The sequence below is a fragment of the Colius striatus genome, chromosome 5, assembly GCF_028858725.1.
Source record: "Colius striatus isolate bColStr4 chromosome 5, bColStr4.1.hap1, whole genome shotgun sequence".
NCBI classification, from domain to species: Eukaryota; Metazoa; Chordata; class Aves; order Coliiformes; family Coliidae; genus Colius; species Colius striatus.
The window spans coordinates 6,445,238-6,567,133 of record NC_084763.1 but is presented as its reverse complement, the minus strand read 5'-3'; the positions used below and the strand labels follow the sequence as shown (position 1 = coordinate 6,567,133).

The 121,896-nt window shown below is 41.1% G+C and overlaps 1 protein-coding gene across 1 annotated transcript; it reads right to left on the bottom strand.

Moving 5' to 3' along the window:
• Positions 1 to 645: 645 nt before the first annotated feature.
• Positions 646 to 90,021, bottom strand: LARS2 (leucyl-tRNA synthetase 2, mitochondrial). The gene is made up of 21 exons (XM_061996494.1): positions 89,940 to 90,021; positions 85,863 to 86,113; positions 83,982 to 84,110; positions 76,153 to 76,244; positions 75,123 to 75,183; positions 65,397 to 65,486; positions 61,415 to 61,558; positions 49,327 to 49,434; positions 47,681 to 47,840; positions 43,600 to 43,704; positions 40,921 to 41,036; positions 39,682 to 39,965; positions 36,663 to 36,761; positions 33,828 to 33,965; positions 25,152 to 25,255; positions 23,731 to 23,913; positions 21,275 to 21,444; positions 19,436 to 19,513; positions 17,130 to 17,241; positions 8,637 to 8,764; positions 646 to 2,873 (listed from the first exon to the last, which is right to left on the bottom strand). Exons 2-21 carry the CDS (start codon positions 86,106 to 86,108, stop codon positions 2,694 to 2,696), a joined length of 2,727 nt encoding a protein of 908 aa, XP_061852478.1. The 5' UTR covers positions 86,109 to 86,113; positions 89,940 to 90,021; the 3' UTR covers positions 646 to 2,693.
• Positions 90,022 to 121,896: the final 31,875 nt, after the last annotated feature.

Here is a 121,896-nt window from a genome sequence, read left to right as displayed (position 1 = left end):
GCCAGTGGCACCATACCCATTTTCCTGTGTGACACGAACAGTGCAATTCCATTGATCGCCTCTCAGCGCCCTTCTCACCTCTCAAGTATCAGCTTCCAGAGTTCAAACTCCCAGCCTATTTAGCCACTGGACTCTTTAAGGCCACACAATTTGTGGTAGTGTTTTGTAAATCCTTCAGCATAAAGTGTCCCCTGACACAGGTAACAACTGTTGAATGAGAGGCATCTGTGGAAGTGACTTTGAAAGGCCTGTGTATCAGTTATGGGTCCCATCTAGGCACAGACCAAACCTGTGGCTCACAATTACTGTAAGAAAAACGTGCTTCAGAGCAGGTTAACCTTATAAGAAATGTCAGCAGCTGTCAGGACAACTGCACAGCTCCACAGCTCTGCCACATCTTTCTGACAAACACTTGGCAGGGAATTTGGCTCTGCCAGAGTTTCTGCATCATCTCTCTCATTCACTTTTACACCTTCTTCTAGACCACATTGAATTTTAACTCATTATAAACACACTGGCGTGACTTCTGACTGTATTTTGTGCAGTTGCTGTTCACCACCTTTCCTTTTTTTAAAGCCTGTAGAAGTCCATTCCCTGTTTTGATTCTTGCCTGAATCACCAGGCGACATCTACAATTCACCTCCTCTGGCCAGAGCAAATACCCGCCAGTACTAACAGCAATAAACTGCTGAGGGCTGCTGCTCAGCCCTGCACTGACTGTGGCTTTTGTTTCAAGGCACCACAGAGCTGCTGGGCTTAAAGCATCTTTCTTCATCCCTGTAACTTTTAGAAGTTTTTATTTACACCAAACACGTCACCTTTCCCCCGAAGAAAAACTGCTAAAACGGCTCCGCGGGGTGTGTTAAAACTTTTATACAGGGGGAAAAAAAACCCAGCAGAGGACTGTGCTGCAGATTTTACTTTAAAGGATCTCTTTCACAGACCTTCTAGGGGCTTCTGAACAGCAGTTTTATGAATTTATAACAACATATATGTCAGGCAGACACTGGAATTCAAATTATTTTAACTCCATCTAAAGGCCTGTGTTCGAATGTCTGAATGCATTCCTCTGTGGCTGAGAGGTTTGGAGTCTTCAAACTGAAAAGGCCGTATCTTCGTTATAAAGATCCCATTTCTTAGCCATTCTGGTGTCAAAGGACTGCTGAAGAGAAAACCTGCACCAGTGTGGTCCAGGAAGAAGCAGAAACCAGAAGAGTTTCGTTGCAGAGGTAGGGACGTGGAGAGCCAGATCTCCCCACCGAGCCTGGCATCTGTGTGATGTAGCTGGATCTTTGGGAACACAAATACCTAACACCAAAATGAACATGGGTATTGCAATGTGATCTGCCTTGACCTTAGCTGCTTAGGATCTATTGGACTGATTTACTGTTATGTGGGAGATCTTTGTTGGTTTCTTATTAACCTAATACTGAGTCTGGATGACTGCTGGGCTGGAGGGTTAATGCAGACCTTTGTATTTGCCTAGTTGGTTGCTATTGCTGACTGTCAGAGTGGTTCATAAATGGCTGGCTTATTGGACTACTTAGTGTAATGGCTGTTAAAGAAAAGACATTCTTAGACAATGAACCCTGTAATTGTCTCTTTGGAAACGCTTTTTCAAGCGTTTGCTAAATACAATAAACATTTCCATGTGGATGGAAGAGCAATGCAGCCTACAAATAAAATGGTTGAAATGAGGCATGGGAATAGCTTTGTGTTTTATGAGAGTCTGATTGATTTTTAGAAACATGACTGCTATTGCCACTTCATGAACCCCTCAGAAAAGAAAGAAAGAATTCCAATTCAAGTTTTACGATGTAGGCACTACAAGAACTAGGAGCAGAGGCAAAAAGCACGCTGTCTGCCTTCCCCGTTGCTGCATTTCTAGCAGCAGTCACCCCTTCCTTGAATTCCCCAAAAGTCTCTGGGATGGCTCAAGTGTGGGAAGTAACTTCCATTCTGCCTTAGGCCAAAACAACCGCCAGCACTTTGCTGGAGTTGAACCTCTCATGTATGAGCCAACACAAATGTGCCAGTGAGGAAGGCGGATCCTGGCCAAGGCAAGGCTTGGCTAAATAATCTGACCTTTTTCTTGGCTTGGCTCTGAAACATATGTGAAATGTATCAAACCACCCCATTCTGACTACCTGCTGTGCCCAAGGCACACTGGTACTAAGAAATCCTTTCTAAAATTAACACTCTCTAGTAACATTTCCTTACAGCTTAAAGTGGTAGCTCATGGTAAGGTACCCAAACATGAGATACAGGGAGCAAAGACTGACTGTAGCACACCTCACATTTGGTGTAGCACACTCTCAGGGCAGTTGTTTAGTCCAGGAATCATATTTATGCCTTTGCATTTAGCCAAGACTTTCCAACAGGATAAATTCTGAGGCTGATGCTGAAACCCACGCATTTGGTATCACCTACATTCTGTCACAATCAACTAGTCCTTCTGCTCTTCTCTCTCATTCTCCCAGAGAATATAGACAAGCAGCACCTTACCAGCACTCGCTAAGAAACTTGAATTGTGTGCATTCCTCCACGTTGAAATGAAGATTTAGCAGCAACCTGATTTTAATAACATTCCTTCCCCACCGTTACAGGAGATTTAAATAACCGTAACTGGTAGTTATGAATTGGTTTCTTCTCGAAAGATTCCAGTTCCCTTTGACAGCCCAGCAGAGCTTTTGCTATTCTTGCACTAAGAAGTTGATGAGGGCAGTTCTGGGAGACAGAAAGGCCTTTTTAATGGTCCGGCCCTGGAGAAGCTTGACTCCAAGTTCACTTTGAAGAACGAGATCGTGGACTTCTTCAAAATTGCGGGCTGCTTGCTGAGGCACCACAACTTTGCCACAGGCTTTGTTATTGATCTGAAAAAGAAGGACATGAAAACAAGAAAAAAATGAAGCCACTAGACTGGTTTATAGAGTTTCATTTCCCATATCCAATCCATCTGCCAATGCCATCTGGGATGCATCAAGAAGAGTGTGGCCAGCAGGTCAAGGGAGGTTCTGCTCCCTCTCTACTCTGCCCTGGTGAGGCCTCATCTGGAGTCCTGTGTCCAGTTCTGGGCTCCTCAGCTCAAGAGGGACAGGGAAGTGCTGGAGAGAGTCCAGCACAGGGCCACCAAGATGATCAGGGGACTTTGACATCTTTCATACAAGGAAAGGCTGTGGGAACTGGGGCTGTTTAGTCTGGAGAAGAGGAGACTGAGGGAAGATCTTATTAACATTTATAAATATCTAAAGGGTGGGTGTCAGGAGGTTGGGACATCCCTCTTTTCTATAGCAGCTGGCAACAGGACAAGGGGTGATGGGATGAAGCTGGAACACAAAAAGTTCCACTTAAACATAAGAAAAAACTATTTCCCTGTTTCAGTGAGGGAGCCCTGGCACAGGCTGCCCAGGGAGGGTGTGGAGGCTCCTTCCTTGGAGGTCTTCAAGACCCGCCTGGACATGTTCCTATGTGACCTGATCTAGGTGACCCTGCTTCTGCTGGGGGGTTGGACTGGATGGTGTCTAAAGGTCCCTTCCAACCCTACCATTCCATGATTCTAAGTGAAGCAGGTCTCTCTCATTCCTGGTATGTTTCACCTGTGTGATAAAATCCAGGGGAAAACCAAGTTGTGTGCATCTTTATGACTAAGCTGTATGAGGCAACACACATGGCCATTTAGATGATTGAAAACTTGTTACAGTGATGTCTAAAAGGTCAAAGATCTGCAGCAGATTTTTATGCAAATGGATTTGATTCAAATGGATTTGAAAATATCAAATTATTTCATTTGCTGAAATGTAGGATTTGATGTTATTTTTATTAATCCACTGGAAGGGGATTCACCTGAAAGCTTTTGTTATTTAAAAAATAATCTGAAAGCTTTTGTAATAACGTATTTTGTGCCAGTTCTGAGAACCAGCCAGCAAGAGGAAAGTATTAGTGTATGAGTGGTTATCATCTCTGTGGTCAGCATTGCCTTAATGAGTCCTGCATTTAGTATAAATGCAACATAGTGTAAGTTAAAGCCCATTCTTCTATAAATGAGCAATGATGAGTCTTTGATACCTTTTCAGCCACAAATATTCCTGTGTTAACAAATCTTGCATTTGAACCTCTGTAAGGAGTCACTGAGCTGTAAAGAAGCCAAATTGCAGCCTAGGAGTCTGTACAAAGCAAGATTCCCACCTGACAAACTTACAAGGCCTCACCAGGGCAGAGTAGAGGGGGAGCAGAACCTCCCTTGACCTGCTGCCCACACTCTTCTTGATGCATCCCAGGCTGCCATTGGCCTTCTTGGCCACGAGGGCACATTGCTGGCTCATGGTTAGTTTATTATCAACCAGGACTCCCAGGTTTCTCTCTGCAGAGCTGCTCTTCAGCAGTTCAACCCCCAGCCTGTACTTCCTTAGTTTGATGTTTCATTGAAAACAAGATAGTCTGTGCAACTCTCTGAGCAAGGAAGCTGGGACAGATTTTTAAGGAAGTCTCAAATGCAGCTGGGATGAGTCTGTTTCTTCACTAGACTTGACATTAATTTGCAGTCATAATGTAGGTAGGCTTTTAAGTATTCCTACAAGCATCCTTAATGTGGTGTCATAAAAGGCTGCCTGTGTTTTACTTTGCCTTTGGCACCTCATCCAAAGTAAATCCCTTGGAAAACACAGAAGAGCTCGTTTTAAAAGCTTTTAGCTAAAAACAAATACAAGTAGTTCTTCTTGACAGGGCACTTCAGAGAAGAAAAGCATTTCACAAGGAAAACAAGAAAACTGTGAAATCCAAAGGGATACAAGTTTTAGTAGAGAACATAAAGCCAGCTTGTCCACTCGCTGCTAGGACACACAACCTGAGCTCCAAACTATGCCTGCTCAGTTCAAACGGCATTCGCCGGCCTCAATGATGCAGATTAACAGGTCCCACTGAGTGGATGGATGTTGGGAACTTGCCACAACTAGCTCATTTGGTGCTGTTTTCAACAGAAAAGCCAAGCAGCCTAAGTCAATTGGTAAATAAAGGACTGCTAGGGGTTGTGTTTTGCCTAGAAAGGCCGTGAAGCTTGGGTGACCTTTCCTGCAGCACCTCTCCTGATCTCCCCATGCCGGAGAGAGGTCCAAAAATCCTATCAGATGGCAGATGGGTTATGATCTCAGCATGTTTACAGCATGGCTTTCATTATTGTGATGCAAAGTCAAACATGTTAACACTATTCTTAAAATAAGCATCTGCAGATGCAATGACACGCTGTGCGTAGAAGCAGCTTATTGACACGTTCTTTTAGTTAGATTTAGTTAGAGGGGTCAGATTCTCTGCAGGACACATATCTTCAGCTATGCCTCTGTCTCTCACTGAATCTCACTAGGCCAGCATGACCCTCACTAGTGCCAGCACAAGAAATTTGAGGTGCTGGCAGCCATGTTTTCCTGGAAAACCGTGGCAAACTGCAAGAGTAGAAAGAAATGGGGTCCTTTCTTCCTCTGAGGAAGGAAGCTGCTGCTTTTTCTCTTCTTTCTTTTTCTGTTGCTGTTGTTTTTAACATTTGTCAGACTATTTTGGACCTAGTTGGAGCTAGGGGGAAGTAGAAAGGTTTCAAAGGACGAAGTAAAATTGCAAAAGACTGAAAAACAAGCACTTGGAGGTTGCAGAGAGGGATTTTTAGTTCAGCTCATGTTTTTTTTTTGCCATTGATGCATAATCCTTCTGAGAAGTAAAAAGGAAAATAAGCATCTGTGGACTTTTAGGCCTTCCTCAGATGCCAAAGCATGGAAAACGACACCAACTTTAAAAATTCATTTTATAAAAAGCATCAGGTTTAAGACCACAACTGCTAACAGTTCTGTACCACCTAGAAAATGTGAGGAGTGTGTTCATAAGACGACACGCACACGGCGTTCGGGTCCGATTTGTCACAGCGTTAACAATATATGGCACCGTTGAAAGTACTCAATTTTGCACTAATGTTTAGAGTAACAGATACCATGTGAATTTAAATGTCTTTCTTGCAGGCAATCTGTATTGCATCAGCCAAGGATGCAGTGAGATGGTTGCTTTTGCAGCTTTGAGTTAAATATGGAAAGATTAACTCCAGCACGGGCAGGAAATAATGAAGCATTCTGTGCTGAGAGAAATAAAACCATAATGTCTCAGCAGGCAAGTCCCTGGCAGCCTGAGGCAGTTTGATGTATTGAGAATAATAGGGTTGTGGCCCAAAGGCTTGGTTTGACTGTGCAGCCTTGTGAAGAGACACTGCCTCTTTGCAACTAACCAATTCTTCCATATGTCGAGTGTTTCTTGGTTTAATGAGGGCAGTTTATTTTTACAGCCATACAAAAACCTACAGTGTCCACAAGGCTTTCAAATAGTCACATTTATAAGGAATTCTCCCTGCTCCCCTGTACTTCCCTTTTGCCTCTTACAGTAGAGAGCCAGGCACACCCTTAGGCACTTCTTTTGAGAATGATTCCCAGCTGAAACAAGAGAACTTATCTCTTTGGTCTTCCAGTCACTTGCTTTCTCAGAACTAAGGAAGGTGCTCACACACATCGTGTTCTTTCAGGAATATGTGACACAAGCGTGGCTTTTCTTGTATTAAGAGACTTCCAACACGAGGCCCTGGCTTTGGCCAAGTCAACCAGGAAAAGAAACAAAACTGACTTTCAGAATGGTTGTTTCAAGCAAATGCATTTTTTATTTCCCTGGCTTCATTTTGCAAGGAGGAAGCTTCAACATCAGCAGAAAAACACCAGTGAAACCTTTAGGTGTTTTCATGTTTGGTTGCATAGCCCTACAAACACGGAGTTCAGAGTTTTCCCTGTATTGCTGGAGTTTATATTTTAAAGATGTATTCAATAACATGTTTGCTTCAACCACAATTGCAACGAAGCTTCTATAATGATGCAGTTTCTCATTCATGACTTCCTTACAAAGTGAACACTAATTTGAGATGTTTGCTAGCTGTGCTGGAAGGTGAAGGTTTATTTTGAGCTTGACCAAAGTGATTACACCTTGGTGAAGGTATTTGTGGATATATGACCTTTTTACTTGTATAAATAAATGCTTATCACTTAAAGCAAGGAAGCAAGCAATAAACCCACAGTGAATATTAGTCTGAGTCTGCTCTTAACCCCAGCTGGCACTTGAGTCCTTCTCTTTGGTTTGGAAAAGATGCCAATTGAAAATTTCCTCCAAAAACACACCCTCAGTGCCCTCTGCTAAGGATCTATGTTGAATGTTTGAAAAATTAGTGTTTTAGTAGCTTTTCTCATTCTGTTCAAGTGGACTGACAGAGAGATCTGGCAAGACATGACATTTTTTTGCAAAGATTGTTTGATTAAGGAAATCTACAGCCACATGACTTCTTCTAAATCCAACCAATCTCTTCCCTCCTCAAAACTCTCATCTGAATAAAAAGAACCCAACTGTCTTACTCCTTCTACCCAAGGAGATAACAGAATGAAATACAGATAAAATGCCTTGCTTCTGTTTCTCTTACACACACAGAGAACATGCAGTTTTCCATGACCAAATGACATTTCTTCTACAGGCTCCATCTCTTCTAGCGTCCAAGAAGCACAAGTTGAAGTCAAAACATTTAACTTCACTTAAACCATTTAAGTTTAGAATGTTTGCATGGCATATTAAAGGTTAATCTTTGGTGAACAGTGAAAAAAGCAGGAGTCCTGCAGATCTAGTAGCACACAAGTGTGTAATTACAGACTATCAATGCCTGAGCATGAAGAACTTGAAAGCAAGTTGATCAGGGGTTTGTTGACGGAAGAGCTGAGACACTACCTGTGGATCCCACTCCCTTGGCTCCAGGCAGTCCATCTATGGCCTGCAGTGGCACTTGCTGCTACTCTGCACTAACAATAAAGCTTTATGATGCCTGGAAGCACACTGATTAACACACTAGTTAGAGATGTAGGAAAAAAGTAAACTACCCTGTGCATGTGCACAAACACATGTCAAAATATGACAGGTTAACTAGATGCAGTTCTATGTCTGCTTTTCTACTCAACTGTCAACCCTTTCCCTAGACCACAAAGGTCTTAATGCTCAAAGAGAAACTGGAGTGCAGTTCTAACATGACTGAAGATACCTGGTTTTCCTCATCCTCCTTGCTGAAAATATGCTCTGCTGAAATTTGCCCCAAGTTCAGCCCAAGGCAGACAGGAAACATCATTTGGCAAAATTCACAGCAGCTTAACCCAGCTTGTGATAGGTTGTATTAGGCAAACCATAACACTACAGGTAGCAAGAGATACGTCATCTCATTAGACATTTTTGTACAGGGCCAAGTTCATAAACCCACTGCCAGGCAAAAAGTCTGGAGGGACCTGTATTTTGATCATAGTTTTGACTGTACTGTCCTTGTCCACAGCTGTTCATTGGTCTGGTCTCCACAGGTACTGATACACCATCGCTCAACAAGGTTTCTATTTAGATCATCACCCTTCCAGACTTGCTAAAATTGATCCATTTGGGAAATTTATTACTTAGCACAGTGCACTTCTGTTCTATCTGACCTTTCACTGAGCCACCTCAGAGGGGAACTGACTTCCAGAGGAGCAGGTATTTTGCCATCCTGTGAGGCCATAACTCACCAGTTGGCTGTCACTGAAAAGAAATGAAAAGCCTCTTACCAGAACAGACATCTCCACAACGTCTGATGGCTGAAGGTACTCTGGGTCTACTCTGGGCCAGGACTGGTGCAATACATCAACATCCCACTGATGATGAGTACAAAGTTTATTCTGCATGTGTGCCAAACCTGGAAAATGAAACCAGTCCAACATTCAGCTGTGCTGTAACCAGAGCATTTGATCTTGGGGATTTGTTTGATAAATAAGATCAGAATACAGTTGATTTAAAAAGCAAGTTCCTTAGGAGGAGAGAACGTTGTTTAGATTGGCATACAGCACGTGACAAACACAGACAGACATCTCTGAAGCGCTTGCTTTGTACTCTGTGTAGGGATGCTCACATGAACAGTGTGGGCACATTTCAGGTTTGGATTAGCTCTCCATAACTTTGCCAGAAGCACAGAAGACCACTGTTTGTTATTTTAAACTGTAATACTGCAACACAAGCTGAGTGCTTCTAGAAAAGTCAAGCATAATACTGCAGGCTTTGTTTTCAGTGACACCACGAATATGCTTAAAGTAACTACTCTATCAAAATGATAAGTGATTATGGTTTATTATTCCACCACCTGTAATATTCAGAGTAGTTTCTAAATTTGCAAGCCAGGCTATTTGCAAGATCTTCTCATGTTTTGCAAAGTATCTATTTTCTCACAAATGAAAAGGGCTCCAGAGGAACACCTTGCATGGCTTCCTCTCCTTCTTATTGTTTGTACATTCTGAAACACTTTACCCTTTGATTTTATTAAATACCCCTGCTCCAATGGCTACAAGTCATCTCCTTTTTTTAAATAGGCTTTGCTCCTCACAGGACAATTCATTCCTGATTTGTTTAAGTAACAGGAGAATGGGATGCAATTCATTCTGAAGCTGCGCTCTTTAACTGAATAAAAGCTTCTGAGTGGGATTTATGTTGGTGTTTACTCCAGCTGTAGGACAAAACAAGAAGATTTCACTTAACAAGAGGCTGTCAAATATGATCACTACTGATGATGATTGCTCTTGTGAGTCTCACAAAGCCAGGGGATTTTTAAATGAGAAACAGTCTCTGTTTATGGATAAGAACACAGATTAAAACTTTCTATAAGCACACGCTTCATTCAGAACTGCAAAATGTACATGAAATCCCATCTGGTTTAGGGAAACTCCAGCAAAAGCATAAAGAAGACTCATCAATGCAAAATTCACTGTTGAGACTGAGGTACTTGAAGCTGTTCAAAACACAGCAAGAGGGCAGACACAGGAGCAAAACCAACCCATACATAACACGTATGTGAATTTACCTAGCTGGACTGTTTAGACTAACGCAGCGAACGACAGCAAACAGGGACATAAAAAGAATGAAGCTTTCCTCCAGAAAAAACCTGCCTGTTTTTTGTCAGCACTTTTTCAGACACAGCACTTTGGTAAAATGGCACACAGCCTTGCCATTTGCTGAATGATTCAGAGACTGATGGGAGTTATTTCTAATGGCAAGCAACAACGTGCACATTTCTGAAGAATAACAACTAAGCCACAATCTTATCAGGTAAACAAGTGATTAAAACACCTCAGCAAACCTGATTCTGTGTGGGCTTTTTTCTGCTTGTAACACTAGGTCAGAAAATGAAAGAGCAAAAGATGGAACTCAAGCAGAAAAAGAAATATCTTTGCATTGGTGATTCATTATCATGTTGACTTTAAAGACAACAGCTGCAAGATTCTTCCCTTTTTGGCTTTTGAACATCTAGATGAGCTCATTTCTTTCCAACTGATCACATGCCTTGTGGCAGATGCATACTGGCCACTCCTTATTTTCCTGTTAAAGTGAATTCTTCAAACTATTTAAAAAGCACTTTCTGATAGAAGTCAAGAGTTTCTTGTATCTTCAAAAGCAAAACCAGGGTCACTTATAATCCCCATGGAAGCTGTTAGTTCTAACAAACCTACCAATAAAACAAATTAAAATGTATTCTGAAGCACATGAGGTGTGACTAAGCACAATGTTGATCTTTTGATTCCTTTTCTTGCTACAGAATGAGTTATGAGTTCACTGGCATTTAAAAAAGGTGCAAAAGTCAAAAGAACTTGTTTCAGAAAAGAGAGTTGGGCAGGAAAGCAAAATGAAGGTGTTAGTTCTGTTGCCTGTTTGACAACCTGCCTCAATTCACATGTTGTGAGCTCCAGAGCACAGAAAATGCAATCACTTGGTTTGTATTTTCAAAATGAAACACACAGAAGACCAGAAGCTTCATTGTTATGATCCAAAATGGCTACAGTCAACTTGTCAGGACCCAGACAGAACCCTCTTCCAGCCTTCCCACATGACGCTACACAAAACCACTGTTGGAGAAGTTAAAGCCTGACCATTTCACAGGCTTACTGTGAAAACATTGAAAATCTAGTTCACAACCTTATTCTACTGGAAAGCACCTAGTAAAGTGCACTTGGTGAAGCAGGGTGCATTTTGCTTTTTATTGTCTTTGATGTATTTTGCTTTTATGCCTATAGATTCTCTTGCAGATGCAGAACAGAAAGGCAACTGAGTACATTTTTATTTACTGCAAGCTATTTAATGATATGTACATCTCTCTACAGCCATGCAGGACAGAGAAAAGACAATACTTGTCTTCAATCTGAAGCCCTGACCCTGCAATTGCATCTGCTTCTATGGACTTTTACTGACTAGCAAGCTTATACTAGACCAAGGTTTCAAGAAAGAGTCATTCACAGCCTGGGAATTCAAGTTAAAACACTGAGTTAAACATGTACTATAATACTGTAAATGGATAAGCTGAGAGAAGGAGGGGACAGGACAAGTCTAACAATGTTTTAGCTCATGGCAATGTTTTATTAGCATTATGTGATTATTTAATAAGCATAATACTTCCACTAAGGTGCTGTTTGTCAGGGAAGAGCAGATTCTTACATTACAGAGACTCAGGAAGGAAGATGTGGAAGCAATCGTGTATCAGCAAGGTAAGTTAGGACACCAAAGTAATTCCAGCCTTCCAGAAAACAACCACTAGAAAACATCACCTACAAAATTGCAGCAATCGGGCAGCCAGTTGGATACAAAATTACATAGGCAAGAGAGAAAGATGTCATTTTGGAGTAAACCGAGAAAGCTGTCGTGAGATAAGCACCAGCACAGAGAGGTTAAGAATGCAGGAAAAGGCAATGAGGATGGAAGTCATAATGGGCAAAAAAATTAAGTTAATGAAGACATCTGAAGCAACACCAGTATCAGAGTTCAAAACTAGAGATTTTCTAACGGGAGGCAGAAGAATATCAGAGGGGGCCACCTTGGAGCACTAAGGTGGGTTGTGAAAAGCCTGGGTTACCGAAAGCTAACTAGAAAGTGTTTCGAATTCAGCAAACTCCACGGGAATCCTTTTAACCTGAAAACGATCTGCCACTGTCCTTCACTTTGAGTTCTTACTCTTGCAGGAAAAAAGGGGGTTTTAAATTTAAAATCATGGTTTTTCTTGGATTTGTGGAGCAATCCTGTCTTCAGATTTCCAATTAAAGTCTGCAACAGTTTGCTTCTACTCAGCTCGATTCCTCACAGAAGCCTTCCTGAGCAAGGACTGAAGTCAGACAGAGAAACTCTTGCAAAAGAGCTACTGCAGTGGCAGTTCAGATGTTGCTAAGACAATTACAAATTCCAATTACTATTTCATTTCCATATCTCTTAGGATGTGTTTATCATCAGAATATATCTTTCGTGTGTCATCTCTAATAACGATTTAACAGCTCACAATAAGCGGTTTCATATCCTCGTCTGGGCGGCGACACACTGTACTACTACCAACAAACTAAAAAGCCCACAACGTCTCAAATGGTGTCTGTATATTCCTCAGATACAAAGTTTCAGGAAGGAAACAGATTTCCTCATCCTGTTAGTGTTCATAAACTGCCAAGATATCAGCCGGATGAACTCTTCCCGCACTGAGGGGCTGGAGTCACCTCTTCTGCTATTAAGTGAGAAACCCGTGTATTCACTGCACAGTTGAGAACAGTACATTGATACACCAAAGTACTGAAAACCTTTCCTGGTCTAAGCAGAACTCCTTCACACACAAAAATACTGAAGCACCAGGCTACTATTGTTGAGCTGCTGAAAGATGAGGCGATTAAATAGCATCGAGGCAGCCTTTGCTTCACTCGAACTGGAAATGTTCGCTGCCAGTACTGAGGTACACACTTCAACTGGCTCACAAAGAAACCAAGCTCTTCACTTCTACCTCACCCATGGAAATGAGATGGCCACATAAACTAAAGCTCATGGGGGACTAATTTCTTCAGCTGCAACAGAGCAAAAACTGCTGTAATTGGAATCTATCTAATTTTACTTTGATTGTACTTAAAAGTTGCACCTTACATCAGAAGGCTCTCTGGGATATCAAACTGCAGTTCTGAGCTTGCAAAGAGAACACAGTGGACTAAAAAATCATTTCAGATGAACAACTGCACAGCTTTCTGTTTGATCTTAGCTACAGGGATTACAAACTTCTGAGTTTCATTTTCCCCCGTAGAAAGAAAAATGCTCCTTGTTTTAATTGCTAAACCAAACAAGCAGGATAGCAATACTGTAATCAAAATGACTTATATCCCCTGGTGCTAGTCATTACTTTAAATGTCAAGCAAAGCATCTTTAATTAACACTCTAAAATAAACCCTGTAATGTTCCTGATATTTTCATTACTTGGCAGTCATTAAGATGGACTGATCTGCAGTTAAATCTAGCTGCAAAGGACTATTTTTGCTAGCCAAGAAGATACCTACATACACATGTATACACTTAGCCAAGTTTTATCATTTTTTACAAGCTGCTGTATTAGAAAACATTGATTTGCACCGATTTTCTTTTACACTTCATTGTGATATGTGTCCAACAGTTTTTACACTGAAATGGAAACAATTAAGATGCAAAAAAAGCTCTTGTTTTCCTATTTAAATATAATCACATTCAGAATGCAAGTACTTGGGAAAATTTGTTAGGATATTTCACATTTATTGTATGTTTTGCAGTTAAACATTATTTTTTTGAGCAAAGGAGACTATTTTATGCAATTACTGAATAAAACAAATGGTATCAGATCTGTGTGGACACCACAGACTTCAAGATTTTAATGTCTATAGATGCTAGTCTCTTTTGCCTAGCTTTCTACTCTGAAAGTAGAAAAGGGTCAAAAGATGGTTGATTTTTCTCAATTTCCAGAACATAGAATCTCAAGGGCTGGAAGGGATCTCGAAAGCTCATCCAGTGCAATCCCCCCTGCCAGAGCAGGATCACCTAGAGTAGGTCACCCAGGAACTCATCCAGCTGGGTTTGGATGTCTCCAGAGAAGGAGACTCCACAACCCATCTGGGCAGCACCTTCCAGTGCTCCCTCACCTGAACAGGGAAGAAGTTTTTCCTTGTGTTTCTTTGGAGCCTCTTCTGTTCCAGCTTGTACCCGTTGTCCCTTGTCCTGTCATTGGCTATCACTGAGCACAGCCTGGCTCCATCCTCCTGACACCCATCCTTTACCCATTTGTAACCATTAATGAGGTCACCCCTCAGTCTCTTCCAAGCCAAAGAGCCCCAGCTCCCTCAGCCTTTCATCAGAAGGGAGATGCTCCACTCCATCATCTCTGTGGCCCTGCACTGAACTCTCTCCAACAGCTCCCTGTCCTTCTTGAACTGAGGGGCCCAGAACTGGACACAATATTCCTGTCATTTAAACTAAAAAAAAATACTATCTGCACCTGCAGAAGAGTTTCCGGCTGTCAAAGTTATTTTAGCCAGAAAGTTCTATGTGCTGTGTCCTAACTGCCTTCAAGTTTTTGGTAGAATTAACTTCATATAATAACTTCAGTCAGGGGCTTATTGCTGGTTGTCATTATTTCACATTTATTTTTAAATTGTATTGTAATTTCTTCTTCAATGTTTCTTGATCATAATCAGTGATCAGAAAATCATAACAGGAGAGATTACAATGCAAGAGTAAAAGTATTATTCATCCTGAGAAGCACAATGCAGTTAAAGTTACTGTGAATGGTTTTTTCTTCTCTTTTAAGGCTGTAGCAAAATTGATATGAAGCATATCTCATTAGGTAGTAAACCATTTGCAATTAAAAGCATTCATAAGGAAGTAAAATCCTTTTTCTTCAATAAAAGCTTAGACTCACAAGGAAGTGTAATGTGGTTCAGAGTTAACACAAGTGAGTGTGCCTACCAGCAGTCCTACTCAACTGCACATTTCTCTGTTTGATCTTAACTGCAGGGATTACAAATTTCTATGTTTCATTTTCCCCTGTAGAAAGACAAATGCTCCTTGTTTGAATTGCTAAACCAAACAAAATGTAAAGGTTGCATCCGGGTTATTTTAGAATGAAATGTCAGTATTTCATCATAAATATTTTGCTTATGTGTTGTTTATTATTGGCATTACAATAGCAGACAAAGGCTTCCATCAAAGTGTAGGGCTGCACTGCTATTTACAGTACTAATAATATACAAAGTCCTTTTCCTGACAGCTTTAGAGAGGAAGCAGCACTATCCCTACATTTAGAGGCAAAGCCAAGGGACAAAAAGAAAGACTTACTCTGAGTGTGTATGGAGAAATAAAACATGAAGAAAACTAAAGAGACTACTTAGCTTAATTTTTGTACTGAAATTATTTAAAATAAGAAAGCATAACCACCTATACATAACAATGCTTAAGAAACTGTTCCATCAGAAGAGCAACAAGGTTTGCTGTAACCAGAGTGCAACGCAGCACATGAACTTGAGGAATCTTTCTCTAGGCTAGAGAGACATTTTTCACCAGAAATCCCAGGACAGAATTGCTAGATGTTGGCTATTTCTAACTAATACAGTCTTCTTGCCACACCACAGTAGTTAGATGTACAGACATTCTCCTGGTAAATTGTTTAATGACTTTGATGTAATGATAACCATGCTAAAAAAAATTGTGATTCTCATGTGTAGTTATACAATTCTTGAGGCAACAATCACCACACAGTGTTTTTGTATGCTAGTGGCACTGCATTCATTGCAAGGCAGAGTCTTGGAAGCACACAAGCAACATTTTATCTTTACATGCAGACAGAAGCTGAGGACAATACACTCCCAATTCTGACATGCTTCCTTTTCATTCTTACATCAGAGGGAGATCCAGCAAATGCTTATCATTCTCAATCTCCAGTGATTTTAGCAGCAAGAAAAGACTTCCTTCTCTTAACATTCAAAGCATTACAGGATTAAGCTTTATCAAAGATATGTTAACTAAGACATCCTAATGTTCTTTGTCATTTTGTCAGATGTACTTGATAATTCTCTATTCCCTATCATGTATTTGAATTTCAAGTTCACAACGCAGTGTATGTCTAAGTAATTAGCCTGGGTCTCTTCTGCTGCCATCCCTACCAATGAGGAAAACAAAATGATGGCAACTACTCCCCTTTAAGTTTCATTTTAATTAGCTAGTACTTCATATTGTATGAGAATATTGACCAGAAGTAGCTTTCTCCAGAGGAATCATGTCTGATACCACTCTTTAAACAATTAAGCCTCTATTAAGACATCTTAAAAACACTGGAAATGAAAACACAGAAAACCAAACCACTCTCCCCAATACACCTTGCTATTTCCAGAGTCTCTGTCCCAGTGTTGTTCTTTGCAACAAGAGCAGCCTTTCTTTGGCAATTAATATTACAGGGTCACACACAACTCTGAAATATAAGCAGTTTAGTAGCTCTGCTCTGTAAACACTTAAATGCACAAAGGTTTAGGATGACAGCATCCAAAAGCTAACATTAGGCCCAAAACCACGTTGCAATTTGTGGCCAGTCTTAATGCAGAATATATTCCTATCTTTCCACATACATCTTGGGACTTGTCCCAGTAAAGCTCAAAAGTAACCACTGAACTCTGGCATGCACAGACCTGTGACATCTTAAAAAAGATTTCCTGTCTACCATTCCCACTCTGCACGTGAGTTTCATTTGCAGCATCATGTCCCTCAGTCTCTGAAGAATTCTACCAGGAGTAGTATTTTTACTGAACACTCCTTTATAGTCTTTTTAGCATACATCCCTCTGACATGGTTCTCTTTGTTTGAAGTCCTGAAAGAAAATATTTGTAGTCCAGAGACTGAAACAGTTGTTTGAAAAAGGTCTGTTTCTGTCCTCATGTTCAGCTCTCAATACTGCTGTCCCTATACAGGAACAGTTGACATGAATTCCTCATGCAAGTTCTGTCTTGCATCTTTCATCCTTCTCCCTTCCTCTGCCTAGTTTCAAGACAGAGACAATTCCTTTCCCCTAGTATGCAAGGGAGAGGAACTAAAAGCAGGAGAGCTATGGGAACACCATGAGTTTCAAGTGTATTTAAGAATTATGACAGAAGGTGACAAGACAGAATGCAGAATTCAGAGATAAGTGACACATGTACCACATTAAAGACATTTTTGCAAACCTTTTGCTTATTTTTTTCATGGAATAAAAAGTTTATTTCTAGAAATACCTTTCCACATCTCTGATGCAATGTGGGGAGCCATAGGTGCAACCATAATGCAGAGTGAAGCCAAAGCATCTTCAAATTCTGTGCTGTGGAGAATAAGAGGCCGAGAAGCTTGCTGAGTGAAAAGGCAGAAGGAAAAGAAAAGACATTGTTAATATTCTGAGGTTGGGAGGAAAAGTAGTTTAATTAAGAAGTAAATGCAGTAATAAAAACTAAAATCAGTCTGTGCTTGAGACAGCATAACTTCACAGGCAATTGGGAACTTGTGAAATGTTCTGGAGAATTAAAATTGCAACTCTTGGTCAGGGAATGCTCTCTAACACTTGGAAGTTAATCCTGAAGAGACTGATGCAGACCCTTGGGGATCTGTTCCAGTAGGAGAGTCTGAGCACAGACCCATGTGGACAACAGTGGCCCTCAAAAACATTTTGAGTGCAATCTTAGATAAAGCCAGAGCTGCCTGAGAAGAGGTGAAGTACTTGTGTAAGAGATTCAAACTGTGCTAAATGCAGCATGGGATTTGCTGGAACAAGGTTTTATTATACAGGATCCTAGATCCAGACTCAAGTAAAGCTGACTTTAGTGACCAAGTGAGGTTTTAGAGCTGAAGGAAGCTTTGGAAATGAGAAATGCAGCATAGCTTTTTACAGTTTGATGTTCAGATTGCTTTAGTAGAGTCTTCAGCTTTTGTAGCTCAGAAAATTTTCCACTTCTTGCAAGAGGTGCTCGATTGACCAAATTTGAACCTTCATTCCTCTATTTATTGTATCTTAATAGGAAAGATGTAGCACTAAAAGTAGACAGATGAACCTTTTGTTTCTTTGCCTGTTTGAGAGGTTACATCTCATGGTAAATTCAGATTCTGTGTTTTGTTTGTAATCCTCCCCTCTAATGAAACAGGACAGAAAAATGTCAATACACATCACCTTATTAGAATTTTGGTAGGTGTGATAAACACTTGTTCCTGTCTAGTAGAAAACTGTCCAAAACCAGTGACTTGTTTGATGCAGACCACATATGTTAACAGATGACATCTTCTTATCACTGATACCAATGAGATCAGTGCAAACTAGATTGAGTATGTTTGAGTAACTACTACCTGTTTTCTATATTTCTCACTCCCCTCCCCACTTCCTCCTTTCATATGGGACTGAAAGAGGAAGCATCAGTATGCTATGCAGAAACTTCTTGAAAGATACTGCACTGACTTCTTTGGACAAGAAACATGTCATTTTTCAAACACCTGGCTGTCTGTAGGATACTAATATTTTATTTCTTTAACATTCACTCATCACCATCCACCAGCCCACAATGCCTACGGATCACTGAGCTGGAGATCAAAGAACCGTGTGTCACCTTCCCAACACTGCACAGTATCCCATACTTCAGTTAGCACGGCACTTGTGCATAGCCAACTTCACTTTTTGTTCAGTTCCTTGGCTTTGCCAATAATCTCATTTGAATCTGTAAGGTATAAAATGGTATTTCAATAAAGAATGTCTTCAATTGTCTTCAAGACCCGCCTGGACTTGTTCCTATGCGACCTGATCTAGGTGACCCTGCTTCTGCAGGGGGGTTGGACTAGATCATATCTAAAGGTCCCTTCCAACCCCTACCATTCTGTGATTCTATGAATGGTCTAGATCATGTTACCATTATTTGCCTGAAGGATTGCTCAAGCAGATTCAAGATTAGTAACAAAAATAACAATAATAGTTTATTATACTCATTCTGTCATCACTGGCTGATAAAAAACATAATCTGAATAAAAAATGCTACAGACTTAAGTTATTTTTACATTTGTTTTTAAAAGGAACCTTTACAAACTCTATTACTAACAACCAGTTCAGTGGTGAAGTCTGTCTGTGAGGAATGTAAGATTATGTGTGATTTGCCTTGCAAAAAATAACCTTTTCCCTTAAAACAGAATGCTTGCTAATTCTATAAGATGCCACTATACCCAGCTACCTATGCAACTTGGTTAAAAACAAAAGAGAACAGAGGACTGAGCTAAACAAAATGCATCCTTTTGAAATGACAGGATGCAGATGTAAACATCAGAACCTACTGGCTCTAAAACCCTCAAGCTCTTCCTGCCAAACTGTGTGTTTAAGTGTTACAGTGATACTAAGACGTGCAGCTTTTCAACTGAGTAATTCAACGAGGCTCTCCACTTTAGTAGCAACATTTATGACAGCAAGTGACTTATGGAAAGCTGGATCTACAGTTCAGGCAGCTCTTGCTTGGTATAAAGATCTAGAAGAACAGGGTCTGAGAGAAAAACACCTTCAATAATACAATGTACTTACCTGTAGTACATTAGTGAGGCTCATCAGTCGGGAAATAGCTGCATTGAACAAATGATCCTTTGTGAAGATCTCTGTAACCTTGTATTAGAAGAAAAGGTTTATCACAGATCACTTAAAATTCTCAAAGATGGGATCTTGGGATTTAAATGAAAAAGAATTAGTGATAACTAATTTCAATTTGTGAAATATGCCCATCTTAACTCTTACATGAAAATCACTCTGGCAAACTCAGCAGTTATGCAATCTCATGTGTGTTTGGGAAAATTATGACATGACAACGCCATTGACTTGCTTCCCTTCTGTTTCGGGATTTTAAAAGCTTCAATTATTGCCATCTGTGTAATAAATCACCTTCTATTCCCTTTAACAAAATATCTTCCCTTTGCCCCTACAAGAGGCCTTCATATGTGTAAATCCTGTTATGCTGGTGAAAGCTTGTCCAGAGATTGCAAGACGATAATTCCAAATTCTAATGCTAAACCTGGAAGGTCCCTCACCACAAGGTTTAAATCAGGAAAAGTTGTTAGCTGTAGGAAAAGATTTTAAGGTAATTTTAAGGCACAACCCCACACATCAGTACAGGCTGGGGGTTGAACTACTGAAGAGCAGCTCTGCAGAGAGAGACCTGGGAGTGCTGACTGATAATAAGCTAAATATGAGCCAGCAATGTGCCATTGTAGCCAAGAAGGCCAATGGCAGCCTGGGATGCATCAAGAAGAGTGTGGGCAGCAGGTCAAGGGAGGTTCTTCTCCCTCTCTACTCTGCCCTGATGAGGCCTCATCTGGAGTCCTGTGTCCAGTTCTGGGCTCCTCAGCTCAAGAGGGACAAGGAACTGCTGGAGAGAGGCCAGTGCAGGGCCACCAAGATGATCAGGGGACTGGAGCATCTTTCATATGAGGAAAGGCTGCGGGAACTGGGACTGTTTAGTCTGGAGAAGAGGAGACTGAGGGGGATCTTATTAACATTTATAAGTATCTAAAGGGTGGGTGTCAGGAGGTTGGGGCATGTCTTTTTTCTATAGTAGCCAGCAACAGGACAAGGGGTGATGGGATGAAGCTGGAGCACAAAAAGTTCCACTTAAATATAAGAAAATACTATTTCCCTGCTGAGGTGAGGGACCCCTGGCACAGGCTGCCCAGAGGGGTTGTGGAGGCTCCTTCCTTGGAGGTCTTCAAGACCTGCCTGGACATGTTCCTATGCAACCTGATCTAGGTGACCCTGCTTCTGCAGGGGGGTTGGACCAGATGATCTCTAAAGGTCCCTTCCAACTCCTACCATTCTATGATTCTATGATTCTAATTTTGCAGTTATTTATGTCTCCTTCTGAGTCTGGGATAACTGAACTGACACTAATCACAGCATGGGGCCAGAGATACCAAGGAAGGAACAATCATCTCAGTAATATTTTTTGAGGCTATGATAAAATTTTCACCAACAATTTTTTTTCATTCTGTATGAAACATCAGGCATGACAATGAGCACGAGGCAAACAGATCAAAAGCCTTAGTTAGGGGTAACCTGCATAACTCACCTATAGCTTTGCTACTGGAAATGGAGTTACTCTAAACCTAGACTGGTAACATTTCAATGCCATAGCATTTCATCCTTTAAATGAGGCACACAGTAGAGAAGTTTTGCCAGTTAAATCCTACTACTTCACAAAGAATTTCTGTCCCATAGAATTTGTAGGTAAATAAAATTACTTATACAGAGAATAATTAACTTTAAAATGATGAGTTACTCATCTGGGGAATAAGCCTTTATCTCTAAGCCAAGCCTATGGTTTCAGCATAAGCAGCAACTTATCCAGTCATTTACAAATAATGTGTTGCTTTTAACCTCAGAAATCACCAGATTCTTCTGCTCCCAGATCTTTCTGGCTTCAGCCTTCTCCTTCTTATTCAGCAGCTCAGGATTGGGCAGGGTTCCTGAAGTCCTTGCTTCAATAAGTTTGGTTACAAGCGCCCAGAGGCGCGTCTGCCATCTCTGAACGCCTGCCATAGCGTCAGCTGAGGGTAATGAAAGAGTGCAGAAACAAATGTCACTTACAGTGAATGAATCCAAAAGTTTAAAGGAAAGCAGAAAGGAAACTGAGATCATAAAGCTGTTCCCCCTGACCTGAAAGCTTAAAGATTTACGAGATGCTTTTCACTTACTTTACATTTTCTTTCTTCCTTAGAAGTGTATTTTTGGGATGCCAACATCTCCTTTTGTTCACATTTTGCAATACTATTTTAACACAGAATGACTCCCAGGTCTTTCTTTAAACAGGTTAGTTTGAATGACTAAGTGCATTTTTGCTAACTAGTCTGTGCTTAGCTTTCTTAAAAAATGTTTAACCCCCAAGCTCCAGTGCACTTTGCAACTTCAGATTTTGTACCTAAGATCATCACACTAATTTAATGATTCCATTTTCAAGATGGAAAAATAACAGCAAAAAGATTGTGCACCACTGAATTAGCTGCTGTGAAGGGAATTTTGTACCTGGTACTTTTAGGGAAGAATGTGTTAAAGCTTGATTCCAAATGGTTGGTATTTTAAAAATTTAAGAGATTTTTATATGCCTCTGTCTGTACTGTTGTGATTAGATGGTGACAGAAAATCAACTGAGAAAAGCCACAAAAGCCTAGCCCTCCAGTACATACAATAGTGTAATGATATATAAATGAAGATACAGAAATGTAAAGAGTGATAGACACCAACAGAAATGATACTTAGTGTAGGCTGAGCTAAGTAGCAAGAAGTTCACATACAAAAGAATCATAGAATCATAGAATGGTAGGGGTTGGAAGGGACCTTTAGAGATCATCCAGTCCAACCCCCCTGCAGAAGCAGGTTCCCCTAGATCAGGTCACATAGGAACATGTCCAGGCAGGTCTTGAAGACCTCCAAGGAAGGAGCCTCCACAACCCCTCTGGGCAGCCTGTGCCAGGGCTCCCTCACCTCAACAGTGAAATAGTTTTTTCTTATGTTAAGTGCAACTTTTTGTGATCCTTTTAAATCAGGCAAGGAATGTTTTATTAAAGCTTTATGCAATAAAAGGGCTAGATTCTGTGATTCTGTGATTTAAATGTATAAGACATGAAAATGTATGAACCACTTGTAGATGAAAGAAACTAAGATCTGTCAGTATGAAAAATTGCATGATGGCAGTAAATAAGTGTGTAGGAAGGTAAAGTTTAACTTATTCAAGACATAAGCTCACAAAAATGTCACGTGTGTACAAGTATTAGTTACTAGGGACTCTGATTATCTTCTAATGAGATTTTTATGAGAAGTATTTCAGAGTCCAGCTTACAAAGGCCACTGCATACATGTGTAAATAAATGGAAACCACAGCATATCGCAAACTTTTATCTGCAATCTGATACGATTGGCCAGCAGGTCAAGGGAAGTTCTGCTCCCTCTCTACTCTGCCCTGCTGAGGCCTCATCCCTGGTGAGTCCTGTGTCCAGTTCTGGGCTCCTCAGCTCAAGAGGGACAGGGAACTGCTGGAGAGAGTCCAGCACAGGGCCACCAAGATGATCAGGGGAACGGAACATCTTCCTTATGAGGAAAGGCTGCGGGACCTGGGGCTGTTTAGTCTGGAGGAGACTGAGGGGAGATCTTATTAACATTTATAAACATCTAAAGGGTGAGTGTCAGGAGGTTGGGACATCCCTCTTCTATAGTAGCCAGCAACAGGACAAGGGGTGATGGGATGAAGCTGGAACACAAAAAGTTCCACTTAAATATAAGAAAAACCTGTTTCAGTGTGAGGGTGAGGGAGCCCTGGCACAGGCTGCCCAGAGGGGTTGTGGAGGCTCCTTCCTTGGAGGTCTTCAAGACCCGCCTGGACACATTCCTGTGTGACCTGATCTACGTGAACCTTCTGCAGGGTGGTTGAACTAGATGATCTCTAAAGGTCCTTTCCCACCCCTGCCATTCTATGAGTCTATGATTTTAAAAAGTAGGTTACAATGAAGAAAATCAACTGATAAGAATAATTTTCAGGTAATCAGTAATATCTGACAAAATAATAAGAGAATGGCATTCATTTTGCAGAAGAAAATACCACTTAAGTACTTTTCATACCTGCTTTTAGCTCATAAGAGGTAAGCTGCATGCAATGATCTTACAAGCCTGCCTCTCGCTGACAGCTTTGTGAAATTTCTCTTTTAAAAGAAACAAACAATAAAACCTGCTCCTTGTATTTTTTTTTGATCAAATTGTTCCATCAATAACTGTATTAATTTTATGTTTAAAATGTAACACAAAAAACCCCAACCAACCCAAACAGAAACAATCTGACTTACTTTTAGCATCCCACAAAATGTCTTGTTCCGGAGGAGCAGCAAACAGAATGTAGAGGCGTAGGGTGTCAATGCCATATTCTTTCAGTACTTGTTCAGGGTCTATTCCATTGTGCTTAGATTTGCTCATTTTTTCCCAAGCAACTTGGAGCTTCTCACCAGTTTTTAGGTGAACTGGTTCAGTTCCTAAATATTAAGATGTATGCAAATCATCAAACCACGTTTTGCTCATTTGTAACACAATTAACTTTATCCCTCCAAGCATAAGAAGCAGCAATTATTTCTTGTGGGCTTTTTTGGTTTCCAAACAGCCTAAAGAGGAAAAATACTCATTGAAAACACTCTCTTTCCTCCCAAGATTTCCCTGCTTTCATGTTTTTTACACAAGTAATATCCCCATGCTTCCATCATACCGTGACAGAAAGTCTCCTTCTCCCAGTTGGAAGCTGTATCTGGCACTCATCCTACGTGTCACCTTCATACCAAGATTTAGGCACTGTTACAATCAAGACATTTAAAACCTTCCAAGACAAGTGTCATGATTTGGTGCAACACTGACCTGCACTTAGCTTTTACAAACACCAGATTTATAGGTTTCAATTGCAGTAAATTATCCTGACAAGAACATGCCTTCTGTTGCATGAATTTAGGAGGTGGAAAGGGGCATTTACACCAATAAAGGTTCAACCAAGCAAACCACTTGCTATTTCCTGAAGATAAGAAAGCACACAGTGGTAAACATAAGGGGTTTAGTTTGTTTACTTATTTTTTTAACTGGCTTATGGGGTTTGTATGCAGGAGAAGGTTGGACTGGATGACCTTTCGAGGTCTCTTCCAACCCTTAAGATTCTATGATTCTGTGATTCTGTGAAAGGAGTACTTAAGGGAGGCAAGTATCACAGAATCACAGAATGGTAGGGGTTGGAAGGGAACTTTAGAGATCATCTAGTCCAACCCTCAAGTATGAACAAACCACTCTTGTTGCTACAGGTCTCCAAGCCAGGACTTGCTGCTCCAGCTTATTTAGTGATGGTACTGGAAAGAATTTGAGAAACATTTTACATTCCTAGTGAACATACCAACATCTGTGTCACCTTTGCCACGATGTTTCCTGTTTGCTGGGACTACTAGCTCCATTCACCAAGCTTCTGAGCACTGTCTTAACAAAACTGACTTCTGATCTTTTGGGCTCTATTGGAGTTAAATAATACCACAGCACTGTTTCGGTGTTTGGATGCAATCAAAAGCTGCTGGATTAGTAGGGTCTCCGTGCACTCAGCAGTGCCTATGAATCCAACAGTCATAGAAGTTGCTCTCCAGTTTAAATATTACAAGTATTTTCCCAGCACTGAGACTTTTACACTGAAGCAGTCCCTGACTTTCTGGGTGCACCTATGCCGATTTTCCCATGGAGTCTCTCTTACCAGTGAGATCAACCTCCTCTCTCTTCAGACACTGGCCTGTTGTTGTTAGTCTGAATGTCTGATTCTTGATAAGCCCTTGTACCAAGAGCTTGTGGAAAGGCTCCCTAAGGATGGAAGGAAAAAGAAACTTGTCTGTTGAAAAGAGCTATCAAAAGCTTTCAAAACACTTTACGATAAGTCTCGGGTGTTGAGCCGACCAGGCACAATTATTTAATGAAACAAGAATTTCAAGTTGACTATATGTAAATGCTTGTCACTTTAGAAAGAGTGCTTTGTGCATTTATTCATGGCAGGTACAAGTATTTATTTGGATTCTGCACACATGATTGCATCCTGATTTAGCACTGAATTACTCCAACGTCACTTTTCAAATTAGCATATGGATAATACCCAAAAGTTTCTTGGCCAACAGTGCAACTTCACTAACTTCAAGCTAAATCTCCATGTGTAAAAGTGTTCAAGTACCTGGCCTCCCCATCTTATAAATATTTAGTTCCAGCTTCTCCCTGAGGAGGACAGTATTTTGATCAAAAGCTCATTGCACATTTCTTTATATAAACAGAGAAGACAGTTTCTCTAACATAAGCACTTGCATGCCTTGTCCCTGTGCACAACTAGTCATGAAGCTGTAAGGAAAAAAAAGAGCACTAGAAAAATGGCAATGCTTGAAAGTTCATATGTCAGTGGACTAACTTCTTTTGCATCATGAATGTTGAAACTTTCCTAGCAAAATTTACATTAGGAGGAGTAAACTCTCATGTAATGTGTGTATGATAGAGCTAAAAGGAGCCTTGAAAGCACCAAAGCTAAGGGGAGCAGTGCACTCAGCAAGAAATAAACTAAGTGAACCTTGCTCTGGTTGGCAGATACATTATTGTGGCCACCTTCTTTAATGATCTTGCATTTCTAACTCATTGAGTCAGATGTCTGTCTCTTTTTTCACTGGAAAAAAATAGGCCAGGAAAGTAAGACAGTTCTAAGAGCAGCCCCACGAAGAGCAGGGACCAGGGAGGAGGTATGGAGTCAGACCCAGAAGGCACACACAGCACGTGGCACCTTCTCATGAGATCCTCCAACTGATCAGTGCTGGTTACTACTGGCCTGCATCTCCTAAGTGTGTGCTCAACATTAAGCAACCTGAGTCCTCCACACTTTGACCAAACGGAGCCCCACGTGTCTACCAAAACAACCTCTGCAAAAAGGATGCAACACTCCTGTTTATATAGTTTGAAAAGCTAGAACTAAAGCAGAAAAAGTAAAAAGAAGAAACAGTAAACCCAGGCTTCTGCATTTTACTTCACAGGTACAAAATAGTCATAATCCAAAACAGCACTCACTTTTAGGGAGTTCATTTAGTATTTTATGTTCTCAGGAAATATAAGTGGAATGACACAGTAATTTATTTAATCATATAGCTAAAGTGTTATTAAATCATGTAACAATTCTGCATATTTAACTCTTGTTAAAGCAGATCTCTCCCAAGTACTAGCCTTTAAACTCCTTTGACAGACTCTGAATTAAGGAGATGTTTGTAAGAAAAGCCTTCACCTAGGAGAGAGGAGGTGACAGGCTTCATACTTTAACATATTCACATCCGAACATGAGTTTCCTTCCTTGTGTAAGTACTTTCCCTCACTGTGCAAGTACTGGTGCATCATTTGGACACCAAGCAGTGAGAGTGCCTGCCATCAACAATGTTAAGCATGAGTAGCAATTCAAGCATCTCTATAAATATTTTCTAGACAATATGTCACAGGTTGCCTGAGAAATCCTGCTGTTTAGAAACAAATTAAAGGGAACTAAGGACATGAGAATTGAAACAAAATGTAGACAGTACAAACAAGAAAAAGTCTTTTGAAAATAGGAGACAACAAATACTTAAAACCTCAGACAATTATCTCAAATTATCCAAGTGAATTAGAAGATGAAAACCAGGAACAAAATCTTTGCAAGCATCAAATGGTGGCAAATTGCTTCAGGAGATAACCGTTCAGGATAAATTTCTCCTTCAAACTAAGAACAGAACACCAAGGGAAAATAAGAGGAGTTTTTACCACCATCATTCAGTACTTCAGGCTGTTTAAGATCTCTAACAGTTGTGAAGATAGTTACACTTGCTGCTATCTAAAATAAAGCTAAGGAGGTAGAACATCTAAATCTGATAGGGCTCTGTACTGGAAGTGACTTTTCAAGGAACAGTTATTTGTAAGGACGAGTTAGTTCAGATCATTTGCCAAGTTATCAAACACAGGAATGAGCATTTCCTATGTTTTGTTTATGCTGACAGAGGCTACAAAAATGTAACAGAAAATACATTCCCAAGTATGGGGAAGAAAACTCCAAACCCATGTGTTCCTTGTAGGAGGCGGCAGGAGAATGGAGACGTGCCCCAAATGAGAAAGCCAAAGCCTGTCTAATAAAACACGGGGGGTAGAAACAAATGGAGCCCTGAGGTTCGCCCGAGTGCAGTGGTTTTGCCAGTGTTCTGGTGGCTCCATCTCGTGGCCACATGCCGAGTTACACGTTAATTTAGATGAAAACCGCACACCTAAAACCTTCCTCCCCTTTCCAGAAAGCGATGTGTTTCTTGGCTGTGGAAGGGGACTGCCAAGACTCATCAGGTGTGATGCAATTCTGATCTAAATAGTGCAGCACTCAGTCATGGCCTGGCATCAGAAATACCTCCTGAGCCATTCCACTGCAAACAACTGACATTAAGCTATGTCCAGACAGAAATTCCAGTACAGCAAACCAAGAGCTGGCTTGAGTTTCTTTGAATGAACACTTCAGACTGTAAGGATGCTGCAACAAGGTACACTTTTGCTCACCCATGAAGTCTGATAGTGCCCATGCTGGAGTACAGGCACTGTGGCCTTAGTTGTGTGAAGCTTTGGATCATATTCTACATGAGATGGGGCTCCATCTGTGAAGTCTGACTGACAGCAAGGATCAGCTGTGCTAGCCATGAAGTGTGTAATCCACCTTTTTCCATGCATGTACAGGTTCAGCTCTACGATAGGCCAATCTCTTTATATAGGAACACACAGTGGATAGAGGGGCAAGCCTGACTGAGATCAGGAACTTCTGCTCAGGGTCATGTCCTCGTGCTCCTGGCTCTGCTCCATGTAAGGTGAGTAGCAGGACTTTCAATCTAGTTACAAATGACCTGGCTGAAAGGACTCTGTGGAGCCTGAAGCAATGATAACTAGTCGACTCAGAAGAAGGGACAGCCCTGTCATGGGAGCTCATTGCATGTATTTGCATCCCACACCTTGAGAAAGGCTGAGAGAACCCGATTCTGTGCCCTAGTGTGAAGGTAAGATCTTGATCAGTCACTGTCAGCTGAGTCCAGGTGCATGTGTGATGTCTGTCAGATCTAGCTCTAACAACCTGGCAGTCCTGTGGTAAGTCAGGTGACTGGAGGATGTGGAAGCTGATCATTTCAGGCCAAAAAAACCCATAAAACAACATGAAATTGGCCACACAGACCCACTGCAATGTTCAACGTTTTACACAGTCAACAGCTGAGTGATTTTACTTAAAATCAACACTAGTGATAAAGTCCCCAAGGAACCTAGAGAAGTTCTAACATCCTTCCTTCCCAGAATAAGCCATTTCTGTCACACACACATCTTTTATTCTGCAATACAGCCAGTGTGAAAACAATGCCTTCTTACTCAGCAGATTTGCTCTCTATCACAGTCAAATCTGTTGATTTAATGGCAACAATAAACTATTTTATTGCTTTATAATCCTTCAGGGGGAATGTGCTAGATCCTGTTTTCAATTACCCATCAGACAGAACCCATTACCAAAGTCTAGAGAACAGCCAACTTCTGTGTAACTTGTACTTGCAATAAGACAGTTGAGCAGGTGTAACCAAGTGTGTCAGCACACACTTGCCATGCTGGATTAAGCTGGAACAGATGAGGAGGTTCCTGGCCCCAGCTGTCTACCTGGCCCTTCTCCCAGTGCTGGTCACAGCTGCCAGAGCTGACTGGCTTGTGAATTAATTCTAGAACCAATGCACTTCACAGACCAGATTGCTGAAACAAAATTACATCAATTTGGGCTTAATCTGTTATCACATGTACCGATACCTAGAGGGTGCCATTTATTCTGCTTTGTCATTGCTGAGGAAATGAGCCACATTTCCCACCATCTCCAGTTCAATGCACTAAAAAGAAAATAAAAGGAAAGATTCATGTCCCATCTTCAGGAGATATTTAAACTCCATTAACACCATCACAAATTCAGACACCTACAAACGCTACATTTTCTATGAAGGCATGTGTGATGTCTGTAAATGCTTCTTTTACATAGGATGTCTATAACATTTCTCTAGATTCCTTTAAGAAGTGATTACAAGTGGTTTCTTAACTTTGTTTCCAGCCTCATTATTACACTAATGGTCTTTAATTCTGTACTAATTGGCTACCAGAAAATATTCCAGTGGATTTGAAAGTCAGATGGGAACCAAGCAATTAAAATTCCCATGAAGAAAACTTACCAAAATGAAAGACTGCTACATAATAATAGAGGAATCTAGATGATCTCTAAGGGTCCCTTCCAACCTCTACCATTCTATGATTCTGTGGTTTGTCATGATACTAGATAACTCTTGAAAGGTGGCAACCCTCATCGACTGAGATACAGCGGAATTTTCCTAATTGAATCAGAGAACAAGACCTGAGCTACCAGAGAAACACTGAAAATGCACAAGAGGGCACTGTTTTTTAACATTTTAAAATGTTTTCCCTCAGAGCACGGTGACTTTCAGCTTCCTAACAAGAAGCTTGTTTCCAGTCAGGCTTTTCAGATCTCTCAGCACAGCCCTGGAGCAGTCCTAACACACGACTGAGCAGAAGCAGCTCCTGAACAACACTAAACCATTTTAAACACGTGGCAATATTTATGAACTTGCAATTTCCATATCAAAACAAAATCCTAATTTGACTTCATGGCTTAAAAGTATCAAGTGCTTTAACGTGTGCACAGCTAAAGCAAACAATTTTACACACGGTGATGAATTGGCTACAGTCATCTTGTGGTCTGAGCACACGTCTAAGCAGCACAAACAACAGCTCCTAGGGGCAATGCTGGAATGTATCTTCACATGTGCAACAGTTCTTCAAATTGTGTGTGGCATCAAAGGAACTCCAACTGCTGCTACAGAAAGCAATTTTGATTTTCTCTGCTATTGGCACTTAGAGATAGTTGGTGCTTCTTAAGCGTTTGTTTTTCATGGAAGTTAAAGAGTTTTCTTCTGCCATTTACTCTATTTAGAGCAGTCTATACTACACAGCTTCGGTGCTACTGCTGTGTCACAGTGGAGTGTGAACAAAACACAGTCCAAATTAATAAAGCTACACAATCATGGAGTCTTAAAATAGTGTAAGTTGGAAGAGATCTTTGGAAGTCACTTGGTTCAACTAATTTCTCACAGCAGATCTAAATTCAGCTTGCTCAGGGCCCGATCCAGATCCCACAATCTCTCTGGTCAAACTGTTCCAGTCCAGTCATCTTCATCTCAAAACTATTTTCCTTCTGTCCAATTGGACCTTGCTGCAACCTGTGACTGTTACTCCTTCCCTTTCTCTGTACATCTGAGAAGAACCCGGTTCTATCTTCTCTATAAACCTCTTTAGGTAGCAGCAGACTGCAATTACATTCCCTCCTTAGCCTTCTCCATGGTGAACGCACACAACTCCCTTAGTCTCTCCTTATACACCATATGTTCCAGTCCCAACTATCTTAGTGCCCCTCCACTAGATCCCTTTCAGTTTGACAATGCCCTTACACTTGGGATGCCTCAAAACTGGACACCACAGTCCAGATGTGCCTTTCTGAGTGATAAGCAAAGAGCCTGATGGTCTAGACAGTTTTTCCATCCATGCTGTAGTCCACCCATTCAGCTGTTTCTCCCCAGTCAGACCTCAAGGAACTTATTAAGAGCTTTGCCAAAGGTATGGTAAAAGATATGCATAGCAGCAGGTTGTACCTCTCAACTTCAAACTCTCCTGCTAAGCACAAGCCAAGGCAAAGACTGTCATTTGCTACTACTCCTCTGTCTGATTTTGCACCAGGCCAACATTTTCAATGTATCTGCAGAAGACCTTCTTACTGCCTTCACATTCTTCATTGCTTTCAATTCTAGATAAGCTATGCCCTTTCCTAACTCCACCCTGCCTACCCAGGGAATGCTTCTGCATGACTCCAGTGACACTCTATCCTTGCTTTCACTCTCCTCTTCTCATGCTGCTTTATTTTCTTGCACACCAGTGAACCACACAACCCTTCCTTCCTTGTGCTCTCCCTTTATAGTGACAATTCTTCAGCCATCACAGTTAATGTCATTCTGAGAGATGGAAGAGTTTGACTAGCAAAAGGACAATTTGCTACTGTGTGTTACAGCTCCACTACATGGTGATAGATTAGGACTGTAAATTTTTTTGTAGAACTGATAAACTTGAAATTGCTTGTAAGGGAAAGATCTGAAATCCTCTGCTTAAAGAAACTGTGCCTCTGAGAGAAAGGATCTACTTTGACAGGTCCACTCCCTAAGAGAAGAAATACCCTTCCTTTGCAAGCTAGAGACAATTGAGTACAACACAGGCACATAAATCATCCACAGCCAAAATTTCAAAGGCAGCATCACTGCAAGCTATTTTGCAGGCAATAATAAGCAATGAAAATGCATGGTCTGTTCCCATTAAGTGATGACTGTGAAATAACTCAGGGAAATATTATGCTGGCACCACTAACTAGTCCATCTTTTTCTGAAGCAGAGCTACTTAGGTTCTAGCTTTGCAGCAGCAAAACTACTGCATTTAAGAGAGTTCAATGCAATGTATATGTGCCTTCCTCTTTTCCATTCAGTTTTTGGAGTGGATACTAGTAAAGAATGAATGCAAACAACTTGCCAGCTGAGAAATTACTGAGCAGTTCTTCTCATGGGATCACTCATTTTGACTCAAACTATTTAAAGGTCTCTGTTGATTGGACAACAGTATAGAGGACAGGACAGTATTTCACTGCTCTGACACCTGTGTCCTCCTCACTGAGGCATTCATGGGATGGCACTGTAGGGTACAGAAGGGCAGAATGTCAGTGGGAATGGAGATGTGAAGCTGGGAACCTGAGAGGACAAAGAACAGAACATCAGATGACTCACCCTCCTGCCTCAAACTTTACCTCTAACTAAAAGAAAGGATAATTAATTAGGCTATAGCAGCATCAGCAACAAAAGTAATTAAAAGTAGTTATGTAAAAGTAATTAAATAACAAAGAAATTGACAGCAGATAAATACACTGCTTCTGCTCATCAAGAACTGTTTTGCACTGTTCAGCTCCAATACTGCAGTGAATTACAGAAGTGCTTTGTTTTCCATATATGCATGGTTCCACTGAAATTAATGGCACTACTGGCAGAAAGTTACCTAATCTGAAATCTAGTGGAGTCCCTCAAGGGTCAGTACTATTCAATATAGTCATTAATGACCTTGCTGAGGGAACAGAGGCACTGTCAGTGAGTTTGCTGATGATACTAAACTGGAGAGAATGGCTGACACGCCAGAGGGCTGTGCTGCCATTCAGTGAGACCTGGACAGGCTGGAGAGTTGGGCAGGGAGAAATCTAATGAAGCTCAACAAGGGCAAGTGCAAAGTCTTGCATCTGGGAAAGAACAACCCCATGTACCAGTACAGGTTGGGGAATGAACTCTTAGAGAGTAGCGTAGGGACCTGGAGGAGCCGATGGACAGCAGGATGAGCATGAGCCAGCAATGTGCCCTCATGGCCAAGAAGGCCAATGGCATCCTGGGGTGTATTAGCAGGGCTGTGGGCATTAGGTCAAGAGAGCTTCTCCTCCCCCTCTACTTTGCCCTCCTGAGAAAGCAGCTGGAATATTGTGTCCAGTTCTGGGCCCCTCAGTCCCAGAAGGACAGGGAGCTGTTGGAGAGAGTTCAGCACAGGGCCAAAAAGATGATGAAGGAGTGGAGCATCTCCCTTCTGATGAAAGGCTGAGGGAGCTGGGGCTCTTTAGCTTGAAGAAGACTGAGGGGAGACCTCATTAATGGTTACAAATATGTAAAGGGCAGGTGTCAAGAGGATGGAGCCAGGCTGTTCTCAGTGATGGCCAATGATAGGACAAGGGGCAATGGGTACAAGCTGGAAAAGAAGAGGTTCCAAAGAAACACAAGGGAAAACTTCTTCGGTGTTCAGATGAGGGAGCACTGGAAGGGGCTGCCCAGATGGGTTGTGGAGTCTCCTTCCCTGGAGACATTCCAACCCAGCTGGATGAGTTCCTGTGTGCCCTACTCTAGCTGGTCCTGCTCTGGCAGGGGGGTTGGACTGGATGAGCTTTCAAGATCCCTTCCAGTCCTTGAGATTCTGTGATTCTGTATGATTCTGGGAAATAATAGCACTGTTTAGAATGCCTGAAGTTACTAGATTATGCAAGCTTTTGCAGGCTGAAAATCTACATTTTATTCATGTAATAAAAATGCTACATGTGTATGCACACAGAAAGTGCAACTGTCTGTGAGACACCAAGCAGTTAGCCAAGACAGAGAAGCAGGAAAATCAGGCTTATTCAGTGGAACGTTCTACCATCATAACAACATCCTGCTGCTGAAATGAAATGTGAAAGGTTTTTATAGAAATGCATAAGGCTTACTTGTGTTTTGTCATCTTTAGATCATGGCAAAAATGGCTGAAAAACCTGGCATAGAATAAGTGCATAACTGCATGCTCCTTTCCTCCGATGTACAAATCCACAGGCATCCAGTAGTCTGCTAACTCACTATTGAAGGGCCTGAAAAAAAACCAAAACACAATGATAGAAAAAATACAGCAATGGAAAAGAAAGATCAGCTGTACTGAAGTAGCTCAACATACTGGACTGAACAGCACTGTTTACTGAAAGCACTACATGTGTGATAAACCTTTTGTTTTAAAAAACTTATGTGCTTATTGAATTATGGCCACAAATTTCATTTCTACTGAGACACATGTAAACCAAAACATGATTCTCCAACATTTTAGGCAAGCAACAAGGATTTCATAGAATCATAGAATGGTAGGGGTAGGAAGGGACCTTTAGAGATCATCCAGTCCAACCCCCCTGCAGAAGCAGGTCCCACCTAGATCAGGTCACATAGGAACATGTCCAGGCTGGTCTTGAAGACCTCCAAAGGAAGGAGCCTCCACAACCCCTCTGGGCAGCCTGTGCCAGGGCTCCCTCACCCTCACACTGAAACAGGTTTTTCTTATGCTTAGGTGGAACATTTTGTGTTCCATCTTTTGTCTGTTACCCCTTGTCCTGTTACTCTCTACTATAGAAAAAAGTGCAGCCCCAACCTCCTGACACCCACCCTTTAGATATTTATAAATGTTAATAAGATCCCCCCTCAATCTTCTCTTCTCCAGACTAAACAACCCCAGTTCCCGCAGCCTTTCCTCGTATGAAAGATGTTCCAGTCCCCTGATCATCTTGGTGGCCCTTTGCTGGACTCTCTCCAGCACTTCCCTGTCCCTCTTGAGCTGAGGAGCCCAGAACTGGACACAGGACTCCAGATGAGGCCTCACCAGGGCAGAGCAGAGGGGGAGCAGAACCTCCCTTGACCTGCTGCCCACACTCTTCTTGATACATCCCAGGCTGCCATTGACCTTCTTGGCCACGAGGGCACATTGCTGGCTCATATTTAGCTTATTATCAACCAGCACCCCCCGGTCTCTCTCTGCAGAGCTGCTCTGCAGCAGTTCAACCCCCAGCCTGTGCTGGTGCATGGGGTTGTTCCTTCCCAGATACAGGACTCTGCACTTGTCCTTGTTGAACCTCATGAGGTTCCTCTCTGCCCAACTCTCCAGCCAGTCGAGATCCCGCTGAATGGCAGCACAGCCTCTGGGGAATCAGCCATTGCTCCCAGTTTGGTGCCATCAGGGAACTTGCTGAGGGTACACTCTGTCCCCTCATCCAGGTCGTTGATGTTGAACAAGACTGGCCCCAGAACCGATCCCTGTGGAACTCCACTGGCCACAGGCCTCCAACTCGACCCTGTGCCATTGATCACCACCCTCATTGATCACCTTCCTGGCATTGCTTACTGCTTCATCACATATTGTTATCTCTCCTGTAATGGGCTCCTGTGCCTGCAAGCTCCCATTTCTTTAATGTATGCTTTATGGATCCATTCTAACACATTTATTTGCTTTGCCAGCTGTTTTGATTGTGGCATCTGTAATTTTTGTAACAGTAACCTTTTCTTCCTCACAGCTGAGCCCAGAAGCAAATTCTGGATGTGGGATTCAGGTCTTTAGTGGAACAAATCAAAACTAACTTGTTCACAGAGTTCTAAAATCATCAGAATAATTCTCTCAAATTCCAAACCTGTGAAATATGGCTTATGGAAAGAAAGTGTTTACATATATGCAGCTAACCAAAAAATCCCAAAGAAATAAATCACATGGAGGTTGTTATCTAGTGCAGAAGTCCATAGAAATGTTTTTCCTTCAATAGAAACCAGATTTACACTAAGCTGTTACTCTGACTATTTCTTCTTCAAAAAAACTGTTGCAAACCGTCACTGTCCTGGTTACACTAAATCACTCAGTATGTAGCATGAACCCAGGCATTGCTCTGGACAATAGATAAAGCATTGAATCCCCAAACAGTCCTGCATGTGCTATCAATATGTTAAAATGCAAGTCTCTCTCTTCCCTAGACTACATAGTAGAGCTATTCCACTAATTCATCTTTGGAAAAACCAACGGTATCTGCAGCATTACTACAGGCAGACTGTGAGGCAGAAAACCCCCTAAATAACTATATCTGTCTTCTCACACCCTCCATGCTGCAGCCAATAACACACAGCACATGCAAAATCTGCTTTCATAAATGATGCACAGAGTCAAAGTGCTGGCAGAGCAGGAGCTTGCTGTGGTGCCACTTCACTTTAGGTCTGTGCATGAGGAAGTAGCAAGAGTTATCTGAACTCAAAAGGTGAGAAATGAAGGTGGTATTCCTAGCAGCTGGATGTTACAGACTATTCCTCTTCTAACCAGTGGGAAAGCACTGTCTGCCCATGCACTGAACTACTCTGTGTATTGCCAGGGAGAGTACACTCCATCCAACTTACCACAGTATCAGTCCCATGGTAGTCTCCCTTTCTTGGTGGTATCCTACACAAAGGACTATCCTTTAGCTTCTCAGCCTGGCCCCTGCCCCATAATGCAAACTCCTGTCCCTTGCCCTGTAGCTCCTGTGCTTACACAGTTGTTGTCTACATGTTTTGCTCTTGCAGACCTCCTGGCATGGAAGCAAGCAAATGCCACATTTTTAGAGCAGTTCCCAGGCTACCCTGTGCTGCGCTCAGGCACAAAATCACAGCGGCACAGGGGCTTACACTCCATTCTGCAAAGGCAGCTAGAAGCACAGAAGGTCTGGCCTCTTCCCTCCCTTCTGATCCATGAAGCAGGCTTGTCCCCATGGCCCTGGGCCTGCAGGCCTCACCTGTCCCTGTTGTGAGGGTCCGTGTACCTCAGGTAGTACCACGCGGAATCAACAAAGGTATCCATGGTATCGACTTCTCGCCGTGCTGCCGCCTTACACCTGAGCAAGACAGAAGGTGAAAAGCTATTTTTAGATAAGTGACAAGCTTGGAAAGAAAAACAATTGTGTACAGAGTAGCCACAAAGACATTTCAGCTGAAAACTCAATGGGTTTGAACAGTTTGAAGCGTGACATGGTGAGAAACAATCCAACACCAGTAACAGGGCTGACTCTCCCTCCTTCCCAAACCCAACACAAAGCAAAAAGCAGCCTGGGCAACTATGGCATCCAGGAATAGAAGATGGCACCACATCAGGCAGCCCTCTCAATAGTGGCATTTCTTAGAATTTTCATTTTAAAAGAAACAAACCAAGTCTTCAAGCACAGACAAGCATCCTTTGCCATTACGTTAATGGGCACTCAATATGTATCACACTTGTTAGGTACCAGCAGACAAATCATTTTATAAACATTCAGCAGAAGGAGGTGCTTGCCTCTCACTGACTGTCTGTACAAAAAGGTCTTTGCAGATTCCACTTATTTCCTCTAGAAAAAATGAACTTGGTTTAATTTCAGCTTTCACTGAGCGGTGAAATCTTTGCAACATGTGGCATTATTGTATATAAATACCCCTGGTTATATGTAAACAAAGGTATGCAATTCATAACTCTGTGCTAATTTAAATGCATGTATACCATAGAATCAAAGAACTATTTGGGTTGAAAGGGACTTTAAAGATCATCATGTGCAGGGGCACCTTCCACCAGACCAGATTGCTCAAAGCCCCATCCAGCCTGACCTTGAATACTGCCAGGGATGGGGCATCCACAGCCTCTCTGGGCAGCCTGTGTCAGTGTCTCACCATCCTCACACTAAAGAACTTCTTTGCATCTAATCTAAATCTACCCTCTTTCAGTTATATACACACATACACTCCCACACACACACACATATATGTGTGTAATAAATAGATGATAAATGGCAACTGGCTATTTAATATTTTTCAGCTGCATATTTAGTCTCTGATCAGGCTTGATGACTGCTGCAGCATGTATCTGCCCGTCTGCCTGATACTTCAGCTTGGCTTGCTCAGACAAGTTTATAAGACTATCATCACTTAACATTTTCCTTCACTCTGTCTCTGCCCTGGGTCCTTCTCCATCAGCAAACTTTTCTTTCAATGAGAACAGTGTAGTAAAGAAATTCTAATTCTAACTGCTTTTTAATACAGAATAAACATTGTATTAAATGGTACATATCAGCAGGGATCTGGTCAAGGTAATTGTGATCTATTGAAACAAATGCTTTGGCCTCTCCTCCCATTTATGCTTGTCACTCAAATACTCACAGGCTTTTTTGCATCTCTTCATCTTACTTTCCTGATTAATTCTAGATATTAAATACTACTACGAAATATCCCTATTACTGGAAAGAAAGGCTAAAGAAAGAGATGATGTAATTCTAGGAGCAAGGAAAACCAAGTAATAGCTTAAAGGATTTTAAACCCTAGCAGACATGTGGATGAACAGTACTGAAAAGAGCTGTCAAATAGGTGAGAATTAAGAACCACAGAATGATAGAGGTTGGAAGAAGCCAAATAAAGGTGAGAATTAAAAAAAGTTCTACTCCCATAGGCCTTTATTTCTGACTAAACAAACACTCTTGATTAACTTCTAAGTAGGGCAGCCACAAAAACTAGAAGCCATAAGGATTTTGATGTATAGCCTGGTAAACAACAAAACCATCATCGGGAGGAAGCCAAGAGTTCAGTGGCTTTCAGTCACATCAGGAACATTTTTCAGTTGAAATTGGGAATTGTAGACTTAAAGCATTTCTGGGGATTTCACTGAACCTGTGGATCTTGTTTAGTAAGGTTTCCCTGCAAGAGTCACACTCTAAAACACACTAATATATATAATTTGAACGGGCATATCTGGAAAGACATTTTCTGTGCAGAAACACGGTAGCAAATGTATGTTGTTACATAAAATACATGTTATCAACAAAGGTCAAAAGACATGTTCACAGAACTGCTGTGTGTAAGCTGCTAATTAGAAATGAAAACCACACTGATATTCTACCCTTCAAATGTTAAGCTGGATGTTATGAAACCGTTGCATTAACAATGGCAGCCCTAACACCATTTGTGTGTCCGGTTCCCCTGCCTGGCAGCCTGACCATGGACCATTTGGTCAGTCTGTCAGCAACAGCACTGTCTGGTAAAAGAACTTCTCTGGTATACATCATGTTCTACCAGTTCCTCCTGCAGAGTCTGTATACAGACTCCAGTGCACAGAGTATCTAAAACCAGCCCTCAAGATCAGACAACTGATTTTCATGACATATCTCTCGCTACTTAATTTAGGCTGCTTTATTTCTTAAACACTTGGACTACAAACAATAAAGATGAACAGCACTGACAAGCTGCATATACTTCCTATCTCCTTCAATCTGAATTACATGCTGTCATTTGTAATGTACAGTGAATGTGATTGTTCCTGACAAAGAACTATAGAGCTGAGGAACAGTTTATTGTTGGATTACTGCTAATAAGATGAACACGATGTTCATTCTCTAATGAAAGGACATAATGCAGTAATCATTGTAAGCTTTATATGAGCTCTGCTGGTGAAAGACAGTGGAAATTACTGTAGTAAATGAAGAAACAAAGACTGTTAAGAAATGGGGGGCAGGGACAAAAGAATTCTGTTTTCCCTTTATTTATCCCCTCCAACTTAAAACCAGTGAGCTTTGCTTCAGCCTGTTTAGGAAGAAATAGCAGTGGGGATCTGTGTTACAAAGAAGGAATTTTACATAGTGTGTAAGCAAAAAACCCCTTTGCTGGGCCAGACTAAATGTCATTCTGGAGTAGCATCCTGTCTCTGAGTGCTCAGTTGTCAGCAGATCTGGAAAGAACACAAGAAGCAGGCAGGTACAAAGCCATCTCTCCCAGTCTGCAGTAAATGCAGCCTTGGCTTACCTTGGACAGGAACAGTTCACCCATTCTGGAGCTGTTTCTAAAGGTGAGGCTCCCTTTCCTGTGAAGGTGGTTACATGGGGCAACACTACAGGTAAGTCTTCATAAGGTACAGGGACAGGGCCACAGGTCTGGCAGTGAATGATAGGAATGGGTGTTCCCCAGTACCGCTGTCGTGATATTAACCAGTCTCTTAATTTGTCACTCGTTAGGTCTCCACCTATTCTTTTCTTTTTGGCCTGCTGGGTAATGGCTTTTAGAGCCTCCTGCCGAGTCATGCCTGTGATCTGGTTAAAAAAAATAAGAAGCAGAAGAAGAAAGCAAAATGTATACTTGCTGTCAGTGAAAATGCAAGAACAGACACCAAAAAAAGTCACAAATGTGACTTCTGAGAGTCAAACTTTGAGACTCATTAAATTTCCCCTTCCTGCTGCTTAACATCCTCCTATCCAAGAGACTATTCACATACCAGCTATTCATTTAGACCCTCTTGCTCAAAGGATAACGATGATCTGAATAGAACAAGGCTGAGAATGTGTCCTGTAGACCTCTTCAGCCTTTATTGGCAGATATTTTGCATTTATTGCTGTTATTTTAACCAGCTGCTGTGTGCAGAAACTTCCAGAATATCACCAACACAAGGCAGAGACTGAGGAAATGCAAATGGCAAAACAGCTTGCTTCCTCCTCTGTTCATCTTAGGTTTTTCTCTTCTTGCTTTCACATACATCTAAACCACTTAGTCCCTACCTGGTATGTAACAGAATAGAAGCTTTCTGTCTGCTATCACATGCATTTTTCCAAGAGCTCTAATACTGTATCTATCTTAAATATAGATTTCTGTCACTTCAGGTAGATATGTTACCATAAGGGTCACATTTCAGTGAATACGTGGAAAAAGGACTAACATGTTTATGTTTAGCATAAGGAAAATCATCCCAGACGATGAAGTAAGAATCACCTTTTAACATGAGGTTAATTATTCAGTTTCCACCATAAAATTCAGAGCAATACTGGACCTTCCTCTCATATACAAAAAACCCCTTCATTTTATTGCTACAGAAGAGCCAATATTACATCATCACATTAGTTCTGGAACTTTGGTAGCATAAGCCTTGCTTAATTCTTAAAAGAAAATAAAATCAATCCCCTTAATCATGCAAAACATTGGGCACTCCTGAGAAAACAGATTTAGTTTGCGTTGTTATTGTAAGTTGAAAAAACTCCATATTCCTATACTCACCTCTGCAGAATTGATCATTTTCTCCAAACCATTTGGCAATGTCTCAATGACTTCAGTGAAAGAAATGCCCAGATTCTTTGCTACTGCAGCATCTTCTGCACTAGTACTAGGAATTCCTAGGAAAGGAGAAAAACAAATAACTGGTTATGGGATTGACTAACATAGATATCAACCACCAGATTGAGGGTAAGATATTTTATTCCTATGATAATCGCTTTATAATGATTTCTGTTTGCCCAAAGGAGGTTAAAAATTTAAGAAGAATAAAAATGTTTTCATGTGCTTTGAGCAGTGAAATTCAGCAGCAATAATTACACATTCTTCAGTTTCTCTGTCATGCAAATAATATATCAATGTCCTACCACAGAAAAGGCTGAAAATCTGATGGTTCTGAAAAAGCCTAAAAACAAAGCTACAAAACATGGATAAAGAACAAGAATTCCAATAAATTCATGTTATCTAAATATATTGAAATCACTTGTAAAACATCTGTTTGGTAATATGAGAAACAAATAACTAAAACAGAGCTGAAAGAGTCTTCTTGTCTGAATAATAAATTTAATGTCTTTTTAATTTCATTGTTTATTAAACCACACCACAACAGTCTCTAAGATTCCCATCCCTTTAACTTACTATGAAAGACATGATTTGTTTAGAAACTCAGGCAAATAATTCAAATAACATCAACTTTCTATTCAGAAGATGACTACCAAGTGCACCTTCTACTGCTGTTCAAGTCAGTTATAGGTGTCACAGTACTTGAGGCCCTTGGTGCTATCTTTCCCTGTGCTTAAGTGACACTGACATACTAACAGCTTTATTATTTCCACTGAGATACATCCTCCTGCATATTGTCTTTTTCCTTTCAGGGATAAATTATTTAACATTTTGAACAATCTTGCACAATTGCTGTCATCTTTAAAAGACAAAGAAACTTAAACCCCCAGGCCAATGTCAACATTAAGCTGGTGAAAGCTCCAGACAAAAACTCTCATCATATTGCTGAGCACATTATAATTATTAACATACAAACTACTTTGTTCAAACCCAGGTTAACAGTCATCTTTGTTCAGGCAATTAAATCCTTGCTATATATTAACTCTGTCAATCTTTGGAAGTTTGGAAGTAGATAACTAAAGAAAACCAAGCAAAGACAAATAACTCCTTACGTAGCAAAGGATGGAGTTGCTATTTCATCTTTCCAGCAGACGTACGCTCTTGCCACTTCAAGGCCCTATTATAGAATGATGTCTGTATCTTAATTTGTCAGAGCCCTGCAGCCTGCAACAGGTGGCTTCACAATATGCTCTACAAATGGAAAAAAAGCCCATCCCACTTTTTTGGTCTTCCTTCTTTTGAAAGGATGATGCTATTAATGTACATTTGCAAAGCTCAAGAGCTGGCATGCAGAGCTCCCGCGAGGAGCTGGGCTGCTTCTAACAGACTTAAGGCCAAGGTATGTGCCAGTGAGCTTCTCTTATGCAAGGAAAGGCTCTGGTTCTCAAAAAAACATTAATTTCTAAAGTGTAAGGTGCAGGCATGTTATAAGTAAGGTATACAGCCCAGGCAGATAATTTCCACCAGCCTTGTGAGGGTCACCCAGGATATTTTTGCACAGTCAGCTCGTCTTATTCAGTCCAGTTGTTGTGCGGGAGCAGGCAATATTGGCAGTGGTGTGTAAAAAGTAGCAGCTCCAGGGCAGGAAAAAAGTATCAACAACAGGGATGCAACAACAAGAAGTTAAGGGATAAAGAAGGTATCAGAAAGGGGGAAGACTAGAGGGCTACTTCCCATCAAGACTGGCACGGAACATTGCCTGCTCAGTGCAGCTGGTGGGTGCAGTTAAAGCAGACACCATTTAAAAAAGTTAGTACAGGGTCTAATTTTACTTAGAAGGATAGTAACATCATCTAAGTTTATGTACTTAGCTGCCCAAGTTGAGGGGCTAGGCTCCCTATTCAGGAAAGGAGTAACACAGGCTGCTCCATAGCACAACTTTGAGAACAGAAACCCAATCCAGGCAATCTGGAGTAGCAACACTCTTCCGCCTCTGTTTATGGATCCTCAGTTCTAAATTAGTTGCCTTTTTTATGGGAATGCTTCTTTTAGAGGCAAAGGATCTGAGCAAACTGTCCAAGACTACCTGAACAGAATTATTACCTATTCTGAATTATTTTACTGACCTCAACTCAAATATTATCAGACAAACATCAAACTTGGAAGTGTTGTACATGTCCTCTCTGAAATATTTATATCTAAGGATGCTTTAATTTCTGTAAATGTAAGACACAGGAAAAGCTAAAAGTTTGGGTTGTTTGTAAAATACTTACATCAAACAATGCTACTGTTTTGATTAAGGATGGTGAGAGACAGCCAAATACATACATGCTGTAGGGAATCAATGCTTTCAAAATGCAGAGATCCTCAGATTTAGCTCAATAAACATACTTATTTTTTACTGTTTCCATGAAAATTTATCATCCTGTAAATGTCTTCCCCCAGACAGATCCCACATAGCTACTTCTCCCTTCACCACTAATGAAGAACAGGAATGAAGAACAGAGTTACAAAGTCCAGAAGAGAGCTACTGCGTTCAAAGATTTACCCCAACAACATCTCGTGCTCCAACACAGCAACTGAGAACTGTACTATTCCACTTACACATTAAATGTCACATACCTATTTTAGTATCAAGAAAATTGTCAAAACTGTCTTTTGCTGAGATGACTACAGGAATCTCCTGATCAGTAAGCAAATTCACAGCTGTCACTGACGTGAGAGAGTCTGAAAACAAATGAAATTATCATGGTAAGTAAAATATCACGGAATGGTCAGGATTGGAAGGGACCTCCAGAGATCATCCAGCCAACCCTCTGCTAAAGCAGGTTCACCTCCATCAGGTCACATAGGAATGTGTCCAGGTGGGTTTGGAAATCTCCAGAGAAGAAGCCTCCAGGCCCTTCCTGGGCAGCCTGTGCCAGTATGACAGAAAACATGCTAAAAACATTACTTACTATTAGAAATCAGTTTATCTTAAACATGCATGAAATTTCAATTGGAATTTTGTTTAAAAAAGAAAGAAGATAAAAAGTTCAATCACATTTCTAAATAGCTCAGACATATCAAAACCTTTAGTAAGCTGGACACGTTTTCATGATTAGAAAACATAACATCTGATTAAAAACAGAGTAAGACTTGGATTATAACTGAAAAAAAAAGAGTCCCCAAACAAAATGCAGGCCTGCTGCAAAGTTGTATGGATTGGCTCTAGTAGCCCTGAATTATATGCTGGCATACATTATGACAAAATTCTGCATAATAATCCAGTTATCCAGGTGAAACTGAAGGGCAGTCTATATCCACTTTGAATTTCCTTTCTTACTGGAGAATTGAAAGCATGAGAAACAATGACCAGTGTACAAAGGCAATAATCTATTCATTTCCAAACAGAATATTCATATTCACACTGGAGATAAAGAACTCAATGTCCATAGGGGAGGGAGGAAAAGAGAGGACCAAGGGTGAGAACTGTGATAAACTGAATCTGATTTAAAATGTTACTCATTCACCTATTCACAATGGGTAGCTTGAGTGGCTTGACAAGAAGAAAATCAAACCTGAACACTCCAACTTTTAAGCATTCAAACCCCAGATCTCAACTTGGACCATTTCTAACTTTTTCAGTGCCATTAAGTTGATGATAGTTAAAATAATGAAAACACGGACTTCTAAGAGCTTCCTTTCACCGATCTTTACGGCTAAGCTGAGGAAAGGCCTGGGCTTGTACTGCAGTGTGTAAAATTTGCTTGAAATAAAGTAACAGCACTTCAGAGAACAGGGCTATTGTATCTCACCACTCTTCCTAACACAAATGAGTCTTTATTTACAGTTACTACTTTATCAAAATGTCAGGTGCCTGAGATGATGTAGAGAAAACACGTCACGTTCAAACCACTGCACGTAGCTTTCCTCCTCTGTTTAAACAAAGTACAAACGGAATCATTTCACTCTTTTAAAAACAACTAACCAAAAAGCCTCATGAACAGGAAGCTGAGTGGGTAGGACAGTCTGCTTTTAAAAATAACTTCTCACTTTCAGTCAGCAGTAATTTTGGTTTTATACTAGAAATCAAAAGAATAACTCAGGTTTATGAAGGCGCTTGTTCGTGTGCTCATTTGCCCACACCATTATTATAATAGCCATAAGAGAGATGATGTTACAGTTAACAATGAAGAAGAATCTGTGCATAGTATTATAATGAAATAATCATAGAATCATACAATGGTAGGGGTTGGAAGGGACCTTTAGAGATCATCTAGTCCAACTCCCCTGCAGAAGCAGGGTCACCTAGATCAGGTCGCACAGGAACATATCTGGGAGGGTTGTGAAGCCCTCCAAGGAAGGAGCCTCCACAACCCCTCTGGGCAGCCTGTGCCAGGGCTCCCTCATCTCAACAGGGAAGTAGTTTTTTCTTATGTTTAAATGGAACTTTTTGTGTTCCAGCTTCATCCTATTACCCCCTTGTCCTACAACAGAAAAAAGGGATGTCCCAACCTCCTGACACCCACCCTTTAGATATTTATAAATGTTAATAAGATCTCCCCTCAATTTCCTCTTCTCCAGACTAAACAGCCCCAGTTCCTGCAGCCTTTTTCCTCATAAGGAAGATGTTCCACTCCCCTGATCATCTTGGTGCCCCTGTGCTGGCCTCTCTCCAGCACTTCCCTGTCCCTCTTGAGCTGAGGAGCCCAGAACTGGACACAGGACTCCAGATGAGGCCTCACCAGGGCAGAGTAGAGAAGGAGGAGAACCTCCCTTGAGCTGCTGCCCACACTCTTCTTGATGCATCCCAGGATGTCATTGGTGAACAATGAACAATTGGTGAACAATGAAAAATGAAAGGGTCAAACCTTTTTATCATACACTTCACACTGTCAAATCTAGAAGACTTACCAGATTCTAAATTAACATGAATTTTTCTAGGCTAAAAAATGAATGTTTGAAAACAAGGGGCTCATCTTTATTTAAACAATAATAGCCTAAAATGCAGAGCTGTACTATAAAAGTAGTAAAACTCAAAGCAACCTTTTTTTAACTCTCCTAGGAAACAAAAACATACCCTCCAAATTGTAACACAGTGAAGAAAGGGAGTTACAAGAGTATCTCCATTGAAAAGAAAATAATTGCAGTTAATTGAATCAAAATTGTAATGTCACTGGTGATTTATTTTTAACCTTGGTTAATGTGAAAATATGGTCCATTTAAGGCCATCTAAAGGTTGTTTTACTTAAATGCCACTGCTGTCATTTAGTATGTACCATACCCAAAACACCAAGCTGAAAGTTCATGTAGAAATTATTCTCCTTTACATTCTCCTCTTTGCAAAATACCTGTCTATGCCTTTGAAACGCTCAAGAAATAGTTTGAAAGAGTAGCCAATTTCAACTGAGGAATGTATATCAGTGTATGCACAAGCAGCAGGCGTGCACAACAATAGCAGAGTTACCATTCTGGAGCTGTGACTCTTTTTCAAGCACTTAGGGTTGTCATCACTCTCAGTGAGAGCTTTCTAATTTATTTCAACCAAAAGGTGAAGTTTATTGTTAGCAGATGCAAGCAAACAAACAAAAAAGCCTTTTGAATTACTTCCAGGAAAAAACAATATGAAAAATATACCGTTGTCCTTATAGAATCAAATTGTGCACTTGTGTGGCTTGGCTTAAAGCACAAGGTTCAACAAAGAGGCAGGCACATGCATGTGGTTTGTGCTTTGATTTGGCTGAACTGTAAGAACTGCCAATTTGTTCCTTTTTTCCTCAACAAAAATTCTCCAGGCTTTGCTCAGCTCTGAGATGAGTGCTCTACATACTCAACACCTTCAGACTTCATTTTTTTTCTGCTAGCAAACACACTTTAAGGTTACAGAAATGCAGTACTCAAAAATAAAGCAGGTTCTGTGCAACCATCACAAGTTCCCACAAGATTCCTTTTTCATTGCTGTTGACATCAGATAGTTATACAGATAATGAAGCATCACCTTTACCAGTGAGGAAAGAAAAATAATTATTGTAGAGCAGCCTGAAGTGGAAACAAAAAACCCGTCACTTTACACTGTATTTGCTCTTGTAACTTTCAGGTTTTCCAAACAACAACAAAACAGTAGGCCAGGGATGCTAAATACAGGCAGAATTGGTGGTATGAGCCTTCAGGAAACTAGTCAACACCATATACAGAATTACCACTTATTCACATCCTTTGTATAAGTCATGACCTGCCATATACATATTCTGAATTTACTCCATTAGAGTCTTGCATTAACTAAGGATCTACACAGCAGAGTATTATTTTGGTATCTTATTGCCTTTATATTTGCTATGGCAGGAAAAGATGATCATTGTTGCAAGGGCTGGTTCTGCTGTCTTTGTGCTAATGAAAAATTACCACATAGCCACAAGATTTTCCAATGGGTTGCTATAGTGAGAGTTGGACTATTGCCTCTGGTACACAAGGAAACAAAAATCTGTTTATAGACTATGAGTTGTTACAGACATTATGAATGGCACAGTCCCAACGTAGCTGCCCTTACCACATCTGAAGCCTGGCAGGCTGATGTGATACTCTTTGAAACATACCAAGAATCAAAAGACCTGTTCTCTCTCAATAGGACGGGCTCCTGCTCAGCTTGTCATGCATTCTCTGAGGATGGTTCTCTAGAATTGTTACTCTTTTAGAACAGAATGCAGCATGAGAAAAATATCACCTTTCCCTGGGATGAGCTCCCTCTGAAAGACTTCCTTGAGACTGCTGTTCCCATGCAGCAGCCTGTGAGCTGGTAAGATATACAAATGGGAAGCTCCATAAATGGCTTCAGGTGTATAGGTGTAAGCTGCTAGCTTCTCTCCTGTTACTTTACCATTAACCTGAAAAAAAGAAGCAGAAAAATTCCCATTGGAAGTGCAGTAGTTTTAGATTCCCCTTCTTTTTTATGCAAACAACAAACCTACATCATCCTGTGGAAATATAGTTCTGCATATCAAAACCAGCTGTGTTCCCACTATAGGGAGTTTCCAGAATCAAATCCTGATGACATTTACTTTAAGACCTCAAGAAAGTTGCTTTAAAGTCTTGTCTCAGCTCATCTAAATATATCTATTAAAAACAAAAATAAGGTAATATTACATTGTGCTACCAAGCTACATTCAGTTCCTGGTTAAGTAACCTGAAATCCTTCTATTCACTTCTAATATCCATGTCCTGTTCCCAACAAGCAGAAATGAGATGTTGCCTCTGAAATCTAAATATGAGATTTCCTCAGGTACCAAGCCTTCCAATGTATTTCTCTGAACTCAATGCTGCACCTTATGTACAGCAATAAAATAAGAAAAGGTGGCACACCATTAAAACAACTGGACATTAAATACCAGCAATAAACTTAGAAGCCTGCTTAAGAATTACCACCTGGCACTACTAATAGGCTTTATGTTTTAGGTCAATAAACTGTGGAGTGTAGAGGGATCTTAGAAGGAGATTTTTCTACAATGGGAATTGATTAAAACAATTGATAAAAACCCCATAAATACAAAAATGCAGCTTCTGGCAGTCACTGTGTGATTCAGACTAATAAGAAAGTTTAAGCTGTCTAAAGTTGAAGTTCTTCAAAGTTCAGTATCAGAATATATAAGAATTCACTTTTTAGATGTTAGATCAGAGTAAACAAGCCAAAAAAAGCTTTGAAGCACAAAGCCAGAAATTCCATCAGGGTCTCTGAAAATCTCCTCTGCTACTATTGTATTGAAGAAGCCTTTTGCATCTCTTAAGAAAAATGGGAAAATCTGAAGTCCTTCTGAAGATAACGATAGTTTTCTTAGGGTTTCTTTTTCCTCTCTCTCCTTTCCCTCTATCTAGAATTCTCTGTAGGTCCATCACTGCCTAATTGTATGGGTTTCATGATTTTAATTATTGTATATAATACATGCAGTAATGGACAAATGCAAGTAAAGTGGCTTGCCTGGGGCCAGCCTGGGGCCATCAGAGAAGGAGCTGTGCAGAGAGGAGCAAAAGCCCAGCTGGATCTCAGCTGACCATGCAGTGCCACTCGATACTGCTCTTGGCTCTGCTCTCCTAAATGTCCTGCCTTTCAGGAGTGCTTATTAGCTGGCATGTATTTTGGCAAAAATACATACAGTCAATTTGCATCTGATATTGCACTTGAACACATAAACCCTTTCCTAAGGAGGATAGCAGGGAGTATCTATTTGACTCAAGTGGTGTTCTTCAGGAATCTGTGCTTGTCTGGGCACAAACATATAATAATCTCTTTTAGTAGGTTTCAAGTGTTTGAGATCTGAAAGTCCAGGGTTGCAGTTAGCCCAACCAAGACAGCAGCAATTGAAATTTCTCACTTACCTTTAGCAAGAAGTCAAGAGAACATCCAGTGCAGTCACCTATCCAATTTGCTTGCATTTCTTTTATACCATACCACTCCGGGAGATCGGACAGCGCATCAAACATAGCCTGATGCAACCAAAGAAAGATTTAGGACATTCAGCTTTTGTAAGCATACAAATTAAGGCTATGAGTTGAATTATAACTGACAGCAAAATGATAAGGTGCTGGCAGAAGCATAAGAAGAGGTGTTTTTATTCTGCTGCTGCATCAAATTCATCTCTATGAGAGCGGAATTAACACAGTGCAAGCCAGAGGTATGTCGTCTCCAACAGGGACCCTGTTGTTAGGAGGAGCACTTCCTTTTGAATGGACTAAACCTTAAATGCAGAAAACACTTCAGTGAAAACAAACAGAAAACATTCCCCATGGGTATAACTTGTGGGAAGTGTCAGTGACCTAAAAGACTGCAGATACAGAAGAATTGTGCTTGCAGGAATGAAGCCTATATTGGATTAGTTGCTCTGGACAGTAGTCTAGAGATGGAAGTCAGACAAAAGACATATGTTCTAAAACTTTCAAGCTCTGACTTAAAATGGCAAAACAGAGTTCCCAGCTGCCTCTCTAGTTTTTATATTTCATACAGAGATTTTACCAAGCACAATAGGCTGTAAAATTGGGATCTTCAGCTGGTATCATCCTATAAAAAAACACTACCACAAACCATAAGGTTCATTTTAAATTCCAAATATACACAATAATCACATAATCACAGAATGGTAGGGGTTGGAAGGGACCTTTAGAGATCATCTAGTCCAACCCCCCTGAAGAAGCAGGTTCATCATAATACAATTATTATAAGCAACCAGCAACAAAGCTGTTGAAGGGTCTGGAGCACAAGTCTGATGAGGAGCAGCTGAGGGAACTGGGGGGTTGTTTAGCCTCAAGAAAAGGAGGCTACTCTCTACAACTACCCAACAAGAAGCTGTAGCAAGGTGAAGCTAGGTCTCTTCTCCCAAGTAAAAAGTGACAGGACAAGAGGAAATGACCTCAAGTTATGCCAGGGGAAGTTTACATTGGGGATTAGGACGAACTTTTTCATGGAGAGGGTTGCTAAACACCAGCATAGGCTGCCCAGGGAGCTGATGGAGTCCCCATCCCTGGAGATGTTTAAGACATGCAGATGTGGCACTTAGGGCTATGGTTTAGTGGTGGGCTTGGCAGTGTTATGTTAATGGTTAGACTCTACGGTCTTAAGTGTCTTTTCAGTCTAAATGATTCTATGATCCTATATCATGCAGCAGAGAAGAAATTAAGTGTAGGTCATTTCATTAGCCATAATATCCAACAGCCAGCCTGTAACTTTTATGTGTATTTATACTCAGCAAGAGATATATCCACACATTTATGTGGACATATGTAAAGACATAGAGACAGAATCAAGAGAGACAGGAAACTTCTAGACAGAGACTGGTAGAGGGCTACCAAGATGATCAGGGAACTGGAATATCTATTATTCAAAGTGCAACAAGGGTCATGTCCTTCATAAATCAGAATATTACAGCATCCCTTGGGATTATTACTGCTTTCTACATCCTTAAGAATCAAAATGATTTTCTGATGATTTATGAATAAGGTTTTGGAAGGTTTTTAATCATATTGTAACTTTAATCAGTTTTAGCTCCCAATTTCAAGCATACTATATCACAGAGAATTCCAAATTCTCATTATTCTCCTTAATTTTAGTGTTCCAGAGACTACTGAGCTTTATTTGCCGTGAATAATCCATGTGCATACATATCTAAAAAAGAATCATGAATAATTGGAGAGTATATTTAGATATAGGTGTACATATACACACACAAAATACTTGGATACAGTCTTTGTAAGAATTTTATGCATTTTAGAAAGAATTAATTTGTGCCAATACACAGAGAACTGGCTGGACACATTAGCATGCTTTTATAAATTCTTCTGTTTGGATATCCATCCTAATCTACATTACATTTTGCTGGCAGAAGCAGCTAAATGTGCATGTGCTCTATCTACTGAAGCTGTTACAGCCTGTTATTGCTTGCCAGCAAAACTTTCTAGATGTTTTTTCACTGCAGTATTAATACATCAAGATCGTTAATACCAGTATGATAATGATTTTCACTCTAATTGGCCTTATTAGGAGCTGTCGGTTACAGTTTGATTTAGCCCATTTCTTCTCTTGAAAATGCAATTGCTTCATGCAGCTAAGTACAGCAAGAGCCAACTTAGCTTCACCTGAATGAAGAAAACACAACTTGTTCTGCCTGATGACACAGCCTAACAGACTTTGCAAACACAAACCCTTCCCGTTTTAACATGCAGGTGGACAGTGGTATAACATGACTAAAAAACCCCAAGAAACTTAAAGGTTTCAATATGGAGTTAAATTCTCTGGAGTTCAATTGGAGTTCAATTCTCTGTTATTTGTATTCAACACACTATTTTGGTTTCTTGTCAAGGCTAAGAACAGCAGGTGAAGTAGAAAATTAACACAATGTAAAAGACAAACACATTTCATAGTGTTACTGAGGCAAAAAACACACAGTATGTATACTGCTAGCATGTTGATCAGCATTTCTGGATACTAAATTAACCAAGAATACTCACAGGAAAGCAGAAGAACACATTGATTCTTACACAAACGAAGACACTTGTACATTCAAAATGAATCCATGCAAATTAGGTTTGTTTAAATTGCTTAAGGGAAACCCTTTTAGAACACTCTAAGTTTTCAAATCCACTTGCACTTTACCCCACAAAAGCATAAATCTATAAATATAGGTTAAAACTATTATTAATGTCTCAAAGCTACACGTGGCCTTTTTGGGTATGCAAAGCTCTTGGACTGAAGCTGACCAATGCTAGCACAGAAATTCCTGACTATTATAAGCTGGCGTTTGAAAAGTTGCATATTAAATCCATGAATTTTGCTTCCATGTGCTTTGTTAAAATCACTGCCATGATCACTGCCATCTTCTGAATCATTAAATGATTATTATCTTGCAATTACTGATATGATTCTGACCCTTAAAGGAATGTACATAACTCCTGGTCATCTGTGCCACAAGTTTGTTAAGAAATGACAACTAACAAGAAGATTCTCAGCACGTAGGTCAATAAACTAAACTAAGACCATGTTGGATTCTGCAGGGGATAAAGAACAACAGTAAAATCCAGCAAACATAGAGTGATAAGCTTATCAAATAAACACAATTTCCAAATTTCTGATGTAACTTAATAGTGAGAAACTTGGAAGAATTTAGGTAGCAGAGACTTTCTACTTTCATTTCTCACGGCTTGAGAGGAGACGAGAAAACTTCAAATGCAAACATTTAATTACAGGAGAAATGACTCCCATCTTACTGAAACACAAGTCAAGGTAATGTATAAACACATCTTGGCAGTCTTTCACATCTAAAGACAGACTCAGGGAAAAAGCTAAAGAAATCTAAGCTACATTCACAGCTGTGAGACTTCAAGAGGTGAAGAGACATCAAGAGATGAAGAGACTTCAAGGCTTTTACACCTTTAGGCAAGTTCAACTTAGGTGCTGGAGAAGCTGAAGATTCGGGACAAACGAATGTTTCACAGGACTGCTTTATCTTTCAGAATACCTAGAAAATTCTGGCATAGCTGGAAGATGAAAGTCAACCAGCTCCGATCATCTGAGAGTCACAAAATCAAGATGTGTTTGCTGAAAACTCATCACAGACAACAATGACCAAGCCTGAAACTAGAAGTAAAGCATTTGAAATGGAGAAAGTGGTCCCACATATCCAGCTGTTAAGTCTGTTGAAGATTCGTAGAGAAACAACTTCAGTTTAGCAATCTTCAGACAAAAAGGTTCATGAAATCAAAGAACAGAAAGGCTTTATAATTTCCCAAGAGTATCTCATCTCTAAAAATCCCCCTGCTTATACTTCAAAGAGGGAAGATTCAGCTGAGCACCTAAAAAATTCAGTCTCTGACCTCAGGAACTAAAATTTCTATAGTGTGATCAGCACCTGCCACTAATTTCATACTTAGTGGGTGTATTTCAACTCCTCAGTGATAGTAAATGAAAGTGAAGTGAAAACTCTAAATATAAGCTATAAAGCCAAATGTTTACTCCTTTTTTCAATGAAGATACTCATGAAGGTTGAAAAATTTGCAGCATAACAAGATGAAAATAAAAAGGTCAGCAAAAGGTTTCATTTCAAAGCATTTAATTCATTAGCAAAATCAAACTGTCTTCTACTACAGTAAAATAAAATGGAAAAGTTTTGCTTCCCAGGAAGAGTCAAATATCCAAGATCTGTTTGGATGAAAGTGAAATTCTTCACTTTATTTCATCAAGTTCCCAAAAAACTTAGCAAATAGAAACTAAAGAGTACGCAAAATCATTTAATACAACTGAATGTACTAACTAAAGTACAGGAAATTCAGGTTAGGCTGTCAACTGATTTATTTTTCTCAGTTCCAACTTTGATTAGCAGTACAGCTTCTGCTGGTGTTTAATCTCATCTTGTTTTGTTCTGTTACCTTCAGTAGTTTCTCCCTCAACTACCATAGATCACTCTTGTTTCTTATTTCCCATGTGTGAAGTATACTGAAAACATACATTAAGCAGCAGCAATAATACACATACTGTGTATGCTTCAAATTCTTTCTTGCAAATGTCTGAACTGTCAGCAGTTTTCCCATTTCTTTACCCTGCAATTTATGGTCAATAAACACCTCTTTGATTACATAGAACCGAGGCAAAGAAACAATTCCTCAAAAGCAAAAAAGTAAAGCCAGTGTTCTTCCCCAGACTGGTTTTCCAGAGCTGTTATCACTACAGCAATTACCAAAGAGAAGATACTCCCTCTCCAACATAATGAAGTGTATCTTTGGGATAAATGAGTAATTGATTCCATAAATATAAAAGCTCTTTAAAACATTTGTTATCATTTTCAGTAGCACTGAACATCCACTGTTTTGATTAATCTTATACCAACAGGAACCATAGATTTATATTGGTGTACCATCAAATAACATGCTGCATTTAAACTAAGGTGAAAAGATCAGCCTGGTCAGGATATCCACAATCTTCTGCCTTGCCAAGCTGACAAACTAGGTGTCATTTTTTAATTAATAAAGTGTTAAGCAAACTGTTGGAGACAATGCTCTCAATCCAATGCAGGAGGGAGCTCTCAGCCTGACTCAAGAGGAAGATATTCCAAGCGAGGTTTATGAGGCAAGTTCTGTTGGAAGGAGATGACTATGAGCTAGACCTCAAGTGTGGGAAGTGAAAAGAATCACACATAAAGGCTGAAAAAACCAAAGTGCCAGCATTTCTGTTCTCCTCAATGATGAGGCATTACCTCATGCTATGAAATCCAAAGACTGTCAAGACTCTTAACATCTTAAAATGCAGCACTTCAGTTTCATTACATTTCATTAGCATTCTGCTTAATAGCTCAGAAATAAAATAGAAAATTAAAAAATCAAGCTAAACAGGATTTTGTGCAATAACTCCAAATCTATTCAGACCAGACAAGAGGTTGTTAGATGCACTGCAAACGCAGAGGAAAGACAGAGAACTAGTAGATCATTCGCTGTTTTCCCTTACCAGAATCTGCACCATGCTAAACATCTAAGCTCCTGCACTCCACAGAATATGAGCAGGATTTGTCTCTAAATGTCTTTACACACACACACACAAATAATAGACTAAGAAAGAGTAGTACTTATCTGTATGGTAACTGTAAATTAGTGGCAGAATTTTGTAGTGCCTGCTACTTTCCTCAGTATTTCACAGAATCACAGAATGGTAGGGGTTGGAAGGGACCTTTAGAGATCATCTAGTCCAAACTCCCCTGTCAAAGCAGGTTCACCTAGATCAGGTCACAAAGGAATGTGTCCAGGTGGGTTTTGAAGACTTCCAGAGAAGGAGCCTCCACACCCTCCCTGGGCAGCCTGTGCTCTTCCATCCTTCCATGTGTTTCTGAGAACCACAATTTGTTGTAATTCACAATGAAGTGATTGCAGTTTTGTGGAGGAAGATTAGCCTGCTCAGACACCAGCATACCTCCAAAGCAGCCACAGCTGGATTGTCAGTGAATTGGTGGTAAGTGCCACCAGGCTGTTGTCCCACAGATAGGAGAGCTGCTGGAGAGAAGCATGCAGACAAAGGAATTGTCCAGGCAAATCTGGGGCTGAGCTGTGTTCTGTGCAATATGAACTTTTAACACAGAATCACAGAATCACTGAATGGTAGGGATTGGAAGGGACCTTTAGTGGTCATCTAGTCCAACCCCCCTGCCAAAGCAGGTTCACCTAGATCAGGTCACATAGGAACATGTCCAGGTGATTCCTCCAGAGAAGGAGCCTCCACACCCTCCCTGGGCAGCCTGTGCCAGGGCTCCCTCATGTCAACAGGGAAGTAGTTTTTTCTTATGTTTAAATGGAACTTTTTGTGTTCCAGCTTCATCCCATCACCTCTTGTCCTGTTGCTAGACACTATCGAAAAAAGGGATGTCCCAACCTCCTGACACCCATCCTTTAGATATTTATAAATGTTAATAAGATCACCCCTCAGTCTCCTCTTCTCCAGACTAAACAGCCCCAGGTCCCACAGCCTTTCCTGATAAGGAAGATGCTCCAGTCCCCTGATCATCTTGGTGGCCCTGCACTGGACTCTCTCCAGAAGTTTAATTTAAATTAAACATACATATACTATCTTATTGCTGTGCAAAGAAGGGAGATGATTTAAGGCAGAACTCGAAGTCTCAAAGTGGTATAAGTTTTATTTTGCTCAAAAAAAAAAAGATTCCTTTCCAGTTATTTTTTGTGAGACTTCTGAATAGTAAACTATGAAGAAATATTGTATAAAACTAATTTAGGAAAAGCAGAGACTATACAAAGACTACCCTCTTATTTGAGGACTCAGGTGACTGCATAAGAAAACATAATAGCAATTTATAGGTACACAGAGAAAATACTAACATTCACAGATAGATTTGTCCAATGAATCTTCCTGCAGATTCAGTTGGGTAACCATAGCAACTAAATGTTTTAGCTTAAACATCTCAAATGCACAGACAACTATTTGAATAATAATGCCATCAGTTAAAGCATTTTACTTTTATCAAAGAAACCTGTCAAAAGAAAAATTACAATTAAAATGTTCTTTGAAGATCCATAGAAGCTGCTGGCCCATTTCATACCTACTTCACAGTTTACAAAATGAGTCATGATTATTTTGGTACTTTACATAACCAAAATGTTTCTGCTAAGCATTTAAAGCATGGTCAATATTTTTGCCCTTTGAGAGAAATTCATTGCCGATGGTAAATTGCCTTGAGAGCCAAAACTGCTTTGTTTGTTTGCTTTTTTATTTCAAGGAAGGACTAAGAGCTGGTGGAGTAATAACAAAGAGATCAAAGCAAAATCCACAAAAGATGATTCCTCTGGACACAACAGTAATCTACAGAACAGAGTGTGTAGGAATGAAACACGAGATGACTGATGATGTAAATCACTACAGATGAAGATGACTAGTATTTCTTTTTATTAAGGTTGAAATACTGGAGAAAACATAAAATGATAAAAGAAAGAGAGGAACATAGATGATAGAAAGATGATGGACACGCTGCATATAGATGTTGAATAATTACAACAACATTATTTGTGGATGCTCCAGCTAGAAAATAAGTGATATGCATACATATTCAGCCATTATTGCTAGCTGCTAATCTGCATGAAGAATTAAAGATAGGAGATTCAATAACTGGCTTTTAAATGGAACCTTATCCATGAAACATGGTTATGAAATAAAGACTGACATTTTCTTCTAAATCACCAGAAAAAACACACTTTCCCACTATGTGAATTTAACGAATACTCAGGGATAACTTCTGGAAGGAACAGGGAATAGATTTGCAGACAGTTTCCTTGCAGAAAAAGGGCAAAGAAGGTGGAGCTTTCTGACATTTGATCTTGAATTTCCATAAACTTATCAGAAGTAGTAACAGTCACCACTGAAGGTGCAAGCAAAAGGTGAGCAGAATCAAATGGCTTTCCCCATGAGATAACAAAACCAGATTAAGGCCTCGCTGGAGAAAGATGAGTGGGAGAAGTAGAACATACTTGAAGAATATTAACCCTCTGAGTCTAAAAGGAGCCCAGGTGAGAAAAAGCACAAAAGTCCCTCAGAAAGTGGAAGGATCAAATCACTATCAGATAATTTCTTAGTTCCTCCTATTTTTAAACTTCAAAATAAAAAGTAGTGAAACTTCAGTGGGTAACAGAAATCTATCCAAACAACTCACTGAAAGCCTGATCCATTCAGGACTCTACCTTTTCTCAAACTGAGTGCACAAGGAAGGAATAAATCTGCTCTGTGCCCAGGAACTTGTCCACGTTGTGAGATACAGCAAATAGAGCGCCAGGTCTGATACAAATTCTGGCTGTGTGGCTCAAAGACCTAAAAGCTACTTTACACTGACAGAAAATGTAGCTCTTTGGATCCAAATTTTGACCACACTAATCTGGCACCATCTTGCCTTAACCTTATGAAAACCTTGAAAAGAAGCAGAAGATTGACTTAGAAATTTGGAACAAGGTTCTAAGGGCCAGACATGTCCAGTCTATTTCTACTGTGTTTTTTGTAACGAAAGAAAAATGTTAACCACGATTTGAAATCCCCAGCCCCCATTAAAGATAATCTTTACAATGTCCTCTCAGATTTCCAGTTTCCAGGAGTCTGATGGATGAAGTAATCTTTACCATCTAAGCCCATCTTGGATAAAAATGCTCTATATTACTGTAGCAGATTGAGCCTTTATGTGCCTGCAAATAACTGCAGAGAGTGTACTATAGACATATTCATGGCAAGCTCCAAACAACTGAGGAAAGAGAAAAGTGGGATCCATTTAGAATCTAATTGTTGCACTCATCCATCACTAGAAGCACAAATCTGAATCCTCTGAACAGCAAAGGCTTTAAAGAAAAAGAAGGGAGAAGTTCTGGTCCATGATGTAAGCCAAGAAAATCTTTTTATGCAAACAGTTTCAACATCAAGAGACAAGAAACAACCCCTGCTACTGAAGTGAAGGTGTTATCACCACTAATGCTATTACCCTAAAATTGCATTAGTGGTCAAAGATCTTTAGCTTTTTAAAGATATGTCTCTAACCTCCACATCTATTAGGACTAGCTCCATAAAACCTGGACCCTCCGCTCCAAGATGAAATGCTCTGTAAATCATAAAGGTAAATAAATATATCTCAATAAAATCTGCTCTCCTGGCAAAGACTTCTGAAAAGGGATGAGGAAGAAGGCTTGAGGAATAGGCTAGGAAGTGTGATTGCTGTTAACATGGTGTTCAACACTATGTTATTTAGGACAACATAGATTCAGGTCAACTGTCAACAGCCTGAATCCAAAGAAAGAGTTTACAACATAAACACATTTAGAAGGAAGGACTTCAGTCTCTTACAACTCCTTGAAAAGTACTGTGATGACTACTGTAAGGAATGGAGATATGTGTGCAAAGTTGAGTTCTGAGGATAATGAGTCAAGAGATTCAGAAAGAGGAGCCAAAGTTGTACCATTTAAGATCTGTAATTTGGCTTCTGTCAAAATGCTATTGTAAAGCTTCGTGGTTACATGAGTGTGAGTGATGCACTTGGCCAGCCTAGCTCTGAGACAGTCTCCCTTCAGTGGACAGCCTTCAATTTGGGCTTGCAGTTCATGGGCCACTCAGAGTTGTACAGCCAAAACTGCCTTGTTCAGAAAGTAAGACACAACAGGCTATGTTACCTAGCCACTTGCTATAACTTGAAGCAAAAAACCCATAAATACCAAAAAAGGGGATTCATTCACCTTAATCTTCCAAAGCACAAGACACATCTAATACCAGATACTGGTCTTAGAAAAGCAGAGTCTTATAATCTGCTCTTCTTCTTTGAAGGTTTGGGAGAAAAAAAAAAGATAAGTATTTTTTTTCCCCCTCTACAACCAAATGTTTAAAGCCCTTGCCAAAAGAAGCTGAGTGAGGCTGTTTAAAATGTGCCAGAATCACAGTAACAAAAATGGGAGTCAGTGGAGGGTGAGGAAAAAGGAAAATCCAAACCACCTGCTGATACTTGGTAGCATCTGTCACTGTAAAAGAAGTGGGAGCACATGAAAGCCACGCTTGCCAAAGCACTAGTGCTGCGAGCAATATGGCATCATTCATCGACCTGCTTGCATCAGCTAGCGTACAAAATTTTGGGAAACCTTTACAGAGATCTGTATAGTACTCAACTATTCTATGTATAATGTTTATGGGTTTTCTAGAACTTGATACAAGTGTTCATCCCAGAATGAATAGTAGGAGCAGCTGTCATTCGTGGTACCACTGGGGTGTTCAAGAGCAAGGGGTTGGAAGGGACCTTTAGAGATCATCTGCTCCAACCCCCCTGCAGAAGCAGGTCTACCTGTTGTTTGCACTTTTGTCCTTCATGCATACAGGGGATATGGTAGTTTCCTGAAGTGATAGTTTTGGGGGGAAGACAAGGGGGTGTTGTGGAGGCAAAAGTTCCTTCTTGTCATCAGCTGAGTCTACTTATTGAAGAATGACATGTGGGAGATGTGATCATTCCAAGAGCCTTTTCATGTAACGTCTCTTAGGTCAGAGACTGAAGACAAAAGATAAACCCTTCTCACTAGATGAGGGTGGATGTTGAACAACAAGTAATAATCCTGTAAGCCAAGAGTGTTTTCAAGGTTACTGAAAAGCTCCTCAGTCTTATCTTTTGGTCTTTATGAGAAAAAATGTAAGGCTGGTTCATCCCTCTTAGAGGGAGATAAGTAAACAGTGGTGCAAGCATGGATACAGCCCAGAAATAACTATCATTATTTCCTACAATCTTTATGAAGACAATAGTGACAATAGTCAACAGAAAATCTAGCTAAGCTCCAGTCTCAAGCTGAGGGAACAGTGAGTTGGGGCAGACCCTGAAATTTCACAGAGGTGATCATGAAATCTGGTGACAAGACCACCAAGAAAGAGCTCAGAATGGTGTGCTTGTTCTGGGATGGTGGAGACATGCTCCATTTTAACTTCATCTCTAGCAATCATTCCCTTTTTACTGCCAGAACAAGCAGCACAATCACAAAACATGCATCTCAACTGCCCTCTGTGTGTATGAGGAATCAAAGCATCATGCAAGACCTAAAGTTTTTATTGTCAATGGACCTAATGTGAGATGTGGATTTCTCATGCCCTGATGACACTGGAAATTTCATCTCTTGAATCTGAGCTTCAGGTAAAGGGTCAAAGATGAATTTTTAATATTTACTTCCAAATAACTCTCTCAATTTGTACTTGGAATAAAAAATTCATCCAAACCAAAAAGAAAGTCAATACTTTCATCTCAGAGAGCACACAGCCAAAAACTTTGTTGAAGTATTCCTAGGTATGGAAGCTATGCTTTCCCAGCATCATCAAAATTTGAGTTCAGCTTTCCCACCATCATCAAAATTTGAGTCCATACCAAGAAAGAATGTTTAAATAACCTGAAAATGCTTTTAAAATTACAGATGATCAAGTAGAATATGAAGTAAAACAGTGTCCACTTGAATCTTCAATGAAGAGCAGTTAATCACAAAGAACTGTGGTTCTGACAGATGCGGAAATGAATATTAAGCTGTATTCTGTTGTTTATACTACGCCCCTAAGTCCAACAGGTTGACTAGATGAGCAAGTTTCAGTCTCAAAGATTGCACAGCTGTACACTCAAAATATGCAGAAAAGCATTTGATGGTAACATGGGATGACAATGTGTGAATGTAGATTTCATTCATTCACCTCTAATTTATGCCTTTTGACTACTTCAAAACTGAATCCCACACCAGCTTCTTAGAATTCTCAAAGACATGAACAGAAAGACTTCAGGGACAATCATTTTTACATATATGGATACACTGGAAGAGATATCATTGTTTAGTTATATATCACACAAACATGCACACATAAAAGACTACATTCTGCTTGGTGAATATTTCTGGATAAAAAGTTGCCTCTTATGTGCTACCATCATTTCCAAAAGCTGTATTCTCATACCTTTGCATAAGCAGTAGTTTTGATAAACCACTGTTTGAGGTATTTCTGTTCCACTTTTGCTCCTGAACGCCACGAGCACCCGTTATCATCCACCTGTTCATTAGCTAGAACGGTCTGATCCACTGGATCCCAGTTAACCAAGGCCTAAAAAATAGGTGCAGGAAGAAGAGATATTTTCAGCAGTTATTTCAAAACCAGAATCTTACTTTTCACAGTGAAAAAATTATCCAGACACATTCCTTTGGCCCTTGAGATGTCTATGGTTTTGTACCAGCCATTTGATTTAGTGACACGGACTCAACTCAAAATGTTTTGAATATTCATATTTTAGCACTCAAAAAAGCCAAGATATGTTACTCAGTGCTGGACCTGAATAATTAACTTGAAAAATGAACAGGGAAAAAAAAAATCAAAGTGATAAATAAGAATAAGCTATTATATTGAGCGTTATTTAGCATCTGAGCTAAATCAAAGCTAAATCAACCTGACTGAAAAAAATACCCCAGTAGCATTCTAATACATGAAACAGTACTTGAAAAATTCAAATGTATTCTTTGGGACTGAGGATGAATTAGTATCTCAATCAAAAACTAATGTCTGTCCTTATATCAGTCACTATATTTTATCTGTCGCTCATCACCTTCTGAATTGCCCCAGTTTACAAGTAATTATTAGTGCATAGTTTTAAGTACACTACATATTCTTAGAACTAGGAAATATCATACCCATCTTATAGTGAGGATGGCATAAACAGATGTGTGGATCCTCTTCCTTAAGGAACACAGTTGCTGTATGTATATACATGTGTGTATATGTGTGTGTGTGAGCACGAAGTCCGACTACCTACATTGATTTATACAAAATTTATTGCAATGGCACTAATGAAAGGCATTCTTTGATAAAAGCAAACTCACCTTCAAGCTGGTGTGAATTCAGTATGTCACTGGAGTTTAAACTTTTTGCACTTTGCCTGTCTTTTAGCTGTAACCTACCAACATCACCACACTGGCTCTTATAAAAAGCTTCTGAAAATTCACTGGGAGATTAAAGGCAATCAATATATTCCACTACTACAGACCTATTTTCTAGACTTTCAGAACACACTTCTTCAGTACTGATACAACACATTATGAAGGTGGCTCTAAAGCAATGATCCTTTAATTTCTAAAGTTCTAGAAATAACCCCACACCAGTATAAAGTTAAAATAACACCTAAAGAGAGATAAATCAGATAATATTAAGAACTAATAAAATGCCAGTTGTATAAAGCATATGTTTGTATTAATTTGGCTATGACTCACAGTTGAGAATACTGTTTGTATGTTGATATTGGATCAATTTTATGATGATAAAATTGAAGGTAACTGAATTGATGATAACTTTAGAAGGTAACTGAAACTATTTATATAACTATTTAACATAATACATTGTTGTGATTTGCAGTTGGAAGGTCTATCTAAATAAATTGTGCAAAACAGAAAGCAACTATGCATTGAAGAAATCTGTGGCTGGCTGTGAATTTTTGAGTTGCATTTTGTTCCTTCCATCTCTCAGTCTTTTGACTAACATCCAGAACACCAGTACTAAATCCTTAGTTCCTACTTGAATGTCATACAAGCAATGTTTTGACTTTGACAGTCTCTGAAAATATAGCCCCAGGAAGGTGCTAAACATCATTTACACAAAGACAGCACAGTGCAGAAGTGTGCAGAGCACATTAATTATTTAGATCTTTTTAGTACATCAGTGTAGACTATATGCTTTTAAGAGTGGATTCATCTCATCTAACTTCAGGTATCTACAGCATACCTACCTGTCTCCAGGTTTGGCACCTATGGTTCCACTACACATATCTAATCAAAACAGACAGCTATTAATCAGCCTCACCGAGACTCCCGCATCTGGCCAGTACAGTACACTCGACAGTACACTGACTAGATCAGTATTAGGGCAAGAAGAGGGAAGACTTTGCTCAGGTGAATACAGATGCCCTCTCTAGATGCTGCAGCACCCAGCCAGACACTGTGAATTCTCAGTAGCTGCAGCTCCCAGACACACCACATGTCCCCCCACCAGGGTAATTTCTGGCCAGACACACATACTCCTGGAACAGAGCATTAACTAGGCTAACACTCCACATGGATTATTCTCATTGCCATAGTAAGGCAATGAATGATCTCCTTGTACCCAAAATTAAACTGCAATACAGGAGACTTCAAGCTGTGCAAAAGTGCTGCCTAACGTGTATTACAGATATGCTGACAACATGGGATAAACATACGCTTTAAGCATATACAACTGAAGAGACACAGGGTTTGGGGCTATCCCTGCCATCTGCTTCCTGCCAAAAACCAACTGGTTCATATCTACCAGAGATTACATCCTCTACAGGTTGACAGATGCCGATTTAAGTCCTCACACTGATCCTTGACTTTTAAGAGGGAAGCAGATCCAATCCCTGGCACTCAAACCCCTCCGGGATCCCACAGTACTTGGAGTCTGCATGTAATATTTGTTTGGTGTATCATCACTGCTTCTAACAAAGCACCAAGCCCTGTGTTTTTCAGATGCACTGGGGAACACTCATCAAGCAAACAAATGTACAGATAAAAAGAAGATTGTTATGGCAAAGTTAGGGGTTTAATTTGTTTTTTAATTACAAACACAACAAATAATTACAGAAGAAAAAGAGAATAAAACCCACAACCCCAAATCTATCACATTTAGACATATGAAATAGTGATTCTTTTTGCTGGCTGTCATTTAAGATCTCTCACCATATCTTGCTTATAAAAATAGAAGTAGCTCAGTAGCACTCTGCCATTCCAAATGCTACCTTTCACCATCAACTTCTTTCTCTGGGTTCAGAGAATAATCATGGTAAAGCCCTAATTATATCCTATGGGGCTTCCTAGTTTCCATAAAATACAAATGAAATGTCAAAGCATCGGTCAGCCTCACCTCCATCTCTGGAAAGGTGATGGAACAACTTATCCTTGGTGCTGTCTCTAGACATTTCAAGAACAAGAGGGTCATTGGGAGCAGTCAACATGGCTTTACCAAAGGGAAGTAATCTTTTACCAACCTGAGAGCCTTTTATGAAGATGTTACCAGGTGGGTAGATGGTGGTAGTGCAACGGATGTGGTTTATCTTGATTTCAGTAAAGTGTTTGACACCATCTCCCACAGTATCCTCGCAGCAAATCTTAGTTTCCATTTTAAGTTAGAAGCATTCACTAAATTGCAGCTTTCTTTAGGTGCAGCTGCTCAGGTACATGGGAACTGCACTGTCTTGGCTATACAAAAGCTCTCTGGAACACTCATTAAACGCCTCTGTTTCACCTCCTGCTTGAGAAGTTAACTGAACCTTTCCCTTTCAGATAGCCTGATACATATTATTTACAAAATATTATAAGGCCAATAATTTCTTAATGTGCTGCTAACAGATAAACAGCTGTGATGGTCTTACAGCATCTGATACTTCATGTGTTAGAGATCACAAAGAGGGTCTAGGAGTTGGACAGTTGGGCACACATTCTCCAATCATTCTATCCAATCCTACCAGTTTCGAGACAGTAATGTTACACAGTTAAATAAGCTCACTGCAGAAGAGACTCCTAATGATCATATTATATGACATGTTTTCCTGAGATGGAAGTTAAGATCTAGAAAATGCTATATTCAAGCCACAAAATAAACTAATTGCAGTTATATTCTGATCCTGCACTTCAGTTCTCCTGCAATTCAGTGATGGGAGACATTTCTGATTTGAACTGCTACAACACTCATTCATGTTAGTTACATATAAAATTGAGTTACATATAAAATTAATTCTATTTTGCAGTGATTTAAAACCCACAGAGCATAAGCCACTTAATGAATGTGAATGGACAATCCAGAAATGTGCAAGACATGAATGTGCAAGACATGAGTGATGAACTACTTCACCTTCAAAGTCTTAAAGGTCAAAGTTTGTACCTACCTCTTTTTGATACACTATCCCAGCTTCAAAAAGCTTAAGAAAGAGATACTGTGTCCATTTGTAGTACTCTGGTAAGCAAGTGGTTATTTCCTGTAGAAATGAAACAAAAATTCCTGAAACTACTTGTAGTATTTTCATACAATGTTTTAACTTCACTAACTCAAAGGTGTAGGATATATGCCACAGAGAAAACATACACGGTTATTTATGTATGTATTTATGTACAAAACCCATTTGTGTCAGGTTTATAATGAGTGATACTCACCTGTACACAAAACCAGAGTGCATGGGCTTTGTGTGGGTCTGATGTGGATGGAGGCCCTTGTGTTAATGTAATGGGAGAGAGAACAAGCGTGTGGGGCAGATAGGATGGAATATAGGGTAAGACTCAACTTCCAGGTGAAAGCTGAAGGCTCTCTCACAATCAAAGGACAAATAAGGGATGATTTTAAAAGGTGAGCCAGCTCCAGCGAAGAGAAAGCTCTAAGTTGATGTATTGAAGAATAAGAGTCATAAAAGTAAAAAATGAGAGTGATTATTAAGAGGCAGATAAAGACAGAAAAGTAAAAGACAATATAAGATGGAGGAATGGGAGTTAAGAGAACAGCAGATAACAATATATTGGATAGTTCTTTATTCACTAGCATATTCCAAGTTTTTAGTGAGCCTAGTTATCAACTGCTTGCACATAAAGTTCCATGTTTCAAATGTTTGCTCTTAAAAACTCCCCTACATTTCAAATAAACTTGTTAATATGAAAAGATCACTGAAAGACGAGGTGGTTACAGACTCCCCTTTTTCTCTACAGAAACACAGTGGTTTCACAGGCTCAACAGATACATGTTTGCAACCACATATTTTAAAGTTTGGTCAAAGTGGAAAAAACCTGTGTAATTAATTAATTAAGCTCTGATTATATAATAAATACGTAACAAGAGACAGATCACATTTCCCTCCTCGACAGTTTTCCTTTTTAACTTGTACTTGCTTCAAGAAGAAACATTTATACAAACTTTGACCACAGTTGTAGTTATTGAAGTGGAAAAAGACTCCTGTGCTGAATTTCAAACCAAGGAGAAACCTCAGAAGGTTGTGCTGTCATTCAGTGGGATCTCGACCACTTGAGAGTTGGGCAGAGAGGAACCTCATGAGGTTCAACAAGGACAAGTGCAGAGTCCTGCAGCTGGGAAGGAACAACCCCATGCACCAGGACAGGCTGGGGGTCAAACTGCTGAAGAGCAGCTCTGCAGAGAGAGATCTGGGAGTCCTGATTGCTAATAAGCTAAATATGAGCCAGCAATGTGCCCTTGTGGCCAAGAAGGCCAATGGCAGCCTGGGATGCATCAAGAAGAGTGTGGGCAGCAGGTCAAGGGAGGTTCTGCTCCCCCTCTACTCTGCCCTGGTGAGGCCTCATCTGGAGTCCTGTGTCCAGTTCTGGGCTCCTCAGCTCAAGAGGGACAGGGAAGTGCTGGAGAGAGGCCAGTGCAGGGCCACCAAGATGATCAGGGGACTGGAGCATCTTCCTTATGAGGAAAAGATGTGGGAACTGGGGCTGTTTAGTCTGGAGAAGAGGAGACTGAGGGGGGATCTTATTAACATTTATAAATATCTAAAGGGTGGGTGTCAGGAGGTTGGGGGCATCCCTTTTTTCTATAGAAGCTAGTAATAGGACAAGGGGTAAAGGGATGAAGCTGGAACACAAAAAGTTCCACTTAAATATAAGAAAAACCTCTTTCAGTGTGAGGGTGAAGGAGCCCTGGCACAGGCTGCCCAGAGGGGTTGTGGAAGCTCCTTCCTTGGAGGTCTTCAAGACCCGCCTGGAGATGTTCCTATGTGACCTGATCTAGGTGACCCTGCTTCTGCAGGGGGGTTGGACTAGATGATCTCTTAAGGTCCCTTCCAAACCCTACCATTCTGTGATTCTAAGTACATCTCTTGATTTCAGAATTATGAGGTTGACAGTAAACCACTGACAAAAATCACTACATTTGCAAATAATTATCCACTACTTCAAATAGCTCTGAAAGTGAAATGTCTTTCAGCTAGCTACCCACTACAGCTGTATCATCAGCTACTCCAATGACATCTGAAACACCATAGCATAAAAGTTTCATTATTTTTCTACAACTTTACATTCTAGTGCCAAAATGTTGCTTTGAACAGTCTTGGAACAGAAGTGCCTCAAAAGTATGTATAAAAGGCTTTCAAGATCAGAAGACATTTAATGGCAAGTTTTCAGCACAGCATGTGAAGACTTAGTCATGAAAAACAGTTGCTTGATTAAACTCCTGTGCTTTGCACTGAAAAAACCCCACTTGATAAAAGATTGATATCCATCTCTGTAACTAAACACTAGCCATTTAATAATTCTTTTGTTTTTTACCCCCTGCTTCTCCACACGGTGACATCAGTCATTCTGCCACTGTGATGCCTCTACAGGCAAGGCAGTTTCAGCACTGGAATATCAGACACCAAAAAGAATACAGACAATTTCTTTTGATAATAAGACTATGTGAGCAACAAACAGGTAATACCACAGGGGTGAGCTGTCAAAGAAAAATGGTAAAATGGACTGAGATTTGTCCTTTTTGGTCCTGAACAGAAGATGTGTTACTTGAAACAAAAAGAGATGACATTTCTCAGTCTAAATAGGCATGTAGAGATTGAGCTACAAGATGCACAAAGTTGAGCTACAAGCTAACTCCTGGGAACAGAATCCCACATATATCCTCTCTCACAAGTTGTGCATTGCCACTTTTTAGAAAGAAATGCAGTAGACTATCACTGAAAGAAAAAATGCTGCATAGTCACTGAGTTGAAAAAGATCACTCAAGCTCATCATTGAACTCCCTAACAGCAAAGGTTTGAAGCAACATTTGAAAGGAAGAAGGAGAAATGACATCATTATCCAAGGTAAACGAAGCTCTGATGACAAGCCAACAACCTGTTGTCAATCCCAAAACATTGGGGTTTTTAACTGTTGTTTAGTACATGGAGACTGAGGGTGAAATATAATTTTCCATGTATCCCAGTTCCTGATCTTGATTAAATGAATAACGGCTGGTAAAACGTTTCCATTAGGCTGCTATCATGTGTGAATTAAAGTGAACGTTAACAGTTCTATTACTACTTTATGAGCATGGGAAAGACTTGTAGTACATCAACAGAAGTAACAACTCAGAAGAAATACAAGAAAGGGCTTATAAAAGGGTTTGCAGAATAACATGACGGAGCCCTTCCACTCTGTCAAAAAGTGTAACTTTCTGATTCTCATTTGTGAGCTGAACAGTAGCATAACAACACATGTGCAGAACCCCCTATCATAATAAAGCACTTCAGTGAATATACAGAAACAGGGTGTTACTGTATTTTTTCAAAAAAATAAAATATACACTAAAAATTAGACTCCTTTTACCAGTACGAAATGTGCTGCTCAGCTGCCCACTGCGTGTGCTCTTCAGTGGCAGATTTAGTAACAACCCATCACTCCAGCACTTCAGAAGGTAATATGAAAGGGGAGGGACAGCATCTCTCACTTCCTCCCTCTCATTTTCCCTTTTCCTTTTGACAGCTAGTTAAAGAATATCAGAGACTGTTGCCAAATGCATCTTTATCATTGGTTACTTACTGTATCTATATTATTAGTTACCTCTTATTCCTACAGGAATGACACTCATTCCTTAAAACAAACCACCTTTAAAAGTGGCCTGCTTTTAAAAAATATCAGATATTACCAAGGTATAGAAGAGAAAGATCCCAATCCTTACCAAAAAGTACTTTGCTTAATCCCTTTATTGCAGCACAGCAATCTGTTCCTAACAAACAGCATCGTAGCATCATAGAATGGCATGGATTGGAAGGGACCTTTAGAGATCATCTAGTCCAACCCCCCTGCAGAAGCATCATGTTAGTATCTTATTTATTTTTGTAAACAGATACTCAGCTGCAGACCAAACAGCAGGATTACAATTAAGATTTGATAGCACTGCAACTTGGGAAGCAATCAGTTCATGTTAAGGTTAAAGGGCTGTTATTAAAAAAACAACTGGCAAAAATACCTTTCAGCTACCAAAAACATGGGAAAATAACAGTAAAGAATCTTGGAGAGACAGAAAAACCTCACAAACTGGATGGAAGACTTTGGTCATTAATAAAGGAAAAACTATTTTCAAATGCCTTGCTTTATATTTCATTATTTGTTCTACATGTGTCCAGTCCTTACAGCTTTCTGTTACATAGCTTTGGCCTTAAACAAGGGTTTTGGGGTTCTTGAAAAAAATATGTTACATCTTCAAGCTGCTTTGATGGTTATTTTCTTTTACAATAAAAGTGGTATTTAAAGGCTGCATAAAAGTGTTTATTTCTTGTAAGACCCACCAGGCTTTGTGAATCACACAACTAGACTAGAGAAAAATAATTTCCCAGGTTATTACTAATCTTTTTATTTTTAGCACAGTCTTATGCTATCCTGAAGACAGACACGTTGCACTTGGTGCTCACTAAAAAGGTGACAAGGAGAAAAGGTCTGAACAGATTTTCTCAAAATCTATTTGGAAAGATTAAACAGTCTTTATCATTTGCCTGTTTTGTTAGTAAAGGGCATGTATTCATCTCATCTGGAAGCATAATTATTTGATATTGAGAGGTTTAGAGCTAGGCTAAACTGTATGTCTGAATTCATTTGACTATTTGGATTTCAAAGGCCCTTAGTTTCATGCTTTATCAGCTACAAATACAAATGTCATGCAGTGCCTACAGTTTAGAGCATGCATATCCCTCCTACAAAAAAAAAAGTAGCCCTGTATCAACAGTTTCCTTTTTTACTTAATAACAAATTGGGTGACTTGATTATCAGTGACACATGGATAAAAAGAAAGTTTAATAGGTAGCACTCTATCTACTGCTAACGGTTTTATGCATGCTCAGGCAGTGCACAAGAATGACTACTTCAAAACTAAACAGAAAAATATCTGCACAAAGAAAATCAGCCACAGATTTCATCTCTCTCAATGTACGGAGCAGAAGAGGAACATAACTCTTAAAGCAAAAAATTCTGTTACGTGGAATGCATGAAATGGGAAGCCTGAAAAATGTTGGTAGAATGAGCTACCTACTAGAAGAAAGTTACAGAGTGATAATACAGTGGTGAATTGATGGCTTGCAGGGAACGTGTGCTTGGTCTAATGGCACTCCTCAGCAAAAGAAAGGAGAAAGGTTACATGCTCTCAGTCTCTCCTGGTTTCGGTTGGGGCAATGTTAATTTTCTCCCTTGTACGTGCTGTTCTGGATTTAGTGTGAGAATAATGCTGATAACATACTGATGTGTTAGTTATGGCTATTTAGTACTTATCCTAGTGAAGGATTTCTCAGTTTCCTATGCTGAGTAGGTGTACAAGAAGCTGCAAGGATGTGTGGCCAGGACAGCTGACCCCAACTAGCCACAGGACTATTCCATACCACAGAATGTCATACCCAGTATATAAACTGGGATGAGCTCGTGAGGAGGGGCCGATCCCTGCACAGGCATCGGTCAGCAGGTGGTGAGCAACTGCATAGGGCAGCACTTGTCTGTCTTGGGTTTTATTTCTCTCTCTTTTTGTTATTTTCATTATTATTCATACTATTCTATTGCATTCTATTTTAATTATTAAACTCTTCTGATCTCAATCTGAGAGTTTTACTTTGTTCTTCCTGATTCTCCTCTCCATCTCACCAGGGTTGAGGGGAGGAGTGAGAGAGCAGCTGAATGGTGGTTAGTTGCTGGGTTAAACCACAACAGCAGCCTTTGTTGCTGATGATTTGAAAATGACATTGCCTAATCACACTTAAAGAAGTGGCAGGCAGTTTGCTATACTGTCTAGGGTGGTATTTTGGAGAAATCTGATCAACCAGAAATCTTAAAACCAAAATATAAGCAGAATGTTGGGTTGTTTTTCTTTACTTTCAGAGACATTTCTTCCATCCTCAAACTGCAGCTTTCTAACCTTGGATTTGAGAAACAGAAATCTTCAAAATATAAATGTTCTCTCACGTTTTTTTAAAAAATCTCTCCCCAAAATCATATCATTTTCTAAGTGATTTAAAAAGAAACATTTATGACTTGAGGCACTTCAAATACCTTTGTGTTTCAGGGAAAAAAATATAAGGCGATTATTAGCATTCTAACCTACTCTAAAGCAAAGTACTTACAGAGCTGTTTTATGCATTTAATTACATTTTCAGTTTGCTTACATTTTCTTTTTAGGAGAATGATTTTCAAGTGTCTTTGTAACCTGGCTTTCTGAAATAATCTAATTAGCTTCTAATGAAGCCGTATTTGTTTTGCCTTACTGGTTAAGTAATTTCACCGACTGCTATGACACAAATCAAAACGTGGAGGTATTTTTATAAGACAGAGAGAACAATGAAAAAAAGGTCAGATAGAGAAAAGGAAATTTCTAGTTTCCCAGGTGCACTGGGATTTGTTCTTAATAATTTTAGCAAACAATAAAACTACAACTAGTCTTCCTATTCCTTTCTTGAACATCAGACACGACTTTAAAAGCAGTCAGCTTCTTCAGTACAGCTACAAGCATGAGATGTTCAAAATGTACTCTTTTTATTATCTTCCCACCTTTTTTTTTTTCCCCCCTTAACATTTGTAAAATGTTAAAATTTACTTCAATTTCTTTTACATCATCTAGGCATGTATTCTAAGCTGGCCACAGAGGAGAGAAGCAGTTAACATAAAAGGTTAGGACTTGAAAAAGGCAATTTGCCACACACCAAAATAAGGATCTCAGGTAGGGGAATGGACATATATTCCCCTACCAGCATATATTTGCTAAGTACTATGCTGCAGCACAATGAAGGAGAATATTAAGCAACACCAATGAAAGTAAATTTAAACCAGACTCCTGTTTTGTACAAGAATCTTGTGTAAGTACAATAATCCCTATAAAAGGTTTCTTTCTTGCATTTTCATGTCACTGAGACCAGTGGGTTTGTTTGCATTGTCATAGCACTTTGTAAGCCACCTACACAGTGCCACACAAGTATAGAACAATAAATAAAATACTCCTTACTTCAAGGAGACCACTTTTAAGACAAGTACCTGCACAGTGCAGTGCACGGCTGTGCAAAAATGCATGGGTCAGCTCAGTAGCAGTATAGCTGAGGCAGTTCAGGTGCTGTGACCATCTCCATCAGCCTTGCAGGGAAGCAGGCATTTTCAGCCTGGAAAATGCACTCTAGAGCTTAGCCATTCTGGCTCCAAAGGTATTTCTTTCATGACTAGCTCAAATAACTGTACATTTGAAAAATCAATGAATAAACATCTATCTCTAATGGCTACCATTTAGGTCACTCTAACTCCAGTTAATAAGGCAGTAAAATAAAACTTAACTAAGCTAAGGTGTGAAAACTCCAATATTCACTGTGTTTTGAGGAATGCTTTAGCTATGTTAAAATCTTACTTTGCAAAAACACAACCTACATGTCCTTAGAGCATTCTAAAGTATTTCAATTACACAGCTCTTTGAATGGACTTTAAGTCCATTACTTACTCTATAGTTATCAAAGCCCTTTCCACAAATGTTGAGAGACTTGTGAAAGTTCAAGTAAACCATGTTTTGGTCAAGGAAAAGTGAAGGTAAGTCTCAAAAAACAGGCATGGAGATGATAAATTACTTTTTCCTGTGTACTTATACTTCCTGCCACGATTTTCAGTACTGCCAGCTTAACAAAAGGTTAAACAAAAGTCCATACACAGGTTAATTTTCTCTGAAAATCAATCTGCAACATTCAACTCCTGTGTGTTCCATAATACAGCCTACACATGATTTCACTGTTTTGAAGTATCATAGCATTACATATAGAGAAAAATCTCTGAGATATCAACACTTTTCAATATAAGAAAATAATAGTCAAGAATGTGTGCAGTGAGCAACAAATCTTTTCCTTTCAGAGCAACTTTCTGGCTACCATGAAAGCTAAAATCTTATTAAGAAGGCTTACACTGATAGATCTTGCCATGATGAAATATAGTTTTTTAGAAGTAAGACATGCAAATAAACAATATTCACCTCCAAGATTAAAGAAAACAGATGGCAGGTCTCAGACTGCCACAAAACAAATCCTTTTCCTTCTCAGATTTACAATACTGCTATAAAAATGCAAGATTAGCATCTCCATCACAGTATTCAGAATCATATTAAGGTGATATGCAACAGTTATTGCTAAGAATATAAAGGTAGGATCTGACTTTGATTCACTGGTAAATGCAATAATCTTGCAGTTGCTTCCAAAATTAATTTTGTGTTTATCTTGAAAATGACATTAGCTTATGACTGATAGTGTTTAGTAAGGTTTTTAAGGTGAACACCTGATTCCCAAGCATCAGTGTTTTAAATAAAATCTCTACTTTCCAAACCAGTCATGATATGAACATCCAAGGAAATGCAGCCTTATGCTTCATATTTAGGACAATATAACCAAACCATCATTTCAAGGGACTAGCTTTAAAGCCTTGAGTATGTTATAAAAACACACACATTGAAAAAAGCACTCATCAAAACATATATATCTTACCACAATGGCATGCTGTTTCATAAATATCTATTCAGACTGTTGTCTAACTTCTAACACAGAAAATTGGTACTGTGAAACAGCTGAAAAGAAAAATCCAAATGCAAAACTGAAATAATTAAAAAAAAAAGATTCTTCTGAATCTTATCAGATGATCTGTGTGGTAAATGTGAGAGAAATCATAGAATCATAGAACGGTAGGGGTTGGAAGGGACTTTTAGAGATCATCTAGTCCAACACTCCTGCAGAAGCAGGGTCACCTAGATCAGGTCACATAGGAACATGTCCAGGCGGGTCTTGAAGACCTCCAAGGAAGGAGCCTCCACAACCCCTCTGGGCAGCCTGTGCCAGGGCTCCCTCACCTCACAGTGAAAGAGTTTTTCCTTGTGTTTAAATGGAACTTTTCATGTTCCAGCTTCATCCCATTACCCCTTGTCCTTTTGCTAGATATAATAGAAATAAGGGATGTCCCAACCTCCTGACACCCACCCTTTAGATATTTGTAAGTGTTAATAAGGTCTCCCTTCAATCTCCTCTTCTCCAGACTAAACAGCCCCAGTTCCCGCAGCCTTTCCTCATATGAAAGATGTTCCATTCCCCTGATCATCTTGGTGTCCCTGTGCTGGACTCTCTCCAGCACTTCCCTGTCCCTCTTGAGCTGAGGAGCCCAGAACTGGACACAGGACTCCAGATGAGGCCTCACCAGGGCAGAGTAGAGGAGAAGAACCTCCCTTGACCTGCTGCCCACACTCTTCTTGATGCATCCCAGGATGCCATTGGCCTTCTTGGCCATGAGGGCACATTGCTGGCTCATGGTCAGTTTATTATCAATCGGGACTCCCAGGTCTCTCTCTGCAGAGCTGCTCTCCAGTAGTTCGACCCCCAGCCTGTACTGGTGCATGGGGTTGTTCCTTCCCAGCTGCAGGACTCTGCCCTTGTCCTTGTTGAATCTCAGGAGGTTCCTCTCTGCCCAGCTCTCAAGCCGGTCAAGATCCCGCTGAATGTGATAAAAAGCTTAAGAGAAGCTTGATTTCACAGTTTAACAACTTAAGCTGGTCACTTTCAAAGACATATATTGTCTTAAATGGTGAAATTCCACGTTTTCCAATGTTCCCTCATAAACCAAAATAAAGCAGTATCCTTTAAAAAAGGAAAACTTACCCTTTCCCATGTGAAAGACAGACCTAGTGCATCAAACTGTTCTCTCATGTGTTGAATGTTACTGCAAACAAACAAACAAACAAATTTAAAACATTTCTATCATGTGATCATATTTAAGTATGCTTGGCATTTCTTATGGACTTTTAACTTTCCACTAAAATGCATCATGTCAGATACAGCATCATCTGTCCTCCCACAGTGGCTATTTTGACTGTCATGAAACCCAGCACTTAATTCTGATCCTGAACAAACCTGCACTTCTGAATAACTGAGCAATGCAAGTATTCACTCTCAACAGTCACAGAGCCTCAGTTACATGAGAAGAAGCCTGTTTGTCGGGGTAAGGTGCCTTTCCTGATACAGCTGTATCAGGAAATCCTCTTAGGAGCTCACAGCTTGCACTGAGAGAAATCATACTTTAAGTAGTAGGGAAAAAAATTCAAGTGTATCGTCACAAAGCCTCTGCCACTATACAGACTCTTCCTAACAAAAACGCCTGTGTGCTTTCAATAAGTAACACTGTCTTCAACTTGGTTTGTCTTTTTTCATAGCTTTAGGAACATAAGAATAGTCAATTTGAGTTTGCTTTAAATCACCTATTCAGAAAACCAGGGTGCTCTGAAATTTAGTTGCTCAGTCCTGAGACGAGTAAGCTGAAATGTTCACGGTGTGTCCCTTTCACAGGGGTGGCTGGCTCTGCAGCAGGAATGATTAAAGCACATCAGGTTTGGAAATGGTGATTTATTTCTTACTCAGTAACTTGGGTGTTTGGGAAATGTCACTCAGTATTCTGCCTTTTTATAATGTAAGTCATTAAGATTAAAACCTTGAAAATCATTTATTTTTCAAAACTGAATCATCTGCACAATAAAACATTGGCAAATGACCCTGGTTCTTTCTGTAATGTCTTTCTTCTACACTGCTTTTGCTCTGTTTTGTTGTTTTTTGGGGGCAAATATTGACAATGGAAATTGTCAGTGGAAATATTGACAGTGGAAATGCCATATTACTTACTTTCATTAAAAATTACCTTTGTGTCCAGCTTGCAGGATGAAGCCCATGTTCAACTGCAGCATTTTCTGCTGGTAAACCAAATGCATCCCATCCCATTGGATTTATCACCTGTCAGCAAAAAGAAAAACCATCATCTTATATAACTTTGTGGAATACCATCATCAGCACACTTCAAGCCCTTCAAATAAGGCTGTTTTGCATCAAAATAACAAATGCTGGTTTGCATTTCAGCATTTGCTTTGTCTCAGCTGAACCTCTTAAAAAAACGTGCCAACTATGGCTAGGTCTGTTTTAAAAGAGGAATATGAAGCATAATTGCTATCCACAGTGTGATGTTAGAGGGAGTTTAAAGTACCATGTAAAAAATCCTCATGACTTTTTCAATATCAGGCTGAAGAGGAGAGAAATCAATCCTTTGTAAATCTGCGTGCTGGTCAAAATTAGCAGCTGATGCTACTGCTAAACAGAATCACATATTCATTCTAAAGAAGAAGGGAGCAAGAAAAACTAACTGAACTAATGGTTTTATAAGTGTACCTGATGTGTAGCCTACTATTTGTTTTCTCTTTTTGTCAAAGAAACAGAAAGGAAAACTACCCCATGATAACCTTAAATGCAACAGATAAAATGAAGAAGTCAGGGAAAAGAGTCTATTACAAAATGTAATAGATAACTTCTGTTGAAATAGACATGTATCTTTCCTCTTAACATGCAAATTATTTAGAAAAATAACCTAGCAATACAGTTAGAATGCAAAACCAGGGAAAGAAAGGCCAGTGCTTACGATGCTGTCATTAAACACACATATATTGTATACATGATAAAACCAATTCCATTTCTTACACCTACCAATGTGCTATAAATTCCATTATTAAAGTTACAGTAGTTTAACAATAGCAAAACACAATTAAGTTACATTTCACAGGTGTCAAGAAATCAAAATTTCAACCCCTTAAAGCATGTATTTATATGAAGAACTTGTCCTTTAGAGGCAGGTAAGCAAACAAGCAATAAAAGAAGCAAGTCCAGCACTAATCTCATAAGATACCTCCATGTGAAAAATCTGTTTCAGAAGCATAAGAGGTACTTTTGTCACTGCTTTGAATTATTTTTCTTCCTCTTTGCCACAACTTTCCAATCCTCTGACAACAATCGATTCCTTTACAAAAAATATGTTACAGATATGTCTAAAAAGGTGCCCCAGGCACCAACTCAGTGTGGAAGCAAGAGAATTTAATGTATTTAACGTTAACATATGACTCCTCAGCACTCCCACTTTCAATACTGAGCTCATACTAAACCTGCTGTGTAACATCACTCTGCTGGTGCAGCAACAAAAACAAACATATTAACCTGTGATCAAACATGATTCAAGCCAGTACAGTGAAGGTCCATGCACAGCACGGTTTAGATCTATAAATCTAATAGAAATCAGAATGTTGTTCTGTGTTACAAATTTTCCCTATTATCAGACAGATTACTGTTCCTTATGCCACAGTGGCACAAAACAAGTCCTAACTCCATACTTCCCCATGCTATAATCTACATGGAAAACCTCATTTGGAGTCTAAACCACTTGTCCCTGTTGAAGCACCCTCCTTCCCAGACTTTCTTCTCTTCCCACTAGTAATCAAAACTATTTGTATAAAAAAGAAAGGTAAACTTTATGTAAAGTTCAAACCTCAACTGAATCCTTTTAAGGACACAATAAAATACTACTTTCTGCAGTTCATCTCTTTTTGAACACTACTAATGCTGGTAATCTGTCTCTGGACAGAAACAATGAAATAAACCAGATTTTTTTTCCCCCATATACAATCATAGAATGGTTTCAGCTGGAAGAGACCTTTAAGACCATCGAGTCCAGCCTTTGTCCCAGCCCTATCAACCACTAGACCACTTCCCTAATTTTAACGTATTTAAATCCCTTTTGTTAAGACAAATGCTTTACACTTGCACCCTTACAAATGCCTAGTTTAACTACGAGCTCATGCACCTTAAGTGAGGTCAGAAAAACTACTTGGTTAATTTTTGTAAACTTTGGCTTCTGAACATCTCCTGGATATAGACAGGCAGCCAAAAGCAAGGCACAAGCTGATTTCTCACACTCAAGGACGTGGGAAGAACAGCTTCACTACCAGCTACAGACTCCCCAAGAGGGCTGACTGATGCTCCAGGCAGCTAATGTACAGACATTTTAGCACTGCACCATCAGAGTTTGCAGGGGCTATCTGCTCACACAGGTCTTCCCAATTGTAGCATGTATATTAAAAATCTGGCATTCACTTATCACATCCAAAAGACAGTTCAATTTAACAAACAATAGCATTCTTGAAGTTAAAGGGCTGAAGAAGTATGCCAATTCAAGTTTCCACCAGAAACTTGAATTTAAAGAGACATTAAAAATATCCTCAAATTAATCTCCAGGATAGATCTATTTATGTAGTTGCTATAGAGATGAATGTAACAGGCACAGTGGTTTAGAACATGATTTCAACTTCATTGTCTCCCGCTTCTCTGTCGTGAATGGATTTAAAAGGTTTGTGAGATGCATTTGTCTAAGCAGCAGGTCAGCTGCCTCTGGCTGGAATGTATGTTTTGTATCTATAGTTAAAATGCCAGTCTCCACATATTATGTCTTTACTTAGCCAACATAAAGCACAAGGCTGAGATTAACTATAGAGTTCTGAAAAGCATCAAACATCTCAAGAGTCACGAAAGAGGAGACGAAAATACAACTAACACGTCAGAAGTCAGCACAAAGAATAAAGGAGCAGTTCAAAACAAAGACAAAAGTAAGAAGAAAGCAATTTTGAAGACCAAGGGATATTCCTTGTAGCTCCTTGATGCTTTGGTTATAGGCTTTAACTTGCAGAAAGCTTGGCTGCTCCCTCCAGCGTTACAGATGAGCAGAGGAAAAAAAGTCATCTGCTTTCTTGAATGCTGACTTGATTGCTTCAGACAGTTGTCTCAACTTTCTGCAACTGAGCGATCAATTCTGCTCACTATTCTTCCCACTATTGCTTCTCTGTACAGACAGTATATTCTCTAAACCCCAAGGAGACATAAAACCAAATGAACATGTATGGCAGGAGGCCTGTGTAAGTCTAAGGATGCCCATACGTGGAAAAAGGGGGCAGGTTTTAGTCTCAGTCCTTTTCAGACAGCACTACCACCAAAGGCAGTTGGGCATTCCTGGTCTTCACAACAAATGGAGAGGGAAACTCTTTACTGATTAAACATACTAGGAAAGATGTGAACACAGATCACAAAGCTTAACACAGTCAGAAGTTCACATTATCAGGCAGGATCAGCTATGAGAAAATGACATTTCCTACAACTCAATATACAGTATTCTGCACAGGAGTGTAAAGTTGCAAGGAAAGAATTAACTGGCATGTGGGGAACAAAGTGCTTGGCAGCTACCTCACTGAGAGGTCTTTTCAGAAGCAGATTATTGAAAAGGAAAACAGTTCCACCATGAAACGTTTTAGATCCCAAAGCCTCATTTTAGCTCAAAGCACCACTTTAAGAATCATTTCACAGCATGGTCAAAACTCTGCTGTTAACAGTGTCTAGAGCTCTTAATGTGGCTGTGGGATGAAGCAATTCCACTAATTCATGTGAGATCTCAGCTCTTCCTCTCAGAGGATTTAATCTACTCAGTGCTGTAAGGATCAGCCCATCACACTGACACTAGTAGGCGAGATGGGCGAGGTACTACATAACACAAGGCTGACAGGGATCTCATAACACTCAGTTCTGTGCCTCCATCAATAGAACTAAGACAAGCAATTCAGTGAATTTTCCTGAATGTTCATAAGGCAACAAAGAAGCCATTTGCTCTCCTGATGTGCTCAGTATGACTCAAAACTCTGACCAGGGAGCTTTCTTACATCCAGGTCAACGCATTCCAAAGTAAGAAACAAGGCAGAATCAAGTGTCAAAGATGCCTGAAATCAACTATAAATTTACTTCAGAGGGTGGGAGAAGACAACTAAACAAAAAAAAGAGCCTCTCTGACAGATCAGCAATTTGAATCAACACACAAATCTAGATTCCTGTCTCAGCTTACAGCCCCCCACACACTCAACCTCAACTAATCAAAAGGGCCAACAAAATACATGATCCATGGTCACAACTTCCAGCTGCCAGAAAGTCATCCCTGCCACCCTCCTCACACTTCATCTCACAACTGTGCACCCAGACACAAGTGAGAGGGTAAGGACACACACTGGGAGGGGGGAAGGAGAGGACACCTGGAGAGGACACCTCTCCTTCCTCTGGCTGCTGACAATTAGGCCAAACGTGTCAAAGATCTGATTTGTGCATTGACAGATCACAGGCACAGCATTTTTAACACCAGATCCCCACCTGGATGCAGCCTACCTTCTCTGTTACCTGTGGCAGGAAATAAACACTGATACACAACAGCTACACCTTACCATCACTGCCAAACAAAGGAACTCCAATCAGACCAGGCACACCTGGAAACAGACTGACATGAGGAATTTCTGACTAGTGTGTATGTTCTAGCAAGGACTGTTCCAATGCCTCTCTGCAACACAATGCTGCATATTAGCATTCTGATCAGGCACTTTCAAATTAAAACACAATCAACCCCCACAGATTTCTATTGGAACACAACTCAGCTGACAAAACCCTCTCCCTTGTTTCTTCATCTCACAAGATGCAATACAGAAGTTATTCCAGGTCCACACACTACCACAGACATTTAGAAAACAAAGATGTCTCTCACCTCCTTAATCTCACACTTTCTTGTCGAACATAATTGCATCTAAACTAACATCTTTTCTCCTTCAAAGTGGAACTGAGTGAGCCTGTTAACACCTTCAGTACTTGCAACTGGAAAGGTAAATTTCAATACCAGTTCCATGCACAGAGGATAATTGTCACAATCCCCAGCTGGTTTATCCCACAGAAAAGAACAAGGTAGGAGGACACAGCAGCCTCACACAAAAAAATGGTGAAGAACAGCAACTCAGGATGATCAGAAAACAGAACTGCACTGAAATAATTCATCCTACCACTGAATTCCTTCTAAAGGTTTAACTAGTCTTTCTTCGAGACCAGGCACTTGCTATTTCAAGAGCATTAAGATTCACTGCTGAAAGGAGAAACAGTTTATGAAAATATACTCTTTTTTTCTTAAAAAAATAAATAAATAGATGTTCTGGATAAATATTGGAGGGTTTTGTGGAATTATCAGTGCCAAAATTCCAATCCCACCTCTCAGGAAGAGTTTAAGCCTAAGTTCAGAAATCTGACCCTAGCCCACAGGAGTTTCACCCTGATTTGTCCAACCATCATTCTCCTTTCTGCACAGCTCACATTTGGGACAGCCTTGCTGTGCTGTCAGTTTCAATTCAAAATTGTATTAAAAAGATATCAAAGGAACTAATGAACTGAATCACTCCCTGTTTACTGATTGCTGAGGGAATTCTCAGTCCTCTGAGAGGCACAAATTATCCACTTTGGAATTTATCAAAGACATGATAATGATAGCATGAGATAGCAATGGTAAATGGGAAATACTTCTTCCCTAAGCAGCAGCAGACTGGAAATCTGCCATGGTGAAAATCACCACAAGTATCTCTACAATTTGTACATGGCCCTCTCAAATCATCAATAGGAAATCTCTCAACTTCTTACAAAACTCCTACACTGGAAGTCACAGCGTGCATAGAAATTCACTGACAAAACACAACCAAGAGCTGCATCTCATAGCTCTGCATTACTTTATTAATAGATACAAATTTGTGATTTAAAACATATAAATTACTTTCTCATAGAATTTGAGAAGAAATATGTTTGTAGTAAGATGTAGGACTCAAACTCTCCATACACAAAAACCGGCATCTGGCAAATATCAGCAGATTTCAGAGCATATTAGCTTTCTAGTGTATTGTAAACAAAATCAGATCCTGTTCAGCTAGAAAAATGAAATACTAATGTTCCTTCTCCGAAAAACAGAAAACCCAGCAGGTTCCCTTCTATCAGGTCACATAGGAACGTGTCCAGGTGGGTTTGGAAACCTCCAGATAAGGTGACTCCACACCCTCCCTGGGCAGTCTGTGCCAGGGCTCCATCACCTGTTCCAGCATGTGCCCATTCATTACCCCTCTCCTTGTCACCAGTTACTGCAGAAAACAGGCTGGCCCTATCCTCTCAACACCCACCCTTTAGGTGTTTACAAGCATTAATAACATTCCCTCTCAGTCTTCTCTTCTCTTCTACACCTACATGTAGAGACACACTTCCTAAGGCTGTATTTTTTTTAGTTTGGACATGATGTAAGCAAATTTAAACATTACACTGCTCAAAAATCTTATCCAAAACTTGCCTTCAAGACCTGAAATGCATTTGCTTCTACCTAGAATTTAGACTGGGGAAAAATGAGCAGTCCCACAACTTTCAAGCATGGAATATCAAAGCTGAATTAAACAGCAAGAAAAAAAGAAATCAATAGAATAACTTCAATGTTATGCATACTGACATTTTTTGTTTCTAAAGTATTCTTCCTTTTTATGCACTGAAGAATCTCAGTAATTCCCTGATTACAGGCAAGTGTATGTATCTAGGGAACAGCACACCTAATGTATGATAAGACACAGCCATGTCCTAGCTTACAACCATCACAACAAAGAAGTCTTGAACAGATTGTACAATTCTGACAATGGCCAGAGAAAACATCGGGAAGCTGATAAATTAATTGCAAGGAGAAAATCAATTAGAAAGGCTTTAATTGTAAATGATGGAGAAATTAGCATGGTTAATATTGAAAAGGGTTTTTAAGGTAAATGGAAGTTCCAGCACGTTAATGTGCATCACTTAACACAGCAGCTCTTAGTCTGACATCCTCAGAAAATCATCTGAGAGATCTTTAACGTCTCTTAATTGTACATAAAGGTTGAATTCTTTGGCTGCCCACCTTTAGTCACGCACAGGCGTTCAGAGTGGGTAATGCACTGGAACAGACACCTATGTAGAGAAGTTCTGCATGTTCAACAGGCACTCTGATATCCTTCAAAGTCAGTCTTACAGGAAACACAGCAATAGGCTGAAATGCAAGATTTAAAAACTACACAAGGCTTCCAAACCTTTTCTGGAAAAACAGGCAATTGTGGAACTAAAAACTTGCTTTTTCAGTGGCTCCTTTAACTCTCTGCAATTATATTCTCTTTCACGTTCCCCAAAGGTTTCTATTAAAGATGCTTTCTTCCCTCATATTCAAAGGCCAACACCTACAGCATCCTACTGGGTGCAGAAAAGAGGAAGCAAGCTTTCGTCTTTCTGACCAGCTATTTTCTGAGTCTCTCCACTGCTATTGATGAGAGAAGAGCTGTCCTGAAATGAGATCTCCTGGGGTTTTAATATCAAGCAAGGATATAAAGTCCCTTTAAGAGCCTAGTTAACTTTTTTTCCCCTTTTTTAGTGAGATGTAAGTTTCTGGTCATTCAGAGGAGTTAGGAAAGATTAGTGTTACCACAGACACTGGGGTTTCTTTCACATTTAAATCTCAGGCAGTGATTTCTTTTCCCCCTGTAACTTTAAAAGCATGAGAAGGCATTTCTGTGAAGCAGCAGCACATACTCAGTGCACGGTATGTTCATCATTGGCACCAAATGCGAGGGTTTGCGAAAGCAGAACGCTGAATAATTCAGTGACAGCACCTTGAAGAGTCTCATGGATGGCGATGGATCCAGGAAACAACTGTGCTTCTACAGCACTCGCAGCAAGCAAATTGCTTTTAGCAGCACCTCAGCCAGCAACCATCATTAATTTCTGGTTCCTCTCCTTTGTTATCTGCCAATTTTTCCTTACCTGCATCCCCCTCATTTTCTGGAACCGAGCTACGGCATCGCTGATGGTGTAGACGCGGACGTGGCCCATGTGAAGCTTTCCAGAAGGATATGGGAACATTGAAAGCACGTAAAATTTTGGTCTTGATTTCTAGGAAGAAATTTTTAGAGAGCTGTAACCACACGAGTTCACACTTCACTTGAAAAGATACACACACACACACACACGTTACCAATGACCCACTGCCATAGAGAGAGACATGGTTCTGCCAGAACTGCTCCAAGGGAGCAATGGCAAAGTCCATCACATCAAATTCTTTGGGGCTGTACAGGGAGAGGTTTCACCAGACTTTGCTGCCATCTCATCAATTATACTGATATTTCTATGGCACTTGTAAATTACATTTGTAATGAACTTCTACTCAACAAAAGACTTATTAACATAATTGCAGCTTAACAAAGCACCATTCCCTACCGTAGCATCTGTAAGTGATTATCTACTGCTCCTCATCTGTCACACCCAAAGTGAAAACATGACAGACTAAATGATCCTTTCAACAGTTTAAGTGTTGTACTTTGTATTTACAACAAACTTGGAGCTTGTTCCTGGCCAGTTGCTTTTATTGAGTTAGTGCAGTTCCACTGACACTGTGACCAACTCAGTCATTGGCAATCACATGAACGTTCACCAAAGTGAAACTGTTTGGTTCTACTACATGTGCTCGGAAACAAAGGTAACTCACAACTTTATCTTGCACAGTTAAAAGGAAGCTAAAATTTCATTTAGTTAGGCTTGAGTAAATTGAGAGAAGTTACAAGACATCAAACATTATCTTTCCTAATAAATTCAACAGTAATTGGGTTGTATCACTGATACATGCCCGATATGTTCCTACATCATTATTCCTCTGTCAATAATGCAAAAAAGTATTATGGGCAGCTTCAACTGTTCTGAACTAAACTTCATATTTATCAAATATTACTGTTTTGTCACTTTAGAACAGTAATAGCCAGATTAGAAATAATCTATGACATTGCCACATCATACACTATTTGTCTCTTAATACGACAGTTTATTAAATCTTCTTCAACTATTCTTAAAAATACAATGTAGAACTTCACATGTATACCTGTAATGTCAGCTATTGAAGACACAAGCCTAAATCATTGCTCTCCCTGCCTGTGAGCACACACACCATTTTCATCTCACTATTCTTCATCAGAAACAAGCCCTTTCTCTCTTCCACACTTCGACACAACCAATTTTTCGTTGGAGAGGGGTCAGACTTCAGGGAAACAATCAAACAGGAAGGGGCATGAGCATAATTGTGACTGAGCATAATTGTGAAGGCAAAAAGAGCCAGAGACAGAGGTTATCATTCTTTTCAAGATCTTTTATTGCATGAGAAAACTTTCTCTTTTTTCCTGAAAGTAACTCGTTGTTCTTAAGACACTGTAAATCAAAAACTGTTCTTGAAAACCCATCTTCCCTTAACATAGATTTTAGTGAATCACAGCATGTAGCACAACAGATTTGTCATAACCATTGGGAACCAGATCTTCAGAAAACTGGTTACACAAAAGTTAGAAATGTAGATGTCATTAACTTCTAAATTTGGTGTAATATATGAAGAAAGACTTGATTACTTAAACACTTCCTCACTTTACACTTGGCTTATCATCAAGTTTTTCCTCAGTATTTAACAAGTAGCATTTTCCCACCTATTTCATCAACTCTTTTCAATTACCTACTATCACATAAAAGTTTTTTCCATTGAGATGCAATATACATCTCATAGAATCATCAGTTTAAGCCAACTGTCTTACATAAGCATCAATTCATTTCATTCTCAGAAAACAAATATACCAAACATGTAAGATCCAAATTTCTTATAACGCTTACATCAGTTTCTGAAATTCTGCAGAACTGATCCTTTAGTCTGGGGAGCCACCAGTTTTCCACTCTTTTTCTTGTCTCCAACCCATAGCTCTTCTCCCATTTCCCCGTCTCACTGTAAATAGTTCTGACACAAGCAGGAGCCAGTCTGCTCTGGCATTGTGGTAATCCCAGGAAACCATGTAGTTGCCTCTTCAAAGATGAGGAACAAGTGACAACTCTCTGACAAATTGACTGCATTCTTAGGGTCATGATATCTGAAAAAGACAAAAATAGGTATTTCAGTCCACCATATATAACAGGAACTCAGTGGTCATTATGATTATACAGAAACTTGATTTCCATCACTTGGCTATTTTCCATGGTACTTGCATTTACTCCCATGTACCAGTACAGGCTGGGGAATGAACTCTTAAAGTATAGTACAGGGGAAAGGGACCTGGGGGTCCTGGTAGGCAGCAGGATGAGCATGAGCCAGCAATGTGCCCTCATGGCCAAGAAGGCCAATGGCATCCTGGGGTGTATTAGCAGGGCTGTGGACAATAGGTCGAGAGAGGTTCTCCTCTGCCTCTACTCTGCCCTTGTGAGACCGCAGTTGGAATATTGCATCCAATTCTGGGCCTCTCAGTCCCAGAAGGACAGGGAGCTGCTGGAGAGAGTTCAGTGCAGGGTCACAAAGATGATGAAGGGAGTGGAACATCTCCCTTGTGATGAAAGGCTGAGGGAGCTGGGGCTCTTCAGCTTGGAGGAGACTGAGGGGTGACCTCATTAATGGTTACAAATACATAAAGGGTGGGTGTCAGGAGGATGGAGCCAGGCTGTGCTCAGTGATGGCCAATGATAGGACAAGGGGCAAAAAGTATGAACTGGAACAGAAGAGGTTCCAAAGAAACACAAGGAAGAATTTCTTCCCTGTTCAGGTGAGGGAGCACTGGAAGGGGCTGTCCAGATGGGTTGTGGAGTCTCCTTCTCTGGAGATATTCAAATCCACCTGGATGAGTTCCTGTGTGCCCTACTCTAGGTGACCCTGCTCTGGCACGGGGATTGCACTGGATGATCTTTCGAGGTCCCTTCCAGCCCTTGAGATTCTGTGATTCTGTGAATCATAAAGGCATTTCTTTTCTATGTAGAACTAAGTGTGGCCCTTGCACAGAACAAAACCATTAGGTTAGATTTGTTCTCTAATAAGATACAATTTTTGCACTCAAGTCTCCCATAAAAGTGTGATCACTCAACTGCAGGTTCAAGCAGCTCAGCTGCCTGAAGAGAGGAAGCTGGCTAACAAGGGTGTTAGCAAAAATTTAGAATGAAATAGGGAGAAGTGTAAGTTGGATGAAATTATCCTGTAAAACTACTGCATTTGTCACCACTGAAAAGAGATGGGGGAGGATGGCTATAATTAGTAGATTTCGACTAGCTATTCTAAACTGACTATTTTCGTAAGGGCTTCCTCCTCAGCATAGTTTCCTGCAGAAGCTGTATGAGAAACTTAGACTCTTCAGACAAGATATAATTTAACAAGTCAGGCAGGTAAAGCTCTCTTTCAACTAAAAATTCAGTTAAAAGAACTCCTCACGTGGCTAAAATAAAGCCACTCAGAAGTGAGAGAGATCAAAGAGTCCATGTGTTCAGGCTGAGTCTCAATAGCACATTTACCAATTGTACTTCCCACAGTAGGAAATGTGGCAGTTAAAAAACCCTGCTCTGAGATTTCTTCCTCATCTTCACTCCTAATTCATGGGGTTTGGTGGGTTGGTTTTTTTAAATGCAGATGCATACCAGTTATTTGGGTGATGTCTAACTTCTCCCCCTCCATATTGCCAAGGACACTTTAGTACTGCACTGTTTGGTTTATTTTCATGAGTTATTTCCTTATTAGTTTTGTCTTCTACTATTTCCATTTATTTTACCAAAGAAAGGCACATTTCCTTATAACAAGCCACTGTCACCATTGTCCATGTACAAACTACATATTTTAAAACACAACAGTTATATGAATGCAAATCCTTCATGAAAAGGAGACCAAAAACACACAAGCTAAACTCTGCACCTCCAGTCCACATGAACAGGGGTCAGAGAAGCAGATACGAGTGGGAAAGGGGTCACAGCCCAGGTCACACAGCATTAGAGCAAAGCTCATTTAAACATACAGATGTCCAGGATGAGACATAGAGCTACAGACTCCTACCTGCTCCCAGACCCACTCATGCATGAAGTGTGATGATCAGCAAGCCACATGTTGGGTCAAGCAAGGTCATGAAGCTTAGTCTTATGACCAGAATTAACTACCACTGAAATTGAACAGATCCACAGCTGCCCACCACTCCATACTACACCTTCAAAGAACCAACCTTCTCTTTAAAGTACAAGGAAGGCACGAACCCAACACTCACATGCTGGTTCCAAGCCATACTAAACCATATTAAACCACTCATGCTTCTTTGTTATGAGATGTTAGTAAACCAAGTATGTAGCCTCAACAAAACTCAACCACAGCCAAAAGCCCTGTACATCTCACACAGCCACTCACTAACCAGTTGGATTTCAAGGTGTTCCATTCCCTGTCACAGAAGAATGTGCCACAATCATGACTAGCAAGTTGCACCTTGGTCTTCTGTCTTCTAGCCCTTGTACTGACAGAATAAAATATCCTCAAAGAGCACTGATGTGCAAAAGCCTAATTAATTTGGACCACCCCACCAGCTATCATTCTCACCCTATTTGTCCTCCCATCCCTGCAATCCTGCCCATAACAGACAAGACTGACACACTTGAGGAAAACCAAATGCCAAACAGGTGGCAAACTAAGTGGTTTGGCCTTTCCAGGCTTGCCTGCATGGGACTTGGACGAGAAGCACATGGTCCCTCCCTGCCTCAGCTAAGGGCAGCACAGTGTGGGGCTGCGATGCAGCAGGTTACCAACCAAAAGTGCTCAATGCAGGCAGCTGTGCCAAGAAGGGAGAAAGGGCTGGACGCACAGGATCGAAGCTGGAGGTCTTGCTCTGGAAGGAGCATAAGCACATGGAAGAGGAGATTGTCACGGTATTGACGGTACTGAAAGTGACCTGCTAATGGCCAGCACATTCACAGAATCACAGAATGGCAGGAGTTGGAAGGGACCTCTACAGATCATCTAGTCCAACTCCCCTGCTAAAGCAGGTCCTCAGGTCACTCAGGAACATGTCCAGAGGGGTTTTGAAGACTCTCACCCTCCCTGGGCAGCCTGTGCCAGGGCTCCCTCACCTCAACAGTGAAATAGTTTTTTCTTATGTTTAAGTGGAACTTTTTGTGTTCCAGCTTCATCCCACCACCCCTTGTCCTGTTGCTAGCTACTATAGAAAAGAGGGATGTCCCAACCTCCTGACATCCACCCTTTAGATATTTAGAAATGTTAATATGATCCCCCTCAGTCTCCTCTTCTCCAGACTAAACAGCCCCAGTTCCCGCAGCCTTTCCTTGTATGAAAGATGTTCCAATCCCCTGATCATCTTGCTGGCCCTGCCCTGGACTCTCTCCAGCACTTCCCTGTCCCTCTTGAGCTGAGGAGCCCAGAACTGGACACAGGAGTCCAGATGAGGCCTCACCAGGGCAGAGCAGAGGGGGAGCAGAACCTCCCTTGACCTGCTGCCCACACTCTTCTTGATGCCATGGCCAATGGCCTTCTCGGCTGCAAGGGCACATGTTATGTATCGGCAGGCTGGCTAGTTCCTTTTGTCTCCCCGCGCCTCAAACTTTAACTAAAGAAAAGCAGAACAAGCCAAAGATGCCCCTACACTATTTTCTCCCTGCAGTTTGTGAGGTACAGGCCCATGGGGCCCGCTCGCTGTTGGAGAAGCAGCACAGAAGCAGGCAGGGAGGGAAAGAGCAAGTGGGACAGCAGTGACGCCGGGCCAGGAGGGCGGCTCGGGGAGGGGTGCCGCGGGACACCGAACACCGCGGGTCGGGCTCGAGGAACGGCGCGGGGAGGCGCGGTGGCGGAGGCAAAGACCGCCGGGGGTGGCCGTGACACGGAGCGGGCGGGCAGAGCCGGCGGGCTGAAGGGGGACGATCCCGCGCTCGCGTCCCACGCGCGGCGACCGTTACCTGCGCGCGGGAGCCCGGCGCCGCGCCTCACGCGGCCTCAGCCGCCGCCTGCCGGCCTGGGCGCCGCCATCTTGGGCTCGGTAGGGCGCATGCGCGGCGGCGGGGCGGCTGCGCGTCACCCGCCTCAGCGCTCCCGTTGCTAGCGGCAGGTGTAGCGGCTGCTGCCGGGTGCGCTCGGGAAAGCTGCCGTCCCAAACACGCTGCATTTTGTGCCAACGGTGAGCCTACCGTGCGCTGACAGTGTGCTGCTGCTTCACGGAAATGCCTCATAGTGCTTTCAAAATCACGGGGGGAAACAAAATCGCTGCCTCAGACAAAACCCCAGCGTGTGTGGTAACACTAATCTCTCCTGACTCCTCTGAATGACCAGAACTTAGATCTCACTAAAAAAACCCCTTCAAAAATTAGCAACTACACTCCTGAAGGGACTTTAAATCCTTGCTTAACGTGAAGACCCCAGGAGGTGTCATTTCAGGACAGCCCATCATCAATAGCTGGTCAGAAGATGAAAGCTTGCTTCCTCTTGTACTAGCAACAGTGACGGGAAGATCATTTTCTGAACCCAGTAGGGTGCTGTAGGTGTTGGCTACCTGACACAAGGAAAGTAAAGCAGCTTCTGTAGAAACCTTTGGAGAAAATGAAAAGGTAATTGCAATGAAATCCAAGAGCCACTGCGAAAGCAAGGTTTTATTTCCATGAATGCCTCTTCCCAGAAAAGTTTTGACAGTCTGGTATTAAATCTTGCATTTCAGCCCATTGCTATGTTTCCTGTATGACTGACTTTGAAGGCTATTGAAAGTATCAAAAGTGTGTAAATCATGCTGAATTTCTAAAATGCTTGTCTCTTCTGTTGCAAGAACCACTTTAGAACCTCTGTGCGTGACTAAAGGTGGGCAGACAAAGAATTTAACCTTCATGTACCATTGAGAGATGTTAAAGATCTCTCAGATGATTTTCCAAGGATGTCAGACCAAGTTGGGTTGAGTGATGTACATGAATTTCCTGGAACTTACATTTACCTTAAAAACCCCTTTTCAGCATTAACCATGCCAACAGTCAATGAAAACGTGACAGGAGCTGGGATTGCATCTCTGTGTAAGTTGCAGTGTTTGATTGATACAGCTCGCCCCCACAGCGTTATACAGCCACTGTGTGAAGTGACCTTAGGGATAGGTTTCAGTAGCATTTTGTCTTCAATACTTTCATTTCCCTTCTGCAATTATTTTGCAAGAAACAGATTCTAAACCAGTGCCAATACTTTTTTTTTTTTTGCTGATGTCATTTTGACTAATGAAAAGAAAAACCCAAACCAGAAGTCAATAAAGACAATCTAGAGCAGTGTAATTAATTCTACCTCTGGCTGGAAAACAACGTCTTACCCTGTGCAGCTCAGAGCTGGTTTTAATTACCGCAAGTAGCTTGTAGTAGCCTCCGAGGAACGAGAAATACATCTTGTTTGTTTGTTTGTGCCCTATTGCTGATGACAACTGTTGTTTCTTTTATTTTAAAACATTTTTCTTCACTGTTGTCTTTCCAGCAGAGTTCAAGCCAACACGTTCTGGTTTAGCAATGCAATGCCTAAACTGAACCTTTTTGTACTCTACTGATCGAGGCTTCTTTTATGACTAAAAATAAGTATTTACCAAGTATAAGCTTTCTTCCTGGGTGTGTGTACCCATCAAGGATGCTTAAATTATAGCCTTTTCACTGCAAAAATAAAATGAGAGCACCTCTGATTCTTACTGTGTTTATAAACTAGTACATTTTCACCAGGACTGCATGCATAAATTTAATTTGCTCTCCTCTTGTTGGCAACTTTGGTCCAACAGACCTGCCCATCCTAAATCTTTCTCTGGGCTGCCCTGCAAGTTCCTGGGCTGATGGGCAGGGCATTTTGTGGTGTTGGGGCCCAGCAAGTGCAGTCCACAGCTGAGACCCTTCCCCAGGATAAACAAGAGCCCATGAGAAGCTGGAACATGTTTTCACCTCAAAGGATGTTTTTTCTCACGCTGGCCCTTGACCCCTGCACAATCCTGATTCTTGGGGAGCCACTTTGAGGTTTGTGTTCCTGCTTACTCCCTGTGCTCAGCAGGGACTATTGCCTGCCAGAGAGAGACAGTGTGATAGGCAAGCAGCGTATCCAATCCCTGATGGGCTTGTTGAGATGATGATGTTACATTTAGTTTTCATTGGTATGGCATGCTCTGGTGTGTGATCCCTGCTGGATTCAGCTCAGGAACTTGAGAGTTTCCCACTTCCAAGGGGAAGGGACCTGATGTGGAAGAGCTGGCCATCCTTGCTTGCAAATGGAAAGCTCTTTACTTTGCAGGTGGGATAGCCTTTACCTCAACCAGGGACAACACAGTAGAGGTCAGAGTGGAGAAGGTGGCAAAATAATGAGAAAAATGTAGTTATAATTAATGAAAACATTCTGAAAGCCCAACCAGTGCCTCAAAGTTTTAGTTATGATTTTTTAAAATACATTTCAGTCTCTGGACTATTGAAGTACTTAAACATACTGACCTATATTTCTCAAGGCCTGCCATCAAGGTTACAGCAGATGGAGTAGCCAGACCTTTGTCTTGTCTTTTTAATCCATTCACTTCACTCAAATATTGCTTTCTCATCCTGAAAATCAGCTTATGTATTTCATAGGCATGAGGCTGAGTCTAATCTGTTTAGATTAATACTAAATTAATTGTGCTCTTAAATGCTTCCAAGGAAGTTAGATGGATGTTGTACACAAGTGCAGGCCTGATGTACCTTGGGAGCACATGAGGCTTGGGCCCATGGGGACTCTGCAGCACTTCTCTGTTTGCCATGTTATGCCATGACTCAATCTGGGCTTGGCTCAGAGATAGCTTGTGATATGGATGAAACGGGCACTGCCTTTCTGGTTTATAAATGGGTGGAAACAGAGTAATTTACCAAGTGTTGGCCACTTTGCACACACTATTTACAAAAAGTAAATGGAGAAAAAAATCATAAGCAAAGAACATTGTTTCCTGTTAGGCCTTACATTCTCTTGGGAGGACTTGCTGCTGTGATTTTGATTAGCTGCTCGTAAAACCAAGCCAAGCACATTCAACACAGGTTTGGATCGTGTGTTAGTTCATGACATGTAGAAGACGGCTTCTGTCAAGGTATTGCTGGGAACTTACTCTGAGCATGTACTGAACTCCTAATTTGGGGTGCTATCTGGATTCTGATAGCAAGGAGGGCAGCCAGTATTGGATGAAGCTGAACAAGATTACAGAAATTAAAACTAGGTAAGATAAAACTGAAACCAACCAGAAGCACACTCTGAAAGAAAAAAGAGCAAAGCTATTTTGAATACCATGAAGATCAAAAACAATGCAGATATACATTGGTATTTGGCATTTGGGCTTGCTGATTGGCTTATTCATGTTAGGAGTACTAGTGAGTTGCCTGTCTATTAAGCACTAATTGTTTGGCATACTGGTTTTAAAACCACTAAGATCCCATGTCAGCAGTAAGTCCCAGAAATGACAATGAATGTCCCATGGTGTGAAGAGGACACCCAAAAGCACACCACAGCTTTCCTCCAAATCTGATACAGATTTTTCTCTGTGATCTCATCCAAGCCTGCTAACCTCCCAGAGATATCTTCCTCATCCAGCAATGGGAGGTCAGATTTTCCTCTCTGCTGTGCTCTGTGTGTGTGTGTGCATGAGTGGCAGGTTGGCCAGGCTGTGAAAGGAAGTAATTCACAAATAGAAGCAGAGTTGCAGAAAGGAAGGTAATGACAAACAGAAGCAGAGTTGCAGGAAATGACCAGGGGCAATTACACTCTTTTATAAAAGAGAGAAAGTGTGAGATATTGATGTAAATTACAGAGATCTTAGAGGCCACTGTGCCTCTGCGTTGTTCTTTAATTTCTACATTCAAGAGTGTCCAGATGAGCCAGGGGCTTAAGCCAAAATATCAATAAACCCCACAAATAGTGGGGTGTCTTGTAATGGGATGAATACAAGAGATCCTCAGGCTTTTCCAAACAGACCTACCCCACTCCCCTGTGATCCCCACTTTCCCCACGTGGGTTTTGCTTGTTAACCTGGGCTGTTTGCTCAGTCTCTTTTCATTATAGGAAATTAATGACATAATGACATTTGTATTTGCCTTAATAATACAAACCTTTGTAATGAATTGTTTCCCTTAAGATGGGTATTCCTCTGCTTTCTATTTTTGACTTCAGACTACTTTGTTTGTATAGTGTTTTTGTTAACCAACACAAAGCCTGGAGATGATGAAGTAGTTGAGTAATTCATTAGTTCCCATATGAGGAATGTGCAGAAGTGCTCCAGTTGTCTGTCACTGAAACAGACATACTTCCCAGACTACTGTACAACTATCATTTTGCCTTTGCTGATAGCTACCGGAATTGATGCTTGTGTTCTCTGGCATTGCTTTTTTGCCCCTATATCAACCCCAGACTAGTATTTTTCCAGCTTACTACAAATAAAGGATTAAAAACAGTGCTTGGAATACAAAGTAATTTTTGTTGCCTGTGTAATTCAAATCCCAGTCCCATTTCATGGGCTTTTTTCCCCCCTCATTAAACTCCTTGAGAACAGCTTTTGCATCTGAGTTTCATTTTGGCTTTGTTTACATGTACTTGTCTTTAGTGGTTTTGCTTAACACAAGGTCAGATAAAAAAATGCAAGTGATTAGATGGCAGGGATGAGAAGGGTAGCACTTGAGATTATAAAAAAGGCAAGAATAGACTAAATTAAAAATATAAAATAACCTCTGAAGGTTATGTCCACCATCTGAGCCTAGATCTCAAAGTGAAGAGTTCTAAGTGACTCCAGAAAGAGCAATGGAAGCCTTATTTTTACACTTGATTTTATTTGAAAAGCACTCCAATATTGTGGTAATGCAAGAATAAACTATTGAGACAGATGGGAGAGGTACAGTTATACCTTTGGGGCAGGAAGGAGTTGGGATGGAGCTGAACCTGCTCATAACAGGACTGACATAGCTCAGTTGATGGCAGCAGCTGCCAAGGACATGCTTTGATGAAACAGCGAGTTCTTGCCATCCAAACAAAACCAGATATGTCATTGCTTGGTTTTGCAAAATGAAGAAGTTACACAATGCTTCAGTGGAAGAAGAGATCAGATAAATAAGAAGTCAACAACCTCCCCTCCACCCTTCCAGAGGTCTGCACTTGGTGACTGGGATGACCCTGCTTGACTGGAAAATCCATGAACCCGTGCCTGTCTCTGTACCAAAACCTAAACTATGGAATGATGGCATGGCATGGCCATGTAGGTGTTGGCCTTTGAATATGAGGGAAGAAAGCAACTTTAGCAGAAACCTTTGGTGAAAATGAAAGATAATTGCAAAGAGTTAAAGGAGCCACTGAAAAAGCAAGTTTTTAGTTCCACAATTGCCTGTTTTTCCAGAAAAGATTTGATGTTATAAAAGCTGCCACTCATTTTTGTCTTTGTAGCTGAAATTACAGGACAAGATGTCACTGAGAAAGTGGAGGAGCTTTCTTTTGCATAGAAGATGTTTGTTTCTAAAAAAGAAAATGTATTTTGAATGTGAAATAGTTGTATCTCAACAATGTAAGACTTTTTATGTCAGTGCAACTTTTAACAGCTGAGAGTGTGGCTCATTTTAGATTCTGTTGCCATGAACAAACTCAACAGTACCAAGTTATATTCTGGAATTCAAGGCAAGTTCTGCTTCTAGCTATGCAGACCCACAGGGATGTTGAGGTGACCTGTCTCTGTGTCCTGTCTTTGTGTCCTACCTGAGAAGTACAGGGTTGCTTCAGTAGTCGAATTTCACTTTTTCTTTAGTTTAGCTTGAACTTGTGAAAAGCAATTTGCATGAAGTGAACAAAATACTAAACCAATGTTCAGATACTCTGTATGTACAGCCCATATCATCAGATTCCTACTTTTGATTCATCTAAAGGTGCTTTTGGATGTATTTTTTTCCTGTTAATATTCCCAAGTCTAAGCAGAGCATGACATTATTGCATTTTTTACTTGTTTTGCAAACCCAATATGTTAACTGTTAACCTTATGCTCATTTAAATATTCTTTTCTACTCTTTAACATGCAAAAGCCCACTAGAGGAGTTAAGATTAGAAGGTAAATTGACACCTAAAATCCCCAGCCCACATTGGCGCTGCCTTTACGTGAATGCAACACGAAGATTTCTTAAGGCCTGTCCAGGGTTTATAGCAGCAGTTCCTGGGCTGGAGGTCATGCTGAGACTCACAGCACACTGAGAAGCAGTAACACTGCCTGTGCAAGTGGTGCTACATTCCTACATCCAGTGCTACCTTCCTACATCCAGTGTCACAAACGTACATTAGTGTACTGAGAGCGTTCCATAACCTGGAGCGATGCTGACGAAGAGCATAGAGTGATGTCTCCTAAACATCTTCCTAATGCAATGGAGTTTTAGGGAGTTTCTGTGTGCTGAGGGAGCCTGGAGCTAGAAGACAACACAGACACTGGGTGCACACATGTGATGGGAGATCACATGCTGTTGTAAAGCCTACGAGTTACCAAATTGCAGGTGGGAAATCAAATGTCAGTGCTTTCCTGATAGAAGTCTACCAAGTGACTGTAGTACAGCTTAGTATTAAATGAAAGTATTAATGTTTTAGGGAAGAAGGAGAATCCTTTGTGTGGCATCTTGTTTTGTGTTTTAAAGTTGTAGCAAGTCTTTGTAAAACGCTGGTGTGAGAAGCCACCATGTGGTGTGTACTTGTTGGTGCTCGTTGTTTTCCCAAGAGAAGCCAGGAGGCCAAAGCTGTGTGGTAAATAGAGCTTATTAGATATTTAGCTTGATGGCTAAACCCTACTTTCTGGTCTGAATTTAACTGAGAGTGCTTTTTCTTCCAGTTTCCTGGATATCACATGGCTAAAACTGACCGCCAGGGCTTGTGAACCGTTAGTCATGACATTTCTGTTGTGAAGGGTGTTGGCATCTTCATCACTACAGATTCCTTTTCTATTTCCCTTCTTTTCCCCCTCAAATTGGGAGCAGCAACAGATTTTCCTGACCTGGAATCAAGCAAGTAATAGTCCAGGATTTTCTGGATCACAAAGGTCAAGACATAGAGAAAGAAGTAAAGGGGTTTTCTTACATAAAGCCCTCTATTTAGGTGCTGAGAAGGGGTAGCATAATCCACCATGCCTCAGAAACATGGATGCTTTCCCCAACCCTGGCAGTAGGCTAGGGGATGAGCTCACGTTAGTTATTTCACATTTGGGTTTCAAATAGTTCCCTGATCTAATTTTTAAGAGCTTCCCCATATCCAGTGACTTACAGCTAAAGAGTTGAGGGTCTGTAGAGCAAGAGAATGAACCACTCTAAATTTCAGAGCTTTCCTTGAGTCCACAGGAACACATGAATGCCTTTACCAGACAGGGATTTGCAAAAGCAGTCTAGACTTTGTAAATAAAGTTGTTATCAGTATTAGGTCTCAGCTGAAGTAATTTATTGGAAAACACTGAATACAGAGCAAGGGGGAAAAGAAAAGATTCTCAGATGTGACAGGATTTCCATTATGCTTTGATCTTTGGTATAGGAACTAGTGTATGAATCCAAATGCCAGCCAGTCTCTTTCTGAAATCTGCTTTCTCACAAAGTTATGCATGTAATGATAAATTTGCTTTTTCCCAAATTGGCAGCTTTTCTGTCCCATTGTTCCCTCACCTCCTCATTGAGCTGCTGCAGCCAAAACCTTTCTCCTCTTAAACCATTTTGACAACTCTCTCCTTCTGATGTTTATGATTAAAAAATACAAGAAGATGTCACCTTACAACAGAAGAGGCTCCCCTGTGAGTTGTCTTCTACAGCTACAAGCCAGCAGTGATGGTTTCTTCCCCCAAAATTACAACTAGATGAGGCAGACCAAAGGAAGCAGGGGTAATGATTTTTCTACTCTCAAATCTGAAACTGTGAGAGGATTTACAAGGTTTGTGCAGAGGATGTAAGAGGTACATCTCAAAACTGAACCCAGATTCGCTAACATCCAACCCTGGCTACAACCGTATGGGTATCTCCACTGTTTCTTTTGTGACTGTCAACACAGGGGTGTAAATCCCAGCAAGCAGTGAGAGAACTCAGAGGTGCTCAGCCCTGTGCTGCCTTCAGTGGGAAGGTGGCACTGGACCTGCTCTAGGCCAGCTCTGGTTCAACTTCCACCACCCCCAAGCTCTGCTACCTGCCTGCGTCAGCCACCCTCTCCTGTTTCTCATATGTCTCTAATCCACCAAACACACATGTGGGAGTATCTAAATTAAAAATAGCAACCCAGAAAAGAATTCTGTGCAGTAGGAGAACTGATTTGCAGCTGAATTATTCATCCTCACATCTCTCTCTCCTCCCAGGACGATAGTAGCAGAGCGGCACAGGTGTGGCCTGGCTCAGGAATTGGTGATACCATGGAGAGACAACAACCCCAAGGGTGTCTGTCCCTTCAGTCTCTTGCCAGCAAGCCAGGTTGCCCAGTGGTCATGAGTTCAGTTGTTTCTTTATACCAACTGCCACATGAAAACACCTTAAACACACCTCCCCATCCCCTCTACATCACCTCCCTCATTAGCCAATAACTGGACTAACGCAGCTCGGCTCTTAAAAGCCAAAACAACTGAATTAGTCCAACCTTTTAAAACATTATCAAAACATTGATAACACCAAACCTTGCTGAAGAAACAAAACAAAAAAAAAACCCTGTTCCCATACTTTTATTGGCCAGGCCTGAGCTGGGGCACTTTGGTGGGTTGCCAGGATGTGAAATTGCAATTTGCAAGAGACCGTGAGTGATTTTCCCCCATGTATCTGCAGGAGTGGCCCTTGGTTTTAATCAGCACTCTGGTAGCTGTGATTGCAGCACATGTTACAGAAATTGTTGGCACTCAATTGTCACTTTTTTTGCATGGAAATTTCATAAATAACACTTTTGTTTCTACAGAGAATTGTTCAATTACCAGAGCAACCATAAAAACATCAGAAGTCAGAACATCTTGAGATATGAAAGAGGGACAAAAAAATATAGGCTTACTTTAAAGTAGTCTTCATGGTTCCTAGCTGGCATCTGGCTTCCTTGGTGTGGTGTCCTGCCTGGAGTCCTGTGTCTAGTTCTGGGTTTCCCAGCTCAAGAGGGACAGGGAAGTGCTGGAGAGAGTCCAGCACAGGGCCACCAAGATGATCAGGCGACTGGAGCATCTTCCTTATGAGGAATGGCTGCGGGAACTGGGGCTGTTTAGTCAGGAGGAGACTGAGGGGAGATCTCATTAACCTCATCTCAATAGTGGATGTCAGGAGGTTGGGACATCACTTTTTTCTGTTGTATCCAATTACAGGACAAGGGGTGATGGGATGAAGCTGGAACACAAAAAGTCCTGTTAAAACATAAGAAAAAAGTCTTTCCCTGTCAAGGTGAGGGAGCCCTGGCACAGGCTGCCCCTGTGGGAGGGTGTGGAGGCTCCTTCTCTGGACGTCTTCAAGAATCACCTGGACATGTTCCTGTGTGACCTGATCTAGGTGGGTCCTGCTTTGGCAGGGGGGTTGGACTGGATGATCTGTAAAGATCCCTTCCAACTCCTATCATTCAGTGATTCTGTGATTCTGTGTTAAAAGTTCATATTGCACAGAACACAGCTCAGCCCCAGATTTCCCTGGACAATTCCCTTGTCTGCATGCTTCTCTCCAGCAGCTCTCCTATCTGTGGGACAACAGCCTGGTGTCACTTGTCACCAGCTCACTGACAATCCAGCTGTGGCTGCTTTGGAGGTATGCTGGTGTCTGAGCAGGCTAATCTTCCTCCACAAAACTGCAATCACTTCATTGTGAATTACAGCACATTGTGGTTCTCAGAAATGCATGGAAGGTTGGAAGAGCCTGACTTTGATGCCACAGGCATTTAAAAAGGAAGATAGCAATGGCTGCAGTAGCACCCTACTCTTGCTCGTGATCCAGCACGTGTTTCCAGCTTCCACCGCAGCCCGAGGCCTTGCACAGGCGCAGGAGGATACCCAGGCTGGCTTTGGATGTTCGCCAAAGCGACCAAGGGACTGAAATGACCAAGAGAAATGAGAAGACACTCAGCATCTGTAAATCAGGAACCATCCAAGGAAGCACTTACTACTCAGATAGAAATGCTACAGTCTCTCTCTTAAGTTTCTGACCTACTTCTGCAGCTCAGAGACAGAAGTCTTCTGCAGCTCTGTGATATAGGAGACTGTGCCAGACATCATTCTGGGCGCTTGTCTCAGGGCTTCAGCTTTGCTTTCTTCTACTATTTGGCATTCAGTATCATCATCACTTCACTGCAGAGACTTGTTTCTTCCCAGTGGGAGCTGTTGGGAGCAGGTTTGCTACTCATACACACCCAGGCATTAGCCGAGGCTCGGGCACATCCAGAGTACAGACAGAAAGAACCAATCCAGCTCTCTATTGCTTTGGCTAAATTTTGTATCACTTTGTCTTTAGCTGATAAATCTCAGCTGGGAGGCAGCTGTTCACTAACCACTGAAATGGGGCCAATTTCTCCAAAAAGGGCCATTCAGTGGCAGCCTTGCTGCTTTCTGTGTTCATGCATATCTTCCATACGCTTCATTTTTGCAGCTAAATGTTATCTCCGTGTGAAGATTTGCTGAACAGTGAAAGATAAAGCAAGCTGGAGAGAGGAGAAGAGAGACAGGGAATGCTATTTGCGTGTTGTCAAGAGAGCACCAGATTTTACTGTTATCTCTGAAGAAATGCTGAAGGGCAAGGTGAGAAAATGGAGACTTGTTAACACTGATCATAGTTCTTCCCTGGCTGGACTCACAAAACAACAAGGACTGGGGAAAAGAGAGAATGTTGAGTGACATTCAGCTGTATGTTTAAGCATGAATCATCTTCTATGTATTGCAAAATCTCTCTCTCTCTCTTTTTTTAAATGCAGTTGAATTTTTATGAAGGAATATATGCACTTTGGCTAAAGCAGATGTCATCTTGGAGGTCTGTGGGGCTTTTGAAATATCCTGACAGTAGCCTGAGTATAATAGGCAATATTTGGCTTTCATCTGTTCACCACCACTAGCTATAAAATCCAGAGGAGATGATCATTAGCATGCATTACTTGAGAGGTACAGCACTCAGTGAGTCAGGGTACAGACCAAGAATTAATTGTTGACAAAATTCACAAAGAATCACTGAAGAACAGACATATCTGAGAACATTGCAGGCTGTCCAGACTCCAAAGAGCCAGTGCACAGTGAAGATGGATGTGGTAATGTGTTTCCCCAAGGCTTCCCTGGAGGGATGAAGGGAGAATTTGCTGGCAATGAAGTGGAAGTGGTAACGTGGCTGGGGTCTGCAAGGGAATTTCTAGCACTAGGCTGCAGTGAGAGTATGGAGTGTGAAGTTGGATGGTGGGAGCTTCCAGCTCCAGGCTTGAATTCCAGCTCCAAGGAAAGGATCTACTTGCTGAACTGAAAATGGCTGAGGTGGCTGCTGGGCAGGGGAACAGGAGGTGGCCAGAGTGCAGGTTGCTGGAGGAACCTTCTAACAGGCTGCTAGGGAGCAGGCTTTAGTTTTGAGAGCCCACCAGTATGAACTGAACCACCTATGTGGTAAACTATGGGACAAGCATGCTTGGGCATGTGGAGTAGTGCTCAAGAGGCCATGCTCTGAGGCAACATTCTCAGCCAGTGCCTAGCACTCAGTGACTGCAGCTGAAACAGAGCCCTTTGGTAGCTCCCTGCATGATTGCCCTGCTGAGCTTTCTTTCAAAACATTTAAATCTCATCTGAACAACTGTCTTGGTAACAGAGCCTAACCTCTGCCACGCTTTCTGGATGCTGGGAGTTCTTTGTTGCTATTATTATTCACCTTGCCCTTTATGCAATGCCAACACTGCTGCTGATTTATCTGCTATATTTCAGGGCCTTTTTTCAAGATCCTAGTTTCCTGTGAGAATATTTCTCACTGATTTACATGGGCAGTAGTGGATCAGGCCATTAGGGACAGAAGTGGCCACACAACCAGCCTCAGCCTACAAGCTGCACGGAGAGCTGTGCTGTGAAATATCAATGAAAGAGCTGCTCCAGAGCTCTGGCTTTTGGGGGAAAAAGAACAGGTCCAGCCACTGTAGATAATTGTTATAATTGCAGGGTCCAAGCAGCCAGAATTTCTTACTACTTTCTTTGATTAGATCATCACTTCTTCAAGAAATTATCTGGGACAACTGATCATCATTTTCTTCTGTTAATGTTCCACAAATTTCTCCCAACTGTTTGCTGTACTGCATCATGCATATGCCTTCAAGATTATACTCTCCAGCTAAGTCCCTGTTGTTTTCATGCCTTTTGTAGCTTGGGTAAGTCACAAAAAGCAACCCAGACCAAAACTATGTAAAATCAGACTAATTTAAAAGCTCATAACCAACAAAAAAATGCCCCTGAAGCCCATTCATCGGTGGAATTGCCTGGAGGATGCTGTGCCTGGAGCAGAACACAGCTAATGCACCAGGGAGGTACCCCTCATCTGACAGTTACCTCACCTCTGTTTTGCTCAGAGTCCTGGTGTGATAACTTTTCCTTTTTTCTTTTACTGAATGGGCTCTAGGAGATGCACATGGGTAAGAATGACAATTTAGAAGATAGAAATTGATTTGATCTGTATGTGTCCTGCTCTCAGAAAGCAGAGGAGCACTTCATATTGTGTTCACCCCATTAGCTAGGACTAGAAGATTATTTTTCTTCTATGGACTTTGTGAAATACAGGTCTCCTGAAATGCTGACTCCTGACCAAGAGAGGGTAATGAACTGTTTGAGCTCTTGCCAATGAGACAAGGAGATATAGGGCATGGGAAGACATTTTCTCTCTTTTCAATGCCAGCAGTGATTATTTCTCTGATCTGGAAGTTCAAGTTGACAGATGGTTTGGGTGCTCCTGTTAGAAAGCCATAACTTTTAGAGACAAGGTTGACCCTGCCTTAAAACCAAACAGGAACCTTAAAAAAACCTCTCAGGTAGTTTCCCTCAAACAAACCAGAAACTAGGCACTCTGCAAATGAAGGCTTTCATTCATTTGCCACACTGAGACTTAATAACTAAGTAAGACAGTAGAAGTAGGGGGTTAAATAGTGGTCTATTTACTGGTTATTGTTTTCACAGACTTTAACTAGTTGGCTTTTTTATTGTCTTTCCTAGAGTTTCCTGCCCCATTTCTGTCCCTTGCCTTCCTGGCCACAGCTCTCTGCCCTTGCAGTTGTGCCAGAGACTGAATCAGAGATCTTTTTATGGCCTGTCTCTAACAGAGGACAAAAATCTCCTCCCCTGTGGGTTTATGGGAAAGGATAATAACTGGCAGTTACTGGCTGTGCCTAATGCATTACTGCCCAAGCAGTATTTACAAAGGTGATAACCCTATCTGAAGCTAAATCAGAGGCACAGCTAGGAGTGACAAAAGTCTTGTCATTAGAGCAAGTATATTAAGAAGTCGGTGTCAATTTCATTGTCTCTTGGTGGCACAAAAGACTTAGTGCTAAGAGAGAGACAAGAAGAGCTGCTGTATGTTACTCCACAGATGATAAGCTTTGATTTACTCCCTTAGTTAGCAGTTTGCAAAACAAAGTCTGTTGTGCTAGAGGACATGCAGAGGCTTTGGTACCTGCCTGAGTTGGTCCCATGGGATAAGGAGAAGATCTGATCCTTCCACTTAATCTAAGCAATGGTAGCGTTCCCTTCCCATCTCAGTAGCTTGGGTGTATGTGTCATTCCCCTGCCCCTGGCTATGGCAGCTCCTCTCTGCCATATGAACAAAAGGGAGGTTCACACTCCTCATTTTGGAAGGGTTTGAAGGTCTGCAGCCGATGGACCCAGCCAATGGTCCCAGCACTGCTGTGAGGAGGAGGTTCCAAAGCTGCATTTGGGCTGGAAGGGGGTTAGTGCCTTGCTCACACCAATGGTATTTGCCTTACAAAATAGCCAAGACGTGGTTATTTTCTCCTACTAACTAAAAGAACAGTTTTCAAGCAACGTGTCACTCTCCCGTTTCACTTTTAAGAGACAGGGCTTATTTTTAGAAGAAATTACTCACAAACAGTAGGTTTTCCTGGTCACATCCACTGATAGAAATGTCTGTATTGCAGATGGCAGCACGTCTAATCCTCATGAGACAAATTTCCTGGAACTGAACAGGAGACAAAGTGTGAATATCACAGCATCATTTAAGTAACTGTGATTGTTTAGTAGACAATCAGTCAGCAATACAAACCAATCATTTAAAAAAGCAATGTCTTGGACATCCATTTTGAGTTGCACATAAACAGTTCCATTTTCTCAAGCTAGTTGTGGCTGCAGAAACAAAACAGGGTAATCAAAACACTGTTTTGAACTGGGAATTAATAAACAAGTTGCTCCCTAATCACATAGATGATTTTTTACTGGCACAGCTAGATGCCCTCTGGTCTCTTTCCCTGCTTGAACAAGACAAGTAACAAGACAAAATAAAAGCTATTACTCTTTTTTTTTTGAGTTACTAGCTCAGAATTAGCATGCAAGCCAATAGAAATATAACAGGGTCTTGAAGGGCCTTCTGTCAACTTTCTCTTTTCTCAGTGTAAGCTGAGTGGACAGGCTACGAGCTTTCACAGATGAGCAATTCAAACTATCAGAGAGAAACCTTACAGCTCTAATAGGACATGCTTATTAGTGAAATGCAATGCTTGATGAGAAAAGTATTTCAGATCAACCTTTGCTATGTAAGGATATTGCAGAAAAAAAGTGTTGTGCATACAAGTTGAGAAAGAAAAGTAGCAGAGAAATAAAACTGAGGTTTTGACTGTCCTGAGAGATCAGGATTATAATTCTGGTGTCAAAGGTCTGAGGCAGATATTTTTCATCTCTCTAAAAAGACTCAGTCCTAAGGTGATTCTATAATATAAGCAAAGTTCATGAGCAAAGAATTATTAGTTTGGGGGGTCTTTTTTTTCCCCTCTCCATCTGCCCTTCCCACCTTCCCTCACTGCTTGCATCTAAAGAAAAATAATCTGCATATGCTGATAAAAAGAAGGTCAAGACAAGTCCAAAAGCTCTGCCAGGGAGCACTGAGACCTTTTCCCTTCCAGAACTGAGCACAAGGTGGTGGAGGGAAAGCTTCACTTATTTTTCTGTCTCCATTTCAGCAGGCTGGGTGTCTGCCCTTTCAATCCAGCCTTCGTTTTATGGAAGGGGCCTGAGATACTTCTTCTTTAGTTGCTCTGCTCTGTATCCTTTCATTCCAAAAAGCAAGAGGTGTTTGAGATACCACAGGGCCACTCCCATTACATGTATGATCAATATGAAAAACTATTGTCAGTGCAACCTGCCAACAGAGGAACTAAAACTGATATATGCACCCCATGCACCAGGACAGGCTGGGGGTCGAACTGCTGAAGAGCAGCTCTGCAGAGACAGACCTGGGAGTCCTGATTGATAATAAACTGACCATGAGTCAGCAATGTGCCCTCGTAGCCAAGAAGGCCAATGGCATCCTGGGATGCATCAAGAGTGTGGGCAGCAGGTCAAGGGAGGTTCTGCTCCCCCTCTGCTCTGCCCTGGTGAGGCCTCATCTGGAGTCCTGTGTCCAGTTCTGGGCTCCTCAGCTCAAGAGGGACAGGGAAGTGCTGGAGAGAGGCCAGCACAGGGACACCAAGATGATCAGGGGACTGGAACATCTTCCTTATGAGGAAAGGCTGCGGGAACTGGGGCTGTTTAGTCTGGAGAAGACTGAGGGGAGATCTTATTAACATTTATAAATATCTAAGGGGTGGGTGTCAGGAGGTTGGGACATCCCTTTTTTCTATAGTAGCTAGTAACAGGACAAGGGATGATGGGATGAAGCTGGAACACAAAAAGTTCCACTTAAACATAAGAAAAACTTATTTCACTGTGAGGTGAGGGAGCCCTGGCACAGGCTGCCCAGAGGGGTTGTGGAGGCTCCTTCCTTGGAGGTCTTCAAGACCCGCCTGGACATGTTCCTGTGTGACCTGATCTAGGTGAATCTGCTTCTGCAGGGGGGTTGGACTGGATGATCTCTAAAGGTCCCTTTCAACCCCTACCATTCTGTGATTCTATGATTCTATGATATGGTTATGCAAATCAGTATATTCAGCAGAGATGAATATATACATGATCCAAAGCCTTTGATGGCTTTTTTAGGTTAGTGTAGGTAGGTGGAAGGTTCCTCTGTGCCTGCAATAGAACAGAAAGGCTAATGACCCTGGGAGAGAAGAGAGGTAGGATGGACCTAATGTCACAGATGAATCACTGGAGCACATCCCTGAGGAAAACTGGATGTCTCAGGGCTATGCTAACCAAGAATGGAGTGGTGCCCTGCTTGTGCATGGAATAGAAGCTGCTATCATTGCTGTTACCTAGTCTGATAAAGGAGATAAACAGGGGTTTTGTTCAGCTCTAAAAAAATTATTCATGTTACAAGTTACTAAACAACAACTGAGGCCGTGTGGAATGTGTAGGAATTGTGTGAGACTGAAGTTTTTCCACTCTCCTGCAAAATAACTTAAACATCCCTCATACCATTTGAGTTATGTCCTCTGTCACTAGAGTGAATTGTAAATGTTGATAGATGTCTCCCTGTGTGCATCTGTGCATGTATTTGTTTGTGTAAAAGAACCATCTTTAAATGAATTGCTGGTGTTCAGCAGTTCTGGCTATGGGCTCAGACTGGAAGCCTGGTGAATCTAAGTCAGGAGAAGAATTGCTATTTTCAAGCATGAATTTCTCTCCTCCATGTTTTCTATCACCAGGATATTTCACATTTTAACATACTATGTGCAGTGAAGGCTGGGCGAGGGTCACATGATAACCCCCCAGTGCTTGAGCAAACCACAGCCCAAAGCCCCAAACACAAAGGATGTCTGGTACTTTGTCTGGCATGCTGGCTTTTCTGGAAGAGGAATAATATGTCAATAAACCAGCAGCCCTGAAGGCATGTTGTCAGGTTTTACCTGTAGTACCACTCCAGTCACTTTAACAGAAAATATTCCATCCAAGCCTTCTGTATTGCATATATGGAAAAAGATCTCTTCTGATCATCACCATCAGAAAGAACACATATTAAATCTTATCTGGATACAATCACCAACTACAAAGCCCTTTTAGAAAGCTCCTCTTTTTGACAAAAAGTGGAGATGACTCCTTTCCAGTCACTCACAGTGCACTTGCTCTATACTTTCCCTTTCCCTTTCATCATTTGTCCTCCAAAGGAGTTAGGTTTACCCAGAGTTGCCTTCGCTGACCCACACAGAAGTATGTGGCAGGCAAGTTTTTAGAAGGAATTCTTCACTTTTAGTAATAGCAAAAAGAGGAGAGTGCCTTTTCATACTTGACTGCTAATCTCAGGGAAGACAGAAGCTTTTCTTTCACCTGCACTGCGCTCCTCACCAATCGATAGAGGAAGAGCTTTCACACAAGATAGATCCATTTCCATATTCTTGCAGTCGTTGGAAATTAAGCTCTCTCTCTTTACTTTCCAAAAGGCAGAAATACACCAACAGGCTGATGTGTAAAGAAACAATTTGCTTTGCTGAACCAGACCACTGTATAGGCAGAGCAGATTGCCTTCCCACAGCCTCACCTCCTTGGCCTCTGCTGAATCTCATCCATGGTGGAAAGAACTGCATTTTGCCTACCTTGTAGAGAAGCCTCATGCCTCCCCTTCACATTTCTTATGGAAATGGTGAATTCAAACCATGGCACTTCCAAGGCCAGAGTGTCTCACTGCTTTTACATAAATGAGGTATTACAAGGCAGTGTTTCCAGAAGAACAGCAGCTCAGCTAGTCCACAGGTTACCTTACTATGCATTAATCATCCGTGCTTAAACTCCCCTGGCAGTTTGCATCACTGTGTGACAGTCTTTGGAAATGAAACCTTTAGCGTCAAAGCATCCCCAAACAACCCTCTGTGTGCCTCCAGTGCACAAATCTGAATGTTTAGGAAGAGAATTGACTGCAGAGCTTTTATCTGACTCCCAAGCCCCAACGCTACTGTGAAAATTAAACAGGCAACAAAAAAGACCCACAACTAATGCCACACATAGTTGCCATAAGCACAATAGCTGGCATTTGAGTCTCATTGGGTGGTTAAGGATAGCATCCATGATGTCGGAGAGGTTGCCATACCAGGCTCAGGATTTAGAAGTGAGATTAGAGGCAGCTGTTCCCCTATCAGTGTAAAGATGAAAGCTCAGGGTATAAAAATAAAATGCAACCAATCATCATTTTCCTCAGAGGCCATAGCCAACTTCAGCAGCAGCCCCTGCCTCAAGCAGCAGTGGCAGCATCGTGGCATGCCCATGCTGCTTTTGTAGAGGGTGCTTGGGAGTGCATCTCTCAGCCCTGTGCCCTGTGCATTGCTGCTGGCAACTTCAAGACCTCTTAGTTACTACTGCTTTGCAGCTCCCTGGAAGGATGCATGCCAGGGGGTACAGCTGCCCCCATAGAAAGGCTTTGTTTGGAAGAGCTTTACTATTGAATAAACAGCCATGAACAATGTCTGGAGCTGAGATGAAGGGCATTTATGTTTGTTTTAATCTCACAATGCCATTTTCCTGTAGTGAAAAAAGCATCCAACTTGTAGGCTGAGAGAAGTGGCTTTCATCATAATTCCAGCCTCCTTGTTGGAAGTGAACAGAGCAGGGCTGAACTGCTCAGTGCCTGAGATGATCTCATCTGGGTCCTCAGCACTGGGGGACACCTGCCATGGAAATGTTGAAAATCATGGCGTGTGGGCCAGGGCAGACGTGGCTTTTCCTACAAAAACAAAAATGCAGCTGACTGCCACACTGCAAACACAAACTGAGATATTAAAATCCAGCTGATCCTAATATGTCTTCAGCCAGGCAAGCTGTTTTCTTCAGAGCATAATAAATCAGAACAGCTTCTAGAAGCTGTCTCTGTACAAGAAGATGAGAATAGAATAGAACACTTGGGAGAAAAACTTCAAAGCCTTAATCCCAAGAAAGGGAACACTATATATACTTAAACACTACAATGTCTGTGGTATTTTATGAATCATTTATTAACATGCTACTTGTTTAGAAAAGTCATATTATTCAAACCAACATAGCATAAAAATCTGTCTTTAATGAAAAATGTTTTCCCTCTGTGAACACATCATATCACCACCATCAAACTGTACAATGAAGCATTTCTTGTCGGCCTTCCACATTTGAAATGTTAAATTACATGGGCCCTCTGAAGTCAACCCCTTATCCCATGTCACCATGCTTTTTTGATCACACACTGTCAATCATATAGAACAATATACTGATTGGAGTTCCAGTGGACTTCCACAGGGATCGGTTCTGGGGCCAGTCTTGTTCAACATCTTCATCAACCACCTGGATGAGGGGACAGAGTGTACCATCAGCAAGTTCCCTGATGGCACCAAACTGGGAGCACTGGCTGATTCCCCAGAGGCTGTGCTGCCATTCAGCGGGATCTTGACCGGCTTGAGAGTTGGGCAGAGAGGAACCTCCTGAGATTCAACAAGGACAAGTGCAGAGTCCTGCAGCTGGGAAGGAACAACCCCATGCACCAGTACAGGCTGGGGGTCAAACTGCTGGAGAGCAGCTCTGCAGAGAGAGACCTGGGAGTCCTGATTGATAATAAACTAACCATGAGCCAGGAATGTGCCCTCATAGCCAAGAAGGCCAATGGCAGCCTGGGATGCATCAAGAAGAGTGTGGGCAGAAGGTCGAGGGAGGTTTTTCTCCCTCTCTACTCTGCCCTGGTGAGGCCTCATCTGGAGTCCTGTGTCCAGTTCTGGGCTCCTCAGCTCAAGAGGGACAGGGAAGTGCTGGAGAGAGTCCAGCTCAGGGCCACCAAGATGATCAGGGGACTGGAACATCTTTCATACGAGGAAAGGCTGTGGGACCTGGGGCTGTTTAGTCTGGAGAAGAGGAGACTGAGGGGGGATCTTATTAACATTTATAAATATCTAAAGGGTGGGTGTCAGGAGGTTGGGACATCCCTTTTTTCTATAGTAGCTAGAACAGGACAAGGGGTAATGGGATGAAGCTGGAACACAAAACATTCCACTTAAACATAAGAAAAAGCTCTTTCAGTGTGAGGGTGAGGGAGCCCTGGCACAGGCTGCCCAGAGGGGTTGTGGAGGCTCCTTCCTTGGAGGTCTTCAAGACCCGCCTGGATATGTTCCTATGCGACCTGATCTAGGTGACCCTGCTTCTGCAGGGGGCTTGGACTAGATGATCTCTAAAGGTCCCTTTCAACCCTACCATTCTGTGATTCTGTGAATATACTGATATAATGCATTCTCCAAATGTAAATATGAAACTAGAAAGATGATGAACACCTAAAAGGAATCACCTTCAGGAAGGGACCAAGCAATGGAAAATTTCATTCCCCAGGATGATTACATCAGAAAGTTATGAATCCCTCAAAACTGTGGACTACAGACACTTTCCTAAACTACCAATGCCTCATTTGTTTTATGTACAATCTGATCCTCTGCCTTGAGAATGTATCACCACTAGTCATAAGTCGTAACTATTTCACTGTGTAGCTGGGAAGTGATGGTTTTTCAAACAACTCTATAAACGATTACCAGATTTGTAGGTAATTGACTTTCCTTTAGCTGGCACATAAGTAATGTATTAAAACAAAAATGGCAGGATTGTGTCAGGTAATTAAAAGAATGATACTTAAATCCTCATTTTGGTTCAGTTCTTACACCTGGTCTCCATTTATTTCAGTTCTTCCGAAAAATCATCACATCTTTAGTTCCCAGTTTTAATGATACATGAACTGATGTGGCTGAGTTATAGATTTGAAAGCTCCAGGGGTCTCTGCTCTGCCATTGTTGGACAGCTGCACAAAAACCTCAAGTACTTTGTATAAAATACCAGGAAGCTTTGTGGAGTGTGTGTTAATCTCTGGTCTGAACATCAGATCAAGCAGGGAATCAAGCAGAAAATGAAATGAAAACGTCAAGAGTCACTCAGTTCTTTGTAGACTCTTTCTTGCTTCTCAATTAGATTTAGCGGTGTCTCAGTATGTAAAATATACATGAAAGAAAAGTCTCCTAATGGGATCACACATTGTAATCATCCTCATTTACTTATGGCTTTCAACTAGTTAGAAAATTGCAGGCAGAAAAACAAGAGCATTACTAGATGACCAGCAGATCTGCTGCTCTTTGGCCATGACAGCAGCTGTATTACGTCCTGAGAGAGGTATCATACCAAGAAGCAGGGGATCAAAACGTGCTTTTCCGTTACTTTGGTCCTTACTCAATTCAATGGCCTTGTGCAGTTTAAGCATGTTTTGCATGCACATGTACCAAAAAAAAGTGCCACAAAGCAGCTGAACTTCACAGGTTTGATTACCACTTGCATATTTATGCAAATCATCCTTATGATTTCTGTGGAAGTGACACAAAGCAGAAAGGTTTCCTACAGCTCACCTTGGAGGGAGGGGAGTTCTTGTCTAATCACTCTGAATTGATACCAAGGCACTTGCTGACAGTGAGGCATATCATATTTCCCACTGGACTGTGCCTGTCCTAGTGAGTACCCTGTCTCTGCAGAAAATGGTCTTCACTGTGCTAAACAGTATATTTAACATGGGCACTCGTCCAGAGCCTAGGGAATGGCAGCTGTATGCCCTGCCTCTGTTCCTTTCCTGCCAGGTAGACTGGTATATGTGATCAAGACCCCACATCTTAAAATAGCATGCAGGAGACTCTGCTGCTCAGTACTCTCCAAACGTTAGTTAATTGCTGCAGCAGCCTGGCACAGCACACGCCTGGGACCCACGCTCGGCACTCATTCGGAATTTGCACACATGGGGAAGAGTGTGGGGAAGGAGGACAGCAAGAGAAAGTGATGTGACAAAAGTAAAAGTCACATCAGACAGGCAGCTAGTAGATTGAGTTAGGAGTGTCAGGGATGAAGGCAGTAATGCACAAGTCTTACAAGCTGGATGTAGGAGACAAAGGGTTTGATTTCTTCTTGCTTGGACCGACTGCCACTGTAGTGTGATGTTCCCGATGGTGCCAATGCATTGGTGGCCACTGAAGAAAAAGACCAGGAGACAAGGAGACCAGCCTGATCAGAGATGATAGCACACTCTCCAACCCAAGAGAGGATCTCCAAGCAAAATGATGGCTTTCAGTAAGAAACAGATAGGTCAAGCTGTGGGAAGACGCCAGAGCCCTGGTGAGAGTCAAACACACAACCACAGATAGTCACCTGCCTTCATGCCCAGCCTTCCCATTTGGGCAGAGAGCCACCTAGAAAGCCTCAGACACATCATACTTGGAGTGTACATCTCCTCAGGGCTTAGAAATGAGGATACACACACCTGGCAGGCTCTGTTCAGCCCAGATTAAGGGCTGAAATCTCTTACGACTGGGCTTACTAGATCTCCCACAACTCTGAGATTTCCTGCTTATCCATCCCATACCCATCACAGCATGTTCAAAGCATCTCGTTTGAGAACGTTTTCTCATCTGTGTTGTCAAAGATGTGCCATACACACTTGTTAATGTCACACTGGCATAGCTAGACTCTCACTAATAAATGTTAGTTAGGCATGTAATTAGTATTGAAAGGGGCTTCAAGTCACAAAAATCCTGTTGCCTTGCTACTTTGTAAGCCACCGTTTTGTTCAGATGCAGGCAGTGCAGCAGCTGATGAAAATGTCTGTGATTCCCTTGAATTGCTGCCTAGAAGATAAAAGAGGCTTGAATAGCTATACATTCTCCCTTAAATCACATTTTGAGAAGGTCTGGCCAACTTTTTTTTTATTACAGTGTTTTGCAAGACAGAAATTAAGCAGCAGAAGCACAATGGAGCAGGGAAGTTCTGCCTCACTGAAGAACTCCCCCACACACCTGTTTTCTGTAGAAATGGAGAGAAAACTCTTTTAAGAGATGAAATATCAATCTGACATCATCAAGAAATGTTTTGCTCACTCACATGAGCAGGTTACAGTTACCTAGCAACTCCTGCAAGCAGCTCACTTCAGCAGCAAAGCATTAGAGTTAAGTGGCAGACACATATCTGGCTCTAATGCTCTGCTCTATTCACCAGTAGAACCCAGTATTTGGTGGCAGAAATCAGAAAGAGATGGGAGAGATTATTAAAGATCTCCATTGCCACATCCAAAGTGAATCTCTTTGGGAGCCCACCCTGTTGTAGGGCTGCAAGATAGATGAGAGGCATTTTGCTCAACACAGTTCACTCTGAAAGGCAAGCTAGGACATGCTAGTGAGACAATCAGGTAGGCAGGAGAGTACAGTGAATGTCTCATAGATGTGCAAAGGTTGCTTTTAGATGATACTGGATGCTGATGCCCATAAGTCTCCCCCTGCAGCTCTGTATTGGTCCTAATTGCATGTGTCCAGCTAACACACACATTCTAGGAAGGCAGCTGGTTTTAACTGGAAGGCACCAAGCGTGAAGGAATTGACCCTCTCCCATGTTCTGCAGCAGAGCATCTGCAAGCTTCTCTGGGAAGGACTGTGCAGCCTTCCAGGAAAAGCAGTGCAGAAAAGCCTGAACAGACTACTGGCATAACCGTTCCATAGACTTCAAAGCCATCGCTGCTGACTCGGACAAGTGAATTATATATGCATTTGTCTTCACATTTGCAAAGAAGAACTGCATCTCTACATGCCTTTCCCAATGTATTTTGGTGTATCCTGAACCACCCTCAGTATCAGGATTTCACCCAGATTTGCTACATGCATTGTCATTCACAGAGGAATGGGACACCTCTCATTTCTATATGTTGGTGTCCAAACAGTCTCATTGATGGGGGAGTTAAGAAATAGCCAAAGTCACTTTGCAGCAGATAAGGAATGAACTGAAAGCAGTCTATACTGAGTGTAGCTGAGGAAACACAAATTGTGTGAGCGTGGTGCAATGCAATATATGGTATAATTTATCATCTCATCCAGCTTTTCGTGTCTTCAACTGCTTCCTCTTCAGACTGTCATAGATTTATTTCTAAACAACATCCACAACTTCCATTTAATATAAAGGTGATTTTCACTTTTTTTCCTTGTTGAAACACTGCAATTCCAGAAAACTCATCTATCACTGAGGTGTCTAGCTCTTTTGATGGACTGCCCTCAGACAATCCTTTCATTAAAAAAAGAGGTGAGCTGTGCTGTTCCTTCTTGCAGTGTTTTCATCACACTTTCCTCTCCTGCAAGCCTGTCCTCTGTTTCAGGACATTGCAGTCTTATTAAGATAGGGCCTGTGATAGGGTGATAAATACAGATATAAGTGAACTCCTCAGAGCAGGGCAAAGAAGCATGGAAGAAGAGCTCTCTGTGTTGTGGTCCAGGCCAGTGACACCACTCCTGCTTGCCCACAGGTTGCTGGGGATGATCCATGGCTGGCAGATATGGGAGTATTTCCCTGCAAGACGAGTGCTTTTTTGTTTTGCATCACTATCTATATAAAGATAAGCTGTATCATTATGGGACTCTGGTGGATGAGTTTGGAGTCATAAAAAGAGGTGGATGAAGAGTAAGGAAATCATCCCCTGACAGTGAAACCCAGTAGATTTGGTCTGTAGTTCACCACAGCCAGCTCACAGCTGCATTGCTACTATTTCCATGTCTTTAGAAAAAAAAGAATCATAGAATCATAATCACAGAACGGTAGGGGTTGGAAGGGACCTTTAGAGATCATCCGGTCCAACCCTCCTGCAGAAGCAGGGTCACCTAGATCAGGTCACACAGGAATATGTCCAGGCAGGTCTTGAAGAGCTCCAAGGAAGGAGCCTCCACAACTTGACATGAAAGATCTCTCTTGCAAAGATGACAACACTTTGCATAGGAAAACCCATCTGCATCTATTCTCAGATATCACCTCAAAGACATCCTTGGCCTCCCTGATCCAAAAGCAGTTGTTTACCTTCCCATATCTGCACCACTTACTCTCCTTTAACCCACCCTTCCTTGAAATAATTCCTAAAACACTGGAAGTTAAAAAAGAATTTGTTCTGCTTCTACAGATGTTACTGCTCTGTCTACTGCTGTGGCATTAGTGTACCTTAGTCCCCCCAAAAATGTTACACAGGTTCATACGAAGAGTTTGAGGCCCAGGAGTGAGGTGGGCTACTTGTGAACACACTGACTAACTTTTGTAGGTTTTCTTCTCATAAGTTGCTTCATAGATGAAAAGGCAGGAACTGCTGCCAAGGGGCAGGGGAACAGTCACCTCGTTACCATGCCACTGATTCTTCCATCCCCCAAGATGGCAGAGGAAGATGATGGAAAAACCAAATAGCAAACAAATTTGCTTGCTAGTAGGGAAGGGATACTTCTTATCCTTACACTAGTAACTTCTGTAGAGACACAGAAGCTTATAACCTTACATTAGATGGGAGAGAAACATATTAAATGAAGATTTTAATAATTTATACAAACATCTAATCCTTTTTATAGCCTCACGAAGTTCTTGGCTTCAGTGTTATTGTACGAGGTTAACTGTACTCTCTATAAAATTGTCTTCCTTTTATCAGATTTCAATTTGTTGTCTTTAGCATTCTTGTTCTTTGAAAGACTAAAGAGCAGCTCTCATTTTACCTTCTCCACCATGTGCAAAGGGATGGGGGATACAACTCTGTCACATCCTTCTTATCCATGCCCCCTTCAGATTCAGTGCTGCTAATTGTTCCAGCCTGTTTTCTTGCAGTTACTATTCCTCTGTACCAAGGCAGTCTTTCAAGACACCAGCTTCTATTTGTTATGGTTCTTTCAACGCAGCAGTAAGAGCTGCAGGGCACTGAGGGAGGATGTGCCATTCGAGCCTCACAGTTGGGGCATCTAGTTCTGCTCAGCTCTCTTGGGGAGGACTGACCTCACCTAGTGAGGCTGGCAGAAATTTTGCTTTATTGACAAGCCATGGCTGGGTTCCTCCAGCAAAGGAAAAAGTCAAAATGAATGCCGTTGTCCTAACTAAAGTTTTGATCAATCCTAGAGAGGAAAGAGACTGATTGTTCTTCAGCCTTCCCTTTTTCTTCTCAACAAACTGTTAGGAAAGAGTAGGAGCTGCTAGTGAGATAACAAGAATAACAAAAATCCCTGCAGTGCAAGATGTGTGGATGCTCGGAGAGTCGCAGCACCATCTGTGCCTGTCTATTTACAGCCAGAACAACTAACGCCCAGCTAATGGTGAAAGAAGCAGAGCATCATGTCATGGAGACAGCTCTCTAATCTTACATAAAAGCAGCTTTCTGAAAAGCCTGCAATGTTCAGATGGAGAGAGGAACGTTCACAATTTACACTTAGGAGGGTTTATTTATGGAATGGTGGAAACACCTCTTTGTTTCAGTCACATTCTTTGAAGGATCTTCAGCCAAGACTCCAGGGCAAGTTTGGTCAGAGCTCTTTCAGCGACTCAGAGTTTACTACACACAAAACATGGCATTATTACTCAAAAGGAATGTGCTCTTCCCTTTGCTTTGTTTCAATGAAAATATGTTTTGACAACAGATGTGTTAAGGCTGAATTTTTTAAAATTCATCTTTGAGATATAAGGAAAACATAGAGTTAAATCCACTGTATTTACCTCCATGGACTTGTCCTCAGGGATCATTTTAGGCCTTGGGACTCAATTTGGCTCCATCAGGGATAAGAAATTGGACTGGAAGAAATAATTGTTTTGAAGTTAAATGGTTGCAGGCAATTATCCATCTAATAAATGGAACTGGGTGCATAGGAGGGGGCAGGGATCTGGTATATTCTGAAGCAGGAGACACACATGGGGAAAGGAAAACCGAGGGACCAGAGAAAAACCTAGATGAAGGAAATAAAAGGTCAAAAGGAAGGAATAAGCGTTCCTGTACAAGGGATGAAAAGTTCTATGTCTACGGTTTCATTCAAAACCCAGCTTTAGAGGAACTGATAGATGTAAAGAAACCTCTAAAAATCAAAGCTTTTTTTTGATTCATCAAATGTATGGGTTTAGTTGCTCATCTTTTGCCATTGGAAGTTTTAGATGCTAATGATAAAAGCTATTCCACCTAGGTAACATCTGAAGTAATAAACACTCCCAGAAAGTGTGCTAAATTTACCTGCTGTTCTGTGTCCACTGACTCTAGTGGAACAAGGAATTACTCTCTCCGTCCCTTCATGTATTTTGTTATTTATTTAGTTATTTCAGAACAGATAACTGAGCCTCTAAACACCTACAAAAGTATAATAAGAAAGGAATAAACACCACAACACTAGAGAAGATGGTCACAAGTAAGACTGGGTGCACTCAAATACAGTCCCACCCCAGTGGATAGAGGGACTATGCCATTAACATCATCTTATCAAAAGGTCTGGAAGAAAAGATGAGTTTTTCAGTGTTATGTTTGTTCACAGAAACAGGCTCCTGCAAGAGTTTGGTAGTTTTCCCTTCTGACTGTCAAGTTTCAAGTGATGAAGGGAAAAATAACTCATTTTGCTGATAAGTTGTGAGGCTATAGAAATGTTCTGTGACCATCCAAATTGCTGCCTCGCAACATCTCCGGAGACTTCCCCCAGCCTCTTGGTACTCTTAATATGTACAGCTCAAACTTTCTAATTAACAAAAGTGTCTCTGAAGATTGTACCACCAAATAGATGCAAATTACTCCTCTAATTTCTTTCTTCATTACATTCCTTGTTTCCTTTGATGCTGTAATGCCTTTTCCCCCCCGTGACAACATAGTAGTGATGGCTGTTAATATCCTGAGAGTAATTGCTAACATCTTTAATTTTATTTTTCAGCTTTAGTCTTGTACGGTCTTTTCTTTGACCATATCTGAAGTTTCTTCCTATTCCTTCATAAGTTTTCTCCAGTCCTCAAAGAACCGATTCCCCCGTCTCTGGAATTCCAGGACTCTGGGCTCCCCAGCTCAAGAGGGACGGGGAACTTCTGAAGAGAGTCCAGCACAGGGCCACCAAGATGATCAGGGGACTGGAGCATCTTCCTTATGAGGAAAGGCTGCAGGACCTCGGGCTGTTTAGTCTGGAGAAGAGGAGACTGAGGGGGGATCTCATTAATATTTACAAATATTTAAATGGTGGGTGTCAGAATGTTGGGGCATCACTTTTTCCTATTGTATCTGGTGACAGCACAAGGGGTGATGGGATGAAGATGGAACACAAAAAGTTCCACTTAAATATAAGAAAAAACTCTTTCCCTGTTTCAGTGAGGGAGCCCTGGCACAGGCTGCCCAGGGAGGGTGTGGAGGCTCCTTCCTTTGAAGTCTTCAAAACCCAGCTGGACACGTTCCTGTGTGATCTGATCTAGGTGGGACCTGCTTTGGCAGGGGGGTTGGACTGGATGATCTCTACAGGTCCCTTCCAACCCTACCATCCTGTGATTCTATGATTTTTTAATCATTATGCATGTCTATAGCTGTCCAGTAGCAATAACATTTTAATCTCTTACACTATTTTACACAAATCAAGCTCCTAATAGTAGGAAAATAACGACATTTGGAATACTTTGGTTTTATGTGAGCTATAAAAAGATGTCCTTGACTATCCAATTGCCTGATTTTTACATAATTGGGTTCTTGGCAGTAATACATTTGGCATCCAGCAAGTTTCTCTGCTTTTGGCATTTCTTGGTTGTTTCCCCTTTTGCAAGCCAAAGATAATGATTGTAAGCACAGGAGAAGATTTGCACCTTTCATTTATTGAAGTTCAAAATCAAGCTTGCTTCATAAAGCAAGCACAGGACAAACTGTTGTGGTGAAGCTACCCAGATCCCACACAGGAGTGTGATCAGAGGAACTGAATGTCCTACGTGGGCTAGAGCGAAAGAACGTTTCAAATGCAGACACTCAAATAGTGCTATAATTTGTCTGTGGATGAGGTTGTGAAGACATTCCTTTGTTTAAGGACCAGAATATATCAAAGATAGGTTATAAATTAAGTAACACTGCCTTAGGTTTTAGTGTACTGCCAAAAATAAGTAGACCAAGTACTCTCAGCATGGAGGATGAAAATAAAAGCAGGACTTAATATGATGTTAAAATGAGATATTACTGAATCCATCCAATGTAACAATTTAATCGCTGAGTAAAAAACAAAGTGTTGGCAACATGTACACTAAACAAGTGTTTATGCACATCACAGAAGATGTGAAGGCAGGAAGAGATGTCTTCTTACAAGAATCAGCATAAAAAGCAGGATCTGGACTGCAAAAAATCATCATGAAATTGTACTCGAGATTCAGTCAATGTCCAACAAATCCCCTTAAATATTGGCAAACATTTCTGGGTCATGCAATTTTTCCCAAGAATAGTCATAAACATGTAATATGGTATGATCACAAATCTTTCTCTTCTGGAGAATTATAGGAAGTAGTTACCCTACAGCATTGAAATCACAAAGGAAGGTTTTTCAGCTCAGCACAGCCAGAGGAAATGGGTAGGCTAAAAATAATAACTCAATCCTGCTTTCGTTCTTCAGGCACACTATAAGAATGGCATTGTGGGGAGTGGGGGTGAAGTGTGTCATTCATACAGAGAAGTCTTTGTCTTGGGTTGGAAAAAACAGAATAAGGTCCTTAACCCTTCTCCATAGTCATGGTGGACTAACTTCAAAGAGGTCTTCCTTAGAAAAAGGGCCATTGTTTTCCTACAACTGTGGCAGAAACAGACACTTTACCAGGAATGGAGGTGAGTATCTGCTCACTGTAGACTGTGGGTCTGTCTCTCTAAAGGAAAAATGCTCAGGCCACAAAATATACATGTATATATACACACAGAAATTCACTTTGCAAAGAGCTGTATCATTCCTAGCTGCCTGACATCACATCTGTGTTGGAGGCTGCCACTGACCCAGCTCTGCCAGGTGAATGGACATTGTGAATACTCCTTCACCTGCTTCAGGTAAAAAAAATGTTGGTGGGGTCATCTTGCTTTTATGGATGAATATGAGTCACAGAGCAGATCAGACAGAGCTGACACAGCAGAGGTGGGCAGACAAATGGATGCATACATGTGGTGGGCAGCTGTGGGCCCTAGGTGAGCCATGAGCAGAATCAAAGTTGTCCTCAGGTGGCATTGCCAGAGTCAGGAGAGAACCTCTGCCCAGAGCTGTGGGTAGATGTGGGTGTCCTTGACACTGAAGATGACTGTGAGCTCCCTGTACAGCTGGCAGCATATTGACCACCCAACGCTGATGACTCTACCTGTAAAACCTCTCCAAGTCAAACCTAAAGCATTTCTAGTGATCTATTAAATCAAGCTGCCAATCTCCCTATGAACAAAGAACTTGCATTCACCTTACCACTGGTTTGGGGGAGAGAAAGCAGCAATATCTAGTACAACACTCTACTTACAAAGAGCACAAATCTTTTTCAAACCTAAGGTCTGCCTACAGTCAACACACAGGCTCTCATTCATTTCCCTATCCTTTCATATTTGCCTTTCAACCAAAATCAATGTCAATTTGGATTTGATTCCTCTGGTTTGCTGTTTGCATTTTAAAAAATCCACTGCTGAGTTACAACACGTGTTAGTTACCATGTAGGTTTCTGGTTTACTAAACTATAAATAGAGATTTCCTTGCTGTGTCCTGTGCAGTTACTGTAATTGCTCAAGGCTGAATGTTTGTTGGTGTTAACGGGAACTCTATGGGGTGATATAAATACACAACAGGAGAATCACAATGCAGGAAAATCTAGATAAACCCATCAAGAAATGAACAAATATGGATAGTAGATTAGACAGATCTAAATATAGAATGAGATGATTTCTTTGTGTCTGGTTCTGATGGGATACAAGCAGGTGTGTCCAACAGCAGATATGAATTTGTGCTTAGTACACATAGTTTTCTCCTCTGAAGAAAAAGATTGAAGTTTAGGAGTGAGTCTAAAGAAAAATATCAGTGAATGGATATGAGAACCTGAATTGGAGACTTGACATCAATGTTAGTACTGTGAAGACTGCCTGAGGTTTCACAAACTCTCCCCATATACCAAGACCAAAAGTAGAGACTTTGTAAAGACATTTTGTTCAGGGGATTCTTACAAGCATTTGCATATTTCTAATTAAATCTTGTTACAAGCTTGAAGTTTCAGCTCCACAAGTGCCCAAGTCTGAAAAATGGAAGGGGATTGATCACAGATGACACCTGCTGTTTACCCTCACCTATTGAGTTTCACATACTTTCAAATAACATACACACAAAAATTATCTGGGAAAAACAGCACAGAGGTAGAAGATTTTCCTTAAAAGACCTATATTCCTTAAAAGATCTTGCATAGACATTCTGGTATTCCTAGAGCTTCTTGGTGGGGCTTCATGCCCCTCGGAGTCTTGCTAAAACATATGTCTCAGCTGCATTTCTGCAACACTTGTCTCATGGACCAACACACTCCTTATGTGACGTGAAATAAATGCTGCTCTTCAGAGGCAACTCTCCCAGCCCTGGTGACAAGACAAGCTGTTCCAACTGTCAGCCTTGTCCTCCCTCAGGGCTCATTTCTGGCCCCAACTTGTGCTAAAGAAGCCATCCCTGACCCAGTGTCCTGCATGCCCTGTGACAGCAGAGGCACCTCCACCCCTGTATGCCTTCCTGATGCTCCAAGCCAGCCCGTGGCAAGGGCAGGGCAGATCTAAGCTGCAACTGATGGTTTAACAAGTGGAAAGCTGAACTAGAGAATGATTATCAGACAGGCAACAGGAGACCATAGTATTTTAAAAGCCCTTGGAAAATAGCTACCAGTTATTTTATTTTCAGCAGGGAGAGGATTATATGCTATTTTCTTCTTCCTCTTCTCATGCCAACAGTGTGACACAAGGATGCCTACTGGTGTCACATCTGTTTCACCCTTCCTTTTACGATTTCCTAGAAATGGGAAACAGCCCCAGCCCCAGCTTAGTGCTCACTGAAAGTCGCAGGCCCTGAATAACTTCCTTGATGGGCAAAGGTATAGAA

Excerpts from the sequence above, each read along its gene's own strand:
- LARS2 (XM_061996494.1), bottom strand. The coding sequence starts at position 86,108 with ATGACCCTAAGAATGCAGTCAATTTGTCAGAGAGTTGTCACTTGTTCC. Across the intron at positions 25,256-33,827 it reads CTAAAGATGACAAAACACAA|GGAGCCTTTCCACAAGCTCT; the intron begins GTAAGCCTTATG and ends TTCCATCCTTAG. Across the intron at positions 19,514-21,274 it reads AGAATCTGGTGATTTCTGAG|GTTACAGAGATCTTCACAAA; the intron begins GTTAAAAGCAAC and ends TTCTAATACAAG.